Below are 142660 nucleotides of genomic sequence, written 5' to 3'. Positions count from 1 at the left end.
GGAACATGACTTTGTACTGAACACCCTGCATAAGAATCCAAGATCTGTGCCTCTGACTACACACTTACTGGGCAAACCCCCTGCATTTTTCTTTCTCATCTCTAAAAGGAAGATGTACCAAACTCTTTTTCAACTTGTCTTACCCGTCTTTACCCTTTAGATTTCTCTGTGGCCCAGCAAGCTTGTCTCCTGCTGCGCTCTCTGTGATAGTAGTGCCTGGTTATCACCAAACGCTGCCCTGCTAAGGCCTAAATACACCCCGTTTGACTTCAGAGACTCTCGGTGAAATGCCAAACTTTGTAGTCTGGTAGCTACAAACACTTTATACAATTCATGGAAGGAAAAGAGAGATTCGAGGCAGAGAGAGAAGCACTTCAGTAAAAAAATACAACCCTCTCTGAAATAGCTAGCTACGTAGGAACAGCTTATCTTTCTCTGTTGACTACAGAAGGGGCTGAGAGCAACTAGACGTCCACTATAATGACAATCAACTTAGGTGGGACAAATCTGGGTTTTAAGGGTAGATCCACAAATGGTCTACATCCACGAATAAAACAGCTCCCGAGAGATACCACGTGACTCTGGCTAACAGCCAGCTTAAGCCTAAATTCAAGATTAGATCCTCAAAACCCCTGCCTAACTGTGCTTTACCCATAAAGTACCCAGAAGACCACATATTAAGAAAACTAAATTTAGGTGTCTATGTGTTGGCATATATGTGTATTAAGAGTTAAAGTCCTACTCCAGTCAATGAAGATCAAATCAATGCAATCCATGGAGTCCAGACAGCAATTCAGCTGGCCAAATGTGGGGGTCAATTTTAGGGTGTGCTGAATCGCTGTCTAGACCCCATGGACAATATTGACTAGAACTACGCTGATCCTAACAAAAGCCTGGATGACTACTCATGCACATACACCAACAAGCAGGTTTATCATCTTGGGAGATGACCCCACTCACATGCACAGGTCCTTGCTCTTGGCCATGTCCAGAACCATCTGCATCCTAGGCCACTCATGCCTGGCCATTAACCCTCTTGAATGAAGTGCTCCTTCCACTTAACTTGCCTGAAGAACCTAATCCAGCAGGAAGCATGAGCATCTCAAAGCATGTTCACAGACCCACATACACAAAAGGAGGAAGAAGTGGTGTTCCTTTCTCTGTCCTGAACTGGTATCTGTATTCAGCACCAGACCACATAGATATATACTGCCCTTATCTACCTTGCTATATGCTCTAACTATCTCACGTTACGCATTCACTTGAACAGAGACTGAAGTCTCTACCCTGCTGTGTCATGAGTACTGGAAGTCTACTGAGAAAACACGAAACAGCTTAGTGGCCTAATTCTAGATGGTAGATCAAGCAATGGGCAAAGGCTCTGAGGGGCTTGTGCCACATCTTCCCCAAAGCCTTCCTACAAGGTAGTCCAGGAAGCTCCCTGCCCACCATGATGCTCTCTTGGTTCCCCGGTCATGCCAGTGAATCATGAGCAAAGCACTTGGAGGCTAAGAGGTGGACCAGTGAGGATCTCAGCATTTTTGCCCTTCTGAGAACTGAGCTTTCATATGATAAATAGCACCACAATCTAGGGAGCAAGATCCTATGGAGGAGAGCAGAATCCATCTAGTTTTGTTTCAGGCTGTGATTCTGAACCCTGGTTTCTCACACAAGGAAAGAGAGAGGGAGGTGGAAAGTCATGTCACTTTGGAGAAAGCAAGAACATAATTTGTAAATGGAAAATGCTTATTCTCTAAATAAAACTGGGAGTGGGTCTTTATTAGTCTTCAAAAAAACAGAATGGAATTACACACTCAAAATATGACATTTTCTGAGGTTTAACTTTTCATGGGAAAAACAAATACAATATTGATTTGTTTGTGTTGAGATGCTAAAACACGAATAGGACTCTCAGCAAGCAGTCAAGGGGCATCTGTCTAAGGCCTCTTCACTGCTAGTCTGTAGAAATGCTGTCACCTCATCCGCCAGCCCTAGCGAACCGGTCATTCATCTCATCAGCCATACTGATGCTGAACACCTTTTGTGTGGGTAAAAAAGGTAGATGAGGTTTTGTTAGTGATGACAAACAGGCCACATAAGTAGCAGCTTGTGTTACATCTGTCTCCCCTGACCTGAACCTTCTCTCATCTGCAGGACAAGAAAAATAAGAAAACTTCCTGTATCTGGAATTGCTATTCATTTTTCATTACACATCCCAGCTCATCCTCATCTTCCCTTTGCTCTCTGTTGTTTTCCTCCGCTCACATGACAGAGAACACCTACAGCGAGTGGCAGCATCTGACAGCAAATGCAGGATCCTCAGTCACCTCCTGCTGCCTGAAATGTCCTGCCTTTACTCTCAGCCGGAGGAAGATACAAGTCTTCCCTACATTCATGCACTCCCTGCATACAAAGCAGCAGTTTCTACCTGAATAGGAAGATCCGGAATGATAACCCCCTTGCTCATCACTTCAGCTTAACCCAACAGATCACTTATCTTCAACTTACCTGCGAAGTTTAGATAAGGGTGACTTAACACTACCTACACAGAGAATATCTTTAAAATAAAAACTCTCCCTCCCTGGAGAAAGAAATCCCACTTAACAGCAAGTGTTGTGCGGTGGTGGCTTAGCAACATGATGCACCTCTGTGTGCAACTTCTGCTCGCAGTGCCTGGCAGAGCTAGCAAGCTTGCTACATGTAATGAAAGCAAGTTCTATCCAAGAGACAAGGAACACAGCAACAATTTGGAAGAACTGCAAGTTCAAAATAAATCCCCTAAGGGGAAACTGAACTTCTGCCTTTTGCCCCAAGAAACTCCGTCCCATTTTTGCCATCCCACCATGAATGGCTCCTTGAGCCCTTGCTCCCTTTTCCATTTCCCCATTCCTGGTTTGCTCCCAGTGTGTTGTTGGTGATGGACATTGTCACCAACCCCTCTGGGGAAGCGTTCTAGCTTGTCCAGCACTGTCAACCACTTCAACTTCACTAACCTTTGAATATCCTTAGCCAGAAGCTCCTCCAGTTGCTACCAGAGCTTGCTCTGGGGCTCTCCCCACACGCACGTTCCTGCCACAGCAGTGTCCATCCGTAGGTGGCCAGAAGCAGGACCCTCGCTGGAGTTCACTCAACCCTTGCTGCCCTCCGCAACTCGGTGGAAAGTACATACCATTCATTTCTCTCCTGAAACACCTAAAGGCACAGGATTTCATCTCCGTGGGGTGGAGAATGATGAAAGATGTGTGACCTGGCAAGAGAGTCCACAGCACCAGAGACTTGCTCCACCCGGGTACAACAGCAGTGCTCCCAGAGGGCTAGGACAGCAACAAAACTATTACAGAGGCATTCAGTTAAGACTTCATGCAGGCAGATTACATACCATTTGATCACCCTTTATCCACATGATACAGAAGACACTGTTTGATTACACTAATTTAACTGGAAAAGACAAAAAAATGGATTCAGGAAAGAGAGGATCCACGCAGCAGTGCGGCAGACAGACCAGCCCACCCAAAACATAGCGGGGATTTTATATAAGGGAGCTTGAGATTACATTTAGCCAAAATATGAGTGTTACAGCTTTGGGATGAATTTGCCACATAATAATTTTTCATTTTACTAAGCCAAAGCTGAAAGCTGATACAAAGCAAAGAGAGAACTAGATGAGTTTCGAAAGGGCAAATGCCCACTGACATACCAAATGATGGATGTTGTGAACTGAAAGTTGTGCTGGGGATTAAGAGCAGAATAGCAGGAACAGAGCAGAAAAGGAGATCTAGCCTTATCCCTGAGATGTTTGCAGGTGTGCTGAAAAGAAGCAGAGGGGTGTCACAGAAATAGGTTACAGCAAATGTGCTTCAGAAACAGACTCAGTTGGATTGAGACGTCCAGATTTTCTCCACTGAATACCGAAAGCTTTTTTTTTTTCCTTTAGTACAGAAATGTTTTATATTTTGCCTGCAATGAAAATTCCAGAAGAAGAACATTCCCCTGACTGGTACCTCCTGGAAGCTGAAGTTGTCTCTCATCTTCAGCACAAACAAGCAGCAGGTGCCAAAGAAGGAATTACACAAGAGGGATGCAGTATTCATAGCTTCAGCCTAAACTCTGCTGGGACCTTGTGGGATGGTCCTTCACAGCAAGTCAAACCACCCATGAGTTCCTTTCCAGTATAGCTGAAAACCACAGCTGTAAGCATTTCACCGCCTGCCAGGGTGGCGATTCTGCAAACAAGGAATCCACAAGACTCGCATAGACCAGCCAGGCAAAACCAGTGCCACCCTTCAAGCTAGAGCACACGGCAGGCCAAGGGCTTTTGAAGCCTACGCTAGCAGAGGAGAAATGTCAGCAAGAATGCCGTGCAGGAAAGGTACATTGTCCTTACAACAATCCTTCTCCCAGAGGAGGCCGCTAACCCGTATGTTGCAGATTTGCGTAATAAAGCTAAGGAGGTAAGAGAGGCCCCATTTGCGATGTGACCGATAATCACGCCGGCGAGTTTTGCGCGTTCATTTTTTCCATTGTCCTTCCAAAGAATGATGGCTATTTGTGAGACTTGCAGCACCCTGTGCTTTTAGGTGAAGCTATGAGCAAGCAACGAAAGAAATGCACCCAAACAGCTCTGACTTCAGACGTGTGGGGTTGTTCATGTGCTCCTCAAATACACATAGCCAGATTCCTCCCAGTCATGGGAGATGTAACCACATACCGGTGCTGGAGAAGACAGCTGCTTTCAGACATGTCACGAAGCCATCCAGGATTTAAGTTCTTCCGGGAACCCATCCAAAAGCATTCAAAGGATAACTGAGAATCATTTATACGCTCAGAGAAAAAGGGCCAAAGGCCTAATTATTCAAAATAATCAAGCCTGACAGGCAAATGAGTGATTGTACCTCAGAGGACGCACATGTCTGTTCTTCCTTCCCTTGTTAAGTCATGGATTAATCTTTCTACAGTATGATTATCTGTAACAAAGTAATGCCTTTTGCCCACAAGGACTTGGCTCTGTTTCACCGACGTTAGCTAGATCAAAACCCCTCCGTATGACACAGTCACCTGCAGTCTACTTGAAATCCTACCTGTGGATGGCCTTAGTCACCCAGCTCCCCAACAGAAAGAGAAACCTCCTTTCCCCTCCTACTGCTGGAAACTACAACATAGGCAATCTAGGCAATATTTTTAACTCTTTAGGTACTTAAGGACATGCTGCAACAAGGCACAGGGATTTTCAGACACACCAAGATAAGCTCACACCCAACCCAACAGATTGTGGAAACCCCAGGAAGAGTTTGCCTTCAGGGACTGCAGAGTCTCTCTAGTTAACTTCGCTAAGGTCTCTGAAGAGGTCATATGAGAAGCAGGGATTTGTGAGAAACCCGCCTGCCTAGAAGTGCCGTAACTGCTCGTTCCATTCATCACGTCCGCTCCTAACCAGCATGTTCCCCTCCCCACCTGCTTTACCTGTTTCCCAGCTTTAGACTACCAGTATTTTATTTACCCTGCAGCATGACCAAACTTCATCTCGCTTGGTGCCCTGGCTTCATCCTACTGTGCTTTAAGGCAATCTCTTTGCAAAAGGGACCATGACCAAAGGTCACAATACATAACGGGAGTTCAAGATTGGAGAGGAGAGAAATGCCTGTATGGAAATGTCCACCTCATGGAAGGGCCATCCTCGCCTCATCCCCCATCCTCTGCTGTTCTCCAAGACTGCAGCATTGTCTTTGCCCAACCCCAAGGTGCATCTCTTCTTCACCCCATTTTCCCACTATGCTTCCTCAGCTTCCCTCACTTTGCCACCTCTGTGTCAAGCAGCTTCCCTCCTCTGGTGCAACTCCGTTTTCTAATCTTGCCTGCACATGCACACTGAGCTTTCAACAAGGTCCTGCCGGTGAGTCAACAGCCACTTGCACACATGGTTGTGAGCAGGGTGCATTAAGTGATGTAAATTGATCTATTGTTTGCTTCAACCTTGTGTGTGGTGAGAAATAATAGGAACAATGCACTCCCCATAACACTTCTCCTCCACGTTATCAGCCTCTGATCTTAATCCCAGGAGTCAATGTCATAATCCATCACTGTTAATGAGTGTGAGCTCCCCTAGGCAGGGGCCTTATCTCACTTGGTATCTAAAGGGCCATACGAGGTTATGGCAACAGTGCAATTAAGTAAAGGTTACATTGGCCTGAAAGTGTTAGCATTGGTTCTTTGGGAACACTTCTATGTTATCAGAGACCAGAGGAAGTAACTGCCTTTATATGCTACAACTCACATGTCTTTTCCTGGCACTTCCATCACTGGGACCTTCTGACCCAGCAGATCCCAGTAGAGAAACTGCCAGCTTTGGGCACCTACCAACAGAGACACGTGCAAGTGTTGTGGCTTGAAGGCAGGACTGAGCATGCTGGACACATGCTCAAAACAGTTTGCCATTTATTGCCATTTATTGCCACTTAATGTTCCATTTACTACCAGAAACATTTCCTGAGGTGAAGGTAAAGAGTAAACACGCAGGCAGTAATACTTTATCAGTATGTCCTATTTAGCTCTGTTGCCTGCATCAATCAAAAGATCGCACCCATTGAGCAAAATGAACTCTAGAAGAACAACCCCAAATAAGATAAAACAGCAACACAATCCCATCTTCAATCTGTCTTCTGGGGAACTCCTGCCATAAAGAGCAAAAATGATTCCTTCTCCTGGCTCTTCCAGGGGCAAGTCACTCCATCAGGGCAAGGAAAGTTGCTGCATTCATCTCACCTAATTCCTGTGCCAGCTAGAAAGGAGCTGATCTTGCACTGACAGCCTCTGCCAAGAATTCAAGTAGAAGTCTCCTCTTTCAATAGTACCTACACTACTTGCCCGTCATACAGGTCACGACCTACCTACGAAAATTATTTGCAGTGGTCCGCTTAAAGGCAAAAGGGTCTACAATGCCCTTAAAACACACTGGCCTCTGCCTAAGACTCAGCTGCAGCCTTAACTGCAATGTAGACAATCCTGGGACAGTCAGGTCAGGGCCATCAGAGTATTGCCTCCGGGCACAGTTCATTGGAAAGAGTGATCACTCAGCCTTGCCTCATTTATTACCTCAACAGCTTGGCTTCACGGCTTCAACTCACCTTTCCTCCCACGCTCGCCCAGCGTGGCTGAGCAGGGGCTGCGGGCGCTGTGCCTTCCCTCACGCCTTCCTACCACATACGGTATTTTAGTACCTAAGTCAAATCCAAGTTTTGGAATTCATTTCAGAAACAAATGGATGAAAACAATCTATGTTATACTAGAAGTTATATACCAGGTCAAATTAGAAGGTGCAGTGGTCTCCTCTGGCCATCCAACCCACCCTTGAAAGCCATCACTTTCAAACACATGTTGGGCTGTACTTAAGAGCAAGCATGATGGCGAGATACCCGTGCAGGATGGAAAACCTGTGGTTGACACTTACAGGTGTGAGGTGAGGAGCAGTCAAAGCACCTCTGGAGCTGTACAGTGGAAGATAATGCCAAGAGGAGAAATTCAGCTGAAGTTTAACAGTGAGCAAGGGGAAATGGTTGAACAGTCCAGGCCTTAATCACATTTCAGACACATGACAGCTTGGGGCACTAAAGTTAAAAAAAAACAAACAAAAAAAACCGAAACGAAGAAAAAACCACCAATGATGTCATCACAGCTATATTTTGTATTTGGATCAATGAAATAATATAAACTATCAGACATTAGGAAGGACAAAGGACAACAGAACGGTGTGTTTCTCAGAGAAGATGCCACACTGAGCTTCAGTCTAGAGAGGCTGGGTACAGGATTTCAGGCAAGGCAGAGCATGCGTAAAAACAAGAGGTAGCAAGGTATTCTCTAGAGGCACATCCTATAGAGGTGCGTTTCTATTCATTGCCACAGTCTAAGTGTTTTTGAATCTGCTTCGAGTCTGCGAAGTGAGACAGCACAGAGGTGGTGGTGGCCAGAGCTCAGACCATGCATCAGCCCCATTGCTTCACTGGCCAAGAGTGTTGTGTCAAGGAAAGTTCAAGTCCTGCTTCAGATACCATGTAGACTGAGGGATATAACCAGCCCACACTCCTTCCCAAGCTGCAGCATAAGGGAGCGCATCCCTCATCCCAGAGAAGGGCTATGAAATCCATAGCTGAAGGAGCATAAATCTCTTAAATCACCAGCTGTGCACGTTCAGCAGGGAAAGACAGAGCACATAAATCTTCACAGGCTCACTCTCAGTAGGAAGGGTGGGCAGGGACTTCTCTTCTGGTGGCATTTCAAGCACCTTTAATCAGACACATCATTCGGATTAGACTAAAGGACAGGTTTAGTGCCTCTGTCTTGCCAGCTGGCTCACCCCCTTGCTCAGGCTAATCCCAGCGTCACACAGAGACCAGACCATCGGTGCTTATTTGGATAACAGCATGACCAGGGTAGGGGAGGACAGTCCATGGTTGCTAAGCTCACTTGGGTCCGAGGAGCGTTGGGTTCAGTCCTAAAACTTTCTATTGCTATCATTAAACAAGTACACATATATCCCTTGCGAGTCAAAGGACTCTTAGGGTTGTCATTCTGAATGGCCACATCAAGTGTTTCAGGGCAAAGCAGTGATGAAATCAGGTGTATCTACACTGTTGGTTAAGCTTGGGACCAAACCCAGTGCTGAGATGAGACAACCCTACCGTGAACTCTGCAAGCCTGTAATAAAAGGTTGCCTTATCCTGAGCTCGAGTGCTGCCTGGAGAAGGCAGACACTAGTGTTATCATGGCCCCAGGCTCATTCTCTCAGTGGTTTTGACTTACCTTGGTACCAGCAAAGTTGAGCATACCACGTCCCTGCCAAACCCAGTTCTTCCTGGTCATAGCAGAGGCTTTGTACAGGCAGCAATGGGGGCAGAAACACACAGGTCAGGGAGATCAGACCTCTTCTTCATCTCAACACATGGATGTGACTGCAGAAGTCAACAGACAACAAGTTACTAGAGAGACGCTTACTATTTCTTCTTCCATCCATGATGCTCTGCTCATAATAAGATGCAAGCTATGTTTTTCATACAGTAATTGCCCACTGGGTGAAATGTACTCAAATATGCATCTAACTTTCTTTAGCTGACATTCACTAGAGGCAACGAGGGCTCACCAGCACTCCTGTCGCTGCTCCATCAATTCACCGCTGCAGCTTTGGTGATGGAACAGCCCAAGACCTTGCAGCGACGATACAGCAGGCAGGAGAGTTTCCCAGGTCAGGAGCATTTGTAAGGAGCTAAGCAAACACCACAGGCAAGCAACCCAACCTGTAGACATTCAAATTGGATCAGCAGGAGCTTGACGCAGTTGTGACCGTGCTCTGCAGCAGCTCTCGGCGCCAGGAATCAGGATCAGTGTCACCTACAGGAATGGTGTCTGGCTTTGACACCCTCCATCCTTCCCACCCCTTCTACGCTCCTTGCACTGTAGGTATACCTGTTGATTATTATTTTTTCCCTCCAGCTCGGTGAGGATGAAGTGGTAGCACAGGGGAGATCGGCAGCCCACAGCAGCTCCCTGAGAAGCTCAGCACAGCTCAGCTTTCTCCTGCTCAGCTGGCAGAGACCAGGCAGAGGAAAAATTCCTCTGGCCTCCTGGCTTCACCTCCCAGCTACTTCACAGACCCAATCTCTTCAGGGAAGAGTGCCAGATTTGACAAAGCATAAGGCTTTTGCATCGAACATGTGCAGACTGGCACACTCAAAGGACGACGGGCAGGACTTACACATGCTGCTGAAGCAATTGAAGTAGAAAACCTTGGAGCTGGAATTAAGACCCAAAGGGCGGGAGGGGGAACAAATGGCTCCACTCTGGTCCTTGAATAAGCAGGTGCATTATTAGCACAGGTACTGTCATACAGAAAAGCTCATCGTGGAGGTCCTCAGCAATATATGTGGGACCAGGAGGCACGAGCTCTGCTGTGCCCATCTCCAGCTACCTCTTGCAACCTGGGTGCACATCACCACCCCCAGGACCAGACAGATGCTCAGATTGAAGCAGTTTTAACACTGCGGTCAGTGGAGAAGTGTGCAAGGCGTCAGAAGCTGCTCCACGCCAAGTCCAAAGGGCTCAGCTAAGAAGCTGCTCTCTGCCAACGCATGTGATGCAAAGGGTATCGCTGAACAGAGGGCACATCTGCTAAGGAACCATCCTGGCATGCTTCTGGGTCACCCGGCAAGTTTTGTCAACCACCCATAACAAAACGCTGTAGGAATTTCTCAGAGAGTTAGGAGAGGTGAACACTCTACAAGAGGCCAGTCTCTGCAAGAAGTCAGCCATCTAGGAAAGGTTGAAAGGAGCTGGGAAGTGCTGTTGGTCCGGTAAAGCATTCATATTGGCAAGATACAGCCACTGACCACCTCAATCAGTTTAGTTCAACATCATTCTCCCCTCCTACCGTGCTTTCTCCGGCAGATCGCGCCTTTAATATGCAGCCTATATGGTATGGCGTGTAACTCCTTACAGTGCCACTAACATATAGTTACTGTAGTCAAAGCAACACCCAGACACCCTGCAACACCCTACATCTCTCACCTCTCTCAGTGCCTCAAGAGGCCATCACCTGGACTCAGGGCAGACAGAGGAGGCAAAGTCCAGGGAGCAAAGGCTGATGTTGGCACTTGCTGAAGGCAGTTTCATTTAGTCGGTACCATCTTCCAAAGGTAACCTTCAAAACGCAGGCCTGCTATTCACAGGACCAGATGCAGCCATAACGGTGACGGGGACATGAGATACTCCCCTTCAGCTGCTAAAAAGCACACCATGAATTGGCCATACCATTGGCAGGATGGGCAGATGTCTCCCTATCCTTGGCTGAAAACTTGCCACTGGCCTACGCTCGATTGCTACTTACTTGTATTGACAGGTTCCTCTAGTTTTTGTTTGGAGGTTCTTTTTATTTAAATGGGTTCATCCATTTTTGGAGTGGGAAAACCCACAAATTTCCATTCTCTTCTCTTTCTCCAAATTCCATGTATTTTCATGGCACAAGAAAGCATCGGTCTCTGGGACCAGATCTGTGATTGTTGCTTCTGAACAAGCACTGAGGGAAGATATTAGTAAAGTAGCATAACAATTGCTGTCATTACCTACAGCCCTTCAAAAAGATTTACCAGGAAGAAAAACAGAATTTGATGAATATGGAAGTCATCCTGGTTTTGACGTTGTACCAGAAGCAGCCCTCCTTACAGAAATCTTAGATGCTATTTCAGCACAAAACTGGAAAAAAAGGTCACGGATAACAGAATCCGTGGATCATATAGCCATGGATGGTTTTGTTTACAAAATTTTTTGGCTGATTCAAACAGTTTGCAAACATTTTCAGCTATACATTTTCAACTCTGCATTTTCAAACATTAAAATGCTCCTTTGCAAATAGCTGTCTCGTAGTCTGAAAACAAAATCAGTTTAGAGATAAAACCTGAAGGATTCATACTTCAGCATTGATTTACCAAATATTTGTCTAGGAGATGCTGGAGTAAAACATTAGAAAGGGAGAGGTTCACACCAACTGTTAACTGCGGCTATTCTTCGCCTTGATCATTTATGCTTCACTGTAACAACATGTTTTAAGCATAGATTTCACTTTAATCTTTTACTTCAATCTACTCAGACCCACTGGGCCAAGAAGGGTGAAATGCTTAGAGATAGTCACAACACTAAAAAGTCTACATCACAAATAGATAAAATCAAACCGTATATGGAGGAAAATGGGGAAGGTACACAGAAAAGACCCATAACAGATGGGATAGGGATACAGGCCCCTTATTTGCTGTTTCCACCACCTATACCCTCAGGTTTCTCTGCTGACAATGCCGTGTATTATTTTTTACAGCTATTAAGGACAGCTTGCAAAGTAGTTAGAGCACTGGGTCCTGATCCTCCTGCTCCGGGAGAACATGCATAGGGACAGAGCAGGGCTCTAAGTCATTAGTTGAAATAATACCACCCTCTGCTGAGTAGCGACAGGTCCAAGCCACCATAAATAATAGCTAGGTACTCTCAGAGTGTCCTTCAAAAAGCCTGGGAAAACACAAATCCCTCCCTTTACAGACACTCTAACTTTGGCCAGAAGAAAGAAAGTGTTCAGAAAGCAGCGAACACACTTAATACTACCAAATCTCCAAGTCCCTCTTCTAGGAGCTTTTGCACAGCAAGTTAAGAAGGGAATATAGGCGGAGAGTTTAAGAAGAGGTGAGGAGCAAAGGGGAGCCCTGGCATCTCTGCTGGGGGAAGGCGCTGGCTCTTGGCACCCCGAAAGCGGCAGCAGCGACTAAGCAGCAGCATCTTGCATCGGCTCTGGGAGCCCTCCAGTGGCTGCGCACCCACCGCTGCCTACAGCGGGAACCGTGTGGGTGCTGCTGTCCCCATCCCCAAACTGGAGAGAGGCAGCGGGACCCTCCAGCGGCATAGCTGCCGAGGTGAGAAGAGGGAGTCGGACATCAGGCCCCGCTCCGCTCTGAAGCAAAAAGCAGCAAACCTCAAGCTAAAGCCAGGGTGGGAATACACGCTCCAAGGTTAAACTTAACAACGTCGCAGGATCTCTGGACGGGAGACGGCGTGGAGCGGAGCATGGTCAGCTCTCCACAAGCCCAGAGCTCTGCAGATGAGCAAACTGCAGAGCAAGTTTGCTAAAGCTAAACGCAGAAGGGAAGAGCAAGCATTTGCACAAGGATTCTGGGCAAAAGCTGGAGCTCAGCTTATTTCAAACACAGGTTAACAACAAGGAGAATGATTTGCAACTCATCAGGCTCATGGGAGAGAGCAGGGTACCAGGGGACTCCAGAGCTCTCATCCGCCGCACAAATGCTCAGCTGGTTTTGAAAGAAGAGGGTTGGTTGGTTGGGTGTTTTGGTTTTTTTTACACCTCGGGATGACAACAACCAGTGAGCACAAGGGTTAAAACACGGTTGGCTTGCAGCCTCCAGGTTCAGGAGGATAAACTACCTCAAGCCCGGAGAGCAAGAGTCTCACTTGTCGCCTCCTTAGGCAGATTGCAAGGACTTTCTCCAGATCGGCGAGTTGGTAGCACTTGAAAGCCGTCCCCTCTTGCACCATCACACGCAGGGAGTGGGTGTTTGCAGCCCCAATCTGCAGTCCCCTTCCTTTAGATGGAAAATGGTAATACTCTGATTCCCTCTGTTGGATTTCTCACATGACTGACCACAAAACTATTAATATCTGAATCCAGAGCTGGTTCAGCTAGACGACTCATTCCCTCCAAGGAAAGGAAAACCACAACTTCTTCCATCCCTGGAAAAACATTTTGTGACTGCAAGACCAGCAGCTCAGATGTAGTAGAGACAGTTCTGGTTTGCCGATACACCTCGGTGGAGAACATCAACCAGCATGAGAGAGTTCAGTTTGTTTCTTCTGTGCCTCCTTCACATCTCCAGGAAGGGTGAGTTCTGAGCTTGCTACAAATCCCTGTCTGATCAGGGCTTTTCTTCTCGCTCTAGTCAAAGTGCCAGGGGTACAATAAACTCTCCAAGAATTGTACCATCCATCGTGTTGCTTAAAAGGATCCTGAAATTCCAGTTGCATGTGAGAATACTGGAAAATCTCAAAGGCTTGACCCTGCAATTGTCAGAGAGGTCTTTGGCTTGGGGTTTTTTGCAATTTTTGCTTTTTTAACTTGTGCAGGGAGTTCATCTTCATCTAACTCTTCCCCTGCAGTGTCAGTTGGATGCAGCATTTCCATCACCACCCAGAAGTGCTCTTTCGCATTCCTAGGAGTTTTTATGCAACAAATACAACTTCCTCCAGTTCCACTGAGAACTTAAGCTCAAGTTTAACTTCAAGTATGCACTTAAGTTCCATTAAACTCAATGGGATTTGTTTAAATATACTGTCAAGCAGTGTTTGCTAGAACAAGGCTAGTGGCTGTGGTGGTCTCCAGCTCTTGATCTTGTTATTGTCTTCACGACCTTTCCACTGACAGCTAGCAGATACACTGACCTGACAACGCCTTTCAGGAGTTCCCTCGTGCAAGGTGTGTAGGCTATTTGCCTATGATCTTCTCTGTTTCTTGTGAGATCTTCAATCCCAGGAAAAAAATGGAGGCTGAATATTAGCAAGAGGAGGACATGGAAGACATTTAAGGTCGAGGTTAAATTATACACAAGATGCTGACTCCCTCCACTGATAACCTAGGCAAACTCTGTTTCCATAGAAATGGGTGGAGCTGGTGACATTAGAAGCACTTATTTTTAAAATTATTTCTCAGGTGGAAGGCAAGGGGATGTTTAAGTGCTAAAAATAATGTTCTTTGCTGAAGATTTTAAAAACATGCAAACCAAAAAGGTGGCAAAGGAAAACAAATCATGTACTCAAAAAGCACATTATCTGCACTTCTCCAAAAGTAAGGGTTACAGTGACATGCTGTAAAATAAACAAAACAACATTAAATAAACTAGAAAGCAACAGCATTTTTTTTTTTGTTTTCGCTGCCAGGTCCTTGTGTTCAAAGTCCATGAGCTTCCTGGAGCTCCTGTGGCCATGTAGCCCTGTATATTAGATTACCTGGGCTGCAAAAGGTACTTATAGAGATACAAAGAAAGACAAGGCAGCCCTGACTCCAGACCTCAGTAATCAAAATACCAGCTTGGCGCTAATTCCAGATAAATAACTTAATGGCAGAGAAGCAATCCTACGTTGGCCTTTGTCCATTGTGCAGCGCACAATAGATTAAACATGAGCTGCACCGCCACCGAGGTATTTATCAAATAGCACGGAGAACAGATACATGAACAAGCAACAAATCTTATCTCAGTGTTTACATGATTAAGCCGACAGCTGAATGCCCACAGACCACAGTGCAGTCAGCTAGACCAGGGATGGGCGGCAATTATTTATGGGATGCCCTTAACATTTTTCGCAGTTATTCTCAGCTATTGAGGGGAAAGCTCCTGATTTAATGAAGCCATCAAGTGAGTTTTATAAGACAGGAATGTAGCCACAGACCTTCCTGAAGCCACAATCTGCTGCTACAGCTGTTGCAGTTAGCAACACAGTGGATAGATACGCGTATCTATATGGAAACTACTGCCTACAGGTGCTGTTTGTTGATGCTGTTGGTTCCTGGGGAAGGGAAAGGGATGAGACCTTGAGTTTTCCCTATATACTTCCAAGGTGGGGAGCGTCCATTCAGGTGAAGGATGTTTTCATCACTGGACAGAAATGTTCAGAATGGGTCTGGTGGCAGTGAGGTTCAGCCCCCCAGATTGTGCTAGGATTTACCGAGACCAAATCTGGCCAAGAGAGCAAAATCCCAACCGTTTGTGACACCTCAGCTGGAAACCTCAGGATTTCCCTCGCCGTGACAGCAGGACAAGGCCTGTCTGGGAAGAAGCTGGCAGTTAGAATCCAGGTAGTGACAACCCGCTCTGCTAACAGCAAGATGCTTTCTTTACTGTCAAGGGCATCCTCCTTCCTACGACAGGAGCTGATACAGGGAACTTGCTGGTCCTTGTATGATGAGTATCTCCAAGTCTTTATTCAGATCCTGTCATGACTTATGAATAAGATGCTGCTTTGCGATGATAGCAGCATTGATCGTTAGAAGCATCAGCTGTGAGTACCTTCTCCGGGGGTAACACAGCCACCACCTGATTAGCGTAACAAATACTACAACATACATAGGACTCTGTGTGTGCACGCACTCAGGTGCAGGGCTGCTACACTTACTGCATTTCAGTGCCTAAAGCCACCACATCTCTGAATAGACACAAAACTTGGATTTTTAGGTATTTTTCTTTTTTTTTTAATAAAAAAAGAAGTCAGACATTTATAACAGACATAAATGTCTGCTAACTGCAAAAGATTGTGTTAAACAACTTAAGATGCTATTGTTCATTTTACAAACAAAAGGCCTGCTTAGGAATTAAATCACTTTCAACATGAGATAGTCAGTCCCCTGAGCTCTGCTGCAGACTGGTACCGTATCTGGTACCATCTGGAGTACTGTGTCCAGTTCTGGGCTCCCCGGTTCAAGAAGGACAGGGAGCTGCCAGAGAGGGTACAGCAAAGGGCTACAAAGATGATTAGGGGACTGGAACATCTCTCTTATGAGGAAAGGCTGAGGGACTTGGGTCCTTTTAGTCTGGAAAAGAGAAGACTGAGGGGGGATCTTATCAATGCTTATCAATACTGCAGGGGTGGGTGCCAGGAGGATGGGGCCAGTCTTTTTTCAGTGGTGCCCAGTGACAGGACGAGAGGTAACGGGCACAAACTGGGTCATAGGAAGTTCCACCTAAACATGAGGAGGAACTTCTTTCCTTTGAGGGTGGCAGAGCACTGGAACAGGCTGCCCAGAGAGGCTGTGGAGTCTCCTTCTCTGGAGATACTCAAAACTGTCCTGGACACATTCCTGTGCAACCTGCTCCAGGTGAACCTGCTCTGGTGGGGGTTTGGACTAGATGATCTCCAGAGGTCTCTTCCAACCCCTGTCATTCCAAAAAAAAAAAAAATCTAGCCACCGTAACTGGGCTATGTAATCATCTGCAAATCCTCAGCAAGAAGGACAGCACAGAGCCCACCAAGGGAACAGAGCATCCATTTTCTGAGCAAGAACACAGCAGGTGCAGGAAGGACACTCAATTTCCCTCTTGACCACTCCAGATAAATCAGTCCTGATCATCTCTTTTTGCTTCTAGGTGTGCAGTCCAATGGCTGGTCCGTTCACGTCCCATCTGATGTCAATGGTGAACTTGGGAAGATGGTTATCCTGCCCTGTACTTTCACACACCCCTACAAAACATTCGACCGGACCCTCACCGCCATTTGGAGGATCAAGGAACCTTACAACGGCACGATAGTTTTCAAGTGCATTAGTCAGAGCGCCAGCGAGCTCTGCAAGACTGCCGTCAGCTACAAAAACAAGTACAAACTGCTTGGCAACCCTCGGCACAAGGACCTTTCCATCAGGATTGACAACCTGACCTGGAGCGACAGCGAGAGATACTTCTGCCGGGTGGAGTTGTCCGGAGATATCCACGACAAGTATGAAAGCAGGAATGGGATAAAGCTGCATTTGATTGGTAAGAGGGCACAAGAGCCAAAGGAGGCAAAGCCACCCCGCAGGGAAGGGAGAGCCACAAGATGAGGAAAGTGATGAGATGGTAACAGAAGTTGACCTGAGATGGTCTTCCAAGGGGTTGGCTTTTCCAGCTCTGGGGGTAATCTGTAACATATGGGCAGGGAACACTCATTGCCTTCTGCAGTCTTCCAGTATGAGGTGATGCGCGCAGCGCAAGGAAGGGAATAGGAACAAAACTGGTAAGGAAATAGCCAGGCTCTGGCTGCCGGGGTAAGAACCAGCCCCAAGTCCTGGACATCCATGCTCATTGCAGGGGGGTTGGACTAGATGACATTTAAAGGCCCCTTCCAACCCAAACCATTCTGTGATTCTATGATGCCACTTTGTCCCTGCGGCACAGGATCTGTGCAGGCAGCAGAGAGGCAAGCTGGGGCCAGCAGCCCGTGAGGTGGGGTAAAAGATGTCCTTGTTATCAGGATTTAAACTGGAGAGCCTTGGTGCTGAGTATGTGTTAGCGAATGTAAGCACAAGCAGGCCTGGATGGTTAACAGGAGTTTGGGAAGACAAGATAGCCAGCATTCATGTGCCATAGGTCCAAACTCCTCTGGAGCAGGAAAGGTTAAGTACAAACAGCCTGAAAACCAGCTCTCATCAACACATGTCAGACTCAAGGAGCTGGCAGTCTCTATTAACACCTAAAGCTCCTTGGGCTTACCTGACCATTGAGCTACAGCCAGATTAGAGGACACAGGGAGGAGCTTCACCTCCTCTTGAAGGTTCTTACTGTCTCCAGCTTGGGCTGAAACACTATTTTGAATCCTGAGGGGGAAAAAAAAAAAAAAAACCCCTGAGCTCTTACCCATATCTGGCTGAAAGCAGCATCTCCAGCTGCCATGGTCACACTTAGCTAAGCACACCCAATCCTGTCCCTCTGGAGAGCACACGGTCTGAGGCTCCTCCAGTCATTGCCACAGGGGCAACAGCCACAAGGCAAAGCATCGTTGAGGCAACACTAGACAACAGTCGCACAAGGTGCAAAGTCCATCCACAGGGTGGATGTCTGCATGGAAGTGACATTTGGATCCCCAAATAAGCTTGGGACCCATCGCGATAGCTGTCGGACAGACGTACACAGGGTGTTGCTCCTTCCTGCGGAGTCTGTAGTCTGGATAGACACAGGGAAGGAGAGAAATACAGAGGAGGTGAACCACACAGCAGCCAAAATCTGAATCTCAAAGTCACACACTGCCCGTCAGCTCCCACCGAAGCCCACGCGCTGCTCATAGTACAGAAACCCAACACAAGAGCCCACCGCTGCAGCAGGACTTGTTTTCTCTGTCAGCTGAATAATATGGCTGAAAAACCACCTTTTAGAGCGGCTCAGCACAGCAGAGACACAGTAGAACAAGCAGAGGTGAGTCTCCAGCACAGGCACACAGCCCCGGCTGTGTCCTTTCGTGCCCAGGGCTTCTACAGTGCCCGTGTCAAATGCACCCCCAGGCTGTGATGTGCTTTGTTCAGACCCAGAGTTCAGTTATAAGGAGACCCTGTTCAGGAAAGCGCTAACCCCATCTCCCCGGGTGTGCTTGCAGTTCGAGGAAGCACTAGGAGACCCAGGTGGCCTCGGGAACAGACTCAGACTTCACCCATGAGTGCAAAGGTGCCGTGTGTTGGGTCATTTTGCTCGTGAAGTGAAACTGCCTTATGCCTGCTGTGCACTGCGGGCATCCAGATGGGACCTGAAGACAAGCTCTGTTACTTCTTGGGAACTGCTGTGTAGTCGAGTCACGTGGAGCAGCTTCTAAGCACCTAGACACATAGCATGACCAAGGGTCTCCTTCACTTGGAGCAGCTCCTAAACACCCACACACGCAGCATGACCAGGGCAGGATGGCAGCAAAATCTGTGTCTCAGGGGCTGCCCAGATTTTAACATTAGAGGAATGATAACATAAGCAGATATGGTACCCAGGCTGCACCCCACTTTGGGAGTGGGCCCCGGCAGTATGAATGGGAGGGGTTAAACAATGCTTAAAAGGTTAATTTAAACACCAAAACACGCAGACACGTGACAACCGACACAAGCTTTCTTACAGATCCGTCCTCCAGCCTCAAACTCCTCCTGCATTACATAGACAAGAGGGAAGAGATGCTGTAGGTGGTTGCAAGCTATGCATTTGCTGTCCAGCCTGACAAAAAATAAGATAAATATTGAACTACTTTTCCTCCGTGAGGACACTCATTTAGTTCCCTTCAGTTTTCACAATGTCTTTAGGAACCAAATGCATTAAATGGGCCAACAGGTCCAAGAGGAGAGGACCAACGGGTGAGACAAGCTTGGTCATATCAACTACGCTTCCTTAGCAGACTAGACAAAAGATGACATGTTCAACAGTGCCTCTCAACATTTTGCATCCCCCAAATGGTCTTGTTCATTCAGTCACACAATCCCATACGCTACAAATACAGGGTACAAAATGAGTGGCCCTATCTTGGTACCCCAAAGCAACCAGGAAGCTACACCAGCTATTGGGTTGGAAGAAAACATCAAAAAGAGGTTGTAGCAAAGAGTGGAAATGTTCCCTATCAATAATTTGCCAAATCTGGCAAGTTTCAGGCACCGAGCAAAGGGCTGGCACAAACAGATCCCTCTGTGTGTGCTCTGGAGGCCAGAAACCAAGGGAACAGCCACGAGACACTTGCAGGAGAGCACCATGGTTGCCTTGTCCTGGACCACGTGCATATGCAACCGGTCCAAAAAAAGGTCACCAGCTGCACCTGTGCTTAACACAGCAGATGGCACCGGGCTGCGATTCACGGCGGAACTGCAAAAAGCAACCCATCTTCCCGGAGGATTGCCCTGCTACAGCACAGTGCCTCTGCCTTTGGCCACCATGGAAGGTCACAGCAGCTGAAGTTGACTGAAGCTCAGAAAACTGCGTAAGGCACTGCAAGGATAAAACACAAAGAGAGTACACATCCTGGCACCCAGGCTTTGCTGGGTGAATCCCTTTGCTCCTCTATCCAACATAGGCAGGGTGGGGAAATCTAGGGAAAGAAAGTGCCAAGAAAAACAAGGAAGGGGAGGTTTGATCCCAACATTACCCTGATATAACGCACTGAGGGTCCACCAAGACCAAGCGCTCATTCCAGGTGCATTGTGTTAGACCTGCCTTTGAAACCTGATGCACTTTCCCTCCCCTGTTGCGATTTCTGCAGCTGCCCCCAGGATCATTAACATCACCGTCAGCTCCAACGGGGATCGCACCTTCCAGGCACGCTGCACTGCCGAGGGGGAGCCAGCGCCCGCTCTGACCTGGACCGGACCGCCCTACAGCAACCTCACCTCCATCACCAGCATGAACCACCGTGTCACCAAGGAGCTCCGGTACTTGACCCATGATGGAAAATATACCTGCACTGCTGTCAACAGCCACGGGAGAGCAGAGGGGGCTGTGTACTTCTATAAATTCAAAGCATCCAACAGCTCCTTCTTCCTGATCCTGATCTTTGTGCCGCTGGGAATTAAAGTGCTCATTTTGCTGGTGATACTGGGCTTCACCGTTTTCTCGAGAGGAGGTACGTATCGCTATTTCCCTCGCTAGTCTTCCTCCATCAGGCTGGTAACCAGCGATGGGATGCAGCAGATAAAGTCAGGCAGGAGGGACTGTGTTTGTTTTGGGATTTTCCACCCTAGAAGAAGGACTTTTCTAATGGGAAATCTGAGAACAAGTAAGAGGGACCTCCTGGCTGGCTGGTCACAGCCTGTAGACAAGAGGTCTCCTTCAGGAAGGGATATTTGACAAGCCAGAGGGAGCAGGAGTTTGCCTGCACCCAAGGAGAAAGATTAATAAACTAACAGATGGGCAATTGGCAGAGAACCCATTGCCTACACAACCAAAATCTTAATTTTTTTTCTTGAAGCAGACTAATTACTACCTCTTCTCCTGTAGCCCATGGGCAAGATTTATCTTTGCTGCATCCCACACGATGGTTTAATCTCCTGGGGTAGGCATCCTTGTTTTACAGACCACTGCTCTCGGTCCCTCGGGCCTCGCTACTCGGGTGCTTCCTCGTCATTAGTGAAATCCCATCTCCCAGCCACACCAAGGCCATGAGAGCAGGGAAACCCCAGCTTGTAGAAGATGAGCATCAGCTCAGGGACTGAGGGATGAGACCTCCCAAGAAGCCCAGAGGCTGCAGGCCCCCAGCCCATCATCCCTGCTGTGCAATGGCACAAGGAGGAGGGGACCGGGAGGGACTCTGGGCTCCACCTTGCAGGCTGGCCACACCTCGAATTCTGTGTTCAGTTTTGGGCCCCTCACTCCAAGAAGGACATTGAGGTGCTGGAGTGTGTCCAGAGAAGGGCGACGGAGCTGGTGAGGGGTCTGGAGCACAAGTCTGATAAGGAGCGGCTGAGGGAGCTGGGGTTGTTCAGTCTGGAGAAGAGGAGGCTGAGGGGAGACCTCATTGCTCTCTACAATTACCTGAAAGGGGGTTGCAGAGAGGTGGGTGTTGGTCTCTTCTCCCAAGTGACTAGCAACAGGACAACAGGAAATGGCCACAAATTGCGTCAGGGGAGGTTCAGGCTGGATATTAGGAAAAATTTCTTCATTGAGAGAGTGGTGAAGCACTGGAAGAGGCTGCCCAGGGAGGTGGTGGAGTCACCATCCCTGGAGGTGTTGAAGGAACATGTGGACGTGGCACTGCAGGACATGGTTTAGTGGGCATGGTGGTGTTGGGTTGGTGGTTGGACTTGATGATCTTACAGGTCTTTTCCAACCTTAATGATTCTGCGATCTGTAGAGACACTCTGATGTCAACACCTTGCGAAAGCCACTGCTGGCCTCAAACTGTAGAAGCTATAAGACAAATCAGAAATGCTTTGCTCCTTATATTCTAGCGCCAAATTCCCACCCTCAGGAAGGAGAACATGTGCCTGACAAAAGGTCTTCTCCCCATTCACCAGGTTGACAACCGGCCTCCAGTGCAGCTTTCCAACAGCCCTAGGTCAGTCCTGGCTCCCCAGCTCACCCCAACCACATTGCTAACCCACATCTTCCTTCCCACTTCACAGGTCCCTCCTCTGCCTCATCCAGCCTGGCCCGGTAAGGACATACTGCCTTCTACTCATGTTATCCAGCCAGGAGGGTGGAGATGGCTAGGGAGAGAAATGCAACGTGTCCTTGGTCTCAGCAACAACCTTCCGGCCCAAAAGCAGGCTCCTGGGACAGGGACAGGGTTGGGCTGATGGCCAGGGGAGCCAGTGTGAGGGACCAAGGCTTGGGCACTGCTGGGAGGAGGCTCTGGCTTGGGTACAGCCGAGAAGAGACCCCGCTGATGTGAAGACAACTGACTGGGGCAGCAGATTGGAGAGACTGTGGCAGATGGATGCTGCAGCAGCAAGGGGCTAGCAGAAGTTTAGGTGGACCACAGGGCCAGACAGTGGTAGGAAGCCACATTATACTAGCAAAAGAACCAGCCCCCCCAAGGGACAGGTGAGGGGAACAGGCTGGGATGGCATCTGTGGCAGGCTGATGAATGATGAATGAGAGAGGGAAACTCTGTGCAACAGAAATCTTCCCCCCACACTGCACCCCAGTCTCTAATGGGGCAGAAAAAGGGCCCATATCAAAAAAAGGCCTGATGAGCTCTGTTAAGTATGGAAGAAGGTATGGAGATGCCGAACAGCCCACCTCAGAGCCAGCTCAGGTGTGGAAGGGCCCGATGCTTTGGCTGGTATCCATACGACGCTCCCACAGTACCTTTGGCATTTCCCATTACCCAGCACAATGCTGTTCTTGACCACCACAGCTGTCAGGAGTGTCCAAGCTAGAAAGGGACGGGGTGAGGGGCGGAAAACCTGACTAAAACCCAAAACCAACCCTTAGGCTAAACCTAAAGAAGCTGTATCTGAGGTCAGCATAATTACATCCGCCTGGGACTGCTCCCTTCCAACCTGAGTTATTCTTATGTGACACTTCCTTCCCCCACCTCAACCAAGAAAGATGGCCCTTTCAGCAGGACAGTCAAGTGTACGGCATCAGGACACAGCCAAAGAAGCAACGGGGAATTTAATCCTACAGTTAAATTCATAATAATTATTTGCAAAAGCATAGTTTTTGCTGATTTAACAGTGTCTAACACTGCACCCTTGATAATATTTGTATAGATACGTACATAGATGAAAGCTTAAAACTAAGATCCTCCATGCTCTACACGAGAAGATCCTTTTCGGGAGAGGTTTGCACACCCTCCTGAGGCTCTGAGCAGCAGGACAGTAGTAGGAGTTAATGCTAACGGTGTAGGAGAGCAGTCTGGATGCTTTAAGATGTAAAACATTAGATGCAACTCAGACACTTAAAAACTACCTGCTGCAGAGGGGAGGATCCGTTTCAGACAGCATTGCCAACACTTACTCTGACACTCCTTAACTACTAGTTGAAGCCACTTACAAAGTCTAGAGCAGCCAGAAATGTGTCTTCACCTTATTCACTTCTTCCACTGCCAGGCCACAGCTGCAAGACTCCACCTACGAGAACTTTGACCGCAGACACTGCGGCAGCCAGACTTTGCCGACAGAAGGAACAGCATCGAGATGCAGCTGAGGACCTGGGCGCTCCCATCTGCACCCGCTTGCACAGTTCGAATTCCTGTCTGCTCTGTACCAGGGTGCCTTTTCCCAGTGAACTAAGACTGATGCCGTTGACTGATGCCCAGGAGGTCAAACAGGCCTTGCAGGTGCATGTTTTCCATCCCTGCTGCTGCTTACAAGCAAGAGAAGCCTTTAAAAGGGAAGACAGATGAAAGAAAATTAAAAACAAAGAGGGACGGAGCTGGAAGAGCAGAAGAGGATCTACGCAAGACATCAGTTCTAACCAACCTGTGTGTTTTTAGCCCATATCAGATAGTGTTTAGTAAGCAGATAACAATTTACCATTTTTGCACATCTTTTTGCTTTGGCATTTTTCAAATGTTACTTCCAAAAGCAGTTTTCACCGCTCCACTTGTCAAACCACATGCAGCTTCCTAGAGCCAGCAAGTGAAGTATTTTCACGTTTCAAATACCAGCTGTGAAAAAATGCTTCTGGAATTTCTGCAGGGATTTATTATTATTATTATTATTCCTTAACTTCCAGAAGAGTTTATTTAAGAGTTTAAAGGAAATCTTAATTTTCAAGAGGAGTCCAAGCAAAAAGGAGAAGAGGTTTTCCAAAAGCTGGTAGAGCTGAAAGGAAGACGTGCAAAGGGTGGTCTGTATTGTAACTCTACTGCAGCTCCTAGTGCCCACAAGCACACACAAGCAGAATCTCAGAGCTTTGTGATAAATATGCTGTGAAAACGTTCCAATAAACCAAATTGGCTTTTTTTTTTTTTTTTAAAAAAAAAGCCAAAGAAAATTATTTCTAAACTGTTTCCATCTCTGTGTTACATGAAAAAGTTCCTTTAAGGCCTGACTACTCACCTCTTAAATTCTTCTGAGACAAAGTCACCACTACAAAGTCACCGGCCATCCACAGACAAGTCTCTAACCCAACTGTGAACATGCTCCAGGACCAGGCAAACAGACCCAGCTTACGGTACAGGCTGATGCAAGTCAATCTGAAGTCTTGATCAGGCAGACAAACGTCCAGGAGAAGGCTGTGAAGAGCAACAGGTTGGCATAGAGGAGGAGGAGAAAGTATGGAAAGAGAGAAGTAGTAGTGACAAGAACCTACTTTCAGGTTTATATCACTGGATTCAATGCTTTGTGCAACCATTCCAGCGCAGCAGCTCCAAAACTCTTCCCCTAACGATCTCGCTTCTGGTAACAACCACCGCTGGCCAGGAGCCCAAGCGGCTACTGAATTACCATCAAGCCTGTGGTCCGGCTTGCAAGTTCATCCCCAGCCTGGGAATTATTATTTTAAAGTTCACCTCTTCATAACACCCGCGCTGGAAAAGTAAAGCGCAACTTTAAATGACTTGGCCAGGATAACATGGAAAAAATAAAATAAATGCAAAAATACTTGAACCTGGTCTTTTAAATCCCAGTTTAAAAATCTCAGCAGCGGCAAAGCCAGGTTTAATAGAAATAGGAAGAGATGCAAAGACAAAAAGGAAGTCACAGCAGACAGCACAGTCGTGGACCAGTAAGCTCAGTTTCACAGGAAGAGAGACCTCTGAGATACCAACTGGACAAACTGAATTGAATTTCTGAGCCCTTATGATTTATAGACATACATTAGAGTAATGAGAAGCCATTTCTACCCGTGTATGGGATTGAGGCTTGGCTTACAGGATTTTTCTCTTGAAAACTACTTCTTTAACTCAAATAGTTTGGGTCCAAATAGAAGCATCAGACCTCCCGCCCCAAAACCACCTGGGATGCACTGAATGTGCCCTGGTGCGTGTTGTCAGCACCCTACACTCGGAGCACTGCCAGCAAACGGATCTCACAAAACAGCTGCAGTAACTTAGATGTGAGGAAACTCATGGATCAGCACTATCCGACTTTTACTTCGTTGGCTTCCAGAGCACAGCCCACGTTAGTGCAGCAAATGGGAGAACAAAGGCATCCGGGTACAGGAACCCACCGCAGCCCTGGACGCTAGGAAAGGCACAAAAATGAGTTTTGCCTGAATCCTGCCCCTCTCCCCAGTGAGGGACCTCTCGAACCCATCCCTGCAAGATTGCTCCTCAATGGGAAGAGTCTGCTCTCAACGTTTCTCTCTTGCTGTTTCATCCTTTGGAAAGCAGAACGTGTGGGGTGATGTGCAAAGGAGAGACCTCATAATCAACAAAATGAGGTGGAAGGAGCCCACTTCAGTGTACGCACAGAATAAAGAAGTGCCTACAGGACAGCGTTGTGGGGAAAGCTCTCATACCTTTTCTGAGGAATCAGCACAACCAGCTGCCTCTCAAGTTGGGGGAACAAGCAGGAGGAATTAAGAGGTCCGTGTGCAGTTGCAGGGCTACAATCCCACTGAGATCATGGAGATGCAGGATAGCTCACAAGCGCTGCCATGGATGGGTATTGCCTCTTCAGGAAGGACAAGGTGTGACAGCGAGGACGAGGAGTTGTCCTTTATGTGAGAGCGCAGCGGGAACGCACAGGGCACTGGCCAGGGGTGGATGATGAACCAGCTGAGAGCTTATGGCTCAGGATTACACACAGAGGTGACGGTGTGGTGGGTGTCCACCGCAGAGCACCTGCCCTGCAAGTACGGAAGGAAGAAGCCCCATGTCACCAGGCCCTGGTCCTCACGGGGGACTCAAACCAGTATATACTGGAGAGACAAAACACAGCAGGGCACATGCCAGGAGGTTTCTAGTACTGAACTCATTTGGCCTAACAAGTGTGTTCCAGTTCCTCCCCCTTTTTCCCCCCAGTTTATGCATAGTCAGGGTTTGGAGGGATTTGGCCATCACCGTCGAGCACTTTAGCTTCCAGAGCAAACACCACCAACTCCCATCACCACAACCCCCCGGCCCCTGTGGGATGCTGTAGTCAGCCTGCATAGAAAGCGCTGCCTGCACGTTTCATGACTTCTGGTTTTCCATTCCACTGACTTAAGTTAATGTCACATTCAGCTGTTATATCCATTTTCCTATTTGGCCTTATTTTCTTAACAAATATTTAAGCTGCGATCCACAGGCAACAATTCACCCCGATGCAACAATTGCTGCGCGATTCAAACATTCAAAAAGCCACAGACACTCATCCTCCGACTAGACTGCGCAAATTATCCAAAAGGCATGCTTGTTATTAAGCGGCTGACATTCCAATTTCATCTCTTCCCACCGCAATCTACAATGCTGAAAACAACACAAAACTCCATTTTCCTTCTGAGATTACCTGGTTACCTTTATGATGCGAACAAGAACACAAAGCAGTTTGGGTAGGAGGGAGGGTGGGAGATGCTGGGAACGTGAAAGTCCTTCCAGTAAAACCAGAAGAAACGAAAAGTCAATCTGTTGGGCACCATCTGGAGAATGAGACCCCAAGCCCTGGAGTGCACATTTGTGACAGAGAACTGCCAGGGGATCTGTCAGTTCATAAAACCGCTCCCCTGTATTTGAGGAAAGCACAGGTTCAGACTTCTACCACTCTCCGAGAAGCCAGCAGATTGGTTTGTGGGTAACACGTACATCAAAAATAGCAGCTCCCTGTGAATTCTCCCTTTTTCTTAGGGCCTACCTTAGTATTATTCAGTGAGTACTTTAACCGTAATAAAACAAGTCATTTACATCACAATTATTAGATCAAGAAATGGGAAAAAAAGCCAACAGCATCATTTCTGTTACATTTTAAGCAGCAAGTTATTAAAGAAGCTGTTTCAATGGTCATGACAGATGGAGATGACGTTGGTGTCAATGCTGTTCGCTGACAGCAGTGACCCCAGCCTGGTCCAGCCCTGTCCACCAAGAAAGTTGTCCCACCAGCACCAGAGGCCCAGTTTTCCCCTACTACCCCCCACACCACCAGCCTTCCCCTCATTTGGGATAAATACCAAATTCCACAGTCTGGGTCAGTTGTGAGTGCTGGAAGAACAGAACCAGTGCATCACCCTACGGTCACATTACCACAGAGGTTTGCGGGATTTTGCCAGGACAGAGCAGCATTATTTCTGCCATTACATAGCTGAGCTTTCTGGGCTCTGGGCACAAAAACCAGGTTGCTGTATCACATATATATTAAATCCAGGATGTCAAAGAGAAGAGTCTTCAGACCTCCATCAACTGAGCAATTGCATGGCATTCCCTCATCACACTTTCACCTCCAAAAACAATTACGTATTACCTGATATGGATTCTTCTAGCAAGTTCAAAATATCATGGCGTTTGTCACAAATTACTTGATTTTTCATTTTTATTTTGCATGGTCTTTGCAGACATAGCATGTTATAAATACAACATTTGTAAAAACTTAACAGCTGAAACAATATCTCATTTTAAAAGTGCATGTCAACCACATATATTTCTGACTTTTTCACATTTTTATGCAACTGATCAATAACATTAAATCTAATAAAATCAGTGCTTTTAAGTCTTTGGGGGAAAAGAACCAGCAGAATGTATTCTTCCAGATATGAACTTTACAAAAAAGTCTGTTAAAAAACATGCTGCATCGATATCTGGTTAATATACAGAGGGATGTACATATGTATATATATATATTTATAGGCTCGCAGATAGAGCAAAGAACTCTAAGACCACATTAAGATGAAGGTGATCTAATGACCCAGCTGGCATAGTTAGCAGAATCTGTCACGAAGAAAAAGGTGATTTGTTCTCCAGCACCAGAACCACAGTTAAGAGCAACACTTCAAAGCATTATTGACCAGACAGTAGGTAGCACATTTCCCTCACGTAGTGACCAGAACTAACATTTTAACATGTAACCATGTTCTAAACATAAAGGCATAATTAATGGAGGAAGAGAAGAAGCAATCATTGTTCCTTCATAGAGGTGTACAGATTGGGACTGCAGGACCTTGGGCCACCTTGAATAGGTCAGTGATAAAAAGGACAATGTTAGACAAGCAACTGGGGAAGCTCACCTTCTGCTTTCCCTGAACAAAGGTGCATCTTACGATACGACAAGGCAACAAAACCAGTGACCATTCAGCTTAAACAATAGATTTAGAGGCTCATGGTTCATGCTTTGGCAATAGAATTTTAACAAGTGATCACCAAATTTAATACAAGTTAAATACCTTTTCACAGTGTCATCTAAAATCCCGTCGTGTCATGCCCAGCTAGGAGGAAAAGAATAAACTTAAGTGGTGGGTGTCCAATTGTTAAGCCACTATTTCCTAAACAACCAGATTTTCAGAACTAAGGAATCCTACCTAACATGAACATAACTGTCCGTTTTCCCCCCAGACACCGGTGATCCAGAAAATCCGTCTCTGGATTTAAATCACCTGACTTAAAGAGAACTTGGCTAGAAATTACCTGCATTTAGTCAAGAAATATGGATGCAAACTCACTAATACTTAGAAAATAGAAAAAAAAAAAAAACCAAAGTTCTTAAGTTCAAGTTTTAGTTTGTATTTACAGAAGTGGGAGAAGATTGTAGGCATGCCTTTCAACCACACCTTTCTGGGGGAGATCAAAAAAAGGTCAAGATTTAAAACACTATCTTTCCAAATACAGGGACTTCACCAGTCTCCAAAAACACACTCACATAAGATTTAGAGGTATCCTGGTTAAGACAGTGAAAACCTCTTTTATACGCAATCCTCTACACACTTGGAACTGCCTGAGCAATGACACGTTGGAAAATAAAAAAAGGCACAAAGCAAAAACTTAAGATGCTACAGGATGAGCTCTGCTGTCTAATGATTTGTACATCTACTCTCAGGTACCCTCCTCTCAGACACGCACCATACACAGGAAGATATTCAAGTGTTTTCAGTCAACAAAAACTAAGCAATTCCACCAGCCTACAAATCAAAAGAAAAGAAAGAAAACCTTCAAGAGGGGAACTGCACACTGGCAAGTTTTCTCATTCACATTTCTGACTTAAAAGTGGAACTCTGAAACGTAAAAACTACTTGTGCAATAACAACATTAAATGTAAACCAGAGTAATCAACATTGCATGATTCTGCGAGCTCAGTGCTGCTATCGTATGCTGTCCAAATAATGCACTTCGGGGTACAGAGTGTTAATGAGGAGAGCCAAGAGATTATTGCCATCTCGAAGACAATGTTCTGGATGCTTGATGAACTGAGAAGCCTGGGAGAGCTGCTCTTGATAATCCATATATTGTTTGTTTGATGCCATAGATTCAAGAGCATTCAGTGCCTATAGATACAAAGGAAAATTCTGTTAGCTGTTTGTACTTCAGTCCATAACAAACCAGTTCATGAGCCACCGTATGCACAACTCCTCTAGAAGATCTACTAGAGAACCTGGAGTATTCGGAACAAAACATTTGTAAAATACAATCACATAACAGTGTTTCAAGTCAACTCATATTTTTCAAGCTGTTCTCTCCCCAAGATCAACCACAACAACTGTTCTATCAAGGCTTGCTAGGATTCTGTAACCCAAATATCGTCAAATATTTCCTTCACAAACTGAAGACATGGTTTCAAGGAAATTACATGGAACTACAAACTGCAGCACACTTAACTACTCATTTCAGGTTGTTCTTATGAACGTCCTAACTTTCATAAAAGTATTATTTTGCTCCTATTAATAATATTACAGAGACAATGTCAAGTCAGAAATTATATGTAAAAGAGCCTCTGCTGGCAGTACCAGCCAGGGCAAATGCTGGAAGTATGGCTGAACAAGTTTCATCCCCTTCTTAGAGAAGAGAAACAAGTTGTACCAAGTAAGTTACTTTGCTTTGGTTTCTAATCAACTGCTCCTTCCTCTTCTCATGCACTTACTGAAACAATAATATGGTCAGCACACATGCTAAAGAAGGAATGTTTATTTGTCATAGGGCTTTTAAGCCCTGATCTCACATAAACAAAGTCAGCATGAATGTAGTCCTGCTTTATCACTGAAAAGCAGGGCAATCACTGCAGCATTGTTTTTTCCTGTTTGTTTTAAATTCCTTCTACCTGTTGTGTTCCAAAGTTTCTGAACTCAGGGTTTACAGACGTAAGTTCATCCGCACCTTTTCAGTGTGTAAGATTAGAAACTGATGCCATCATTATGAATACAGAAGTCCGTATAAGCAGCTTTACTTTCATTCAAGGATCACTTTAGATCAGGGCTCAGACACACAGTCCTGCTACCAGAGTTCAGGAAACTCGCATCATCACCTGACCTACGCTGCACCTGGCCTTGTCTCTGGCAAGTTCCAAGATGATGTTTTGATGTATATCAAAATAATACACGAGTTTGTGATATACCCCCTTCCCTGAGAAGACAAATGAGAGCAACAAGCTATTTTTTGATCTAAATTCGGAATTTCAGATGTAAAGCAGTAGCAAAAAAAGATGGAGGGCATTCAGTGCCGAATAAAATCAGCAAGTTGAGAGCAGGATTTAGCTTGAAGCAATGCTTGCAGTGACTTTTATAAGCCTCAGCCCACAAACTGAGCAAGCACACAAAGAGGGCATGTCAAGAAGCCAGCAATTGGCACACGCTACCTGCTGGGCCTTCTGCGACAGCTTTGGCTCTGATCCCGCTTTCAGGCGGACTTGAGTCTCTGCAGGAATCTGCACCAAGAGGAAGGCAGACAAACTGCGGGCAACCACCCGAAACCTTGCATAGGGAAAAGGACAGAGAGAGAAGGTGATAGCAAATTTGTAAGTTCTCAACAGCAGATAAACTGGAAGTTCTATCTCATGAGATCTCTCTTGCTTGAGGAACAGAGCAAAAGACTTTAGAGGACCTTTTTCAATGCATTAAAAAAAAAATATCACTTTAATATATACCTTATAGTATATCATACATACTAGAGGATAATACAATACCATACATATGAAATCTTACATCTGTTTCAAGCTTAGCTGAAGCCTTGAGGTCACATCTGAAACACTCCCTCATTTCAGCCTTTGAAAGGCCCTTATCACCCAAATCAAAGGATGAGCTGAACAAGACTAAGATTTCAGAGCAATTTCAACAGGATTGCATCCCAGAAGGTCTTTATAAACACAAAGTTGAGTTTAGGTACTGTGTTGAATTGGTGTTCCACAAACACTTACATATTTTTTCTTGGCATTCTTTCTACCATGAACTTTACTTAATACTTAACAACCATACTTGGTGTCTGTCTTTAGAAGGTAAAGTGAATAACAAGCAAGCACATACTTCTTTGAGCTTCTCTTAACATTTCCAGCACCTCAAGGTGAAGATGGAAAATGCAATGCGCATGTGATCATACAAAATTATTGTGAGGTCAGCTGGAACAGTCTTCTACAGACTAGGTGAAAGTATTTTCCTCTAACAATCCCCCTACAAACTTCACTGGAGATGGACGTTAAGCTGGAATCAAAACTGCATTTTCTTTCCTTTTCCACCATGAACTTTGCAGAAGTTCATATTCACTTCTTAACCAGATTAAAACACTCACTACATTTTTTCTGTGATGGGCCCAAACAACTTTATAGATTTGGGGACAGCCTAGATTCAGAACATCTTTTGACATTGCACTGTGCAGTCTGGATCCAGGCTGCAGCTTTTTTGACATGATGACTCAAATCAATTAATTCACCTTCAAACCTTACCTGGGTGACAAAGGAGACCTCCTGCCTAGCCCAATAGCACCAAGTATTCCAGAAGTCAGTCTCTCTTCAGCCAGCTGACTCTGCCTGCCCTGGATTGACAGCAGCGTCCGAATGACAGATTCGATCAGAATGGTGTCATCTTGTTCCATCTGAATCAAGGATAACTGCATGGCTTTATGCCACCAAAGAAACAGCTTTGCCTCTTCCTTTGCTGAGCTTTAGGTAAGATTTAAAGAATAAAATAAAACTCAACAAATTAAAAAAAAGTCAAATGCATAGGTTAAGAAGTTTGTATCTCTCCCCATTAGGCCCATGAAGAATTCAGATGGTTAATTAACGACAGCTAATCTTACTATATGAGGATAGCATAACTATACTACCCCACCAGTTATTACACTGCTGTAACTGCTCGTTAGGGGTTTGACGCAGGCAGCAGCTAGCCAGTTTTAAGGGCCTGTAAGAGAACTAAGAACAATACTTCCTTTTAAGCTTTACAGCTGAGAAGTGATATTGCAGCCATAAGTGGATTTAAACGTGTCTAAGACTTGATATAAAAGAAATGAAGCTGTATCTCTACTTTTTTTTTTTCTTTACTTACAAATAAAACACTTTAGGAAGCACTAGCTGTTGTTTCCACAACAATTTAGACTTTTAATGTGATCTCCTAGAAAAGGAAACACTGAAGTTTTTTGTTGAGCAAAGCACAAACTGAAGTTCCCCCTGTGATATTTTTAATCTTTCCCCAAACAGTTTGCAGTTTAAGTTGACAAGCTCAGATTTTCCACATAAAGCATCAGCACGAGTTTCCTGCATCAGAGTATCCTCACATCACTCCGCCCAGTCATTTCCCATCCCAGGCACCCTCAGCTTTGACATTTAGAGCAAGGTTTCATTTGCTGTGTATGGTGGCTTTGCCGTCTCCTTCACACTTTGGCAATCAAATTACTATGGCACCTACAACAGTGGAAGTATTCTTTGAATTTCGAGAAACAGTGGGAATGTGTATTTTCCCAAAACGTTCTTTCACAGAAAATATGATCATCATCAACATTGATATGGAAAAACATTCACTGTGTTTGCTAAATTCTGGCAATTTCTGCAGCAACTTAAAATACAGTTGTTACATACTTTAAGTACAAAGTTATTATCATTTTAATCCCAAAGCTAACCATCCTTTCCCCCCCAGAACCCTGTTATCTAATAAGCTGGTTTACAGCGATACAGACCCCTAACTCTGGGCACCCCACCAGATTCACTGAGTTCAGATTTGGTTCAGAGCTGCTGAACAGTCCCCACTGAGCAGCTTTGAACACCAGGTCTCTCAGTGTCAAACTGAGTATTTAGCACATAACTCATCCCACCTAGTGGACATTCTGGAAAGTGGAACCCACAGTAGTTTAGGGTTTGCTTAAAGTAATTTTAACTGAGCACAAATACAGGCTGCCACTGAAATCAAGCTTCTCTGACTGAAAACTGACCAAAACTGCACCAGAAGCATTCAAGTAAGTAAAATTCCCCTCTTCTGTTTAACCACAACAGCTATTAGTGTTGGCATTGGGCAAACTCCATAACAAACAGTGGATATAGAAGGATTGGCCATTTCACCCATCATTTCATCCAGCAGCCTGGTGACCTAATTAGCGTGGCCACCTAATTATACCAGCTACACAACTATGGCCTTATTTAAAAGTCAAGGCAGATTCAGAAGCCTTGAGTTTCGTACCTTGGGTACACTTGCTCCAGCCACTTGTTGATGGTGAGCAGGATTTTCATTTCATTGGTAAGAGTTTGGTCAGTGTTTAGGCATTGCAGCAGGTAGACATACAGGGTCAAGTAGCTTCCTAAAGACAGACACTCCTGCAGGAATTCTTCCATGGTTAGCTCAGGAACTTGGAGGGAGGCGAGTATAGGGCCCCAGCCTAAATCCTGGTGGTGAGGACAATCTATAAAGAAAACAAAAGGACAGAACAAAGAGCATGTGAGTAAGCAGCACTTGGGAAAACCTAGGAAGTGGTACTACTTCACTGTGTTCCTTTAAATTACAGAATTCAGGCCATTTTAGCTGTTTTCCAGGTGATCAATTTGCCATGCAACTCTGATGGAGAGAAGAGAAAAATCTCCACTATCATAGGGCATCTCCTTGAGGTTAAAGTGAGATATTTTTCCAGCATTCAGTCAGAATTAAATTTGAAAGTTTTAGCAACGGAATTTTAAATATTTCCTTCAGGTGTACTGAAATCTGATCACACAGAATGTGGAAGAAATCAATATGTAGTTCCACAAGGATTATGTGAAAAGAAACCCCCACCCACCAAAAGAAACCCCACACTGCAGAATTTCAGAGTTTTACCAATTAAGAGCATTTTTTTTCTTAAATTAGCCTAGAGAACACTACAGGGAGGGACATAAATATCTGCTGTGTTCTCCTGGGATGATTCTTTTTTAAAGAAGTCCTCCCCTTTAGCTGGAAAAATGGCAACCATTACACAGAGCAAACCAGTCTTCACAGAAACAGATATAGTTCTTAAGAAAATACAGAAATTAGAGCAGCTGAAAAAGCCAAATCACCACAGCCAAACTTTTCTACATGTCGTTACTACAGCACATATATGTGTGACAGTTGGGAGCCATCAGATACAAACAAAGGAGCTCTGATTACGGAAACCAGATTAAAATCCAGTTCCAGTACTGGGCAGCATGAACCTGTAAGGATTCCAAACTATTTGTATGTAATAGGCATCCAAGACTGATCGAAGTTTTTAAGACGAGCAACAGAAGAAGACAGGCTCCTACCTTCATTGAAGTAAGCAGTGATACAGGCTTCTGTCGTCTCTGCCATGTGCCGCACAGAGGCCAGGCTCTGACACGCTGCTGTGAGAAGGGGCATCGCTAGCAACCCGTGCACTTTGCCGTCGATCCACTTTCGTAAGCTCCCCCGTAGCGACTCGGCTGTTGTAATGCTAGAATTGTTCATCATCATCAGCGTTTCCGTAAAGAGACTGCTGAGGGCCATATGACGTGTTTGCAGATCCATCTCTGAATTTCAGAAATAAGAGAACCATTTCAGTAAATAGACGCTAGAACCCAAGTTCAACTTCACCACTGAACCCTTCCTGCAGATACTGGGAAAAACCTCTTCCTCATTACACACCTCAATTGTCTGTACTTACGAAACCGCAATAAGACACCCATTCCTCGCAGTCTCTTCCCTTGATGAGATAGTTCATCATTCATTAAACAGAGAGACAGCTGGTAAGACTGTACGGCAGAGTACATTGGAGCCCATCTTTCACACCTAGGGTCTTTTACCATGACTACAGTGTAAATAATTGAATGATAAAGCACATTTACAGTCTCCAAGAAAACTTGGGTATTAAAACACAGTTTAAAGCACAGCTTAAAGTGAAACAACCAAGATTTTAGATGATTCAATTTGAAATATGACGGGAGATGAGCCCTGAAATGTTGCAATCCCCTCATGCATTTCCAGGATTCTGGATTTCCCGCTAAACCCAGTGTTCAGCCCCAGAATATTGTTTTGAAACCATCTCCTGGCATTGCCTGAACGTGTTATAATGGGCCACCTGGAATAGTACACAAATGTTTCCTGCGCTTGACTCTTAGAAGTCTAACCACAGAGTAGACCTTTGCAGATGCTGATGAAAAAAAGCCACCATTGTTATAAAAGAAAATTTTCAAGCAACATCAGGCATTGTAGAAGGAAAAATTTCAACTGGTCGTGAAGGAAAGTTGTGCACAAAGAGGGATTAATCACTGGAAAAACATCGCCCAAAGAGTTGGAGACCTCCGTACTTGCAGATATTTAGAAGCTCACCGAACAAGGCCCTGAACAACCTTATTTGACTTTGAAGCTAGCCCTGGTTTGAGGAGGAGGTTGGACTGGAAGGGACCTCTGGAGGCCTGTGAACTAAGCTATTCTGTTCGTATCATCTACCTACTAAGAAAATAAAAAAAAAGGGAAAAAAAGCCCCAAAAGTCATCTTTCATGGCACAGCTCTCCAGTAAGGTAAACATCTTATCACAGACCAAACGAGAAAGACTATGCCAGGAGGTCAACTGACTTAGCTAAGGTCACAACTAGTTTTACACCCAAGTCCCACTCCACAGGTTGCAGACCACCGGGCAGGACCACCACCAGATACCAGATCCCCTGGGACAAGTCCTGCTGCAGTGCCCATGTGAGAAGTCCAGCTTTCTCCTCTCTAGCTGTTGTCAACAGAAGGTGCATCCCCAGAGGCTCTTCCAAAAACCTCCACCAGCCCCCTCCAAACCTCACAGAGAAGCTAAATCCAATACACACCACCCCTTTCCTGCCACTCTGCATCAGTGATCCTCCTGCACTCCACAGCCTGGTTGAGCAACACAGAGCATTCTCTCTCTCAGCCCTCGAACACATAAAAGCGTGCACAGGGGTTCATGAAACAGAGCTGCTCCTCTTATACTGGAGCTCGTCTCCTCCAAAATTTCTCAGCTATGAGGAGTGTCAGCAGCAACAGGCAAGCCTCCACGTCAACCCCCCAACAAAGGGTTTTACTGACTATTGGGCTGTCCTGCAGAGCTTCCCCAAGTAGCAGTACAAGTACTGAGAGACAGTTATCATTCTGTGCTGGTTTTGGCTGGGATAGAGTTAATTTTCTTCACAGTAGCTAGTATGGGGCCATGTTTTGGATTTGTGCTGAAAACAGTGTTGATGCACAGGGATGTTTTAGTTATTGCTGAGCAGTGCTCACACAGGGTCAAAGCCTTTTCTGCTTCTCACCTCACCCCACCAGCGAGGAGGCTGGGGGTGCACAAGAAGTTGGGAGGGGACACAGCCGGGACAGCTGACCCCAACTGACCAAAGGGATATTCCATACCATACGATGTCATACTCAACTCAGTATATAAACTAGGGGGAAAGCTGGCCGGGGGACCGCTGCTTGGGCTGGGCATTGGTTGGAGGGTGGTGAGCAATTGTTTTCATTTGCATCATTTGCCTTTCTTGTTTGGTGGTGGTGTCGTTATTTTCCTTTTCATCACAATTTTTAATAATAATAATAATGATAATAAACTGTTCTTATCTCAACCCACAAGCTTTCTCACTTTTACTTTTCCTATTCTCTCCCCCATCCCACTGGGGCAGGGGGGGAGTGAGCGAGCGGTTGTGTGGTGCTTAGTGGCCGGCTGGGCTTAAACCATGACACATTCAATACTACATATAAGGCTACAGCTGGATATATCCTCACTAGATACAGAGGAGCGGGGGTCATGGACAGGAGGAGACACGACTCCTGACAAGTATTTCTGTGTAGTATAGTGAGACAACTTATTCCGCCTGAAGTTTTAGCTTGATAGAGGAAGCTCAGGATGGTACTAATACTAAAATTGAGATCAATATAAATGCTGTGGGTGTGGACACACCATACTACTTGTGTACATCAACACAATTCCCCTACTTCAATATAGTCAGTTTTCCCAATTGCATGACAGTTTAGAACCCTTTCTTAGAACCCAATCCTTCAGGTCCAAGAGAGTGTATTTGTGCCACCCTTCCTTTTAAAAAAGATACAAATGCCAAATAAAATAAAAAAAGATTAAAAACTAGACAAAGAAAAGAATCCCTCAAGCTCCTGTATACCAGTCAGTTTTACTCACAACATAACCCCTCTTTTTTTCTGTTGGTTCTGTCACTCTTGACAGCTCTACGGGGTAACGTTCATATTTGTTTTGTGCTAATATACCACCTACATATATACACACCAAAGCAATATGCCCTGCTGCCCATAAGGGAGACATTATAATATTGCAAGTAATTAGATAGTCACAGACATACAAAAATCCATGCAGTACAATAAAGGATCTTGACAGTTTTAAAGTTATTTGCCACTTCTTTAACACAAACCTGGAGGATTAAAGATGACTACATCATCTAGCAACTTGGACATTTCTTGTTCCAAAATTGCAAGAGTAATCTTTCCGCTTTGTTCTAAAGTGCTGAGAAACTGAACCACCTGGCGAATGTATGCTCGGCACTTCAGTGTTGCATCCTATCAATCGAAATTAAAATCAATTAGAAAAAAAATCATGCCTAGAACTCTTTCCACACTCCATAATATACAGAAGCAGAACATTGCTAACAACAAGAACAGCTCAGAGACACCGCAAAAACCAGTTCAACTTACAAGGTGGATGTGACTATCCGAAGACGCACCAAAGCCTGCTGAGATTTTCAGGAGCTTCACTATCAGTTCAGCTGCAGCATCCTTAGCAAGGATAACAGAGGGAGGGTAGTGACTGTTGCAATAGCTGATGACGCTTTGATAAGAAGAAATGCCCACAAGCTGCCAAGGAAGGGAGCTGGTCTGTCCAAGAAGATTTATGAGTGGTGACTCCTGAAGATTTAAAGACATCAGTCTAAGCTCCACCTTCTTCGCTGTTTTAAATTAATATTCACAGTACTCAATATTGGAAGGAAGCCAGACTCCAAAATTTGAATGGGACGGAGCACAAACCCCAGAGAAATAGATGACCACTGGCTGAAAAGCAACTCCTCATTCAAGCAGCAAGCCAACACATGTATGTCATTTCTAGCATTCACATAACAGTACTCGGACTGCTGCAGCAGCTCTAACCAAGCACAGAAGTCAGTGAGAGACATTAAAATTTGACATATAAACATGTAAAGACAGCTAGAAAGAAATGAAGACCCTACGAGGTAAAGTCACTTCAGTAGAGGTTTAAAATAAAGCATTAAATATTATTTTAAAAAAACTTAATCTAAGTTCACAGTAGGATTGGGGACAGAAGCCAGGTCCCTCAATTCTCCATTCAGTGAATTATCTACTACCTGGGAGACTCCGCAATTGCTTATTCCTATAAATACTATCCTGAACAGTTCAGCAGCCTACAGTGTCCACAACTCACACAGGCAGTGCAAGTATGCAGATGGAAAAGTCTCTCTGCCTACAAGCAGCAAAGAGTCTAGCCTCAGCTACCACCATCCTCCTCTCACGCGTTCGTATACATCTGTGAATCAAAAGGGTCCCCCCAGACACCGAGAAGCACCAAGTTTCTACATGTTATAGAATGAACAAATACTGGAATTGTGTTGACAGCCGACACAACCTAAAGACTTTAATTTGGGTTAGTTCTGGATCCTTCATCTACATCAAGAAGAATGTGACACTGATTACATCAAGTACGTCTCAAGTTGCGCATACACCGGAACACAGGGCTGAGAAAGTTTGAGATTTAGATGAAGGTGTCACAGGAGCCTTGTGGGAGGTAAAAAACGAGTGACAGTGTGTCAGTTTAACACACTGCTGATGGCTAGGAAGGAATTCCTGTGGCTCACTCATATAATGTACCAACAGGTATCTTTTGAAGCTTGAGAAGCTTCTGATAAGCAAATACATTCAGGTCAAAGCATGTAAACTGTGAAGTCCGGTAGTTTTCCTAAACTGGAATACAGTGTGGATCAAAGGCTGCTGGTGACATCTTAACACAGTATTTGTAATGCCTCAGAGGAAGCGGAGAAGAGAAGACACTGCAAGTGGGAGAAAGCTGGCAGATGTGAAATGGGACTTCTTGAAGATTACCCAGCCCCTCGGGAAGAGTCCTCCAGAAGCAATGGACTAATCAGACTGTGCTAGATTTACCCACACAGAGCTCTTAGCAAAAGTAGGGTTTAGAAAGTTCACAAAATCACAGAATCACTAAGGTTGGAAAAGACCTGTAAGATCATCAAGTCCAACCATCAACTAACACCACCGTGCCCATTAAACCACGTCCCACAATGCCTCGTCCACACGTTCCTTGAACACCTCCAGTGATGGTGATTCCACCACCTCCCGGGGCAGCTTATTCCAGTGCTTGACCACTCTCTCCGTAAAGAAATTTTTCCTAATATCCAGCTTGATATCCAGTTCATCCTAACACCCAGTGTTTCTCTTTTCTATTCCAACAAGTCAGAAATACTGGAATGCAACCATAAATGGGAAAAGTGCTGAGAAATCAGAGATGATGAAATCCCCCTTCAGAGCAAGGGAACAAGAAAACTCAACCTAAGATTCAACAGATGACGTAATCTCTCCCCAGTAACTCATCAGAAGCAGACAATGCCAAGCTTCTTGAAGATATATCTGGTCTTCAAGATGTTGTTACATCACTGTGACTTGTCATGACATCATACAGATTTAGGAGGAGAGCATTTTATGGTAAGAAATAAATGTTTGCAAAAGCAGTTCTCAGATTTATAACTCCTGAGAGAATATGTTCAAGCAGACAAATATTTTCCTTTTAGACAGCTATGAAAAAACTACACTCAGATCAAGTGCTGCTCCCAACCTCACAGGGACTACTCCCATTGCTGAGTTGTGCTTAACACAACCAACTTGATGCGTGACCAGTTCTGAAGATCAGGTTGGAAAACATCACGAACATGCACAGTAAAGAGACAGAGCCAGGCATAAGCTTTTCATAAATTAATGATTCCTTACCATCCCTCCGCACTTTCATGTTTGACATTCAGAAAAAGCAGCAAGGCACAGCGGAGATTTACATGACTGGCCGTAACAGAATAAACATGACTCAGTGAGCCTCCCAATTCTTCTCACAGCATCACAGGTGCTCCAGGCAGGAAGGCCACAATCAAAGCTGCTCCTGCACTCGTGTCAGCAGACTGCCTGAATCAAACCGGGCAGATGCTAGACACGCTTTTCACTCAGGCTGTCAGAAAAAGCTTCACCTTAAGGTATATGTAATATTGTGCGTGCATATATATACATATATATACACACATGCATGCACAATACATATGCACCTATACATAGGTGCATATAACATGTACATATATATACATGCACATGTATTATAGGTGCGTAAATTCTTGCTAATACTACCTCTACTTTGCATGTGCTTATAACTAAGGCTCTTCTCCAAAACCAGGAAAGAGAAAAGGAAACCGACAATTTAATTAAGACCTGGCCTAAGAGACAAGCAAGCTATACTATGCAGCATACCATACTTAACAATGAAAGGAAAAACAACCGCACAGTAGCTTTATATAACAACAATAATTTTTTAAACACTAATGAAACTAACATACATATTTGTTCTTTCCAAAACCCAGAGTGTCATTTTGTAACTCCAGGAAACTCTCTGTATTTATTTGCTTACTCTTCACAACACTATTGGATCACAGCACCTACAGAAGCTTCTTAAAATGAACAGCTGCTCCTCTTTTTTCACGCAAGTCATACAAAATGCCTCACATAGGAATTAGTATTCCAGAAACAACCAAGACTATTTGGGATATTTTACCTATGCAAAAACACTTCTGAGTTAATAATTCTGCAATAGAGAAAAGAAGTCACATCCTGCGCCCTTGCTAGCAAAGGATTATTCTTCTTCTAAGACAGACAGGTATGAACCTTTCCAAAAATTACCTCTTTGCCTATAAGTTGTTCCTCCTTTGCCAACAGGACCATCATATACAGCAAACAGACAATCATGTTGTGAGTCTCAGGCTGAGGGTTGGGATTCCAGGCATCAGAGAGGACACTGACCCAGTTTATTTCACATAAAACATAACCCAAGAATAAGAAACAGCTCTTGGGACTGCCTCTTTCAATCTAGGAAGGGGAAAGGAAAAAAGACAAGCACATAAAACAATGTGACACATAAATACTTTCATACTTTTTAGTTCCTTAGCCAACTATAAATCTACAGCAGCATTTTAGGTCAGCAAAGGAGCAGACAGATGCCACTTCTCCATCATTTTGCCCCCCACCAGAAGAGTTGCACATATAACTTTCTAAGCCTCTCAAATAACCAGTACAGAATACCAAGTTACTGCAAACCAGAAAGAAATAATCTATTACAAACTCTTAGCTGCATGACTGCATCCATCTCTCTTCACTCTAAGAGAAACTAGGAAACTCCGAGCCTGTTTAGAGCTGCATGAAGAACTCTTCCCAAACAGGTAAGCAGTAAATCCTGGAGCATTTCCACACCTATCTGCAGGTTTGCGTTGTCTCAGACAACTTGGAAGTGAGAACAACGTGGCAATAGTAAAATATATTAACTCAAGCTAAATACATATTAAATATATATGTAATAAATGAAACATTCAGATAGAGCAATGACTGATTACAGAAGACTGCCAGCTTTACAGCTCCCCACAACTTTGTCTAAGACTCAACAGCACTCCTTCACAAAAATCAATCACAAAACAGGCAGCTGTGAATGCTACAACAAACTTTAAAAGCTTACTTTCTAAAAGAACTGTCTCCACCTCCCCAGTAATTTTCAAGGGCAACACTAATTATGAACATAATTCAACAGATGCCATGTACTCACTTTAAAGAACTCTTCCATAAGCATCTGGTCTGGATGCATTTCCTTCCATGGAAGCCTTCTGAACTCAGTATGGAAAGTATAGAGAATGAACTCTGGCATTTTGGGGGCTGTACAACATTCACAGTAATGCATCAGATGTAACCAGAGAGCTCCATGGTGGCTTGGCAACAGCTTATCTAGATTCAAAGAAAATAGCTGAATTAACAATAGAAAAAATTCAGGGAAAGCTTGATTACACAAGGAAGTCCTATTTTAAAGATGAAAAAACGTAAGTGCAAGTTACACTAAAATACATTTGTCAAAGAAAAAAAAAGCACATTAAGCTTTCAGATTTTTTTTCTCCAAATCAACAAGTGGGGAAGCTTATGAATTCATGCCCTTCCTCGATCTTCTGAGGAGTTGCTGGAGAATAATCTGAAGTTATAAAATACTCCTTCCACATAGAACTTCATTGCTTTTGTGTTGGGTTGTTTTGGGTTTTTTAAAAAGATCTTACGTATATCAAATTTTATAAAACACACAATAATATGTTATTATTAATTACTTATTTTTACACGATAAGTTTGAATCTAGTTCACTCCTAAAATTTGTTAAGAGGTATTGTGTAACTAATTTTTTCTATTCCTATATTTAACTACACATTAGGCACAATAAGCAATGCTAAATAGGAGCTCAAACTGATCAGTCCTGGAGATTAAATTACCCCCAAGACTAGCTGTTGAGACACATGGACTGGTCATTGTGACATGCTACTGCATATGTTGTATGGGAACAACACACAGACCTGGAATGAAGTCATGCACTTCTCCTGACGGCTCATTTTGTTTTGCTTTCCTTCACATTAACTTTGTTATCTGACAGATATGCATTTATCAATCACGTTATCTACCCTTGCCAAGGAAAAAAGCTGCCTTTTAAGGATGAAATAAAGAAATGCTCCCGGTACCACTGCAGTGGTCATCTTCGCTAAAAGTCCATAACAAACAAAATCCCCTCACGTCCCATATCTCAATCAAAAATCTTTTTTGGTCTGAAAGCGCCACTACATTAAAACAGCGTGGACTTCACCCACCTTTAAAGCTCTCGTGCAAAAGCTGGATGCAATCTGTAAACAAACAGACCACGGTGGATGCCACAGGAGTGTCACTCTCTAACCAAGGGTAGCAGGGCTGGTTACTTAAGTGAAGCAACACAAATGTCAGTGCTGAGTTACCAGACCATAAACAAATCATAAACACTTAAACAATTTAAATATTCTAAAGCATAGTAAATCAATATAGTAGGTATCACCAGTCCTTTCATTCAAACTCAACACTTCAGGACTGCCTGTTTCTTCCTTAGAAGAGGTACATATTTTAACGTCACACTGAAGATCCACGATACCGTTAAGTAAGCAGAGATTCCTTGTTTGATATTTCACAACTGAATTAAATACCAAAACACAGGAATTTCTGAATGACAGCACATACCACCTGCAGTCAACCTTCTATTTAATGTTGGAAATGTGCTCACAGCTCAAAAAGCTTTTGGCTTTGGAAGAAAGTCAAATTTAAGTGTATAACTTTACAAATAACTCCCCATGTGACGACAGAGGTACACAAGACATTAGATCATCACAGGACTGATTTGGTCCAAAGTTTCTTTATGTACCGCTGGCATTTGGGGTTGTATTTGTTTGGGGTTTTTTTGTTGTGTTTTGGTTTTGGTGTTTGTTTGTTGTTAGTTTGGGTTTTTTTTAAACTAAGGAGTTACCAGTATTATGGAAGCTAAAAAAAAAAGAATCTAAAATTTAAATTTGAGTGTTTCCAGAACTAAGTGCAATCCATATTTTTCTCATCTCTGCTTCCTGACCAGAGCTTGTTTATATTTCTTGCATCTAAAAAAATTACTCAATTCAAGTCTTGGAAAATTTGACTTAAGGAACTCATGAATTAGTTCCGTAATTATTAAGGATATGACACAGGTCACAGCTATTTAAAGGAAGGTCACAATACAGTCATGAATTAGAAAAAAAAACAGATAACAATGAAAGCCATTCTTTTAGGGTTAAAGTCCTTACTTTAGCAAAAATTCATTTAATTTTGAAATGCAATACATACCTTGCATCTTCCTTATCCAAGACCAGTATCCACGGTTTAAAGAGCCCAGCAATGACTGAATACAAGGACTGCAACGCTAGAAGAAAAACAAAACACAGAAGTTGCTTTTTTTCTCCTCAAATTAGCAACAGTGAACACGTTACAGCTTTCCAAACTTGAATAAAATGTCCTTTCCTTATTCCAACATAAAATCAGTTCTTCCTGGTCAAATAAAAATTAAAATACAATATGCTTATTAGTAACTCTGGTTAACAATATGATTGTTTTAACAACAATCATAAGCATTTTGCATTGCTTAGATGTTTTATTACTATCACTTTAACACATCTGAGATTGCGGGGGTAATGATGATTCACACTTTAATGCTGCATATACTAAAAGGTGTTTTGGCAATTTTCTCCAAATCAGTCACACACATCATGATGAAATTCAGTAGTCCCTCGTTCCCAAACCTCTGCTCAGCGCAAAAGATCATATTTTTCTTTGAAAAAAGTATGATCTCTTCATAAAATAGTTTTAAAGCAAGCTCAAACATAAACAAGCTTCCTCCAACAAGCACAAAGATAAAGCATAAAGTTCCACATGGCCGCTAAGTAGCATCAACATATCCCGTCTGTATTTTAACGTTCTCATCACTGTACAAATGCAGAGAAAGAAGATTTTACTGTATATTTAAACGGTCTTTAACAGAGGAAATTAGAGAAACTGAGTGCCTATTCTTAACTAATTTGCTTTTAAGACACATTACCTGCTAGAATTCTGTTACTGCCAACAGGCTCTTGGGCTAAATTGGCAACTTCGGTGTCAATAAGTCGTTTAGTAAGATACTCTAGAAATTTATTCACTTCAGCCACATAAGGACTCCATTTTGAAAATAGGCCAAAAGTCCTGAAGTCCACTGAAGCCAGTCGGAGTTTGCAGAAAGATGTGGAAAGCCATTCTATTGTCTCTCTAACCTATAAAAAGAAGGAAACTATTAATCAGCTACAGAAAGACTGCACAGCAGTGTTATTTATCACTGGTGGGCATCTGTTTCAGCTGAAAAACATAATAAATCAACCAAAGAGGCACCCACCTGTTCTACAGAGAGGAGAATTTTTGCAGCATCCCGCAATACAGGACTTTCAGTAGAATCACTTTTCTTGAAGCTTCCCTGCTCACTCACTGGTGAGCCACATCCCAAAGCTTTAAGTGATGCCTTCCAACAGTCAGGGCTTAGAAGCTGCTCTGAAGAGCCTTAAGAGAAAGAGAAGGGAACGCATTTGTGAAAATCTGGAGAAGGATATTAGTCCCTTTCTCAATATGAGTCAGAAAAGGTTGAAATTAGAGCTTCCTACTACATAAAAAAAATTAGGTAAGGCATGAGTTTAAAAGCCCCAAGTTTAAGGGTGAGAGATATCTCTAATTCCCAAACATAAGTAATTTCACATTCCCTTTTGGCATCTACACGCTCTCTTCTTAAGAGAGTTTCCCAGTCCCTTGACACATCCCTGGCTACAAACACATACCAAGAGACAGTTGCTGCCTCAGCATATACGGTTTGACAGAAAGGAAGTACTTTTGTTCTCATTTTAGAGACACAGCAGATTACAGGTAGCATCTAATGTCAACCAGGACATTTTCAGCAGATTTCAGCATCAGTCCCAGGTCTCCATAATTCCAGTTCTCAGTTTGACATTGAAAGGTGCTCAAGAACAAGGACACTGCATTACAGACTGTGGCATAATTATAATAAGTGCCTCCATTAATAGAAACCTCTCCTCCATCCTTCTCCTGTAATATGGGCTGAAAATCTGCTGTCACTGATGAGTGTACTTTGATCTACAGAAGAGTGTTTCTTTCTAGTAGAGCTAAAATATGTCTAATAAAAATATATCACATAGCATGCACATAAAAGTGGATATAGAAACTTAAGAAAGTTTGAACCATTCCATATTTGTTGCTATTTAACTCTATTGCATGCAGTTCATATTTTTAAGCCAGAAGAGTTGTATATGAAAGGCTTAGTATGCATCAATTCAGATACTCACTTTGCACGAACAATCTTAGGAAATCACTATAGTGATCAGGGAACTGATACTGGAGAAGGTTAGTCCAATGCTTGCAGAAGATACTAAATGGCATTAAAATATCTTCTTCAGGTTCAAGGCCACATGCATTAACAGCCAAGTGAATAGACTCCAGAAGCTTGGTACGTTCAGATAGAGGTGGCTTAGCAACGCTTAACCATTGCATAAGGTCAAACTAGAACAGAGGACAGGAAGCATTTGTAATTAGAAGCTTTAACAGCTGCAACACCTTTAGGAGAAGGGAGAAATTGTCAGGGGGGAAAAAAAAAATCCTCAAGTTTTTTTATATAGCTATAGGTAACTAATGAAGAGAATCAGAGCATTATCAAAGTCTAAGTATAATACTAATTTCTTCACTGACCATACAGGTAGGCAGTATCACGCAAGCCCTAAAACAACAGATGTGTAAACTACTTGTTCTTACCTAACTCTGTATGTTTTAAAGATAGGCAGGAAGGACATGGGTGCCAAACAGAGATGCAAGATTCAGGCACTGTTCGAAATTTTTTGTTTGTTTTTAAGATACGTGGGATTCACTGGCTATTCTGATGAATGTCTCTGCAGAGATACCAAGCAGAAGAAGCCACCGAGAGCCTGCTTTAATTTCAAGAGTAAGAGTGCACTGAAGAATAAGCCCTAGGAAGCACATACTGATACTATCTGGGCTAGGAAAGGGTAGTTTAAGCTTCCTATTTGCTTTTGCCTCCAGCCCCTCTTCAGACTAAATATAACAAACACCATTCAGGATGAGCAACATAGATTTACAGAACCTATCAATGCTATTTTAAAGTACTAGATTTGCACCTCTTTCTTCCTTAGCCTAAAGTCGCAGTCTTTAGTGAAAGAACATTCATATAAGCAACCCACAAACCAGACGCAGTATTCACAAGTACTTTACCTTTGTCAGCAACATGAAGACAACATCACTGTTATCCTCACTCAGAAAGGCCACAACTTTTTCATATAAAGTCACAAACTCATTGGGAGAGGCAACAGGAGTGAAGTAGGGCGAAAGGAGAGTACAGAGCCTTCGATTCTGCAGGATTGTCTGGAGGAGACGTTTGCACTCTGACTTAGTCCCACTGATGAACACCTGAGGGAAATTGGGAATGGGGAGAAAAAAGGAGTAGTATGAATCTATTAGGAAAAAAAAACCTCTTAGAGCTTTTTGTTGAGACAAGCACAATTTTTGGTCCTTTTAAAAAAGTTTTCTCAAAAATGACAGACCATATGAGATCAACTTCAACTAAATACTGCTGTTCCACAAAATCTGGTGTAAAATAAACGTGTTTCCCTAGCACACTTAAGAACAGCACTTGTGATCTCACACACACTGCATAAAAATATGTAGAAATCCAATTTTTCTGATGGGTTAATGGAAGAAAACGCATTCAGACTTCAGCAGCCCTGCCTGACATTAGGAAAAGTTTAAACAGAACTATGCCCATGGAGCATATGCCCACTATGCCCACCTCAGCTGTTAGAGGCGCTGAGGACTGCTGCCCATGGAAAAAAACTGCATTTATGAGACAAAAATAAATGCCTGGACCCAAAGCAGAGGCTGTAGAAGAGCAGTGTCTAAACACAGAGGTTGACAAGATATATGTCAGCTAGAAAACGATCGATAACAGTGAAATATATGTCAGAACACTCTTTTACACACTGGAAGTACCCAAACTTTAGCTACCTCCCCAAAAATCCAGCCTACCTTAGCATTTAACTAACACAGTGAGCATTTATGAGCACTAAGCAGGCATCTCGGAGCAACAGTTTTTATTTTGCTTATATGCAACCTTAAACTCTCCTAAAGACTGTGTATATTATACAATTAGTTGAAAGGAAAATGGAATAGAAGCTTAGAAGTTAGTTTTCAGGCTTCTAAATGTTTTAGACCCCCGATATCAGCAGGCCATTGGGGTAAGCATTAGGCATCCAAATATCAGAGAACAAACTCACTTGGCCTAGAATCTCGATGCAGGATGTGAAGAACTGCCTTGTGGGAGGATTACGTTGAGTTTCATCACACACATATTCCACTAACGTAAAAAACAAACTAATTCCGACTTTCTTAATCGCAGGCATAGGCTGCACCTTGTAGATATTTATTAAGGCCCTGGGGAAAAAAAAGGGCAGATTATGTATGGGAAATCATCTGTGACAATGAAGAAAGGTTTCTTGCCAATATATAGCCTTGAGATGGATATTTCTGGCTTACATGATAATCAAGGATGGTATCATGGAGTCACAGCATGGCTGAGGTTGGGAGGGACCTCTGGAAGACATCTGGACCAACCCCCTGCTCAGGCAGGGCCACCTACAGCTACTTTCCCAGGACTGTGTCCAGGCAGCTTTTGAGTATGTCCAAGGATGGAGACTCCAAAACCTCTCTGGACAGCCTGTGTCACCCTCACAGTAAAAAAAGTGTTTCCTGATATTCAGAGGGAACCTCCTGTGTCTCAGTTTATGTCCACTGCCTCTTGTCCTGTCACTGGGCATCCCTGAAAAGAGCCTGCCTGCATGTTCTTTGCACCCTCCCTTCGAGGTATTTCTATACATCAATGAGAACCTCCTGAGCCTTCTCATATCCAGGCTGAACAGTCCCTGGTTTAGCTCACATAATTTTGCTGCCTGAAATGGGTACCTCCAAACATTAGAAAGTCTCCACAATCAGAGTCAGAAAGTGATTGTTAAAAAGATTTTTCACAGCATAGTTCGAATAGATAACTTCTCCCTCAAACCATGTGTTCATCACGTTCTTAGGCCATCTCAACTACATTTGTACTGCAAGAAAATTTACCTCATTTTACTTAACAGGCTCAGCAATAGAAGAATTAAAACAGAATCAATCTTTTCTTGCGTATTGCCAAGTAAATGTTTTACTGAGCTCAAACCCCCACCTTCACTGAGTCTCAATTAAAAAAAAGAAAATGCAATTCCACAGATGTAAATCCCAAGAACTAGCTCATCCACAGAATTTTTCAGATTAATGATCAAGAATGAACATTTAGAAATCATCACCAAATATTTTCACTTGGACAGCGAGTACACTCTGTAGGAAACCAACTACACTAAAAGAATCCCAGCAGAAATCTAGCAGATTGAGAAGAGTGGTGTTGCAAAACTGGACCTCTGGGATGAACTCTACAAGGCCTTCAAGGGGAAGAGGGCCTTGCACTAACCCATTTATTCACACCCCCCCAAAAAAAGTAATATTATTCAGTCCTCTTCCACTACACGATTTTATTTCACGTATTGAAGAGCTACTTCAAGTCATAACTCTGTAGTAAAAAACTATGTCCTGCACTATTAAAGGGAAAAACCTACAGAGAGAGATATTAAAAAACCATATAGCTCAGCCTATGGCTGAAACAGCTGTGGTACAAGTTTGCCATTTCCTGAAGTTTAACATAGCACCCCTGTCATCACTCAGCATGCTTTTGCAGGGTTAGAAGGGCTATTCTAATACACAGTACAATAAATTGAAGCAGAAAACAATACTGTGTGCCCCGTGGAGGCTGAATGACCAGCAGTTAGCTCTTCTGATAATACACAGAGTTATTCCTTTAGAGGTCTGTGTCACAAACATACAGGTCTCAGGATTCCAGTACTGTTGTTAACCCAAGCTGATAAGCATTATGAAAAACACACAAACAGGTTCCACGTTTTAACTCTAATATACAGAAAAAGAAATATAAAACATCACTACCTAAAACAGTGTCTGAACAACCTACGTTATAAAATTTTCCACATGTACTGCTGCTTCCACAACACCCAGAGAAGGTGGCTTCGTAGCTTCTGCCTGCAGTTGTCTCACTTCTTTACGCAAAGCATGAAGCTGCTGGCTCACTGCTTCATTTTTATGTTTCCCTTCAAACTAAATGACAAAGAGACACATATTCATTTCAGAATAATACCTTTTGCTAAAATTATTCGAGGTCGCACCTATTTGTAAAAATGAAGCAGAGCCCAGTAAGAGAACTCTGAATATAGATGCTTTTCCCCTGAGAGTTTTGATCAGATTTAGTACATCGTGCCCAAGCACACATCCTTGGTCATGTTCCTATTTAATTATCACACACTACTATAATTCATATCTTTTATGTAAGACTTATAATCCACAGGGACTGAAACTTAGAGGGGATCAACAAATTCATATACCAAGCAACATGGGAATACTACTACAAATATTTTCATGCTTCTATTCCTATCAGCATATTCCCACATTGGGAAGCAGTTTAGAATGGACGCTATGAACAAACAAATTTTATGCATCAACTTATTCTTCAGCTGTTGATCTGCATCTCCTTTTGAGCATTACTTATTAGGTATTTCAGGTAACTATTCTGTGCGTATGGATTTGTTTGGTCAGCTGCTACCATTCTTGTAACCATTCAGTCATTTCACTTTCATTATCTATGTCCAACAGCCCCAAAACAGAAGTGATGCCATGCCTCTAACCTGGATTGTTAGAAGAGCTGCTCCCTGGCAGCCTTTATTTGAAGTTCCCCGGCACTCCAAATGGAGGGTGATCTGCTCTTCCCGATTGACATAGAGCTTAGGTAGCGTGTCCAGTATTTCACTATTGAGAGCAACATGCTGAGATTCCCAGAGAGCTGCAGTTCTGAAAAGCATTTATTAATAAAGTTACAAAATCTTTACTGAAAACAGTAATGCTAAGAATTTAAATTGAAGTCTCATCTCTTGCTTATAATGTGCTGTACAAAGACTCGTGACACTTTCCTAGAAAACATAAAAGGTTATTAAATGAAATTGAGTTAAAACTTCAAAGTAATAGCACTTCAAAGTAATAAAGAAATAGGTTCATAAGAACAAAACTACTCAATTCTGCATGATTTCTTTTTAATTATTCCATACGACAACCTGGAAGGAAATTAAATAAATCACCCTCTGTAGGAAATGCAATTTTCCACCAGACAAAAAAAAAAAAAAAGACTGACTGTGGGATGATTCAGTCAAAAAAAAAGCCCACCTAAAATTGCTGCTGGAATTGTTTAGACATATCCTCTCTTGGGGATATGTGAGTTTTGGGAAGGTTTTTTGTTTGGGTTTGGTGTTTTGGTTTTTTTTTAAAGAATAATATTGATATTAAATGACTACATTGGGCAAGAACAGCTGTAGATTCATCAGCTGTGTTTGAAAATACTTCAGCTGGATTCTCTTAGTAGGAATATTAAAACCAGAAAATCTCTTCTCTTTCACACACAAAGCTAATAGTCCCAGAAATCAGATTTCTCTCTTGTAGCTGCAGTGTGAAGCACTGGAACCCCCTACATTAGTGCAAAAGGGTTGACTAACTAATTGTCAACAAATCTTGGCTAAAGGGAAGCTTTATTTTAAGAAGTATGCCAAATGAGAAAAGAAACTGGATGTCAGCTGATGTAATCTCAGTAGTTAGATAAGATTTGTGTAGCCTTATCTTAAAGGAGTGGAATAATACCATGATAGCCAAGAAAAAAAAAAAGAGAAAAAAACCTGGGACAAGAAGCAGAAGTCAAGTACTGACAGTCTTCTGACAACATCACAAACGAGGCTGCTGTAAAGGGCACCTGACAACACTGCTAGACATGCTAGTGAGGCAGAAGGAAAACAGCTATGTCTTACTTGGCATGTCGCTGCAAGACGTTAAGGTTCATGCGCATGAGCTGAATTGCTTCTTTCTGACTTACTAGACTAGCAGAGGAAATAACTGGCACAGGAGCTTTCATCGTCTGGAGTGGAAGAAGGGGCTTGGGAGTATCAAACTTCTTCAAATTATTCATTATCCTCTCCTTGGCTAGAAAAGAAAGCAGAAAGAAGTTTTATCAATAAGAAAAGTTTACAGAAACAGAACAAAAACATTTTTTTTGCTTGAAATATTTTTAGCAGCAGACAAGTATTTCTCAGGATTCCTCCCTTTAAAAAAAAAAAAAAATCACTTAACTAGTCCTCCTATTTTTGTTGACAAAGTTTATTTCACACAGCTAATTTTCATGACCAGCTCCACCACACAACATTAAGATCCAAGGCCCCACTGCTTTCCTTGTTTCCTCCCTCCCACTCCTACCTTCCACCCTTCCAATTTTCCTCTTATCACCCCATTTATTCTGCTCATCTGACAAAGGCTCCCAGACCCAGCCTACTAAGCCAAATTAATCTTCTTTTCCCTACAATTCACCCTCATCTCTAGTCTTGTCAGCTCCAATTCCTCCCCAAAGCACCGCCTCTCTCCAGGTCAGCTCTCTTCTCCTGCTGATTCCCATTCAGTTCCTTTGCCCAAACAGTGCCAATTCACCAATGAAACTATTCCAGTTTCCTTCTATTCCCTCGCTCTGCTTTTTTTAATCAGACCCCAAAAAATCCAATCTCACCATAACCTTAGTATACCTACCATGACTACTGTCCCCTTTTGTGCTATAACAACCCTTTCACCATGCCAAAATTCCAGGGAAACAGCAAGGAAAGGCATTGGGAACAACAACAAAAAAAACCCAGAGACAATCTTTCTGTTTTCAGTTACAGTGGGTTTTGCCTTTGCTTGCAGCTCTCTCTGTCTAAACTTCGGGAAAATTCAGCCTGTCTGGAGTATGCTCTGTGCAGAGGACTCTTTGGGAAGCTCACCCATGAAGCCCTAGGCACAATATGACCTGCTGTTCTGCGATGCAGCAAACTTTAAACCAAAAACACCGATATTAGCCTCTCATGTGGGCATCTTAGTGAGAACACCATGAAAACTTCATGCAAAATACTGTACCCATAGAAAACAAACTGTATTAATACCTTTATTCACAGACTTCATTATGTTCCTAAAGCAACCAGGGCTTCAACACACTAGTAATTCTTTCTGGCTCAGTTTCATTAACAATATTATTATCTCTTACCTGATAAAGGGTTGGTGAAATCTGTTTGCCCTGCAGAAACACAGGTGGAATTTGATTCAAGCTGAACTGGCAGCCAAAGGTTTAGAGCTTCCTGAAACTCATGGTGTATGAGTTCAACATTGACATACTCCATCCACAAATCCTGAAGTGCAAAAGAATTAAATTACCACTCCCATTTTGGTCAGTACCATATACTGTGCATCCATCCCAGTAGCTGAGGAACTAAAATAAGTACATAAAACTAGACCCTGCAGTTTTAAATCATAGGAAAATTATTACTAGGGGGGAAAAAAAAAAAAAATCTATACTGAAGAAAAAAGCTGCAGAATTTTTATCACATATACAGATAAGCCACCGAAAAGCATTTGTGACACTTAGAGAAGAAATCTGACAAGCACACACAGCATAATTCCTAACAAATAAGAGAGAAAGGGTACAGATTAGCAAAACTCTGTTCCTGGAAAAGGAGCAGAGAGGGAACCAAGATAGTCTAAAACATCATGGCATGATTAACTGTAATCAGGCTAAAGCAGGCTGCATTTCCAGTAGCCACATACACTGGAGAAATAACAACAAAGCTGGCATAAGGAAATGCCCTTCCAAAAATCTTCCCTCTCACAGGTTTTTTAATTATACTAACTCTTTAGGCTTACTGGACAGAATAATATACACTTCCCAGTCACTAACTTATATTTGAACCTGACACCAGACTACCAACATGAACAGATTTCAGATTCCAGTCTTTTGTCATTTAAAGCTCCAACTTCAATAATTCTCTCAAATTATCTTAGAACACAAAAAGAATTACAGAACAGTACAGAATAAGGACTGTGTTCTCATAAAGATATGCAAAAAATCTACTCATGAGTCCTCGCTCAAATATAAAGGAAGACAGTTGGGGATAGCACAGAATTTTTAGGAAAAGTTAGAGCTGTAAAGCTACCATACACGCTGTACGCGTATTAAAGACCAGTGACACCAAGTCTCTCACTACTTTAGAGGATCCACTTTAACAAGTGAAGTGAATTTTGGATCCCAGATCACCGATGTCACTGGCACTTCACCTGTTGATTCTGCATGACTTTAGCAAGTCTATGTGCATCATATTGCTTCGGTAAAGAAGGAATATAGGTATCTCCTTTCTGGAAACTCTCTTCTTCCAACCACAAAACAAAAACATTACAAAGCCTGAGAAGAAAAACAAAAAAAAAGGAAAAAATAAATCAACGTGAACTTTAATTGTCTGCATAGCATGTATTACACAGCAGTCTCATTCTGGGGTTTAGAGTTAAGGCAACAAACCATGCTACAAGGTGACACGGCTTAAAACATAGATGTTTCTGACGCTTTGTGACTAGTGTACTAAGTGTCAGTTCAAAGACCAGCAATGGAAAGAAGCTATTTGGAAAAATATGAAGGGCAATAACCAAAAGTAACAGGACAAATTTTGAAAAGGAAAACATTTATGCAAATTAGCAAACATGACCCAGGACTGGAAGTGTCTCTTACACCAGAGAATCATATGGACAACCCCATGCAAAAGACCAATGAAGAAAAAAAACAGTATGCCTGAGCAAATTTGGATTCTCCCCCCATGACTTCTCTAGAGTGTCTGTTCTAAAAGCTCACACCTGCGTTACATCTTTTAATTTCTTGTCAGGCTCAAATTCATGGCTAGTTTATTCCCATTTCCTCCTCTGCTAACACTGTACTTCAACATAAATATACTTCTTTCTTCAACTGACATCACCGTACTGAGGGGTACCCTTTTTATAATCATATCATCCAAGCTTTCCCAATAAAATACAAGGGAGAACTAGAATACCATCCAATCTTTGCACTGTGGTATTAAGTACCACTAACAAACTCCTGTTTCCTGTATCAGTGTCATTGGTGAAAAAAAATGGAAGCAGTCTAGTTCTACGAGTCAGCCCTTACGAACTCTACGAACAGTTCCCTTCCTGTCTAGGTGGTCATTAAACTTCCTGAGCATAAGATTTACTTGGCTGTAGAGCAGACTGGTTATATGTTGGAATGGGGAACTCCTTTGAAATCAAAGACTGACAAAATGATTAATCAAGTTCCACCCAGTAAGCATCTCTGGATTATTTTTTCACATATGACCGAGAAGGATTTATGATCTCCCTTGTTTGTTTGTACAGTACCTGTTGATTGCTGGGGGGAAGCACTTAAAAGAAGCTCAGATCTTGTATGCCCCAACCCCCTGAACAAGGGACTCTCCTCAAATAATCCTTTCAATTATAGTTTTTGGGAAAATCCAGATACTGTGAGTCCGCAAATATTCCCTAAGGTAGGACTTTTAAAACCAAAAGTCTCTGTGCAACGGAACCATGGACTTCTGAAGAGCATAGATACAGTTTCATTGTGAATGAGATACGTGGCTCTTAGAAGTTACCATTCCTTCCAAAACATGAGTGTTCATCAGCTGAGTTGCAGTGAGTGACCATGCACATCTCCTTAGCCTATTCCAACACAAGGAGACAGTCTTGTGCTAACATTTTGGTGAAGGAGACATACCACTTTCCAGCTGGCACAGAACACACTTGTCGCGGCTCAATTTTAGCATGATAACTGGGTAAACTGTACTAATTAAATCATGTGTTGAAATATCCAGTAAATTCCCTGAAGAAATAATCTTATTCAGACTTAAGTTTGGGCCCTAGGCTGTGACAAACAGAGGTATACACACAGAGTAGCACTTTACATTTATAGCTAGTGATACACATGCCAGTAGCAGATATGTCTAAACAACAAATATTTTACCAGTATGGGGATGCCATTAATTAAAAAGCAAAGCTCTCCCCTAAGGACAACTCTATCAGCAATGGTTTATTTTTAGTAGTAAAATCAGCTGCCTCTCAAACAAAACAAGTTGTACCAACAGAGGAGCAGATTTCACCACCACCTATAACAAGTGCCTGCAGTACATCTAGGTCAGCCAAGGGTCACATACATCCCTTCATGTCTCCCACAGCTAAGACTGTGCTCTAGTAGTTGCTCAGGTGGTTGCATTGACTAAGATTGAACTGGGCAGGCTTTTTTTTACCTGACAAGTTCCTTATGCAGTTCTGGTGAAGTCAGGTAATTTGATGAGCAGCTCGCCTTCTCTGGTGATCCGTCACTGCCCTCTGAGGGACTCTTCACTCTCAGTGCTTTACTGGCAGCATGGTGGAAGTCTGCTACCTCTATTAAGCGCTGCTTCATTTCATTCAGTAAGTTAATATGAGCTGCACTCTGGAAAAAACGTCTTCCAATACAGCCATCTACAGGTAATCTAAAAACAAACAAAAAAGCACAACAAAGTCTTGTTGCAAGTGTCTAATCAGCATCTCTGCAAATAAATTGACTCCTTAAAGAAGTTGCTGGTACCCACCGCTTTCAGCTACAGCCTTAGCATGAGGCACTTATTGATCTCCCTTGCAGTGCAGACTTATTAGTGCTTGCTATTCTGCTACAGCTCTTAGGATCAGACTCACCCATATTGCGGTCCTGGTCGGTGAAGGTAAAGGAGGAAGAATTTCTGCCAGATTAGCGGCATGAGAGGGTGATCAGCAGGGGTAGCAAGGGCCTGGTGAGCCCAGCGGTAAATCATGAGCCTCTGAAGGGAAGGTACAATGGGCAGCTTCAGCTGGGTCTGCGCTTTCTGCAAGAAGAACATTTTCAGACAAGGGGTCTGCTGCGGTTCCCGGTAACAGGCTGTCACAACTTAACCCAACAGATTAACACAGCACGAAAACTCAGCAATTTATGAAGGAGAAAACTTTGGAAACATTCACACATCTGCTACAGGTCTTAGAGGAAGAGCTGCCCAGCTCACAGTTGTGTTGGACAGCTGTTAAAGAGCAGTGCTACACCTCTGATGCTTACAAAAAAAAAAAATAGCATGAATGGAAAGGCTACTGTGATGCAAGGCCAACATATGGGCCATTGATGTTAATTACATTCAACTACTGTTCTTCCTCACAGAGGTAGATGTTCCTGTTTTAGGCTTCCATAAGACCAGTGTTGATACAGAACAGAGCAGCAGCAGCGAAGCACACAGCACGTTCCAACCAGTAAAAATAAGAGTCTTAAGCCACGTGAGAACACAGAATCCTACAGCCTACTACCACTTTTCACTTTTTCCAGACGACATTCCATACAGCCCTATTGAAAATCTAAAAGGTAAAACTAATGTAAAGAAAGAATACAGAAGGAAAAAGTTATTTTTGTTCTGCTTTTGCAAAAAGAAAGGCAATGCAACATATGAGTAGAAGCACTCCATATTAGCAACATAGAACACTACTCCATGGACCCACTAAATCATTAAAAAGTCATACATCAAGCTCACATGGACTGTGCCTGAAGCAGGGGAACGGGAAGCTTTTCTGAGTTCTCAGGTCTCAGCACAGACACTGGCACTACCTCATCCCCCACACTGGACCTCAAGAACCCTCAGCAACCTTTTCCACACACTCCCCACATAGCATCTCACTGTTTTCCAGTTAAATTAAGACATGCAAGCCAAGGGACATATGTCCTCCAGACTAGTCTCCAAGGATGCAAGACATGTACTAGTCTGGACATAGCCCAGGCAAACCTATTTACATAGAGCTTCTAGACTACCTTCTCCATTAAAACACACTGAAACAGCTGAGATGAAGGATGGGCCAAAAGCTACGCTTCAAGACTGGACAGCTTTGGTTTCCATTTGCTTCATTCCAGAATTTCTAACTGAATTTGGGCAAAGAACCTGGAAAATGCTGCAACATGGCTTAAAGCACACCTGACAAAGTGCCTTGTTAAGGGAGAGGCCTAAACAGTTCTGAAAGTCTTGGAAAATAATTCAGCAAATACAGAGAAAAGTAAAGCCCAAAGTCCTGCAAAATGCAGATCATCTGAGAAATGCTCTTTGAAATACAGACATGTCTTCCCACCTGTAAAATAAGAGTACCTGCACTCCCCATCTCAGTGGTATAGAATAAATCCACTAAAGGTCATGAGGCATTGAGATGACCCAGAAAATCATGAAAGAGCACTAATTAGTGACTGAAGTTTTCTGTAAATAATGGTATATTAAATATACCAGACATTTCTATGGTAGTTTTTAAATATTCAACTCAAAATGTAAAAGAAAAGTTCCCCAAGGTATATTTTCTCCTGGAAAGCCAGATAAAGCATTAGTTATGCTTTTACACTGGTAAGAAAAAGCACGTAAGATTAAAACTAAACAATACAAGAGAACACTTTTCTCCAGTAGCTCTGTCTAATAAAAGCAGATGAACAGTTCTCTCACCTTCAAAGCTTGATCAGGAGTTAAAGCATTAATAACCAACTCCCCCTCCACAACTCTGCGGAGCTGTGAATCTTCTTCAAATATTGATTCCATATTTAACACCATCCATGAAAACCAGACCTGCACAACACAGTAATAACAGAAACATTGATAACAAAATGGCAGGGGCAGGATGGGGAAACTTACTGTTTTTCTTAAGAGGAATATGTCTTTGCCAGATCCTCATTACAAAGTTGCTGAGATACGATACTGCTTTCGCAAGAAAACTGAAAACCAGTTTCCTCGTTATCTACATTCAAATATCCCCTTTGTATTCTGTACAATCTTGGGAAAGAAGGGTGAAACCAGAGACAACTGACAGAATTATCCAGAGAGTTCTGGAGGAAGCAACCTGCTCAAACAAGATCTCCTCTCTCCCGCTTGCACTACACATCTCCAGTTGGGGTACTGCAGGTTTTTTTTCTTTTTGCTCAAATGAGGAACTTGCTTAAGCAGACAGAAAGCAACTGGTATTCAAAATACTTATCAGAAAAAGACTGATCTAATAGAAGAGTCAGGCTTTACGTATTTTCTCTCATTAAATATATCAAGAGCAATTGAAGATTAAAAGAAATCTTAACTAATAAATCCTATTACATGAATTCTTGGACACAGATCAGACGAACTTTCTCTGTGCAAAACATCTATGTTCTCTTTAGTGTAACAAACCCAAAGCATTCTCTTAGGCTGAATTAGGATTTTATCACAAAAAAATTCACAAACACAGGGATAGGAAGAAAGAGGGAACAAGAGAAAAATCTGCAAAAATATGCAAAAGCAGAAAAAACCCTAAACACCTGTATGTTGCTTATCCCAGGGTTGTTCATACAACACCATCATACCACTTACCTGAGAGGAACTGGCATTGCCCTCAACAAAGGAAGGTGTCACGTTGCCTGCCACGATCCAGCTAACAAGCGAAGACAGCAGACCTTTGTCACAATGATAGCCCAAAGCATTCTGCACAGAAACAGGAAAACATTTGGGGATTTTTTTTTTGTAAGCAGCCTAACAGATTATTTACAAGCTACAGGTATGTAACTGCCTTCAGCCAGGTTCCCTTCTGCCTCATGTTGCTACTTTCCAACCTTAGCTCAACCAGCTGCCACTGAAATGCCTACTCATAATTTATTTCTTTTTCGCTGAAAAGATTCTGTTACAGTGACAGTGTCTGTTTTTCAGGAGAGGATGCTCCATTTTTGTTCTGAATACACTATCAAACATTTGAAATGCAAAGACACATAGTAAAATACTCTGACAGAACTCATGAAAGCGACCTGCATTCCAAATAGGTTTTAATTCTTCTTACTATTCCAATATCAGATATTTCACTAATCTTGACCTACTCAGAAACAAATCAGATAACATAACCCCATTATCACTCATCATCATGACTGTTCTTGTTACATTTTGGGAAAATACATTCACATCAAAATTAGAACGAGTGACACATGAACTGACTATTTATTCAACAGACACACCATTATACCTCACCCATTTACCTTGTGTTGTTGGTAAAGCAGCTTTTGTACACAGTCTTCTTGACTGTACTGAAAAGCAGCTTTACATAAGTCATCCAGCAAGAAGAGTGTCGCTCGGTCCCTGTGCCACAGTTGCTGGCTGGTGAGGACCTGAACCCAGAACTCCAGCACTGCAGCCGGCCCCACTCCATTTGGCTGGTCACTTAGAAAAATGTGCGTCTGCCAAATTGAAGGGTAGAATTATTCAAGAGATTGCAGCTTCAGTTAAAGGGTAAGAATTTATTGAAGAACTGTTTAAATTGCAGCAGGCTGTGGGCCTATCCTTAAAATAAAAAAAATTTACGATGATGCTCTCTATGCCTATGTAAAGATAGCTTTGTCATCTCCAACCTCCAGAAGAGATTCTGCAGCCTGGAGAACTGAGCACCTTGTGCAGTCAGCAAAAACAGATGCAAAGGCCACCAGCAGAACCCCTGCAACCCGCAGGCTTAAGTGGCACCTATTTCTCAAGTGCAGCCTGCTGTTCCTGCAGAGTAGGTGTGTTTCCATCTAGCCCTTACCCCTCTCTAATGTTAGAGGGCCTTGGGTCTTGACCTCTCTGCACTTAGAAAAAACACTACTGTTCCCTAACACAGGAACATTTTTTTCATACCACAGCCATAAATTAATGGTCAAAAGTAAAGCTTTCAAACATCAATATATCTGCTGCATTCCTCAACTAACACAAGCGAGAAAGTAGTGCTGCGTATTACATTCCCTTTTTAGGCAGTTTTGACCTGGTGCTAGAAAACGCATTTTCCAACAAGTTTGGAAGGCACATATCATTGTTATGTTCAGTGTCACATGCGCTGCCAGATTTAGGCAAGTTTAAGCAAAAGTATTTCAGGAAACCAAACCCAGCTATTTGTGCTTGATGCAGGATACTCCACGGCTGCAGAACTGCCAGATTCAGTATCCTTTCTAACCTTAAGCACTAACTCAGTCAAAAAAGCCTACAAAAATACAAAAGGGCAGAGGGCATTTTTAAATAATCCTCTTACCTGTATCATACTACTGAGCAGCTTAACATTTTCTCCATAGTTCACTCCTGTCAAGTGCTGTGTTACTTTATGGGTAACCTGCTGGGTCACCCCTTGAGGGACTCCACTATCCAGATGAAGGAACAGCTGGATGTAAGATAAAAACCTAAGGATAACAACAAATTAAATTAATTCTAAAATTTCTCCTACTGCATAATATACAGAAAACCAGCTTCTAGAGCATTTAAAACCAGCTCAACAGAACTGTTGACACCCATATACAAGGACTTTGATTCGCAACCATGCTGCAGATTTAATTGCTCCATTTTAATCATATCATAGGCACAATATGAGCAGTTCATGACAGACTGTAATTCCAGGCAGCTCATCAGGACTGAATACAGTTCTTGAACCCCATCAGCACCCAAATCTAGAATTGTCTGAGAGAATGCCAGGTGGTCCAAGCCAAAAGCACCCCAGGGACCACTTTACTAACTTACCAGGAGAGACACTGAGGTCCAGCACTTGAGAACGCTCCCAGCTGCTCAACTTACCAGTAAGAACACAGTTAAATAGTATTGCCTGCTTGTCTTTCTCACTCATCTAAACACAATGGCTACTTGTTGATACAGCTGTTTGAAGACCACTTCTGTGGCACAGCAGCAGCATCAGTGACGACTGTACATGTGATGTCAGCAGGAGACACTTCTACAACTACTTCCTCAACCACAGTCAATGTCAAAAAGTAACTCTGCAAACGAGACCTACTTCCCCCTCATCTGCATCACATTCTCACTGGATGCAAAACCCAGAATGAAGCTTGATAAATTTAACAGTTAATCTTAACTTTCATTGTTCTTTATCAATAAATGTATTAGGAACATATAATGCTTACTGTTCATTCTTCAGGAGATAATACTGGCAAGAGTAAAATAGAGGTAAAATTTTATCCAGCACATGGACTACTGTTCTCAGATATCTAGACTGGATGAGTACACCCAGAAGAGGGATCCCTTCAGCACAGAACTTCTCAATGCTGTCAAAACAAAAAAATAAGGAAAAAACACATTGACTATCGGTAGAAAGGGAGACAGGGTGTTGATTTTTTGTTGTTGTTGTTGTTGTTAACTGAGATGTAAAGATATTCATATCTTTACACTTCATCTTTGAAATCCTAAACAGCTAAATCCACAGAGTTTTTCCTTTAGCTGCAGGAGTCATTCGATTGCTGACAGATTTGATAAGTTCTTCCTGCCTTTCTGAGAGTTTGTGTCCTGTTTTCCAAAAATCGGTGGAGAAGTGGGTCTTCAACCATAAAGTTTCAATCAGTTTAAAGCTCAAGGCTCCTGCCTAACCTAGCCAACCAGCCTCCCTCTCCAGGCAAAGGAAGAACCTAGAGGGAGTTTCATATTACCTACCTTTGACATCTCCTCAGGATGGATGAAGCTCTGGACATCTTTCTTCACTACCTACAGATGGAGCTCACAGGGTTTCCTTACAGTGGGTACTTAGATGGCTGCAGTCAGCTGAGATGAATCCTACTCTTACTGTCCAGAAAACTCACCACTGGCAATTTATTTGGTACACTGCTCTGCATCAAGTTTTGCTAACTGAGAAGGGTTGCACCTTCTTAGGAAAACATGTAAAACATTAATCCTATGTCTACTCTGAGGTCATGAAAATGAAATACTGTATTAAGTCACTAGCATACAGCACAGCACTCTGTTTCTTATGCTCATTAACATAACTGGCCTTGAACTTTCGCATGTGATAAATATCAGTGTTACTGTTTAGATAGGAGAAGGATGTTTGGGGAAAAAAAACACACACAAAAAACCCAATAAAACCACAGAAGTAAAGAGGTTCCTTGTTTTTCATTCCATGCTTAAAGTCACACAAAAATTTCCACTCTCAAACCAGAATACCTTCATATCAGTCTCAAATTACTCTGTGGCATATGTATATATGGCGTAACCTTAGCATCAAGCAATGGCTTGGGGAAGGAGAAGAAAGCCGAGACAATTTCTCTTTAAAGAGTAAAGCAAAATTGTATGCAGAAAACAAGTTAGTGAAAATTTTGAATAGAGTAAGAGATAATTAAAGAGATGACAGATTCAAGGAAACTAAACCTGGGAGAGACTGATTAACCTATCCGTGGCTCTGTACCTTAATCAACTAGTGCATTTGATTATGTCCAAAAACCTTATCTACAAGCCAGCTGAAAGCACTGGAAAAGACTGTTTTGGAACACAGTCAGGGCTAGGAGGTTCAGTATCAAGGTTATAAAGCTCTCTATTTATCATTACCAGCATGAGTGGTTTTTTTCTCCTCACTATTTTCTGAATGCTCTACTGCAGCCCTGCTAAAAAAAAAATCACCTGCAGAACAACCCTTTCAGTAAGTGTGGTTAAAAGTTATTCCTGTCCATAGCAATCATGCTAACGCCTCAGTTTCAATACTATTTCTAATTACTATTTTACCCTAACGTGCAGCAGGCAAAAAATAGTATTAGCAAAATATAGGAAATGGCACGTTGTTTGAAACTACAGTGCCTGAAAGACCGCTCAATCGCTTGTGCCAGAAGTCCTTTATTCTTTAAACACGCATAAAGATGTTCATAGCCCTCTGTTCATCGTTAGGTAGGTTGCTCAGTCACTGGGGCCATCTATTCAAGGCAAACATGAGAAAGCAGACCTACCTGTGACCTAGCGTGGTCATTGCCAGAGCCAGATAACAGCCGATAGGGATGCTTGCTTTAACAGCCTTCAGGAGGGGGTGAAGCGTGACCGACTCCGTCATGTCGGGCACACTGCCAGACACAGGGACTGCAGGCCAGCCATGCTGCATGCCACGGTCATTTCTGTGAAGCTTTAACCTCAAAATCAAACCCCATGCCCACTGATTGAAGGAAGTCTCTGGTGTTTCTCCGTAACGAACAATGCTGGCTAAATAGGAGACCTGGAACAGAGCAGCAGGAGGAGGAATGAGAGGAAGCACAGCCATACTACAGCATGTACGGCACTAGTCTAGGACTTGGGTCAGCTTGGATGAGTTTCCTCTTCTATGACAACATCATGACACGAGATCAGAGCAACAGTAGTTATTTTTCAAACACATCATGTAGCACTACCAATTACGTTTATCTGAAATCTCTGTTTCTATGGCCTTGATTTCCACCTGCCCTCTTCCTCCACCCATCCCTTTTGGTAAAGGCTATCAACCTATACTGTTTGGCTGAAGTTTTCCAAATTAGATATTGGTCTTCGATTAAATTTTGTTTTTACTATTAAAAAACCAAACAACCACACACCACCTTCAATAATGTTTAAGACTGCTAGTGGAAGGAAAACTAAAAATACGTATACGAAAAATAACATCTGCCAACAAAAAGCCTGGCAGCCTCTCCTTGGAAAGAAGTCTGTAATGTAGACAGGCAGAGTCTCTGTGCCATGTAAATGTGTCCATTATCATGAAGACCCTGTCTAGATCAGAGGGAATTATAAATCTTTGGCGAAAATATTGCACATGCTCTGATAGACCAGTCTAAATTGCAGAGCTGGGAGTCAATGCAGATATTTCGTCCTTTCTGAGTGGGGGTACAAGAACCTGAACATTATTTTCTCTTAAGTTCTAGTTACAAGCTCATGCAAGTCAGGGCAGATTCACCAATGCAAGTGGCAATCAAGGCAGAAATAGGCTTAAAAAGAGAACTCATCTAGCTGGCACAAGACAACAAACCGTAATTAAGCAGCGCAGAGATGCAAGTCAGAAAAGAGCAGAGACAAAAAGGAACATTCAAAGTGTGAGAAGAAAAGACTGGAGAAAAAAGCACACGGGAGGAGAAAGCACAGTACAAGAAATACTGAGAAGACAAAGCACAACACAATGCTAAAAGCTCTGAATAAATAAATAGAAGCATCTTGGATTAAATATCCAAAAAAGGGATTTTTAACCTTGATCTTTCTATCCTTCCATTCCCCTTCTGTAACTTGGAGCCATACCTTCCTCAGTCACCAGTGTGCTGTAAAAATCAATGTAATAAACGTTCGTAGGGTGTTCAGGTAACACAGCACTGATCACTACTGAAAAGTTCCTAAAACCTTGAGTTTTTAAATAAGGTAAGATTAAGAGCTGGAGACGCAGGAAGGATGTCTCTTATTTTCACCAGGAATAGTAAGTAGCCTTTCATTAAGTGAGTACTGGCCAACTCCGCAATGAGTAAAGGATGCTTTGCAAGAACAGTTTGCAACTATCCAACTACAGGCTGGATAATAATGCAAACCTAAAAGGGGGAAAAATTTAAAATTTCTATTTCTCATATAGACGTTCAACGTAAGTCTAACAGTATCTTCAAATAGGTCTGTGGTTGCAAAAACACCGAGAGTTGGTATATTATGATTTTCTAGTGGTATCAAGATATCATAGCTTTTAAAAAGAAAAGATGAAAACAAGGTCTTGGCCTGCAGTTTTTCCTACCTATCATTATCAATAAGCTATCCCCTGTAATTCTGAAGAAGGAATACCTGTTTTATGCTTTCAGAAAGCAGCCCAGCATATGGTTTCTGGGAGAGATATTTCTGATATGCTTCTAGGACCATCAATGCAACTTCAGAATGCACAGCTGGATCCAGATGAAGAGCATCCTGCTAAAAACAGAATCACATCACAAAATCTTGCCTCATTAAAAGGTCTCTACAACTGTATAATCTTAATTTGAACAGCCAGGAAGAGATTAAGGATAGTAATACTTAGGCAAAATCTTGGGCTGTAAGAAAAATTTTGGCCTAACGTTGAAAATAATGGGCTCATGCTGGGCAACACAAAGCTCAACAGCTAGATTATTTCCAGAAAAAAAAGTGACCATAATCACTTCTCATGTGCATTTTGTGGATTTATAGCCATTAATCCAAAGATCCATAGATGGAATCTTAAATTACATAGTACAGACACTGGAAACCTTGCCTTTAAAAACAAAACCAAAAAACATACCATGTTTTTTGTATCAAAACATAGTAAATCCTCTTATCAATTGTCACATTAAAGAACCATTTTTCCCTATCAAAGGGCACAGACATGACACTGTTATTGCACAGCAAAGACCTTGCTGTTAATTTTCCCTACCGTTCCTTTGTTTTCACGTGTCATCAAGAAACCGGGAGAAAAAGTAAGGTAATCTTCATATACAAGTATCAGCAAGCAAAGAGGAGAGTTCAGTATAATCAAATGCAGATTACAATACTAAAATGGATCACCGAACACAGGCAACAGGATTTTTTCCCCCAATTTGTTTCTCTCTGGAAAAAACATTCACCTTCGATCGGATCCTGAACTGATGGAGCTCCTGGAGTAAGTTATCCTAAGGAATATTTTCCAATCATTTAAATAATGCTCAGGGCTTTGAAATCTCTAATTTCAATCTTTAGTTTTCCTGCATTTTGAAAAACATACCTGAATACCAGCCTGCAAACTACAGTCACACCAGTCTCATACACTCTTCTTGGAGGATTCCTCTATTCCTGCAGCCACAGTTATCTTAATCAAGTGACTCACAAAAATTGTCCTGTCAGCTGTTTCCTCTTGTTTAGAGAGAGGAAACTCCTGCTTAAATATATCTCTTAATCACAGCTGCAGCACTACAAGAAAGCAACACAAGCAAATCCTCAAGCAGAATGCTGCAAAATTATTGTGAAGTTCCCATTCTATGCCATCATATGTACAGCCATCACAGAAAAAGTATGTAATTAACTGTTTTCAAATTCAGTTATAGTCCCAGGTTGTGTAATACTTTTGCTCTGAAAAACCAACCAGGTTCAGGCCTTCTGTATTTCATACATACATGTTCACCGAATCCCCAGTTTAGCCCTTCCAAGATAATGCAGGCTAGTTTATTCTCCACTGTCGTTAGACTGTAATTTAATAACCAGTCACGAATCAGTGCTATCTCAGACGAAGAAGGCTTCCACAGGTACAACGGCAGTTCTTTAAACAGGTATAAAGAAACCTTTGAGGGCAGAAAAGAAAAAGGCTCATCAGTACTCAGTACGGAACAATAATCAGCATTATATCCTTCTATCTTAAAAAGCAATATAATAAAAAGAAAAAACCACGGACAGGTCTTCTAACACAGTCCATTCATTCCAAGCCGTACCTTACAAAAGGGTCTGGTGCGGCCTCTAGCGTTACCTGGGTGTTTGCTTTAAATGATGGACAGTAACACTTACCATCCCAACTTTCTCGATGGTGTCTCTAACTCGATCCAGCAGTACAGAAATAATCTGTGTATGGATGCTGGCAATTGCTCCCAGCAGTTCTCTACCAACTTTTGAAAATGTCTCTCTTGTGGAAAGACTAACATAAGACACCTGAGAAGATGAGCACAGAGAAGTTACTGGTTATGGCTGACCTTCACTGGCACTGCAATAAAATATCTTTTGGAAAATGCAGAACCAAATTGCTCTTGGTGATTCTGGACAAAGTTGATAAATGCCAATATTAAAACTGAAACTGACTGCCCTAGAAGATAAGGAAATTATTATGTCACAGTGCCAAAAACAAAGGCCAAAACTAATCACAGGAACAACAATGCCACACACATGAAAAATCCAAACCTACACACCATAACAAAAAAACAAAAACCCAAACCACCACACCACACAAGGAATTTCAGAGCTACAAGTTAGACCTGTGCAAGAAAAATAAAGCAAAACAAATATATTTTTGTTCATTTGTTTCATTCTGGCTTGGTCCACAGAAAAGCTGTTCTTTCCCCCAGAAAACCATGTACTTCAAGAAATTTCAACTCAGTACTAGATCATAAACCTCAGAAGTAGCGCTTTCATCGTTCCATGGTAGAATAAACTACAAAAGCCATAAATGTTTCACACCTTCCACTGTTAGAAAGAAAAAGAGCACATTCATCCTTTTCCATTGTATTACTTGCCTCATATATCTCCAGAACAATGATTTTGATAAAATCCTCATCAACATCAGCCCGTTTGGTTTGTGCCATCTGAGCAAATGTGGTGAGCAGACAAATTTCTTCCGAGCAGTTCATTGACTTGAGATACTTTTCAAAATTTTCAAGGTGCTCTGGGTCTAGAAAAAAGTCACATGAAAGAAACATGATAAAAGTAGTGTTATAGGACATACATCATAATATTTATATATTTATTGACAGTCCAATCCCAGAGAAGGAATCAGTGACAAAGGAATTATCATCACTGGGTTAGTATCCTCTCTTCAGAAGTGGCCGGTATCAGCTGCTTTAAAATAAGGTGCAAGAAACACCATAATATGCAGTGAGTCCATACGATTCAGTAAATACGCTAGTAATTGATAATGAAAGCTAAAACTGCTTCAAGAACAGCTGGAATTCAATACTTCATATTATTTTAACTATGCAATGTTGATCATCCACAGGAAGAACTGCCCAAATCTTTCTGCTTTTTAAAAATGTTATCACAGTTTTGGCTTCCATTACATATTGGAGCAATTAATTCCACAGATTAAGTCTAAGTTATATGAAAGTACTCTAGTTTTAATCAGCACACAGTCAAGAAAAGATTAAAACTAAGCCCATCCAAGCACAGCAGAGAGGTTTTGATCAAGTTGAGAGACTCTGCCCATTCCACAAACCACAGTCTCAAGCAGCAATTAAACTGGGGAGATCATTCTATGCTGATTACAAATAAAAATACTTCAAGCATCTAGCCCTGGGCCTAGATTACATGCAAGAGTTACAAGGAAAGGTCAGTTTCAGTTTCTCAAACTCAATACAAGAAAACTACTGAATGCACTTGTTTGGAAAGTATCTCTGAAAACAGGACAGGAAGGCTGTGAGATGCCGTCACTTGAATTCAAGGCAGGCTTCCTCTTTAAAGCCAAGAGTGACACTTTGCCAAATGCAAATAAACTTTTCAATCCTCAGGGTGAGGGACAACAGGAAGGGAAGGGTACAAAGAAACCCAAACAGGACTTGAAAATAATTTTTATTTCTTCCAAATAACTTTTAAATAGAGTCTGTGCGGCAAAGCAAGCATTGAAAGCTGCATTTGAGCTGTAAAATGGTTGGGAGAGTGGTCTGCTTCCTCTGAAGCATAACATATCAGTAAACACTGTTTACAGTGATCTTATCATAGCAGTTGAATATACTGAAAAAGCACTCGTTGTGGTACTCAACCACTTAATCTGCACAGGCATGCGCTCAGCACATTTGTGATTAAACGTTTCCACTTAGGTGAAATTCTATTTTAAGGGCTTTCAAGAGCTTTGCAACTGTACTTCAACCTGAGATCAGACTCGTACAGCCAAAACATCTCATGAACAGTGTGCTAGAGGATTGTGCAATTTAAGTAAAGAGTTTTTCCATATAGTAAGATAAACTACACTCCTGATAGATACAATAGACATACAGGGGGTGTCCCATCCATTCATCTCCCTTTTCTAATGCTACCTTTTATCCTTATATCAGAAGTTACAGCGCACTGTGGGTTTTTTTGTTGTTGTTTGGGGGTTTTAACGTATTGCAGAAGGACAAAAAAAAAAAAAGACTATGCCATTACTATATATAAAGGCACAGCAGAATGTCCCACAGCGTGGGGAAGGGGTAGGACACGCAAGTAACAGATGACTATGACAGCAATTGTCGTATTAGCATGGTGATGTGTGCATCTGTGTTTCATTAGGCGTAGACCAGCTAAGCAACAGAGAAGGGACAGAAGAGAGGGAGAGGGACAGAAGAGCAAAAAAGGGATCTGGCAAAGTTGAGGACAAAGACTGTAGATGGAAGGAAGAGGGCTGGAGCCAGCTGCTGAGCACATGTGCACTAGACCTCCTCTGCAGCAAGTCACAGCTCTGCAACCTCCCAGCTTCCTCTTCACTGTACCTGGGGTTGCCTGTGGGCTCCACATGCTGCAGACCCCACACCAACCTCAAACCAAGCCATAGCTTGGGACTGAAGGATGGGGACAAGGAAAAAGGGAAGAAGAGAGACTCCACCTAAATCCTCTCTTCTCACAGGGGAGCAATGACATCTTCACCACACAGTTGCTACTTGAGCCAATTTCCTTCCTCCCTTCCACATTTGATCACACTACAATGCAAGTTCAGAAAGACCCTAAAAATCAATGGCTCCTCAAATCTTGGTAATGGCAGTACAGAAACTGTAACCTGAAGTGTTGTTCAGCAGGTTCTCATTGCCAACTGCAATGCAAGCGAAGACAAAACTCTTAATCCTACATTTATAAAACTTAGGGTAAACACATGCTTGTACTCACACATGTATCAAATATCAAGAAGAAATTACTAGGTCATTACTTGTCAGTGAGCATGTGTGTTCCACAGTAAATTTATTAACATTTGATCCATTCAAGAATACCTGAAGTAACCAGAGTTCCCGTATTTCCCTAGGGGGTCATTTTATATCTGGTAGCTCTCATAGTCCAGAGGTCATCCTAGAAGTGCAGCTCCATCACTGTACTCTGTTTTATCATGCTATTTCTAGCTATCCCTTAAAAGCAACTATGCTCCCACCTCTGTATGTGCAAGCCTAAACCTTCCATCAATTACCAAGGCTTCCTACCACGTGTAGGTTTACCACTCTTAACATTTCTCAAACTTAATTTGGCAAGGGAAATCAATAAAAAAGGTTCTCTCCCAAGAGAATGTTAATGCCATGGTCTTCTAGGGTATGAATTACAGGAAATTAAGTCAGCATTATACTGTTAAGTGTCAGTCAAAAGAAACTATTTCAGAAGATTAGATGGATTTCAGTGAAAGAACTGTTGATATTCCCTGTCTAGACATTTGTGAAAAATTGTATTGCGCTGACATAACCCACTGAGAAGAATGAAGAGGATAAAAATATCCTGCATCAGCATACCAGGGGCTTTAAAACATTAAAGTTAGCTAGAAGCCAAACAAAGCCTGAACAAAACAAAAAACCAAAAAAAAAAAATCAGAATTTGCTACTGTCAGAGCTGCAACCCACCACATCATATTACATTCTCTTTGTTTAAGATGCAGTAAAAATTTCTTGCAAAAACAAAAATTAAAAAGTCCTACTGAAAAAGTATAACTGTTACTGTTTTGGCTGGCAAGTGCTGATCAGATCAGCACTTCATAAAGCATACACGGTGACAGTCTTGATATCCCTCTCCCACTTTGTGTAAAATTGCCTCAGATGTTAGCTGAGCTTGCACAGAGTCAAGACACTCAAGTAACCTCTCAAGGTCGCAGTTTTCTTCTGCTTCTTCATCAAAAGACTTGGTTGATGTAGTAACAGCTATCTGAGCTACCAGCTAGCTGAAAAGTAAAACTGACAGAGTGAGATTTGCTCTGCCTGAAGACAGCAAAGAGGCTGCGAAGTAGGGAGTTACTGCTTTGTTTACCTGTCTCCCTGTCAATCAAGTCCTGAAATATTTTCCATTAAGAAGGCAGCAAAGGGAAAACAGCATTCCAGCTGGCTTCTAAATAACTCTGCTATAGCTGAAGCCACCACTATCACTGTGGAGATCAACACAGGACAGAAGTCAAGGGGGAAGAGAAAGAAAAAGGTAGCATATAGGACAAGAAAAGCATCCAAAGAAGGCTTGAGATAAGGGAAACATTTGTCATTGTGGAAGATTTGCTCATCTTCCACACTGTAAGTTACTGAAGCCAAAACTAGCAAGTTTAGGGGGGGAAAGACTGGGGTATTTATAAAACTATCAGCAGCTCAACAGTCAACAGCCCACACACAAAAAAACCCCAAAAACACCAAACACAACCCTAAACCAACCCTAAGTGATACAAAATTCTGTATTTTAGAATTTAAATCTCACTCTCCAAATACTATCAAAGGTCAAAATGGGACCTGATATGAGAATACACAAGATGTACCTACTGCATGGCACTTTTGCAGCTCTTTGAAGCAACCAGTAGCAGTCACTGTCAGAGAGAAAACTAAAACTACAGTAACATATGACAATTCCTGTTAAAATTAGAGTTCGGGCAAACAAGTGCTGGAAGCCCGTGAACTGCCCAAGACATTTCTGAGGCATCTGGACCAGTCATGCTGCTGCGGGTGCATTTAACAATGAAACCTGCAAAGAATTAAACCCATAGCTGATGAAGCAGTAGCTGAATCTATGAGAATTGGTTCCAAGTGAAAGAATTCTACCTTTGAGTCTTTGTTTGCAGTCAGCAGGTTGCAGAGCAGAGCAGAGCTTTTCTAGGTGCTCACTCTCCGCACAGTGCATGACAAAGAAGAGCCTCCAAAGCATGTTACTGGATAACGTTCCATAAGGCATCTCGGACATGAACAACCAGACTCCCAACCTGTTGGATTTGAAGAGGCAGATAGAAACAGTTTCACCCTGATAAATCCCAACATCTGAAAAGGAGACATATGCCCATACTTCTGCCATAAAACAGAATTAGGCACGTGAAGATGTGTCTTAGCATCCTAAATTCTGAGTTAACCTCATTCTGAACTGAACAAGTTCCCAGAGCTTCTGCCAGATGCTAGAAATCAAGGCATAATTCCTCCCCATCTTCATACTACCAATATGCTGAAAAATCCTGCATATTGCAGTCTTTTTTTAAACCATTAAGTATTTTAAGCTACCACAATTCCCAGTTTCAAATACTTAACTCCTCCAAGATGATGCCAGTATCAATCACATTGGACAGCCTACCTTTTTGCCTTCAAAACATGAAGAACAGCTCTAAAAAACAGCTCATCAAACTCCAGTTGCAATTTTTCCACAGAGTAGGGATGCGCTACTGATCCATATTGTTTATTGCCGCTAACGTATTGGGCCCAGTGGTCACTCACATGACAAAGTGTCATCCTACACAGCAGAACAAACAAGTCGAAGAAGGATCATTAAGTACATCATCACCATATAAAAACACAGACAAGTGCAACTGGATCAGAGTCTAGTCACAAGAGACATGTTCAACCCTTTGTCCTCTGGTTTCCAGAGATTTCCATATAAATAGCATTTCCCTCCCCTCTTCAGACAGAGTTAGTCTAAAATTCCTGTGCCATCCTTCCTTGGTTTTGAAACCAAACAATGCATAATATTCTGTTATGCCTAATTAGTTTGTGTATGACCTTCAGAGCCTTAAGGTAGTCCTACATGATGAAGTGGCAGTACATGCAAAGAGCTTGTACAGGAATAATTATACTGAGAAAATTACTGCTCCAGTAACACAAAGAAAAACATGAATTTTATTTCCAATTTAACTGTATCCCCCTTAAAAACACACTCACAGAAGCCATATAAAGCGACTGCTAGAGGTTTCAAAATAAAAAGCAACTTTTAGGTTTCAATTACATTTGCTTACTGCAACAACATGGCAATTTTCAAGGAGCAAATTAAAAACCCTAAAACAATTCTGGGTAACAATGGAAAGAAAGCAGTAACACTGGTTATAAATAGGGGTGATTCCAGAAACTGTTTGTTGGGTATCAGTGACCTTCCAAGACAAGCCTAAGCACACCCCTAATGGAAGTCAGCCTGGTGATCCACAGCTCTACCGGCTCCTTTGTACCCACAGCATTTAGACTCTGGAATTCCACACTTCACAGGCAGCTTTAGAGTCAAGGACCCTGGGATTTCAGATTCAGATCGGCTAACCCCAAACTGATCAACTCTCAAAGCAAAATCTTGTTTGTTTGGTGGTGGGTTTTGGTGGTGGGTTTTGGTGGTTTTTTTTTTTTTTAGCAGCTCTGAACTTTAAACCAGACCATACGAAAAAGATTTAGTCACATGACAAAGATACTCTCTTACTTGATCAGCTGACCAATTCGCTTCACAAACTGTCGGTACCGTGCTCTGTTAAATGTTTCTAAGCCCGCAGACAGAAGTTCTACTAAGGAGTTTGCAAAAGCAAAAATCTTCATCATCTCCTGGGGAGTTGTTTTTTCAGGAAAATAAACACCTAAGACAGAGACAGCAAAGTAAGTCTCAAAAAAAATGTGTGAATTCTGGATTTTTTTTAAGTACTTGATATGCACTCAAAGCAACAATTCACCATATAGCTGGCATTCATTCATTGTTTGTCAGCTATACAGTGAACTGAAATTTATGTCTTGTTTATGAAATGAACAGTAAATACCTGTTAAGTATGAAAGTACAAATAAACTATGCAGGTAATAAGACCCCTAGCAAGTAATTATCTTCATGTACTTGTCCAGAGATTTAGCAAAATAAAGAATGAATAAATAATTGGAGAAAAATCACAGTAACATAACAGCTAAGAGGAAAAGGGGAAAAATTAGTTCTGAAAGCACATCTGTGAGGGTAACAACCGAGCAGATCAAAACTAAGGAAAGGACTCTAATGTTTTTCATGCCAGTATTGCTATAGGTCATCCCATACACACAGCATACACTTCCATCTCATAGTCTCATAGTCTGTGAGCTGTTGCACAGGTTCATTATTACTTCACTCAGACTCTCATAATGCAGCAGCGTTCTTGGCAGTTTTAGTCATTAATACAATTAGCATAAGCAAAATGAAGAATAACTTTAGCAACTGATTTACCTCCAGGCTTAAATCCAAGGAACTGCTGAAAGAGTTCATGAAATGGAAACTGTGACAACAGGGAAATCAAGTCATCTTCCAAAAGCAGAATCCAGCTTGTTTCAGGATCCTCATCCTATGGACACATACAGTCACTTTTAGTAGCTTTACAATAAAACTCATGGTAGAAGGGCTTCACTGTTGTACTAATCACAGTTTGCTTGTAAGAGGAAAACAAAGAAAGTACAAATGAAGTCTCCTTCATGCACACAACCTCCTAAATTCCTCTTCTGTCTGTTTTTCTACATAAAAGCCCTCATCAGCTAGGAAACAGAACTAGAGGCAACGCTATGTTAGTCCAACCAGCTTCTGAAGGGAAGCACCTATTCAAACATATGTCTACTTCCATGCTCCTTTTGCATGCAGCAGCTCAAATGTTTAAATTCTATCTGTTAATACTCATTCCTGGAAGCTCCACTATCTACAGTTATATCACAGAGATAGAAGGTGAATAAAACAGATCCACATTTCGAACGATAATTTTTAACTGAACATCAGTTCTTCTTTCTCCATTTCACAAAACCAATACAACTATCTTGAGCAAAAGCACAAAGGGAGAAAAAAAGAAATCATTTGCTGTACCTCTTCTCCTCCTTCATCTACCAGGGTCCAGTTTCCAGATTCTTTCCCAGATGAAGAGGAACTTTTCCTTTCACTTGGTTTCATATGGCACATGAAGTCCACCCGATTTCTGATTTCAAGTGAAAAATCAAGTTCACAAACAATTAGAAAATTAAAAATTCTTAATTAACTCATCTTTTAGTTAAAAGTAGATAATTAAAAACAGATACAAGAACAAGAAATTAACAAGTATGTCACAAAGCTGTCTGGTGGAAAAGGACCTGGGGGTGTTGGTCAACAGCCGGCTGAAGATGAGCCAGCAGTGTGCCCAGGTGGCCAAGAAGGCCAACGCCATCCTGGCCTGTATCAGAAACAGTGTGGCCAGCAGGAGTAGGGGAGTCATTGTCCCTTTGCACTGGTGAGGCCGCACCTTGAATTCCGTGTTCAGTTTTGGGCCCCTCCCTACAAGAAGGACATTGAGGTGCTGGAGCGTGTCCAGAGAAGGGCGACAAAGCTGGTGAGGGGTCTGGAGCACAAGTCTTATGAGGAGTGGCTGAGGGAACTGGGGTTGTTCAGCCTGGAGAAGAGGAGGCTGAGGGGAGACCTTATCGCTCTCTGCAGTTACCTGAAAGGAGGTTGCAGAGAGGTGGGTGTTGGTCTCTTCTCCCAAGTGACTAGCAACAGGACTAGAGGAAATGGACGCAAGTTGCGCCAGAGGAGGTTTAGATTGGATATTAGGAAAAATTTCTTCACCGAAAGGGTTATCAAGCACTGGAACAGGCTGCCTAGGGAAGCGGTTGAGTCACCATCCCTGGAGGTATTTAAAAGGCATGTAGACGTGGCACTTAGGGGCATGGTTTAGTGGTGGACTTCGCAGCGCTAGGTTAACGGTTGGACTCGATCTTACAGGTCTTTTGCAACCTAAATGATTCTATGACTCTAAGTTAAAATTACAACATCCAACTTCCCTGTAACTTGAAATGTACCGGCAGAACTCTGCACACAGTGCTGCAAAACTCCGGCATAGCATCACCCTCCTGATCTCCTTGAGCCTATACTCTGAGAATATGAACGTATTACAAATGAAATACAAGTTTTAAGATACTGATTTCACAAACCAAACTCAGAATTCGAACTTGTTCCTGACACGCAGCAGTCGTAACAGACAAGTGTCAGCTCTTTTACCAGTAAGTACAGCCACTGCGGAGGCTCTACGTTCTTGTATCAACAGCTGAAAGCATCACTCCAGACACCTTAAGTTAGCCCTTGTTCAAAACACAAACATCAAAATGCACTGGCAATAGGCATGCCCTCAGGATACACTTGTTTCCCCAAGCAGCTCTAGACAGGAAACGTAAAACCAAAATCCTTTAAAATAATAGCCTCCAATAAATAGGACTCCCACTTAACTCCGAGTTGGACTACCAAGATCACAATGACAACCCTAAATACCAGCAGTTTGATTCCTTCACTTGAAAATTTGGGCGGGGGGAGGCAAGTTACATATTTTATCTGAAGCACATAAGTTTTCACTAATGACTGATTTCATTAACTAGCTTCTCCAAGCACCATGTATTCCTTCTAGATAAAAAAGGATGAAAAATAATTTAAGAAGCCCAACCAGCATATACACTAACTTAACAAACCCTTTACTCAAGGGCTTCTGTTGCAGAGACGGTATAAACAAGCAGGCCATCGTGCAAGGCAAGAACTCCATTGTGCCAGGCAAGAACTTTATTTCAGAAGTCACAGTAACAAAACACGGAGGTACGTCAGTCTTCACAAGCTATTTGACAGCTGAAAGCACGCTGCATCATACTGTGCACAGTAGGAGAATGTACTCCCAAGGCTGTATTTGAAGATGAATGAGTAAAAAGAGTTTGAAATAAACTGTGAATGTGCCTGCTTTTATAACTTTGCCTGCAATGAACTTTCAGGATTTTACAAGCAGACCTTGTGTCATGTTTTCTACTCTTAAATAATCAGAACAGATTTATAAAATCATATTCATACTTACTTGACAGGAGACATAAGCAAGGCAAGAGATTGCATGAAATGAAAGACGCCTGATGGGTTATCCAAGACTTTGATCTGAAATTAAATGCAAAAATCTAAGTAAATCTAAGTAAAAAAAAAGGCAAATTAGTTTTATCAGAGAAATTAAAATCTTAAGTTCCACATTTCTTCACTAGCTTTTCATTCAGACCAAAAAGTATCCATAAAACACAGTACCCACACCCTGGAGAAACTATTGCTATGGCAAAATATTGGGAGTTGTCCAAAATAAGTAGTTACAGAAATTAAAGGATGAAAAAACCCATCAAAAGCTCCACAAAAAGATAACTTCTCTCTTTGTTTCATGTGTACTTTTGGGCACCAGGGGGAACTGGAATGTTGAGCACAGGGGAAGTTAGGATGCTACCATCTTAGGTTAATGGTTGGACTCTGATCTTAAGGGTCTTTTCCAACCTAAATTATTCTGTTCTATCCTTTTATTTCATTGCTTGTCTTTCCCCTGACGGTGGGATGTCAACTGCAATCCTTTTCCTATGGCTAGATTTCAAACACCTTCCCCTCTTAAGGAGCAATAACGTTCTTTGCAAGAATGCCCTGGTGCCTCTGGATATCTGCACTCCCTCTGATTTATACAAAGTGAACCCTTTCCCTTGCCCTTGAAATTACCTAACCAATAAACTTCCCAGGAAAACCAGTCCAATTTAAACATGGAGGATACAAAAATCTGTGATGTATAAGGGATGAGGAAGAACAGAGCTGCCTCTAATCTCACTTGTCTCATATACAGTTTCTGCTTCAAGTCTAAATATTCTTTCCTTTTCTTGGAGAGCACTCTCAAAACCTGCTGCTACATGAGGCCTTCTCAGGCACACCACAAGTCCTCGACTCCCTTTCATGGAGTCTCTCTAGCCAAGAATGAGAAGCATGTTTCCCTGTTAACCGGCTCATAGTTGGACTAACATGGGTGAATACATCCCTTGACAAACCCCTCAATGTTACCATGATTCCACACATCTGGAAACACACAGCAGTCATGAGGGATTGACTAGGCACAAGACACCCTCCTCTCCTACCCACTCCACTCCCACTCCAACCTTCTGACAATAAAGAATTAAACATTCACACCTGAATGAATGGAACAGCCCATTCGCTGATCCCAGCTGGACACCGAAGGATGTGGTTGAGAAGGAAGAGATGGTCACCTGGACAGCCAATTCTTTGCAACACGGACACCTACAGAGAAGTATATTGTAATCTTGTAAAGAATTTCAAGGTTCATTCCTTTATAGTCTTGCTAACTAGAGTAATACTTTTTTTTCCATTTCTCTTCCCATGCTTTCTAACAAGCCTCAGTTTTCAGAGCAAGTTCCAGGAGAACAATATTTAAAAGTCTGCTTGCTTGGCTAATAAGCCACAAACCATTTTCTTTGGTGTAGAAAAATTAATTACTTCACAATTGCATTAAAAACAAATTTATCTAGAAATCAGCAAGAATAGAAGTTTCTCAAAAATGAGAAATCAGAGTAGTTTTACTTTCAAAATAAGTAAAAGCATAATGAATATTAAGTCCACTTTGAGCAGTGTTGCCTGCTCAGGTGCTGACCTCTACTGACTTCATCAGACAAGGGAATTCATTCTCAAGATTCACTAACAGATTCTATTCCTCAAGTAGAACAATGCCCCGCACCCCCACAAAAAAAATAATCATTGCACATGGGACAGCAAGAGAAACAGTAACACTTTCAGAAATTATTCCCGAATTCATCCCATGTGTTGGATCAAACTGATATATCCATGCTTACTCCCTCACCAGTCTCTGCAGCCACATGAGAAGGTCACTCTGAAACTGAGGATCTTCGATAACTCTGCGAGTGAAACTGAAAAGGACGCTGATACATTCCTTCAAGTGGCTCAAGTCTGAAGAAAGATTTTCTGACTGCTTTGAAACTGTAAATTAAAAACAGAATTAAGAAGCTTTGATGAGCAGCTCTCAGAATAGCAGCATAAGTAATGGTTTTGGGGATATATAGAAAACTTGCTCTCTGTATCTATAGATATGAAGATATTTCAACACAGCTGCTGTGTAAATCTGACAGTGAAGAACACTTATTTAGAGTACTTTATTTAATTTTATCATTAAGTGCTGGACACTAATTACAAGAAGAATATACTATGGTTACTCTCAAAAAAAAGTTTTATGTTGAGGGAAGGCCTTTTAAGAACCACCATTTACTATGCATATAAATTATCTGGGGTTTGGGGGACAAAGGGAGGAAGACTAGGAAGGATAAATAGGGGTGGGAGGGGAAGGAATACTTTAAGCTAAAAGATTACATTGGCACAAACTGAAATAAGTAGAATCATAGAATCATTTAGGCTGGAAAAGACCCTTAAGATCATTGAGTCCAACCGTAAACCTAACACTGGCAAGTCCACCACTAAACCATGTCCCTAAGTGCCTCACCCACAAGTTTTTTAAACACCTCCAGGGATGGTGACTCAACCACCTCCCCGGGCAGCCTCTTCCAGTGTCTGACAGGCCTTTTGGTGAAGAAATTTTTCCTAATATCCAATCTAAACCTCCCCTGACACAACTTGCGGCTATTTCCTCTTGTCCTATCACTTGTCACTTGGGAGAAGAGACCAGCACCCGCCTCTCTACAACGTCCTTTCAAGTAGTTGTAGAGAGCAATAACTTCTCCCCTGAGCCTCCTCTTCTCCAGGCTAAGTAATACATTTAGGATGAAAACCAAAAAGATCATTAAGTATTAGACCTGTGAGATTTCAAATGACCTTCTAAGAGGAAGTAAAGCAGGAAAAATATCCAACTGGTTTTAGAATTGTGCATAATCAATTCGGAAAAGGGACTGTATTATACGTTGCTTTTGAGAACAAAAGATTGGAGTCCAGGTGTCCCATCCCACCCGGTGTTCCTCTACAGTAATCAGTGGCAGTATGCAGCTTAGAAGAAAGTACTCCTGCATTCAGCCTCCACTCTCCAGGTGAGTAAGGTAAGAGAACTGGGAGTTTCTCCTGTGAGAAAAAAGTTTCACTGATCCCTACAGAAGATCAGCAGGTTTTAATATCAGAGGAGAAACACTCCAGTATAGAAATTCTACCACAAGACTCCAAAACTGCAGGTGAACAATGTGCTGCGCACCCTAAACAGCATGGGGAGCGGTCTAGACCAGAAACACACCTTGTTCTTGCTGCTGAAGAGCTACTGATCTCAGCAGGGATGAGCTGCTGAGCAATCTGTAGACATACGACTCCACTTGCAACCGGGACAACACCGAAGTGTACGAGTGCAGCGCCAGTGTCTGATGCACGTGCTCTGCTTTGGCTTCAAATAGCTTTTTCAGTTCCCCCAGCACACTTTCATTCAGCTCCACTGTCTGGTAGCGATGGTGACCTGTCACTTTGCACTGATCTGCACAGAGACCCTGAAAAGAAAGCAATTATTTTATTTAAGTGGCTTTGTCACTTTGTTGGGTCAAGTGTGCTTACAGAAATCAAACTTGACATAACCCTCCCCTCAATAGATTTCAAAGTTTTCATAAAAGAGGCCACTTCACAGTGGAAAAGACAAACATGTTGGAACATCCTACATACTTTTTAGAGCTGCTGATTACTGAAGATCCACATCCCTGACTTCTGAAAAAATTACTCTATAAACCCTCTATAACTCAGATTTAGAAATAGACATGAAGTGACTTGTCTGGATCACTGACAGATGTGAACAAAATCAGGTCTCTCTACCCCCAGTGAGTACCACTGCTTCTCAGTTTATAGATTTCCATAAATATTTGGATCAGCTATTTTAAAGCTAAAATATGTACTGAATAAAGATAAATATTTTCCCAAGCTCCCAGAACTGAATATTTATAGCAATTCCCAATTGTACATTTAAAATTTGCGGAAATTAACTGTACTCTAACTTTTTCCCAAACTGGAATTAAAAGCTGAGGCCAGTTGTCTTATATCCTATCTCTAATTCTTCAGCACAAGAAAACCACAATATATAACACTCCTGTTATTCTTTTATGCAACCAGGGAACATGCTTCAGAGCCAGCATTTTGGAAGCTTAGCTTGAAAGTATCCCTGTATTTCCTAAGTTAGTAGAATAAGAATTTTAAATTGGTATAAAGATAATTATTCTGGACATACAGTAACTACATAGTGAAGCAGGATGGAATAAAGCAAGCAGCAAGCTTAGCCAACTGTATGATGACCAGTGGGGATGTCAGAGTGAAGCCAAAATTGCTTTCAGTGTAGAAAGCGATCAATGCAAAACAGAGTGCAGTGAGGTTCAGTGTTATTCCCTAATAAAAAGGAGAAGATTGAAATCTGTTAAGTGGATGTTTCTCAATATCTCAACTCTGCGTGTGGATGTGGCATTGTGGCATGTAGCTTGATGGACATGGTGCTGTGTGGTGTTGGGTGGGTTGTGGCTTGTTGTTGTTGTGTGGTGGGTTTTGGTTTTTTGTGGTGTGGTTGGTTTTTTTTTTTTTTTTTCCAGGTTGGACTTGATGATCTTACAGGTCTTTTCCAACCGTAGTGATTCTGTGATTCTGTGAAGAACTGCACAGGAGAGGCACTGCACTTACAGAAACAACAGTAAAAGCCACCACATACATAGGTACTTAGCACCCTTGGACAATTTTGATGACGTGTTGGCTATAAACAGCATCAGAGTGCCAGAACAATTTCATTCACTCCTACTGTAACGTCCAGCTCCAAAGACAGTGACACAGAATGAGTTTGGGGGAAAACTTTTCTGATGGGTGCCCCAAAGAGCTCCCCAGACCCCTCTGCTTTGCAGACAGAAATGATGCAGAGTACCATGATCACCCTGGAAGTAGCTAAAACCACAGCTACACTTACGGAGCAACAGTTACTGAAAGTGGATGGACCTCACATTCCGTCTGCTTTGAGCAACAGGGTCGCCCACAAGCATGACTTGAGCTCCTCTGCAGCTGCCACCTCTGACAGCAGGACAGTCAGGAATGACGTCAATGAAAACTGTCACTACAGGCAGCAGGTCAGATGAGACATCACCGCTACAGTCATTCTGAAGTCCTCCTTCACCACATATCCCCTGCATCTACCTGAAGTACTGCAGCACAAACTTCACCCAACATGACAGGCAGAACTGGCTGTACACAGCTCATTCCGACTGACTACAGACATGAGTCTGACTCCAAAAGAGATCTCTAACAGAGATCCCACTACCCTACACTCATCCGAGTTTAAAAAAAAAAAAAAAATCAAACAAAACGCTGTCTTAAATCTCAACAAGATGATACTCTGAAGTACTGGGGGTCAGTGGAGAGACAGAAAGCAAAGGCAATCATCTTTTTTAAAACAAAACAGCTTAAATACAATAAACTTGACAGCAAGCAAAATTAATGTCTGGAATCACATCCAAATAGTTTGGGTTCAAAAGTAGCTTCAGCAACAGCACCTGCACAGTTTTCTGTTCTTCTTTAAAAGTCCATAATCTCCCCTTAACATTTTGGCAATCTGCCGTCATAGCCTGCAGCTCTGCCTCAGCCAGCAACAGCTGCTTCCTGCAGCGCATGTAGTTCAGGAGCAGTTCATAAAATTCGTGCCTCTCCTGATGAGCAACACTTTCGAATTCCTCCACATAGGAGTCAACATTCTCCAACCATGAACACGGCTCAAAAATTTTCAGCTGTTCTCTGGTAAACGGCACCAATTCTGGTTCGGTTGGGAGCTCTGGATACAGCCTTTCATTGTGCAACAGCGGTTTAACTGCTATTACAGTCGGTCTCTCATAGGACAATTCAGTCGACAAGTCTGGATAAACTGGTTTCAACCCCAAACGCTGAATACGTGTTTTGGATTTCTCAGAGAGCTGCGAAATACTAAGAGGAAGCTTCTCTGAAGAACGGACAAGAGGATTTTTAACATCTTGTACATTTTCAGCTTCTTTGTCCTGTACAAAGCCCACTGCTGTCTGAGAGCCAGCAGCACTGGAATGAAAGGTACTACTCAATAAATCAGAGTTTCCCAATTCACTAGCAGCCGCCTCCACAGGGCTCTGAGGTTTGTCCAACTTGCTTTTTCCCCTCTTCTCAACATCCCCCCCACATTCCTCATGGGAAAGATCAGCTTTGAACTCTTCTGCATCTGTGGGAGGCTCCAGAGTCACCGCTGAAGGCCCTTCATTTGCTGAAGTTAAATTACTCTGGGGGATGTCGCACACATCATTTATAGTTTTTCCATCCTCTACTTCATCACTGAGCTGAATTTCTGTAAATTCTCCAGGATGTTCCACTTGCACTTTACTGGCTTGAGAAGACACTTCTGCCACAGGAAGGAGGAAGACATCATCAGACTCTTGTATCTGGGACTCCTCACTACTTTTTTTCTTTTTTTCCTAGAAAAAAAAATTAAGAGTGTCACTACCAAGTGAATCTCTCCCCCCTGCATCCCAGATCCCACCACCACCAAACCCAGTATTTGTCAACATCACAACTCCGAAAGCCCCTCTTAACATGTTAATTTTCATATTAAAGGTGAAAAAAAAAATGCACCAAACAGATCCTTGTTCTTTAGTTGCCCTTTGAAGACTGTCTATCAGCACCTATTTTCTTGGTCACTTCTTGAACAATGCTTCAACATTTCTAGGTAAAAAGCTAGAAACGTCCCAGGACAGAGTGTTTCATTACCATATAAAATAATCAAAATAACAAGACCCTGAACTCTAAAAAGAGTCACTAGATTTTATCAAATTACGAAGAGTTATGCTGAGATTTGCCATAACTTTTACAGAAATATTTTAATGAACAGAAAATTATTTTCAAAAAAGTACTTTCAGAACAAAGAAAGTCTGGAATGCATCCCCTAATTACGTTCTAAAACAATCACAAAATCCGTACAAATACTGAAATACCTATTTTCAATAGGTCTTACACACTAGAGATGTAGAAAAACTTAGTAGTGACCTTAAGATTATCCATGTTTTAAACTAATATCAGTCTGGAGGTATACAATTCCCATAGACCTAGTCTAAGGCGTAGATTAGCCTCCTTTCCAAAGCACAGCATGGGAAATAACGTTGCACAGGAAATCAGCAAAGATTTTGCCAATTTGTAAATCATATGACAAGTTGTAAAACAAAAAATTGGCAAAGTGTTTTACCAATTTGTAAAGTGTTCGCATACACCTACCCGTTTATTAGAAGCAAAACTAAGAAGAGTTAGGTTATAGCGCTCCAGTTTTGGATGACCCAGATAATATAACAAAGAACACTGCTGAAATTAGGAAAAGCTCTCAATGCTCCTCCACGATTGGGGAAAAGACGATAGTTTTAGAAACCTGCTGACAGTTTCACATACTTCCACTAAACATCTAACATGACTTTGCCTGATGAGAGGGCATACATGAAAACAGCTCAAATCAAGGCCCTAGCTAACCTCAATCTCAAGCCAAATTTTACTTCAAACATATGCTCACAGCTTCTTTATAAAATGGCAATACACTGGCTTTGCTTTCAGAGTGTGTTTCCACAGAATCACAGAAAGATAGGGGTTGGAAGGGACCTCTGGAGATCATCTAGTCCAACCCCCCCGCCAGAGCAAGGTCACCTAGAGCAGGTTGCACAGGAACAGTTTTGAATATCTCCAGAGAAGGAAACTCCACAACCTCTCTGGGCAGCCTGTTCCAGTGCTCCGCCACCCTCCAAGGAAAGAAGTTCCTCCTCATGTTTAGATGGAACTCCCTGTGACCAAGTTTGTGCCCGTTACCTCTCGTCCTGTCACTGGGCACCACTGAAAAAAGACTGGCCCCATCCTCCTGCACCCACCCCTGCAGTATTGATAAGCATTGATAAGATCCCCCCTCAGTCTTCTCTTCTCCAGACTAACAAGACCCAAGTCCCTCAGCCTTTCCTCTTAAGAGAGATGTTCCAATCCCCTAATCATCTTCGTAGCCCTTTGCTGTACCCTCTCCAGCAGCTCCCTGTCCTTCTTGAACCAGGGAGCCCAGAACTGGACACAGCACTCCAGACACAGCCTCGCCAGGGCAGAGTGTATTAAAAGCTGTAAACACTTCTGATTACAAAACACTTCTGACACACTCCAAGGCTAAAGCTACAGGTGAGAGGTTAAAAATAGAGCAACACAATTCTTTAAACCAGGATTTGTTGTTATAATAAACATCTCATGACAACTAACTCAAAGTCCGTAATTCCCATAGGATACTGTATCACTAGATCATATTTTTGACAGTGTACCGATCCGCGTACGTAACAAACACACGCTGGTCCTTTCCCCTCTACTATCTCAAAGTCCCCTCTTGCAGTCCTCATACAGAAGAAACTACCTTTATCTTTCAGCAGCATCCTGTATTCCTCCCAAACACTACTGTTAGATAAAATAGTTGGTTTTAAAATTTATGAAGTGCCTTTCAGTTCTCTCTTTCCAAGGCAAAAAATGCCATAATCCTTAACAGTGATTTCACCTGAGAAAGGATGAGAGAAATCAGGTTCTGAATTAACTTTCACCTGTGAAAGGATGAGAGAAATCAGGTTCTGAATTAACATGAAAGCAAAACCTGCTGTTCTCTCTTCTGAGGTTTAGCCTTTAAGTCAAAGACAACGCCTGCTCATTAGTCTTGTCCCCTGTCTAACCATTCTCCTCTCCCAGCATGTCAGCGAACACTTCAAGCTCTAAGGACACTTACTATTTTTCAGGAAACATCTCTGGAATAACTGAGTGCTACCCAGCGAGATGCACAGACACACAGGCTCATCTTCACCAGTTCCAGGTTCACTGGTTTTGCCACCTCACTGTGTTTCAATCAGTCTGGTGTTACTGGTGGTGGCCAAGCTTAACTTTGGGGCTACTATTTTCAGAAAGCCCTGGGCTCTGTTCCACTACTTGGCAGCTCTGCAGCTGAGCCAGCCTTTCTCCCAGCTCATGAGAATTTCAGCTTTTCAAAGGATTACGGCTCTTTCTGAGGCATGGGAATGGCAATATCCTTAATGTGACTGGGCCCCAAACTGCATCCTCAAACACCCCTGGGTATTAACAGAGCTGAGGATAATAATAGCAACAAAAATATCAGGAATGGGTCATGTGTAACACTGAAGGATGCTGGATTCTCACACGTGACATCGCCAGTGAATTGTTTCACAGTGAATTACACCTGGAAGGGATGGCCAAAGACAGCAGCCACTGAAGTCACTGTACACATGTTGTTAATGAACTACCAGCGTCATCTGTGACTCACTGCCTTCCTGCAGGGAACCGATTCTCTTAAGCCGCAGTCTTTAGCATTAACTGCCTTGCTTATGCTATGGAGCTGAATCAAAACAGAAACAATGACACACTTACTCTTCTGGGATTGCTCTTCCCTCCAATCTTTACCTGCCTTGAGTTCAGGAATCACGGCCGCAGTCGATACGTGGATCTAACCCTTGTTTTACGAAACAGCAGTCAATTAAGCCATTAATTTATTTTCAGAGGGCTTCAACAGCCATGGCTTCAATGTCTTTGCTCTGTGCAGTGCAGTTTACAACATGTAGAGGTTAAGCAATTAAGGGAAACATTTCCATTTTGACTCAACTCTAAGGTGAGGTATTTCAGTTCAGATCATTTCCATAAACTACTGAAATTCTGCATAGCACAGCTGCAAGGAAAGCAAAGCCTTCAGAAAGCTGTCGGTACTAACAAGGAACACACAACAGGATTAAAACCTAGGAAGAGCGATACGTAACAACTGTAGCACCAACTAATGAAGAACAAACACTGTCGTCTGCTATACGTGGCCTATATATTCTCAGCATTTCAAAGCCAGACTTATACATATGAGATGTAGTAGGACTATCATCCCACACTGTACTAAACCGCTGCCAAATGCTGATAAGCTCTACAGCTTCACCGCAGAGGCAACTTGAGCTGCCTCGCTGTGCAGAGCTATTTGAAAAGGCCCTACACCATAAGAATAAAAGGCTTGTTTACACCCTTTTACAGCACAAGGCCCATCACACCCTTCACCTGGCTGCCAATTACCCTAAGTCTCCTCACATGGCTTCAGAAAAGCACAGATATTCAGAAATCCTTTTAGAAAAACACCCCCCCACCCCGACCTAACCGCTTTCAGCAGAAGAGGAGGAACAGACACGGACACACACACCGCCCAGCGCAGACAGCCCTTCTGCCGCTTTGAAAAACAAACACGAAAAGGAGTAACCCCAGATACGAGTCAAAGCCCTTGATCAAAGTCCCACGGCGTGTAATAACACCACACGCACACGCACCCACACCCCCACCCCCACCATGGCACCCACCTCACTGCCGCAACCGCCGCCCGGAGCCGCCACAAACGAAAGGCGGCGGTGACGGACCCGCCGCTGGGCCGAGGCCCCCCCACCCCGGGACGGCGGTGCGATACCGTGAGGCACTCCCCGCCACCCCCCGGTCGCGGCCCCGGTCCCGGCCCCCCCTACCTTAGGTCTGCTCTTGGCGCGGGCCTTGCGGGGGGCCCTCACGGCCTCGGCCATCGCCCGCCCGCTGCGGCGCTGCCCCGGCGGTTCGGGGCGGTGGCGGAAGGGGCGGGCCCGCCCCCCCGGGCGCTCTCGGCCAATCAGCAGCGCGGCAGGTACGGGAGGGACGGAGGGACATACCGAGTCGCGGTGCGTCGCCTCCGTAGTGGCTTGGGGGGAGGCCAGGCTCCCCTATAAGGATCTATGGGGAGGCCAGGCTCCTCCGTAGGGGTCTGGGAGGAGGCCAGGCTCCCCTGTAAGAATCTATGGGGAGGCCAGGCTCCCCTATAAGAATCTGTGGGGAGGCCAGGCTTCTTCCTAGGGGTCTGGGAGGAGGCCAGGCTCCCCTATAAGAACCTGTGGGGAGGCCAGGCTCCTCTGTAGGGGTCTAGGAGGAGGCCAGGCTCCCCTATAAGAATCTATGGGGAGGCCAGGCTCCTCTGTAGTGGCCTGGGGGGAGGCCAGGCTCTTCTGTAAGAATTTAAGGGGAGGCCAGGCTCCTCCATAGGGGTCTGGGGGAAGGCCGGGCTCCCCTATAAGAATCTGTGGGGGGGCCAGGCTTCTCCGTAGGGGTCTGTGGGAAGGCCGGGCTCCCCTGTAAGGATCTGCGGGGAGGCCAGGCTCCTCTGTAGGGGTCTGGGAGGACACCAGGCTCCCCTAGAAGAATCTATGGGGAGGCCAGGCTCCTCTGTAGTGGCCTGGGGGGAGGCCAGGCTCTTCTGTAAGAATTTAAGGGGAGGCCAGGCTCCTCCATAGGGGTCTGGGGGAAGGCCGGGCTCCCCTATAAGAATCTATGGGGAGGCCAGGCTCCTCCATAGGGGTCTAGGAGGAGGCCAGGCTCCCCTGTAAGAATCTATAGAGAGGTCAGGCTTCTCTGTAGGGGTCTGGGAGGAGGCCAGGCTCCCCTATAAGGACCTGTGGGGAGGCCAGGCTGCTGCTAGAGGGCATGTGGGGTGGGAAGTGAAGCCCCTACTATTGAGGATAGGGATTATGAGGTCTCTTCTGCCTGCACTGTAGCAGCACCTGGAAGCACCACTGGAGCAGGGCAGCCTGTCCTGCAGCACCTGTGGCTCCTCCAGACATGGCGGGGCTGCTGGCTCAGTCCGGGGGGCCAGGCACCACTGTCCCTTCTGATCCCCACCCTGGCACCCAGCCATCTCCAGGGAGCAGCGGCTGGAACTGAGTCCAAGCCCCACTGGGAGCAGAAATGACTCCTCTCTGTCCCCAGACAGACAAGCCCCCACAGAGCTCAGGCCCACCTTGCAGAAGACATCGTAGGTGAGCAGTTAATGATCTTGAACAGGCCATGTCTGCTCCTTTGGACCTTGTACTTAGGCCTTGAGAAGCATGGTACCCCACGATACCAGCCCTTACGGCACCTGCCTGACCTTGCCTATATCTGGAAATGCAGCAAGAAGTTCTAGTGTGAACATCCTTCAGGAATAGAGCTGTTTTGCTCTAAGTAATTTATATATTAGCTCAAAGGACGAAAAAAGGGAGAGCTCCATCCGACTGTGCCCAAAGGTGGGGTGGCCAGCATCTGAAGGGACATAAGATTTACTCGCTATCTGTATTCCTCTTCTTATTCTGTCTTATTAAAGCAGTTATCTTATTAAGGCATTTGTTGTCTCTCTCTCTCCCTGTGGGGCACCCTGGGGAGGGACGGCAGGAGCTGCACAGACAACACTGCTCCGAGAAGCTGGCACAGCAGGTTAGCAGGGTCTGTAGCGAGGCCAGGCTTCTCCATAGGGGCCCAGGAGGACACCAGGCTCCTCCATAGGTGCCTGAGAGGAGGCCAAAGTCTTCTGCACCACTTGGAAGACAACCAGGCAAGGGAAGTTACTGAAGATAAAAAGCCAATTCAGCACTCATGGGCACACAGACTTCCTTCCCAGTAGCTCCATGTCTGGACACTCCTCTTCCAAGCCAGGGTTTGCTTGGCTTTAGGTCTATTCAAAGAGTTGGTGTATTCAGAGTTAGAACCAGCACGCCTGTTTTGGGATTACTTCTGTGCATTTAGTGAATGCACAAGCCAAGTTTCAGCCTCAGTGGGGACCTCCACATCCAGAAAAGCCTAAGAGCATCTATTGTGCTCAGTCAGCTGAAAAATCCCAATAAAGAAACCATGCAATGTATTATAGAGTAGATACTCTTCCAGGGGAAACAGCCCTACACGGTATGCAGTTCATGGCTAATCACACGTACTTGTTCTCATGCCAACCTTCCTTGGGGTGTTCTTTCCCACAACTGTCTTGGTACTGAGCAAGTACTGAAATAAACGCTGAGGAAGGATATGCTTTTGTGGGCTTCCTTCCAGGAGAGGCAACTTACCTGACCCGAACATCCTAGGGTGAGGTACAGTACTTTGTACAGTTCATTATAATGCAGCAGGACAGACGTTAAAGCTCACGGTGATCTTCTCCGCACAAGGAAATACAGTAAAAGCCCCGGGGACTGGTGGGCTTAGGCACACACTGAAGTCATGCAGATTCAACTTGAAGAACATCATACAACTAGCAACTCCTGTTGCTCCAAAGTTAGTCACCTGGCACCAGGTTTAGACAGGTAAATTGTGTGCTGGTCCCCATGTCCTATGTCCTTGTGTCCAGTGTCATAGGGCACTGAGGAGCTGTTAAGCAACGCTGCACACAGGGACTTCAGAGAGGCCAGCAGCCCTGAGGCATGTGAGCTTCTGAATCAAATCCATAATCACATATACAGTAACAAAAGGCCAAGTGCCAGATCCTGCACATGGGTCAGGGCAATCCCAAGCACAAATACAGGCTGGGCGGAGAATGGATTGAGAGCAGCCCTGAGGAGAAGGACTTGGGGGTCTTGGTTGATGAGAAGCTCAACATGACCTGGCAATGTGCACTTGCAGCCCAGAAAGCCAACCATATCCTGGGCTGCATCAAAAGAATTGTGACCAGCCGGTCGAGGGAGGTGATTCTCCCCCTCAACTCCACTCTTGTGAGCCCCACCTGGAGTACTGCATCCAGCTCTGGGGCCCCCAACATAAGGACATGGACCTGTTGGAATGAGTCCAGAGGAGGCCACAGAAATGATCCGAGGGCTGGAACACCTCTCCTATGAGGACAGGCTGAGAGAGTTGGGGTTGTTCAGCCTGGAGAAGAGAAGGCTCCAAGGAGACCTTCTTGTGGCCTTTCAATATTTAAAGGGGGCCTACAAGAAACCTGGAGAGGGACTTTTTACAAGGGCATGTAGTGATAGGACAAGGGGTAATGGCTTTAAACTGAAAGAGGGTAGATTTAGATTAGATACAAGGAAGAAATTCTTCACTATGAGGGTGGTGAGGGACTAGAACAGGTTGCCCAGAGAAGTTGTGGATGCCCCAACACTGGAAGTGTACAAGACCAGGTTCAATGGGGCTTTCAGCAACCTGGTCTAGTCGAAGGTGTCCCTGCCCATAGCAAGGGACTTGGAACTAGATGATCTTTAAGGTCCCTTCCAACCCAAACCATTCCGTTATTCTATGATTCTGTGAAAAAGGGCACAAACTTAGAGGACACCTGGTCAGAAAACAGGTTTCATGGTTCCAGCCCAACGTTAGTAGCTAAGTTTGTTTCCAGTGGTGCATAGTCAGAACAAATCCAAAGTTTAGGGATTCCCAGAAGTTAATGAAACGGGGGTCTCCAGAACCTACCAGGGACAAGCTATACCATGAACTTAAAAACCGCAAGCTCCTCATTGGCGAGGCAGTTGGAAGAGCTGACCAACTTCCTTCAGATCCTCAGCAATGCTGCATGTTTCGGGACTTCCCAGCATGTTTGTGGTGGCACAGCCTCTCACTAGGTAACTGCGCTGTGGGCTGCTGCACCAGGCAAGATACAAATCAGCTTCTAGTATCAGCGCTTAAGCCTGGAGCACATCTACGGCTAAGCCAGACACATGGTGTAACCGTTGGTGCTCCTCTAAGTAAGGTCCCTAAGAGACATGACCAAAATGAAATATAAATTACAAGTTTAATCACCATTAATGAAAGACTTCAGAAACAGGCAAAAGTGCAATCTGAGATTTGAGTGGGATACATATGCCCTGAACACAAGCCAGCGTGCCCAAAGCATCGCGCAGCACTCCCCTCGGCACATATGACTTCTTAGTTATCTGGAGTGTGGGAGGCTCCAGCCTCTCCCAGATGGCTGCACTTTAGAAGAACTTCAAATCAAAAACTTCTTCTGACACAGACTGCCCCTGTGTCTGAGTCCATTGCTGATATTCCTTTTCTTCCCCTGAGTATGAAGATGGGATATCCGTCCAAGGAGTTTGCTGATCAAAGGCACAGATTTTTAGCAGGCACTTTCTGAATGTACAAATAATTATCAGAGTCCTCAAATACTTTCTTAAAATGGAGAAGCACTTCAGCTCTGTGTGGCTGGGAATAACTGGAAACACCGCCTCTGCCATGCTGGCCAGACCAACAGTGTCTTCTGCCTGGAGAACCTACAGAACAGGATCAACAGCATCTAAACCACAGCTCCAGCTCAGACAAGCAATGGGAGGGCTGACATGATCATCACTCCCAGTCAGTCACCTCAAAATGTCATCCCTTAACCGGTGGCCTTTCTTTCTCCACTGTCCCTCCTCCACGTAGCTGCACTTCATATTAAATCTTCTTCATCAAATGTGAGTACTTACTGTGGCTATTAGTGATGTATCAAGCTGTAGCCATCAACTGTGGCGTAATCAGGCTCGCCTGAAACACAGAGCACAAAAAAATTAGAAGTGCTCATTACGAGACTTTACGCAGGACAGAAACACCATGCACTGGCCACCCGTGTTAAAGGGATGGGAGGCAAGGGTGAGTGAGGCTCAGAGAGATGACTTGATTTGCCCAAGAGCCAAAGCAGGACCTCATTTTACTGAGTCCCGCTGCAGTATCCCATCACTGAAGTGGCACTAGGAATGATACAGCTCGTGCTGCTGAAGCAGAGAAAGGCCCAAACTGCAGAGACTGGTGGGATCCCAAGCTTAGACACCCTTAAGCTTTAGAAATGCCTACACGCAGGGCTTTGATCAGAACTTCTCCTTGCCTCCAGAGTCAGCGCCCAACTTCCCAGCATCTTTCAGTGGGGACCGGACTTAGAGCAGGAGCTTCACCTAAAGCAATCCAGTTAGAGAGCTAACGCTCGTGATCTGACAGGGAAGAGTAAAAGCAGAGAGTTCCTCTGCGGGGCCAGAAACCCCATAAAGCAAATAACTCACCTGGAGCGCTGGTCGGGGTGGGTAGAGGTCCCCTCCTGCACAGAAGGAAACGCAGAGCTGAGGATGTGCATGGCTATGGGACTCCCCTTGCCCTGGCTCTGCGCTCCCCGACTGCCCTCCCAGAGCTGGTGGGAGGGCAAGAGGTTTGGCCAAGCCAGGCTTTAGGGAGACCTGGTACCAAGGCATGTCATGGTGGGCTCACCACCGACAGCCTGCTTGGCAAACACGGGAATTGAAGCTGATACAGTGGGAGAGAGGAAAAAGTAACCAAAAAGCACCAAGTTGGGGAAACATTCACGAGTGGGCCCCAGGGCATGCCTTTTTACATGCCTTTGCTCAGAGTGAGACATCAGGAAGCCATAATTGGCCATGACTCCTCTCCTGACGTGTCAGCCAAAGAGGCACACTCATATTTAGGAGCAGTCTTTAACCCTGAATCCTCATTTTCCCCCCCCGCCCCCGGCAGAAGCATCCTTCACCCTGTCCTCCCTGCCCAGCTTCTGTCCCGGGGGGGTGAATTCGGCTCTGCTGTTCCTCCCTCTATCCACACAAGCTTTTAACTGATCCATCTCTCCTCAGACAGACAGACCACATAAAGAACCATGCAGGAAAGCCCAGAAGGTTTCATTCTGGTATCAAAGGCTGCTCTAGAAAGGAGCTCACATATTTCCCAAAGAGAGCAAGGCATAAAATTCAGTATTCCCCAGGCTGCCTTGATTTCCCGCTGTCTGAGCACTGCAGCCCCTCACCTCCATGCAAAGGACTTCTGGAACAGGCTTGGTACAAGAAAAGATGAGCAGACCCTCACCACAAGCACTTTCAGAATAAGATTTCCAACCATGAGAAGGGAGAAATGACCCCAAAAGGGGGAGCAAAAACCTCTGACTGGGCTTTGGGGGGTCCTTGAAGAGCTTGTAATAGGCAGCAGATTGGCATAACTCCTGCTGTGGGGATTGACGGACTACATAGCATGGGAAATATTTTCCTCTAATACTCCCAAGTCAAGCTTCCAACAGACTGAAAGCAACAAAATACGCTTTTTTTGGGGGGGAGAGCATCATTTGCAATAGCAATTGCAATTGTACATGTTATGTCCCTTACCTTGATATAGGTACAGGAACTGGACTTCTCACAGGAGTTACATTTCTCTGTGTATTATAGTAGTTTTCATAAACAACAGGAGCTAGGAAAAGTTAACAATAGTAAAGTACAGACCTTTTATAAGCATAGACTACTTGTCAGCATCAACATTCAGCTGCTAAGTCTTTTGTCTCTCTGGGAGAATGCCTAATCAGGGAATTCAAAGTTACAGAAAGGGGATACTATCTTCAGGAGCTGGTGATAAGCAGCAGAGACTAGTAGCGCTGCATGCCAGTGAATGAAAGGAGGGATGTTGCAAAATCAATGTTTTTTGCATCCAAACTGATGGTGATCAGAGCAGCAGCTCCCTGAGGAGTACAAGGAAGTCAGCACTACTTTGTGGGATTGTACTGAGCTCTTACCTGGGGCCAAATTTCCAGTTTTGCGTAAATTTACGAAAAAATCAATATCCTTCTCAATGCTGCACATTTCTAAACTCTTGCGGATTTCTTCATATTTCTGCAAAAGGGAAATAAAAAGCATTTCTATACATCAGGTCAAAAAACAAGAGGGTTTTTTCCAATCATTTAGCACATATGGTGTGAAAGCCCAGTGCTCACCCAGGACACAAGCTTCAATGGTAGGGGAATCATAAAATCACAGAATCATAGAATCACAGGATGGTTTAGGTTGGAAGGGACCTTTAAAGGCCATCTAGTCCAACCCCCCTGCAATGAGCAGGGACATCTTCCACTAGATCAGGTTGCTCAGAGCCCCGTCCAACCTGACCTGGAATGTTTCCAGGGATGGGGAATCTACAGCCTCACTGGGTAATTTGTTCCAGTGTTTCACCACCCTCAGAAAACATGAGAATCCCAGAGGAAACCTCATTTGCAAGAGCTCTGGCCAAAACCTTCTGCCTCCACACTCATGCTGGTGTCTGGTGGCCGATCAAAGGCCACAGCCCAACTCGGACATAACACAGCTCAGTGTATAGCAAAAGCAAATCGGGCTTTGCTGTCCAAACACAAAAATGAAGGTTTTCACTTGATGTACCTCATCATTCTGGACACAGTTCTGGGAGAGCTGGTTGACATGAATCCAGAGAGCATTGCGAAAGTAGTTGATCCGCTCACACTCCTGAGTCTCAAAGAACTGTAACAACACAGACAAAACAGCCCTTACATCTTTAAAACGAGAGCAAATCTCTTTTATCCTGAATGTTTCTCATCCCCAAGTGCCACTAGAAAGATGACTGTCCTCAGCGAGGCGCAGGTGGTGGTGGTCCCCTGTAGGAAACATGGAAACCACGAGTCCTCCAGCTCATCCAGAGGAGAAATCATCCCTCTACACAACCAGGTATTTCGAAGACCAGCGTTAAGCTCGGGAAGGTCTGCAGGACCCATGTGGAAGGGGTCGCCCGGCATACCACTACCTCTGGGGAGACGAAGCCACCTTCCTATAGGGAGTACGTGTTCCCTAGGCAGCCCGTGGTCCTGCGGACCCAGCTCCCTTCCCTCCCACAGGTATGGAACAGTAAAAAAGCGCTGGGGATGTATGAAAACAGAGGTGCATTGACTGGTTGGTCTTCTCCCTCTTTCCTGCCCAGCCCTTTTCCAAGCAGGTTTAAACCAAAGTCTTTTGAAACCTATCTCAATTTCACATGCCTTTATGCATTTCCATGAAAGACAACTTTTAATCCCAAGTGTACACATGGACTTGTCATCACACCTTTGCAACACACAGAGAAGAAAACCTCCACATGATCCGCCTGTGGAACTGAGACGACTGCTTCCCTTGCCCCACCATCAGAGAGGCTTTTGGAGACCCCAGACACCAAAAGCACACGAGCACTGAGACACCAACCCACACCACACAAAACAGACAGCAAATTCCATTTGAAAAGGAAAAAGTAAAATAGAGGCCTGAGATTAAATAGCTTGGGAAGGGATTGATGTGGCTGGGGATGGGAAGACCTTTTCCAAGCTTGCAGCAGACCTGGGATAAAACCTGGATTTCTGCAGTCTCTGTCCATCCCTCGGTCACAGATCACAGGCAGCTGCAAGACACAGGTCAGCAGCAGAGCAGCTGCTCACCACCAGCTCTGGACTTCCCCAGCACATGCTAGAAATCCTTTCTAGACCACTTTGCTATGAGACAGTCTGCTTTCAGCTGATACAACCCATCGGAGGGGTTCCCACACTACCATGTGGTCCATGAGATACAAGGCGAAGGGCTCCTGGTGCATGGGTATGGCTTCACCCAGCCTGCATCCTCAGCCTGTCACCAGCCTCTGCTGCAAAGTCATTTAAAGTCTTTCAGAGTTTCAGAGTCTGCTGGGTGGTGTTGCAGTTACAGCACATATTGGCCTCGAGTCGCCAGGTGCGCAGAGGTGACGATGACCATGACTGTTCAAGACGATGGCCGCACCAAACATGCAGGCGGGTAATGGGCAAAAATGTCACTACTTAATGCATTGACTCTGTCAATTTTAAAAGGTGGTGAAAGAAAAAATTAAAAGAAAAAAATAGGGGAAACCTTGAAGTAGTGGGAACTTGAAACCAGAAGCCAAGCGTGAGACACACGCAGGGTTAGCTGCAGCACATCCTGCTGCTCCACTGCCAGGGGAATCCAGAGAAGGCAAATCTGCACCGTCCCTGACCCCTGCAGCGAGGGGTGGACATCCAGAGGACCACGTTGCCGCACGAAGGCATTTCGGGGCATTTACCTCGCAAGCTTTGATGTGCTCTTTCTGCCATTCTTCCCGGATCTTCTCCAGTGTGGTAACACTCTGCTGGTAACCTCTGTCTGCGAGAGAAATCACATTGTCATCTGATTAATGTTAATTAAAAATACCCCTTCACTAGAAGGTAATGCGTGAAGTCCGAAGTGGACGTCAGGGAGAAAGCAGCAGTAATGCATGAGCTTGGCTGTGGGTGGGCACTACAAAGGGACACAGAGCTGCACAGCAAAGCGGAGGGTCCTGCCGCGGGGAAATGGTGGGAGTAGCCTTGGTGGGGCCATGCAGGCTTCTCCAGGGCAGGTGCCCACGTCCGATATCTTGGGCATGTGTTTCTGAGGAGCCATGCCTGACCCAAGAGCTGAAGCTCGCCCAAGAGCCATGCCATGGCTTCACAACCCCCTGGCCTGGGAAACGCTCCCCTTACCCTCCAAATGCTGCATTTCCACACTCACCAGAGTCCTCCAGAGCCGATTTCGTCTGAGCCAGCTTCAGGAACAGCTGCCAAAAATGGGAGAGAGAAGAAAGGTAGAGGAGAGCCCTGGTGCATCACCAACATCACCAGCCCTCCTGTCTCACCCCGAAACCCAGAGCTGGGAGAAGAGCCATGGGGTAGGAGAGCTGCAAGAAGAGATACCCCTTTCTCCCTCTGCCCCACGGCCACCCGCCTCTCCATACCTTCTCCTGCTGCTTCTGCGTCACCAGGTTTGCGTTGCGATGCACAGCCTGTTCCGCCTCGTCCTTATCCCTGCAGCGCTGCTCGTAGAGCCGCTTGGCCTAGGAGAGCCATCAAACGGGGCAGGAGCGTGTCAGCAAGCAATGGGATGCAAATACAGCTCACACGGGAGGCTTTGGAGGAAAGCACAGCCTACGAGTGAAGAGGTGGGCACAGGCTGCCAGCGGAGCAGAGTACAGCATGCAAGGTCCCAGATGCCCTACTCCTTGGGCAAAACCAACCTCACAAGACAAGCTGCTCTTTGTTTGGAATGAAAAGCTCATGGCAATCGAGTCCATGACATCTAAATCACTCATATCCAACCCTGCAAGGCTACCACCAGCCATGTCCCTGCTGCACTTTTCAGTTTTTCTGAGCGCACCCTGCATACCATGCTCGTGCAGACACAACATAGAGAGTTGCAGCAGAGGAGGAAGACCTCTGCATTTAAGTCTGCCCCAGTGCCGTGCACGTGCGTGTTAGCAGCGTTAACCCACATGGCAAGAAACAGCAGCACGTTTGCTTTACCTCCGTGGTCTTCTTGTACTGCAAATTCCTGTTTTTGTGAATCGCCTCCATTATCAGCTCTATCTGTGAAGACAACAGACCCAGAGACAGCATGTCACTGACCATCAAACCTCCAGGACGGACTATGTGGCTTAGGAAAGGAAGAGGCACAGACCAGATTGAGATGGGTTTAAGGACCTTCATCCACCCACAGCATCTTCACAAAACCCGTATTTTATGCTCCTATCTAAGCCTCCACTTGTGTATGCAAAGGAGCTCTACAAATGAAATCCTAGCCATATATAGCACTGTATCACCTCCATAGGGTCTGGCAAAACTGGGAAGCTCACTCCCCTCTGCTAGGTCCCAACCAGCCCCTGGTTCTAGCAGTTTTCCCTCATTTTCCAGACAAAGGAATCTCAAGCCTGAAAAAATTAAAAGGCTTGCCAATTTTAGCAGACCCTAAGGAGATCATACGGCACTGTATATATGCTTTAAAAACATTCCTGTTGAGGCTGTCATCCCTGGAGCTGAGCCCCTGCCATAGTTGGCCCCAAGAGGCGCCCAAAGGAGAAGACGCAGCAGTGAGAAGAAGGAAGTCGGAGGTTGCCGCACAGTTCACCAGCACGGTTGCAACATGTAGGAAGGAGCTCAGGACTTCCCAGCAGCAGCAGGCACGGGGGGGCACGGAGGGGGCTGGGGCACGGCGGGAGCCGCCGGCCGGGGCAGGATCGACACCCCGCGGCGAAGGCGTGTGCTCCCGCGGCGCCTGACCTTTTTCCGATGCAGTTTTTGCTTTTCCCTGAAGTCCTCCATTTTCTTTGCTTCCTCCCGAAGGGTTTGTGCCAGCTGGATGTGACCTTGCCCCACATTGTCTATCTCTGCAAAGAAAAAAAATTAAAGATATATATGTATATTCCTAAAAAGACTCTGTTGCTCAAGTCAACTGTTGTAGCTGACATCAGACTGACCCCGAGACCCCACATCATACATCCCCTTGCAGAACTTTTGAAGCAGCCTCCAAGCAGCGCTTGCCTATGTGAGGAGCTATTCAGGATCAGTCCTGCTGGGGCCTGCCCTTCAGTTTAAGAAAACTCCTATGAAGAGAAGTTATTCAAATGAGCAGCCACATCTCCCCCTCATCCGGGTGAATTCGGGCATGTTTCCACACATCGCAGCCTGAAGGAGCTGTCTGAAGAAAGCGTTGCCCCAGGCCAGCGCACAACCACTGTGCTGGTTTGGGCTGGGGTAGAGTTAATTTTCTTCACAGTAGCTGGTATGGGGCTGAGTTTTGGATTTGTGCTGGAAACAGTGTTGATGCACAGGGGTGTTTTAGTTACTGCTGAGCAGTGCTTACACAGAGTCAAGGCCTTTTCTGCTTCTCACCACCAGCGAGTAGGCTGGGGGTGCACAAGAAGTTGGGAGGGGACACAGCCGGGACAGCTGACCCCAACTGACCAAAGGGATATTCCAGACCATTTGATGTCATGCTCAGCATATAAAGCTGGGGGAAGAAGGAAGGGGGGACATTCAGAGTGATGGCATTCGTCTTCCCAAGTAACCGTTACGCGTGACGGAGCCCTGCTTTCCTGGAGACGGCTGAACTCCTGCCTGCCCATGGGAAGCAGTGAACGAATTCCTTGTTTTGCTTTGTTGGCGTGCACGGCCTTTGCTTTACCTATTAAACTGCCTTTGTCTCAACCCATGAGTTCTCTCACTGTTACTCTTCCGATTCTCTCCCCCATCCCACCTGGGGGGAGTGAGCGAGCGGCTGTGTGGGGCTTAGTTGCCGGTTGGGGTTAAACCACAGCAGGCACAGAAAAACTAATCGAAAAAAATCTCGGGCTCATCGCACTGAAGGCGAGCAGCCATACCACAAAACACCGCACCAGCAAGCTCATCAAGGGAGCTAAGCCAAACTGTAGCTCACGATTCAAGCCCCAGAGCTGTTTCAAACCTGCAGCTATTAGTCAGCTGCTGGGAGGGCAGAGCCGTGCACAGCTTCTGATGTACAACGCAAGCATGACCTCTGAGCTGCAGCCAGCCCCTAAAGCCCAAGAGATCCCCAAAAGGATGCCCTGTGGGTCCCCTCTCCCACCCGTGCCCTGGAGCAGTTGGTCCCAAACCCTGCGGACTGGGATGAGCCGTGCCAGGAGGACAGCCTGTGCCTGACCCCAGCATCGCACAGGTTTAGTGGTCTCTCTGCTATTTTCTTCCCAAGCAGTTGCCTGCAGGCTTTGGCGCTGCCAAGTGTCCTGACAAACACGAAGAATTACTTACGTTGCTTGAAAACATCCAGGGATCTCTTCAGCGTGCTGAAAAACACAGGTACAACATTAAAAAGAGTGGGGAGGCACGGCCAAGTGCAGGCATCGGCAGAGCACCTCTCCCAAACTCACTCGACATCGGCCAAATCAGCTCGAAGAAGGTTTATTTACCCTCTTCACACCTTCAGCTTTTTCCCTCTCGGCGAGTAGAACACAGCTCACTTGGTTTGAGATCTACTTTACATCTTTCTGAACATTGGATGTTATTAAAAATCCTGACTTTTGTGATAAATGTTTCAGGCAACCTCCTAAAAGTATCTTTTGGGACATATGAACACCTTCTACATGGAGCATTGGCCAGTGGTTGGAAAAGTAGAGAACTTTTCTCCCTATTAATATTGTACAATAAAGATTTCAGAAACATTTTATGTGAGGCCTCAATATAAAACTGTAAATAAATGATCAGAGAATATCAGACCGGGCATGTATAAAGTACAGAAACAAAGCAGGAAGCAGAAGGTGCCAATGGTCACTGGGGAAATGGAGAACCACTCATGGAGCCAACCACAGCGGTCACAGCACCCCTGCAGGGTGGTAACATGCTGGGCTTTGAAGATTTGCATGGTTTGAGTCAAGGAAGTACCTGTACTTCCCTCTGGCCACAAAACCAGTCAGGAACGAACCCATGGTCTCATGGTCCTCAGCCCTCTGCTGAACCCACATCCCGCCTGAGCGTCTACGATGCTTTGGTTAGTCTACAGCTGGTGGTAACTTGGAGTCCAACTCATTTCTTGGCAAAGGCCAACCCAAATGAGCACCGTTCATTCACAAGACTGATTCCAGATCATCTTCTGGTAGCGTCCCAATCACATTTCGACACTGTTTTGTCTCTCACAACCTCCTTCCTTCTCCTTCTCCTTCTCCTTCTCCTTCTCCTTCTCCTTCTCCTTCTCCTTCTCCTTCATTGCTCCAAGTAAGGACACCCATAAAAGAAAAACACACAGAGGACTGTGAACTTACTTCAGCTCCGTCTGCCCACAGGGCTTCTTCTTCGACAAGTTAATGAGCTCTTTGCCATATTTTTCTTCTATAATTGCCCTGTTGAGGAAAGAGAGAAATGAGAGGAAGTTCTCATTTCAGAAACTGATACTTGTTTGCAGCAGAGGCCAAGACCCACTCTTAACACCCTGCCTATCTGCTGACCTGCTGCAAACCAACTGTGGATGGCCGGCTGAAGGAAGATTGTTCTTTGCAGTTACCCAACAGCCTTTCTAGTGAAAACACTTTGTTTTGCGGTGTCTGTGGTCCCGATGCGTTGCTCTCCCCATCTCCCCATGGCCGATGGGTGCAAGGATCACCTCCGCAGGAGACGGAGGACTAAGCAGCCAGTGCAGCTGGTGGCTAGATGCAGCCAGGTGAGTCACCTGAGCACTTCACGGCTCAGTTTCCTACGGGAATAAGGCTCGTGTGATTACACGTTTTCTGCATCTCGGCCATCAGTGTCCGTCGGTCCGTCCGCACAAAGTACTTTTGAATCTGATTTGGCTTATTTAAACCAAATGTGACAGAAGGGAGTAGGCACCTCAAAGACCGCTCAGCCACCATACACGCACCCCAAAGCTCAGTTGGGCCATTTCAGCTCTTCAGGACTTTTTAAAACGAGGCAATAGGTACTCTCTCCTGCCCACCTCTGGTCCTGAGAGAGAACACCTGAAGGAGAGGCTACATCTTGCGAGGTAACATAACACCTTTGAGAGACTGTATTGTCCTCCCCTCTTGGAAGAGGCGAGGGAAAAGAAAGCCTACGTGTTGCAGTCTAAGATCAACCAGCCTTCTGCAGTTGCTTTGAAATCTGTACAGACAACCAGGGCTGGACTTGGTTGGTCAAATGTAGATATCTCCATCTGGGCAAGCTGGATGAGCTGTCTGCAGTCGGTGGAGAAAAACAAGTACTGGTAGAGGCTTGCACTAGAAGGTCTACTGGATAAAATAAAGAGCTTCCTAAAATGCCTGTATCTCCAATGCAGATGCAGATGCCTATGTTGTTGATTTCTGGAGTTTGGCAGCAGGGTTCATCCAACTTAACTCTTTAAAACCTCCAAAAGCATGTAGGGAAATGGAAAAAAAAAAGATTATAAACTGATTTTTTTCCTCTATCTAACAATAGTCCCATGAACTTCCTTTTGAGACAAAGCATCAAATCCAACAGGCATGTTCTCCATGGCTGGGACCATGTAACAGCCATGCTGTACATGGAGAACTGGGCCATGTTTAGAGAGGGGTGCCAGTAGCAAGTTCAGGTCCAGCCTCTAATCTCCTCCTGGCTAGACGCGTCGGTGGGAACCTATACCTCCTTCAACAGCAAAGAGGAACAGGGCACAGGGTGTGGAGGAGGATTTTTGCACTCTTTCCATTGTCACGGATGAGTGGGACATGGTTCTCAGTGTTCAGCGGGTGGTTGCTCGGGCAGCTGGAAAGCCCAAATTTTCCTGGAACATGGGATTACAGCCTAGACAGATGCAGGTGCATTAGACACTTGTAACTGCAGGTTGTCCTCCTCTTCATCCCCATTACATTTGTTCCAGGCTGTTTTGTACAAAGTCTTGTATTCAGAGGTTTGTTCAGTTCTCAATACCAAAACTACATTAATTCAGGGTTGTTCTACAACACTCTTTGTATTTAGCCATTGCTAACCAGGTGAACCATAAAGTCAAAATACATGGCCAGGCCATCTCAGTTGTGCCTTTGTAGCCACAGAACTTCTACTTAGGTCGTATCCTCTGATTAATAAATGCAGTATCTAATGCTACTACTTCTTTTTAACATAAAATCTGTGGGCTGTCCATAATGTACAAAGAAAAATTCAGGACAAAGCCATGCCTCTCCTATGCCAAGGTCTTCACCTGATCTTCTGCAAGCTGAACTGCAAGGTGAACTTCATGGGAGAGCATGTGGCCTGGGCAGGCCACCAACAGCTGCAAACACATCAGTACAGATGTCTGGCAACATGTAAGACTGAATTATTAAACTGCTCCTGATTCCTCTTTCTTTTTAACAGACAGTTCAAAATGTGAGCATCAAGCCCTGGGCATCATTGCTGCCACGCAGCTGAGGATTCCTGGGCATGGACTTCATACCACAGCACCAGCTGTGCAAGGAAAGGACAGTGTAAGTAAACAAGTTCCTCATCAGTCAGAAATCAAAGGTGTTTTAACATAGTGGACAGTTAAATGCAACAGAAACCAAACTGGGAATACAAGGAGTAGAAGTGGTGCCACCACCTCACTTCCCAGGTTCAACCCAACCCATTTTCAGAGGCAGCTCCATACCTTTCCTTCAAAAAGTCTTCAAACTCTTTGCAGTTCTTCCTGCCATCATTCAGATGTTGAATGATGCTGTCGTAGCCAACTGTGCTCGTCAGATCCGTACTCTGAGAACACAAGAACAGGAGTCACATCCCCGTCAGTGCAGTCCATGGACACTGCCACCTCCAGCGGCATTTGCACAAGCGACAGCTCAGCTGGGAGCAAGTGTGCAAGTGCCTCTTTATGAAATAAGATCTTTTTCTTTTAGGTGTGGGAGAGGCTCCAGAATGAGAACAATGCTGGCAAGTTGGGACAAGGCACTTCCGTGACTTTCAGAAAACAGAAGAGCTCAGTCCTACCACATCCTATGGCTCCCCCCTGGCCTAAGCACAGCTGGCCCCATGGCATATGACATCTCCTCCTAGGAGCTTAGCTGTCAGCTCTAACTTAATGAAATCAAACACTAAAACCCCTCCAAGTCTCTAGATAGAGCCCATCTTACTACTGCTCCTGCTAGTTTCTGCAGATGTGGAGGTGGATCTTCATTGGCATTGACTTGCACTATTCTGGGCATCACCCTCACATCTGTAGGCTGTAGGAGCCTTCATCTGGGCTGGAGGTGAATCTATCAGACCTTTCTGCACAGGATTGCTGAGCTATGGGCTTCTCTTGCTGCCCTCACAATAATGTATTGATGCACCCAATGTCTGCTGCTGCAACAGCCTTCTCTTTGTCCTTGCAAAAAGCAACACCATCCCACACATCAATTCAAAACACCACTGCAAAGATCATTTCCCTAAGTACCACATCATCCCCCACCACTGCTGTATGCCCTCCAACACATCACACAGGGCTAGCTTCTTCACTTCCCCCAAAACATCACAGCCATGGACAGGTCCTGCCTCCACCACCCACAAGGCCAAGTCCCATCTTCCAACCCAAGGTTCTCAGCCCCGCAGTGCCACTCACACTTCCCATAGACTTCTGAAGGATCAGTGCTTTCCTTCAAATTACTTCTTAAAAACACGTATTGTAGTCATGCTTATTTAAAAAAAAAAAAGATAGATACATGCAGCAATGATGTAGGTGGGCTAGGACGAAGGTTGACTAACTCTACCCCATTCTTTCCTCATACCCATGCCTGGAAGCACCTTAGGACAAAAAATGGATTTTTGCCCTATGACTGTTGAGGATTTACCACCCTGGAGACCTGGGCCAAGAGCAGGGCTCCTAAGTGCTATGGTAATACAAAGAGGTGCTCTGACCATGAGCTCTCCTTCTCTGGAAGAAGCCTGAAGCAGATGCAGGAAGCTGAGCAGAAGGTGCTACCTGTCATCTTCTGCAAAGAGGACCAGTCGGTGTTGCATGGGACAGGACGTATGGGAGCAAAAAATATAGGGAAAGAGGCTGCAGAAAGGAAGCAATGGCTGGCGCCGATATGAAACTCAGGGAAAGGAAGCAGAAGCCGCAAAGAGTTATTAAGAAGCTTGAAGAGGAATAATGGCAGGATGGAGAGATTCAGGAAATGGTTTGAAGCCAGAGTGAGAGTACACAGAGAACTGGCGTGAAAGTGTGGGCGGCAGAGCGGGCGATTTCTCAGGACTTTGTACCCGGCGCAAGAAATAAGGAGGAACAGGGCTGGTATTTGTGATAAATGAAGGATTTAATCTGTGGACTTCCCTGAGGAGTCAAGGACTTCCACATCAGTGGCCAGAAAGCAAGAAGTGAAGCGGAGATCTAGGGGAGTGGGACCTGCAGGAAATCCCCGGGTATCCCAGATCAGCTTTGCTCCATCCGTGGCATGCACGGGAAGAGAGGACTGTGGAGCAGGACCTAAGCAGAAACCAAAACAGTTTCTGTTTCTTTACAAAGCACAAACATCCCTCCAAAATGAGCTTATTACTCATGTACCCACAACCAGTTCTAAGTTTATGTCGTGTCTTTGCTAATCGGGTCTGTGAAAAAAGGAAACACACTTGCCCTGAAGTCTGTCTTCACGACAGTTGCAAAACGCAGGAACGTTCTAACTTGACTTCCTATCCCCGGTTTCAAAGGAAATAAAATGGATGCGGAGAACAACTGTCGGTCGCTGCAAGCCCGGGCGGGACGGGGCGGTCAGACCCATATCGCTGTGTGTCAGGGGGCACCCGAAGGCTCCTGCATCCCGCTCTGCCGCCTGGGACACTTGGGCTCGCTGCGCCAGGCAGAAGCCCCAGGGGAAAAATTGGGAGCATCCATCAAAAATGTGCACTAAGCTCTTTATTTTATCATTCTTCCTCCTCCAGTAGAAGGATTTAATTCCAGCACGTATGCATTTCCTAAGCACCCAAGGCTGGACTAGACCTCACAATGCAAGGTGTTATACGGAACATGGGAGGTAACAGAGACGGTGCAGGTTTCCGAAAGAGCTGATTCCAGGCAGGAGGAGCTCCTGGCCCAGAAGGAGCTGGGCAGGGTTGTATGCTGTGGAACCAGCCTTTGCAGAACTCTTCCGGGCAGATGTTGGCATGGAAATAATAAAAAGGACCAGCGTGCCTGCCTGTGGGATGTCCCAAAGGCAGGGCTGGCAGGGAGCAATGAAAGAGGAAGGGCAACGCAGCGAGCACAGAGCCATGGGCGCAGAGGACAAGATTCAGAAACATAATAAACTAAGCCAAAGACAGCTATGGAGAATGGGGAGTTGCATGAAGCTCTCCCCAACCAGAGGGATGCGGGAGGACGAGCATCTCTCCTCCCACCCCGCAGCACGTGGCTGTCCTGGTCCTCCCCACTGGGCAGAGCTCTGAGCCCGTGTGCTATTTAGAGGACAGCCCATGGAAACTACAAACTGATGATTTCAAGGTGACAAAGCAGCAGCTGATGTTTCCCAAGCCCACGGGGCTCAGCAGGACGTGCCCCTCCCTTCCCAATCTACTACCCAGGTTTGTGCCATTCTCCTAATGGACTCGATGAGGAGAAGGACTTCGTGTACTTGTTGTGATGCTTTGGGTTTTGTTTGCACATCTAGCCAAAAGAAGGGTTAAAATGCTCCAGTGGGGATCTGAAGTCACGTTATGACCTTGCGTGAGTCACAGCTGAAATGAAAGCTGCTGAGCTTGACATTTCCATCTTCTGCCCCACTTTACATGGAAAACCCACTCCAGACACACACCCTATGAAGCCAATGGCATGGAAGAATCATAGACTCATAGAATCATTTAGGTTGGAAAAGACCTTTCAGATCATTGAGTCCAACCATTAATCTAACACTACCAAGTCCACCACTAAACCATGTCCCCAAGCGCCTCACCCACATGTCTTTTAAATACCTCCAGGGATGGTGACTCAACCGCTTCCCTGGGCAGCCTGTTCCAGTGCTTGATAACCATTTCAGTGAAGAAATTTTTCCTAATATCCAATCTAAACCTCCCCTGGCGCAACTTGAGGCCATTTTCTCTCGTCCTGTCACTTGTCACTTGGGAGAAGAGACCAACACCCACCTCACCACAACCCCCTTTCAGGTAGTTGTAGAGAGCGATGAGGTCTCCCCTCAGCCTCCTCTTCTCCAGACTGAACAACCCCAGTTCCCTCAGCCGCTCCTCATCAGACTTGTGCTCCAGACCCCTCACCAGCTTCGTCGCCCTTCTCTGGACACACTCCAGCACCTCAATGTCCTTCTTGTAGGGAGGGGCCCAAAACTGAACACAGCATTCGAGGTGCGGCCTCACCAGAGCTGAGTACAGGGGCACGATCACCTCCCTGCTCCTGCTGCCACACTGTTTCTGACACAGGCCAGGATGGCGTTGGCCTTCTTGGCCACCTGGGCACACTGCTGGCTCATCTTCAGCCGGCTGTCAATCAACACCCACAGGTCCTTTTCTGCGGGGCAGCTTTCCAGCCACTCGTCCCCAAGCCTGTAGCGTTGCATGGGGTTGTTGTGACCAAAGTGCAGGACCCGGCACTTGGCCTTGTTGAACCTCATACAATTGGCCTGGGCCCATCGATCCAGCCTGTCCAGATCCCTCTGCAGAGCCTTCCTGCCCTCCAGCAGTCTGTCCCAACCTTCCTGAAAATGAAAGGTTTGGGGCGCTGCACTGCTCACGGACCATCTCTTGAAAGATCTTTATTTATGCAGAGCTCTTAGTATCTCTCCTCAACCTTATCTGCTTAGAGAATCGCAGCAGAAGCTGGATGTTTATTTTAGCAGTCGGAAACACCATGCAACAATAAATGGCTTTGCTATTCTTGCTTACAGTCAATACAGTCCTGCGGAGGTTGCTGAGACCAAGAAAAATGCTTGCGCTGGTGCCTGCAGGGAGCAGGGTGAGGAGAGCAGGAGATGCTGCAAGAGGCTACAGTTCTCCCCATCCCATAACCAGGTGGGCCCATCAGGACAGACAAAACTCATCGCAGGGAGGAAAATGACTCGCCGCAAATTCCCCCACCTGAGAACAGCATCCTGCGAAAAGCAGGTTTCTGATTAATAGTTTTTCATTTGAAGTTTCCTCCTCCCTGTGCCAACACATCTCCCCCGCTCATCCCAGCGAGGCAGAAAGCAATGGACCATCCCGCCTCGATGCAATTACTTCTGCCCACAAACCCCACCTTGTTCCTTTCAAACGACAACCTGAGGATTTCATAACGCTGCTGATAAACTCTGCCAAGCCAGGCCCCGTTCAGAGAAAGACAAGCAGGGGTAAGGGGAAGTGAAACGCCCCAGCCAGCATCACGTCGCGAGTCAGCAGCCGGGGAATGAACCCAGGAGCCCGGAGCTGGCAGCCCCCCCCGTCCCCCGACAGCAGGGACGCAGAAAAAAAGGAGTTTATCCCCGACCAACCACACGAAGCTAAAAAAAACCCCATGGCAAAGAAGAAGAAATAAAGCCAGTCGCAGCATTGACAAAATACCGTCCATAACCCGTGGCAGCGGTTCCTTTGCAGACACCGGTGCTCCCCTGCTCTGTAGCGAGGGCCAAAGCATTTCTTTTCCCCCAAGCTTCGTTTCTGCCATTGCAAAGAGACGCAATAGCTCTTTCCTATGCGTTGCAGGGGGGGAATAAGCGTTTTCAGATGCTTTGCCGTATGCTTTGTTAGAAAATTAAATAATGTCAGTGCAGCTTTTACTGCAGATGACTTGCCTGAGCCATGGATCGTTTTAGCAGCATCACTTTTTCTTGGCGTGACAAATATTTGAGAGTGCCTAAAAGATTTAGGTACCTAAGTCTTATTTTAAAAAAATCTCTTGACCGGACCAACCTCGGTGCGAGTCAGCAGTTCGCAGGCTTTAGCATCATTTGCGCATTGTTTTAATGTTTTACCGAATGCTTCCTTTTAATGCCCTCTGGAACACATGGCAGAGAGCAGAGCATTGCTTTCGTCTCATTAAAAGCAAAATGAGCGAGAATCCACCCTCCAGGTTGCGAGCTGCCAGCCAATAGATCAGATTTAAAGTGTGTTTTAGCATTACCATCATTTCTATTTCTCCCCGTATAGTTTTACAGGTGCCTGTGAGGACCAAATGATGAGACCCAAAGCTTTGCTGTTGGGTTACCCGAAATACTCTGCAAGAACAGGCTTGGGGAGAACTAGGCACATACCAAGAAAATTATTAAAGTGAAAGAAGAGACCTCATAGAGTGAAAGAATAACAAGAGGTTGCAAAACCAAACGAAAAGAAAACCCCACGCTTGCTCAACTCACGGCAATCGCTACGGGCAGGGCAAGAGGAAACAACCATGATCTTTGGCGTATTTTTATTTTTGCACAGCTCTTTTGCAGGCGGCTGCGGGAGGGAGCGTCATGCAAGGGGGGCATTCGGGGCAACGCTGGTTTAAGGTCCTCCCTGCCCTCACGTGCAGCTTAGGGTATCTCCGGACTTCGGCCCCCGAGCGAGCCGGAGCTGCGGTAGGATGCAAAAGATCAAACTCCTTTATTTAAAGGAATTTATCATCTTGTGCCAAGTCCTAACAGGGTGCGCAAACTCAAATGCAGAGAGCAAAGTCGCACCGTGCTTTCCCAAGGCAGCGCTGCATGAGCGTCATGCCATGAACTTTGGCAGGGGCCAGGTTCCAGTGCACGAAAAGATAGACACGCATCCCACCAAAGAAACCAGAACTGGCGGGGTTTAAAGCTAAATCAGTCCCCGGATGAGGCTTGAGGCACAGCCCCGCCGCCCCAGCGGAGCAGAGCGGGCTGGAGCTTATCCCCACAAAGAAATTTGGCGGTCACCATTCACGACCAGCCGCGTTTCAAAGCTGAAAGATGCGATACCAAAAACGGCTTAGCTTTTTTTCGGGGCGGTGGGGTTGGTTATTTTTTAGACTTTGTCCCATCAATTGGAGCATCCCTCCCCTGGACCCCTCCCAAAATCTCCCCTTTCCCATCGGGCTGTCCTGTCCACTGCGAAATCACTTGCTTTGGCAAAGAAGAGTTCTCCTTCCCTTTTTGGCTTACGCGAAGTAATTTAAGAGAAAAAATTGTAGGAGGAAGTTTGTGCTCTCTCACAGCACTTAACAGCAAACTGAAGCAGACAAGCAGCCCTCTGCACCTCGTCTAAATTAGTTCTTTTCTGCCCGTCTCTTGATCCCCCCCCCCCTCCCCAGCTCTCGCAGCGGATGCACAGTCACCGGTACGTGGCGTGGAGGCTGCTTGGGGTGGTACCTGCCTTTTCCATGGGCCAAACGACCGCAGCAGGGCCTCGATCTCTCCACTGAGTCACATCCATCACGCTCCTGTCCAACCTCCGCCCCAGCTGCCTGCCCCAGGCACGTCGCTCAGGGGGGAGTTGAAGCACACAGGCTTCGTTCGGAAAGGAAAAAGCCAAGCAAAATCCCTGGCAACACCAATAGTTTTGGGCTCGGCAAGAACTGGTGGTGATTCAGTAGACGTGTTTGCAGTACAGGGGGTCAGGCAGGATTGAGCGCCCCATGCAATGTCCCGGCTCCTCCTCGGCTTGGGGCAGCTCCTGCCCCGGTATTTTCTCCCACCAAGCCCCCTCCTCCAGGATCCTCCTTCAAAAAGCACCACACCGCAGCAGGAGAGGAACAAACCGGGCAGCGAGGACCACTTCTTCAGTCCAACGTGCCACCGAAGCACGACAAACCATGTCTACTCAGGTCTCCTGGCATCGCGGTTATTCCCCCCCAGCCCGGGGGACGCTGCCACCACCCTCGCATCCCTCCCCTCCTGCACATTTACAAAGCAAAGGGAGCACCGTGGAAATTTCTTGGGCTGAGAATAGCTGAGAAATAGCTGCCAGATGCAAAGCTGGCTTTATTTTCCAAGCCGGGCTCGATACCTATATGGGATTTACACATTTGACGGCGCTATGGCAGGTAACAGGCTAATGAAGCTGGGTGAGCCCAGCGCCCTGCGTTTACCCCTCTTATTCCACAACACGCAGCAGCCCCAAACCTGCCGCCCGCTCCTCCCGGGGCCCACGCACCTTCGCCCCGTCCTGCAAGACTGGAGCTGCTTCCCAGGCATCGACTGGGAAACCCTGAGTGCTGTCACAGGGATTTTCAGCCCTGAAAGCCAAAATTTTGTTATTTATTTCCTGGTTGCCAGTACCTGGAGTGAAGACTCGCACATCAAGAGGAACCAAACAGCCACAGCGCCGATGCCCCTCAGCAGATAAGTGGCTATTCTGCACTTCTCCATTCCCAAAAGCACAGTTCAGACTTAAAAGAATAAATTGCGGCTTTCCCCGAACTGTGGCTTTTTCTCGGCAGCGGCACACCGAGGGACTCGCTCCTAGTCCGGGATAAGCTTGACATCAAAGGACCCTTTTTGGCCACGGTGCCTCCAAGGAGTTCACTGGTGACCGATTAATATTATCAAACCCTCCAGCACAGCAGCCGCAGCTCACTGCGGCGTATTTTGGCTGCGTAGGGCATGTTGCAAAGCCACGGCTCTTTGGACAGCCAGTGCCTGCCTCTGACCAGAGAAGGGTGACCCCCCCCGGGGTCCGGCTGGGTCCCACCCCGCTCCCCCCCCCCGGTCCACCGTACCCCCTCTCACCCAGAAGTGGTCCCTGAACCGTGCCTCCCGCATGCTGCCGCCGCCACCGCTGCCTCCGCGCTCCGCCGCAGCCGCCACCTCGCCAGTCCCACCCCGTGGCGCGGTGACCCCACCCAGTCCCACGCCCCCCGCCAGCAGCACGGTGACAGCCACCCCACTCGCTGCGTGGATCGTCGCTGCGCGCCCCCGAGTCTCCGCGGGTTGGGGGAGCGGGGCGCGCTGCTGCAGATGGGTGAGATGAGGGGGGACGCGAGGCACGCTTGTCGCTGCACCGTGGGGAGAAACCCACTAGTGATGGCCAAACCCGATTGACCCACAGGGTTTCACGAAGGAAATACGGAGCGGAGGGTGAGCATCACGACCGGCTGTGCCCCTGCAGCCCTGGCTTGGCCAGAGGTTGCCAGAGCATTTTGGGAAGGTTCCACAACACAGGTCCCGTTCTCCTCCTTAGCTGATGAGGGGCTGCTGCCCGAGACGCCAGGCTGGTGAGCGACCTCTGAGCGGTTCTTAAAAAGGATGAAAGCAGATGAGATAGGACACTGTGTGCCAAAAAACCTGAATCATAACCGCTGCCCTAACCTGCTGCCTCTCCCTTAACACGGGGACAGCTAAAACAGTCCAGTAACATGAAAAAAAAAAGGCATTTTCCACTTAATTAAGTGACCTGAGGCCACTTGGAAAACATTTCTGAGGTTTATAGTGAAGAAACCAGGTTTGTATGGATTTTTCTTTCAGTGTTCATGGGTGCCCCAAGAGCAGAGGTAGCTTCACATCTGTGCTTCAGAGCTGAAAGGTTTCAGTCACAGCTTTGAAGAGGTTTTAGCAACCTCATCTGAACATCTGTCAGCTGTGGTGCCATCTGCCCAGCAGCAAGCACACAAAAAACTCCGAAGTGGAAATCCTGGAATAAATTTCCAAGTTTTCTCCGTCTGATCTGACTGCTCTGGCAGAGCACTCTTCAGGACAGGCAGATAAGCCTGAGGGGGGTGAGACCGAAAGGGAGCAGGATGGAGCAGCGTGGATGAAGGCACAGCAGCTCAGGGCAGCGTATGCAACCGTCATCATCAGCCCCGCAGCAACAGCCACACGTCACAGCTTTGGCATCAGCTGCAGAGACAGCGGGTGTTACCGCAAGCAGGTGTCACAGGACACCATGCTGAAATAACATGTTTCTGGGATCTTTCTGTGATTTTTCTGAATCAGCTCTTCAGCTGATGTAGTGGGATGACCCTGTGCACACTCCCCCCAGGAGAGGGCACAAACCCTCACCATGAATCCACACCATCACCACTATTTCTCAGGTGTTTTAATGAGGAAATTACCACCTTCCTAAGTCACAGCAGCAACAGGGCAGAAATCAGAACTTTAGAGTATTTATCTGTTACCAGAAACAAATACATTTCTGTGCAATTTTGGACTAAGACAGCCCTAAGCTCTGTGCTTTCTAACTACAGCAGCATGTAAATAAAACATGGCACAGCAACACCAACAAACAACTCAGACTTAGTCACTGTGCAAGAAGAGAGTCACAAGCTGCAAAAGCTGTCCTGGAAGGGACAAGCGACATAGGGCAGCCAGAGCAAAAAGGCTCCACTGCAGTATTCCTTCACACCCAGGCACCGCTGCAGGAGAAACAAGATTCTGAAAGACAAAAGGAACGCCCCAGGAAGCCCTCCTCCAGGAACACAGCACTATTCTGACATCCCGGTTCTTCCCAGAGAAGTGTCTTGACACTTCTGGCCTAAAAATAAGTGCTTATTTTTTTTTCCTGTACTGCAGAAGCCAGAGCTCACACTCTCAAAGCACTCAAGCCATTAATTAATAGAGAAGCTTGTCAGCCTGGAACTGCATGAAAGGCTTGGATGAAGCGTTCCCAGCTGCTTGTAGCACAGGGGGTTTGAACTCAGAGGCAGGATGCTCCTGTGAAGGAAGTTAACCAGGGACAGAGCAAAGAGCCCCCATGGGAAGTCCTGATCACAGGTAACCGTGGAGCAGAGGCTCACAGAGGATTAAGGACCACGTTCCAGCATACCAGGTAAAGCTGAATACACCACACCAAGTGGAGCGACCTCAAACTGGGTTAGTGTGCAAGTACCCCCTTCAGCATCACAGCACAGGCAGAGCCAAGGATGGAACCGAACGCTCCCACAATCCCATACTCAAGTTTAACACTGGGGAGTCTTGTACCTCACACAGCATGCAGAAAAGTAAGGAAATGAAAGAGATGCTCTGGTATGTAACCTCCCCACAAACCACTAACGATTGCAGACCGTTTGTTGACAGAACTGGAGCCAGCTACAGAGGATGGTGGCATTTAAGTCTCTAGCAGTTACTACTGTAACAGCTAAACGTGCCCTTGCCTTGACACACAAGGACAGTCAGTTCTGAAAGAACTCGTCTTCTGAAAGCCAGGCACCAGGATGGGTCAAGGCAGCTATTCTAAGAAATCCTGTCACAGCATCAGACAGTTAGAGAATACTGTGAGGTCCAATTAGTTACTGCTCGTGAAGAGAGAGCTTAAACTGCTTCCCCAGTTGTATGCTCTTCTCCGAGATCAGCTGCCTAGCGACAAGAACAAAAACCGCAAGAGCGGCCCTCGGCACCGTCATGATGGGAACTGCAGTCTCAGCCACAGAACCCAACTGCTGCCCCTACTCGTTCTTGTACGGGGAGTTTGATCCACCCAACAGTTAAGATGTCCCTTGATTTTTCAGAGCTCCTTCAGCAAGCATGTGTCCAGGGGAGTTTAACTTTGTGTTTTTAAAGGCATGTGTTGCTCAGGTAGCAATAATTTATTACAGAATATACAAGCCTTTTTACACGGAAACTTTTATTCTCCTTGAGATCTGTACATTCAAGTCGCACATACTTTTAAGTCTTTGATGGAGCTGGAGCATGGTATCACCACAACAGCCTGGTCTGATTGAACAGTTTTAAGAGTTTATGCCTCGAAAGTAGCCAGGAAACTTGTGACTATTTCCTTCAACTTAGCTTCTGTCTGGTCAGAGATCTTCCCTTCGGTCCTGTTGAAAGAGTTTAGTTAAACTTCTGGCACATGAATAGACATATGGTCAATCCCTGACTAAGGCAAAGAAAAAACTTTACAATACACCTTCCAATTTCTATCAAAATTAGCAGATGAACTAACACATTTCTGTTTGATGCATGAAGCTATACCAATGAAACTAACGTAACATCAACTAACATAAGATCCCTCCTCCTCAAGAAGTTAGTCCTCTTTAAGAACTAAGGTTTGTCAACAAATACTTTCAAACTAGCTGTACATAGAGTTCAGCAAGACTCTGTGCCTCGGAGACAGAAGGCACGTGATCTGGCTCCTGACACAACAAGCTAGGACCAGTTTACAGGACAGGGCTACGGAAATACTCCATCCCCAACAGCCTGCTCAGCAGCAGAGAAGGGAGTGGGCAGCACTTAATTCACAGTACTGTAATAGCTTAAAGCTGTCAAAAATATGGGAACTGACTCAATTAAGTGATTTCAGTACCAGATTAGAGGAGAGGTATGCAAGTAGGTTCATTTTAAGCATCAGCTGGATTTCCTAAGTAAAAACTGGAGACATGAAGCTGAGCTCTGGACAGTGCAAGGACAGTAGGAAGGCTGGTTTAACCTCCAGTTCTGGTACAGGCAGCTTAAGGCCTGATGTTCTACAATATATTAAATTAACAGTTCAGTGACCATCATCTGCACTCCAGCCACCAAGTCAATACCCCTGGGATGAAGCAAGATAAATCATCATACCTGATCGTGGAGAGGAGGGCCTGGTGCTGGCTCAGTACATGAGCGAGGAAAGCACTCTCAAATTTAGTGATTTTGCTGGGCTCCAGCTTGTCCAAGTGACCTCTTACACCAGCATAGATGACTGCAACCTGTTCCTCGATAGCCATGGGAACTGCAGAAAAGAAAGCATTCATGCCACTGGTGACTCTTACAGCCAGACACATCAGTACTACAGAGTCCTTCTTTGAAGATCAACTGCACATATACAACATGGTTCAACTAAGTCTGCAATTACCACGTCCACAGAATGGACATGGTAAACGCTGCCACAAAGAACAACCTCGTTAGCACAAGAGACTAATGGGAAATGCGGACTTGTTACGTCCAAGACACTCACCATACTGTCCTTGTTTGAGAAGCTCTGTCAGACGTACACCACGGTTCAGCAGCTGTTGCGTGGCAGCATCCAGATCAGACCCAAACTGAGCAAAGGCAGCTACTTCACGATACTGAGCCAATTCCAGCTTCATGGTACCTGCCACCTACAACACGAGACACAGGTCAGACTGAGTTTGACCTTTTAAATGTGTCTAGTAGGTTGCAGGTTATCTTCAGCCGACAGTTGTCACAAGTCAGCTTTGCCTTGCATCACCAGTCAAGTGACTATCAAGATTCTGACACACTATACACATTTCTAAAAATCCCACCATCTGCCTGGCCTCTTAACATAAACGTGCTATTCCTCCCTAAAATGGTGACAGTTGATATTAAACTTCTCTAACTCCACATCTGGACTAAAAGCATGGGGTTAAGAGAGCATTCTCTATTTCTAGTTAGATCAGTACCCCAGTTCAGCATACTGAAACTTAACAGTCCTACATCCTTATGCAGATACTATGTTCCTTCCTCTACCCCCTCTCAGCAGGCAATGGAAATATCAAAAAGATCCCCAAAGTTTGTTTGTTTATAATTTCATAATGCTAAGGAATCTAAAGCTTTGTTCCCTCTTTATTCACAACTCTTTAGAGTGGAACGGGTTGGAAAGCCTACACACTACACATCTCTAGCAAGAGGAGGAGCAGCAGTTTCATACTTACCTGCTTCATAGCCCTGGTCTGAGCAGCAGAACCGACACGGGACACAGACAGACCAACATTGATGGCTGGACGGATACCTTTGTAGAACAACTCAGTTTCCAAGAAGATCTGTATGAGAAAATTGTTTTACTGTCTTGGTCAGACACCTGGAAGCCTCCCAGAGACCTGCCAGTAGGTTACACAGAAGTACAGGCATGTGAAGATGTCCTACCTGTCCATCAGTGATGGAGATGACATTGGTTGGAATGTAAGCAGACACATCACCAGCCTGAGTTTCAATGACAGGCAAAGCGGTCAGAGAGCCACCTCCAAAGGAATCGTTCATTTTGGCTGCTCTCTCCAGCAGGCGAGAGTGCAGGTAGAACACGTCACCTGGGTAGGCTTCACGACCGGGTGGACGACGCAGCAGCAGAGACATCTGACGATAGGCAACAGCCTGTGTGGTATGAAGGAAGCTCTCAGAATTCAGTAGCTCATTTAGAATTTTGAAGTTCTAAACCTGAGCTGATCTTACAGCTACAAACACCAATGTTACGACTATGAGGCCTATAAACTATGCTAGACTATGAGGCCTATGTTTCCTGACCTGTTTGGATAAGTCATCATAGATGATTAACGCGTGTTTTCCATTGTCTCTGAAGTATTCCCCCATGGAGCAGCCTGAATAGGGAGCCAGATACTGAAGGGGTGCTGCATCAGATGCTGTGGCAGACACCACAATAGTGTACTTCATGGCATCTGGAAAGAATTGGAGACACATTACTGAGTATATTACCTTATCATGCCCATCGTCAGCAAACACAATACACATGTGAAGTCCTAGTTGTTGAAGCAAGCCCAGGCAGCATCACTATATTGTTACAGGAAAGAACACCATACTGATGAACATGTCCATTTGCTCTTGAAACTTCTTGAGTTAGTCGAGCAAGTTCATGGCAGCTGATGTCTAACACTTGCAGACTTCTTTCCCATTTAAAATGAAGTTTAAACTTTCACTAAGACACACTTTGGTTCTAGAAGTAACTCAGCCTTAAAGTCTGTGACTTCCTGGTTTCTGCAAAAACATAGTACCCTTTGTTTCATAGTACCAAACAAATTACTGTCTTTAAAACAGATTTATGTTCCTGCTAGGTATGACTCCACTTGACCAGCAGGCAAGAAGGTGCCTCACCTCTTGCAAGCTCTGTTACATATGCAGCCTTGGTCAATAAGATCACTGTTTCTGAAAAGATGCTATCATTTAATCCCTTACATTTGGGCAGTAAAGTCTCTCTGCTAAACTTGCAACTGCCATTCACACTGACTTGCATACATATGAAATAAATGCCAAGTCCATAAATACTTGTAGGCCATAGCTTGTCATCAGGCCTGCCTGCCAAGAGGAAGCTCTCTGAACTCTGCTAAAAAAAACCCATGGAAGGTGACTTTTCCAGAAGTAATTCAGTAGTTTTGAGGCCTCATACTAGTCTTCCAATGTGATGTAGCAAAAAGGAGGTTTTTTCCCCCAGGTACCTAGAAAAATTTCTTGCCCACAAAAGTAGTTCACTCATTTAATAAGAATTCTGTCCATACTCGCAGCTAGCAGAGGTCATAGTAGTATTCAGCATTATAATGAGAACACAATGTCACTAGTCGCCAGGCTCAACCATCTTCAAAAATCCGTACCTGCATCAGTGAGTCTCTTCACCAGCTGAGCAACAGTAGATCTCTTCTGGCCAATTGCAACATAGATACAGTACAGCTTCTTTTTCTCATCCGTTCCATCATTAAATCGTTTCTGATTGATTATTGTGTCAATTGCAATTGAAGTTTTCCTGTGTAACACAGAGCTCAGTAAGTTAAGCTGCCTACGTTTCTCCCAACCTCTATGCAGTTCTGCATTCAGCTTTGTGCACTGGCGCATGCTGTACTCGCATCTCTGTTTAAGGAAGCATTTTTAGCTTGGGCATTTAACTTACCCGGTCTGCCTGTCACCAATGATCAGCTCACGCTGGCCACGACCAATTGGCACCAAGCTGTCCACAGCCTTAATACCAGTCTGCATAGGTTCACGCACAGAGATTCTGGGAATGATCCCAGGGGCCTTTAAGCCAACCCTTCTACGAGTCTTAGATGTAATAGGACCCTTAAAGGAGAGAAATAAAACCTGTTGCAGCCTGTTTCACATAAATACAAGCAGAGGTAGTAGACACCTAGTTACACTTACCTTCCCATCAATTGGGTTGCCCAGGGCATCTACAACGCGGCCCAGCAGCTCTTCCCCAACTGGAACATCCACAATGGCGCCAGTCCTCTTCACAACATCCCCCTCCTTGATCAGTCTGTCATTACCAAACACGACAACACCAACATTGTCGGGCTCCAAATTCAAGGACATACCCTAGGACAAAGATCACATTATTCTGTGAAAACCCATGCCAACATTTACAAATTTTTGACAGTTTAATACCAGTATGATTATTCTACAGTATAGAACATCGAACATCGTCCTGTCTCAATCTTATCCGTAACAATAGTCAATATTCTGCTGTTAAGTGCAACACATACATGTTCTTCCATACCGATTAGAGAACCTGCCTAAGCCTTCAGCTTACTATGTAACTAATAATGCTAGACTGCTACAAGTATAAAGTCATTTATCTCTCTAAGAAGAACAGAAAGGATAAACAGGTTTCAAATACAACATTCCTTTCCTGCCTAGGAAGTGGACAAGGGAAAAGCACTGGCTTCTTCTCTGCCTAAAACAAGTTAGGTCATTAAAAATACTGGAAGAGATGTTGCAGTACTCTCAGAACAGTCAGCTTTTTAACTCTAGTCTACTCTTAGGACTGTAAGAGGTCAGCAAACTGCACGCTGTATTGGAGCACAGAGACTATTATTCAACAGTAAAGTCAGCCTGAAACCAAAGAAAACAAAATCCAGTATCAGATTCATTCTTAACACTTCCTAGATGAAGACAGATAAAGCCCAAATGTTGGCCAAGAACCATATACTAAGACTGAAAGCAAAGTATTACAAATTCAAAGAATATTTGCTTTTTGTAGTATTATTTCAACTAGTTACTACGCATTAAAGTTGCAGTGAAGTCTGGAAAAGGTCCATATGGCTAAGTCCAAGCATAGTCTCAGATTCTCCTTAAAAAAGTCTTGATATATCTAGGCTAAACAAACTGCTTTAGTGAAAGCTTACCTTCAGTCCAGAAGAGAATTCAACCATTTCTTCTGCCTGGACATTTCTTAGGCCGTACACACGGGCAATACCATCACCAATTGAGAGCACACGGCCAGTCTCCTCAAGTTCAGCAGAGGTGTCAGCTCCCAAAATACGTTCCTCAAGAATAGAGGATACCTCAGCAGTGCCTGGAAAGAGAAGTTTCAAACCAGATTTAGCACATTAAGGCACAGTATGAATTCACTAAGCTTGTCTTGAATTCATAAGCCAAGGTACCCTTTCTCAGGTACACCACCAGGCCTAGCAAGCAACACTCTTCCTTGCATAAGATGCATAAGATAAACAACAGCTTCTGTATTTACAGCCAATAAAAGCAGCTTCAACTCATCACAAGCCAGCTTCAATCAAAACATTGACAGCTATTTAGTTATCAATTTCCTTCAGTATGTCCTACACTATTAGCAGTCTCTCCCCCTAGAAAGCAATTAAATTAAATAGATCAGACTTAGCTCAGAAAGAACAGACATGCTAGCTCCGCTTGCAGAGCACTTACTTAGACTGAAGGCATCGAAACACCCTGTCAGCTGATTTGTAATCCAAGATCCAAATATATTTAAAGGAACTTAATACATTTAAGGAGCAAGTTGTTTAATATAAGCTATAAAAATTTATTCTCCATCTTCCTCCAATCTGTTTGGCTGTGCGCCTCCAACAACTTTTTATTTCCTCAGCTAGGAAACAGTAAATAACACTGTGAAACTGTTATTTCCTAATACCTTTCATTACCCTAAACCACTTCAAAAACTGTACATGAACCACTACCAAAAATACAGCTATGCAGTGTCACTGACTTCTCTGAACACCAAGATGCTGGCAGCAAAAAAGTTATACTCAAGGACACAAGGTCAAACCCAGGCAGGCCTGAGAAAGTCATCTGTTCCTTCATACTGTTACAAACAAGACAGGAAACTGGAATTTGAGGCATTTTTTCAAATAATTCTGCAGGAGTTGAAGACCGAACCAAATCTTTATGAAGCAGATAAGCTGTGTAAGCCAAATGACATGTGACCACTCCTTTGGTTTGGGCATAATTTGAATATTTATTAAAGTGAAGTCTCCTGGATGTGACTGTGTAACAGTTCACTGTCAAACACTGTCAGTGCATAAGCCTCGTCGAGTGTTTTGTCAACTGACACACACATCCCCCCTCACACTCCAAATTCCTTTTTGTCTAATAGAGCAAGTTGTTAAACTGCACTCTTACATAAAAATCTTCCTCAGACTCACCGGTTTTCTGAAAACATGTTTTGGAGGCATGGATGTTTCTTGTAGCAACAAATGCTGCACCCAGGGTGTTTCTGGAAATCTAAAATAAGTAATTGTTTCAGTAACAGTGAGCTTTCCTTCATCATTCAAAAAAAACGTTAAGAGACAACACACTGAAAATTTTGATCATGAGCTTAGATATTGAATATGCCTCAGTTTTGAGCTGAGCTCCACAGCACTCCATTCACAAGTTGTAGTTATGGAACCAAGTCCAGCACTACTAAGCAAGGACAGATGGTGGTAAAGAAGATTGCTGTAAATTACTGGCTCCGTTTTTCTGCATTGCACCGATGTCACCATCACAGCACTGCAGCAGGTCCCAAAGCAACATCTCCTCTCGCTTGCCACCTTTGCTCTGAACATCAAAAGTGTAGGGCATGAAGAAATCAGTGCATCCCTTATGGTACTACACAGGGGAGAAAAAAGTTTGTGTATTCTAAGAGTTGGTTTTTCTATTTCTAAGAAATTCTGCAGAATTTCTCAAGCATGGCTAGAGCTTACGCGATAGCAGAAACGGGGAAAAAAAAAAAAACCTGTGACAACGAACGCATTAAAAGATTATAATCCTATATCCCAAGCAAAGCTCCCAGTGCAATCCCATGCAGCATTAATGCTGTTCCTCTGAAAGCCTGGGCAGGCCTCTCCTCCGTTCACCTTCACAAGGGACACCAGCCGGCAACAGATCCCGACAGACCTCTGCACCCTCGCTCTCCCCACAAACACGGGGAAAAAAGTGCCACCTGGCAAAGCCTCGCAGCTCAAATCCCTAACCCTGGCTGGGATCTAGCAGTTTTCAGGCATTAACTTGAACCCCAGCAGTGCCAACCCACATCCCCTGGGAAGGACACGCCGTCCCCTAGACCCCTCCACCTCCCAGGTGAAGGGAACCCCGCTCCTCAGCAGGGGATCGGGCCCCGCGGTCACCCAGCGCTGAGGTGACCCCCCACACACACCCCACCCCAGACTCCCGAGAGCGGAAGGCCGCAGCCCCTCAATGTCACCGCAGCCCCCAAGATGGCGGCAGCGCCCGTCCCCCCCCCTCCCCGCTCGCTCCAGGGAGGAGACAGCACGCTCACCAGGCCGGCCTGCCGCGGCAGGGAGCGGGCAAGGACGGCAGCCACGCGGGCGGAGAGCATGGCGGCGGCGGGCGGCGGCTCCTCCGGAGAAGACTGAAGCAAACGGGAGGCGGCTGCCGGCCCCGCGCTCTCTCCACAAAATGGCGGTCACGCGCACCGCCCCTTTTGGCGGCGAGGCCACGCCCACGGCGCGGGGCGGGGCGCGGCCCGGAAGTGCTTCCTCCGCCGCCACCGTCTTCCTCAGGCGTTGTGGTGCCTTCCCGCTTCCTGCGCCTCATAAGGGAATATACAGATATATAACAAATATATTAAAAAAAACCCGGAACGGGGCTTTTAGAAAAATACCCCGTTGCGGCAGGCGCCCTTGAAATGGCCCTCGGCGGGCGGAAGGGGCGGGGAGCGGCGGCGGGGCGGGGCTGGGGGCCTGAGGTGGGCAGGGGCCGGTGTTGAGGCGCGGGAGGCGGGAGTGTGAGGGCGGTGGGGCGGCCTGGGGCTGGGGACGTGGACCGGAGTGTGAGGGGCTGCGAGGCAGCGGGAGGTGGTGTGGGGCAGGAGGTGGTTGGGGGGTGCCCCCCCTTTTCTGGGAGCTGCGGGTGTTCCAGCTCCTGTCAAACCTGTCCCGTAGCAGGTGCTGGTGGCAGAAGAAAAGTGTGGCAGTGGAGGGCTGGCATCTCGCCTGCGCTCTGGAAACGGGGGTAAAAGGGACGCGATGTGCAGCGCTGTGTTGGCTTTCTTACCAATACTACAGAGCAGCTTAAATTTTTTATCCACTGTGCTGATAATACGTGAAACATAAAAGCTGACCCCACAGGTGCCATCAGAGGTGACAGTGACAGGATAGCAGCACTGCAAGCGGAGGAGAACCTCACTGCAAGAGGCAGTCATGCTTATGGCATGCAGGGGTCTCTCCCTTACCATGATCCATCTACCAAGGCCTAACCCTGCGGGGACAGCGCCCTTCACGGATCCTGTGTGTGAGACGTAGGATTTAGTCTGCCCGCGAGAAAGTGGCGAAACTCAGGCAGGCACAGTGTGATCGTGTCCCTGTTGGTAATCCAGGGAGGTTAGTAAAACACAGATCCCAGCAGACCTTTCTAGGAATTGAAAAGGTTAAGTGAAAAGTCCTCCACGGTTTTGGCATGCGTTGTATCAAATATGATGCCTCAGCAATTTGGGAATCGGTGTGTTTCTTGGGCTGTTTATTTCATTAATCACTTTAAATTCTTTAAAGCTGCCTGAAAAAAACCCACATTGATTTAAATAATTGATTTAAGCCATTTACATTTGCACTTTTTGCGTGTTGCTAAAGAAAGGTGGTTCATTGGTAATTGTTTGAAGAGTTTGACTCAGAAGATAGAGTTTTATGGTGTATTTTACAACAAGGAGTACATCTTTTATATGAATTTATGTAAGCAGCGTATGCAAACTATTCAGATTTCAAGTTTTACCATTGAACTTAAAATATGATTCATGCCTATTTGGTGAAGAGGTTTATATGCCTTTATTTGTAATTTGTCTTATGCAATACATGAAACACACAATTCCATCAAAAACTGAAATCCCCTCACATTATTTTACTGATTCAAGACTATTTTCTTAGAAGTATTGGGTATATGAGGGGAAAAGCAGCTTCTTTCAAAGCATTGAGAGCATTTAAATCGACTTTGGTAAAAGCGTTCGCTGCAGCTAGTGAATTGAACTGATTTTTTTATTATTTTCTCTTTGTTTTAAGAATTTAAAACGAGGAAAGTGGGTGCTGCTGGGCTGGGTGAGCTCTCCCAGTGCCACAAATACACACACCCCCCCCCGCCGAACTACAAGTCCCATCAGGCCCCGCGGGGCGGCGGCTGCGCGCGGGGGATGCCGGGACGGAGGCGGGAGGCTCAAGGCGGCGCAGGCCGCCATGGAGGAGAAGCTTCAGCGGGTAATGGTGGGGCTGGGATGCGGCTCGGCTCGGGTTGGCTTTCACGGTGCGGGGTTTGTGGAGGTGGCAGTAGCCCCTTCCTGGGGCTGCCTTAGCCCAGGCCCCGCTGCCCCTCACCCGCCCAGCAGCTCCTCCCCGCCGGCCCGGCACAGGGCCTGGTGGGGGGGCGCCGGGCGGGGCGGGTGCCGTGACCCCCGGGCTGGCCCCGGAGTGTTAGCAGAGCCTTCGTCCTGCTCTCCCGAGAGCGTCTCTTTCAGCCCTTACGGGCGAGGCACCCGAGGGGTTGCGCTGAAGGTTTTGCCGGGCCCTGGCAGTTATCGCTCTGCCTGGCTGGCGCTCGGGAGTGCGCGGTTTAAGAGTAGAAATGAGGCTGTGTCGTTTTCTTGCACCTTTAAGCGTTGGGGGACAGACAAGACGTGGTCGCTGGGTGGGTTTTGCAGCAGCGAAGCTTGTGTTCACCCGCTTGATCCTCTACTACCCGCTAGATAACAGCCCGAGCTCACTGACCTTGAAGTATAAGCTCACAGCTGGTTTAAGTTGCCAGCTTATGAAGGTCTTGAGTGCCTGAAGCTTTTGCATTTCAGATCTTTCTCACTGGAGAGAGTGGTGGAAAGATGTAATTCATCCTTTGTTTGCGAACTTGGCTCTCTTGAAGTATTAGAGTTTCATCTAAGCATAATCAGTGCTGTTTGCTTCTAAGGGCTTCATGGTTTTCTCCCCATAATAGTTCGGGGTGATGTTTGCTGTGTGCAGTGTATGTGGTTGAGATGCTGGTACGGTAGAAGCATAAAGAAGGACATGCTAGAAAGAAACATCTTTTAAAGTTATAAGGCTGGGTCCTTTTCCATCAGGTTGCTTAGGTAGCCTTAGACAAGAATTTGTTACCTCAGTGTTGAACTTCCATGTGTTCAGTTATCATCAGTCATAATCTAATCTTCCAGTGCCACGTGAGAATGCTGTATTAACCTCTCTCCTGTGTCTGACCTTCTTTTCACTGGTAAAAACTGCTCTGCAGGGCTCGTGCCTGCACGCTGTAGTAACCCTTTCTCCTCCGCTAGCCCATGGAGACTGTTCCCAGTGATCATGGTTTGGGCAGTTTTATCCCACGCTGCTTTAATGCAGTTTTTACCAGCTGCCCAAATACCCATTTAACATCTCTTGGATCATTAGCATGTCTGTAGCAAACAGGTCATGTGACTAAAAAGATAAAATTTTATCACCTGGAGATAAGCAGGTGTCCAGAGAAAGGAGGGAGATTGAAAGGGAAATGGTTTACTAAACTTCAGAGAGTGTTTGAAAAAAGTGATAAAAGAAGCTGTCCCCCTTTTCCACCCACACCTCGACTGATGTAGTAGGATTTGTTCTTCAGGAGTGTAGAGCTTGCAGCATTTTACGTTTCTCACATCTATCAGCTGTTTTCTGTCGTTTCACTTGACTGTTTATTCTTTTTTTCCCTTCTCTGGCAGGTTACTTTATGGCTGAAGAAAATATATGGGAATCAGCCTATTCCACAGTATGAAGTGAATGCAAGGACAGTTGATATCTTGTATGAGCTTGTAGAATGCAATGAAGCTAGGGACAGGGATGTTTCTTTGCTGATAGAGGACATGAAGCAGAAGGCAACAGAATATGAAGCAGAAGGTGAGTTTGAAGCTCCACGTCTCAGTTCCATCAAAGTTAGTTTTTCTTAGTGACCCTGAAGACTGTCTTTGTTAAAATCTTACAAACATATATGAAAAATATATATATAATTGGAATGAACTCAGCTTTTGTTCTGGTGCAGCTTTTACTACAATGCATCCCATGCCTTCCTTTTGGCAAAATTTACGGTGACATAAGGTTGGTCAAGAGCCATCTTTTTAAGCCGTCTTGAGCAGGCTGTAAATACGGACAAGCAGATTAATTGTTAAAACCTCCTAGCCTGCTGGGCTGAGTAGCACAGCATTAAAATATTGGCTGGATAGACAGGGAAGCAACCCTACAGCTGATTTAAGAGTCTGAGCTGGTGCTAATCCACTGTTAAGGAAAGTGCTTGAGGAATCTGAAACAACAGTGAGGTGATTAAGTTATGCTCGAGTTGTCTAGAGTGCGTGTTTGATAATGTGGTTTTTTGGAGCAAGTGAGTGGTTCAGGGGACCACAATACATTTTTAACACCTGTGTTAAAAGAGAGAGTCCTATCTAGGCCTTAAAAGAACAGTAATATAAAAAACTTACTACTTTGGGTTATATTTGTTTTCCAGCCAACTATCTACAGGGCCTTCTTGCAGAAAGCCTGGATCTTTCCCTATCCAGTCTGTCCAGTGAAGGCACCGGCTACCTCAATGTCCTGGTAAACAGTGCAATGACACTTGAAACAAAGGACACTTCTCTTGCCAGGTAATTATTCCCACTGTGCATCAGGGGTGATGGTCAGTGCTGTTTCCCTCTGGGTTTTCAATTCAACAGTTTCAAACCTGACCAGGCATCTCACTTTTCCAGCTTCTTTTGCACCTTTTGGGCAGCTTTGGAGAACGCAGGAACTGAGCACAAAGCTCTAGCTCTTGATTATCCCAGCAAAGGAAGTCTCTGAAGCCTGAGAAGTGCCTCAGCCAGAATTCAATATCTCTTTTGCTCGTGCTTTTGTGGTCAGTGGCTGCAGGATGCTGCCACTCAGACTTTTGTGCCAGGCAGCACAAGCTAAAGCAGGTTTCATACTGCTTAGGCAAGGACTGGGGAACTGTAACCGGTTTTTGTCTCAGCTCCTTGTTCTTCCCTTTCTTATATGGCGTCAGTTAATGTAAGGAGGTTTCCTTAGCCACAGAGAAATGGCAGCTGTTAGTCTGGTCTTCCTGGACCCTTCTCCCTAGCCTGGCCTTGACCCATAACACAGCAGGTTTGTGCTGAGCGCTGGCAGTAAGGAAGGGCCCAAATCTGCCTTGGAATCCAATTTTTGTATGATGTTCAGGACCTTGGCTCTTACAGCTCTTCTGAGCTGGAGGGACAAGCAGCTTTGAACCATTTGGGAAGAGGAACAAACTGAAATACTGCTGGGCATGCCTCAGGGACGTGCCTTTTCAGGGACTGAATACAGTTTCTCTCAAAAGCAATTTGGCAAGCCACGAGTGGAGCATCTGATCATGTCGAACCCAGTGGTTATATTCAGTAGAGTGCCAGGTCTTGTTCACTTCCTCCTACTGAGATTGCTGGGCTGTTTCCCCTTCCAGATGAAATCTTTCTTAGTTAAGGAAAGCAGATACCCTTAGTGACTTATTTTGCTTTCCTGCTCTCAAATAGCTGGCAGTTGTCTGATGTATCATAATATGAGAACAAAAACAAGTAATTTGTGGGAAGTGTGGATGAAGTAACAATAGTAATTCTGAGTTTCAGAAGAGCTGACTCCTGAGCATTCCCACTGAATCTTTCTTTTCACCAGCTTCTTCTGTGCCATCAATGATATGACTTCGGAGCTGTATGCAACAGAATCAAAAAACAGAGAAATGGAACTGGAATTGAGCAACATTAGGAAAAAACTAACTGCAGCGCTGATGCTGGAAAAGCGGTTAGAGGAGTGAGTAATGGATGAGAAAAGAGAATGATGTAAGCAGTACTGCTGATCTCTGCAATGTGGGACAATGGTTGTGATAACTAACATGGATAACTGAGTTGTCAGGTTTTGACACAGCTCTAATTCACAATATTTGAAGTATCTATTAAAAGCCATGTGCTGTGGGCACATTCAGTAATCAAAAGATATTTGGGGTACCATCAAACCCATTATTTTAAACCAAAAATGGTCTACAAGCAGTTTTTGGATATGGGCTGGCATCCTCCACCAGTTGTCTTCGTCTGAGGTTGAAGGCAAACCTGATTTTCTTATCACATTTAGCATGGGCTCTATAGTCAGAGTGAAGGAGCCAGGTAAGACAAAAACCATTCCCAGGTAAGAATTTCCTTTAACTAGTGTGTGGGAGACTTAAATAAAAATAAAAACTAATCGGTATCAAGTCCATTCCCTAGAGGATGTCATCTGAAGTGCTTTGCCAAGCGTAGCAGGATCCACCCTTACCTTGAGTGGGGATTGTCCCAGATGATCTCCACAGGCCCCTTCCAGTCTAATTATTTTCTGGTTTTTGTATTTTAAAGTAGTAATTGTGGTGCTGCTTGTAGCAAAGATACCAGACGTGTGTTCTTAGTGCAGGTTTGCCACGGCCCCTCTCTGTGATCTTAAGTTTAACTTGCATAACAGGTCTCTAACTGAATTAGGAAATTATGCAGAAGACTTTTACTCTTTGCTTTTATGCAGACTGCTTTCCCCTTGGCCTTTTTTTTTTTCCTGGCCTTTGGGACTCTGGATGTAACAGCTGTGGATCTTTCCACTGGGAGATCTCACAGGGAAATGCAAGTTTTTCTCCATTCTCTCCCTTCTCGTGTTGGTTGTATTACAGGGTTTAGCTTGAGCATAGATAATTAAGCAGTATTTGTATACTGGTATCTCTTTGAATGTAAAAGTTTGTTTCTTTTTGTATTTTTTTAAGGGATCTTAAAAAAACAGAGGAACTTCTGGAAGTAGAAAAGGCCAAAGCTGACAGCCGATCCCAGAACTTGAAGTTCCTGAAAGATAAATCTGAGGATTTAAAAATCAGGATCAAGGCTGCTGAGGTAGATGGAAGGAATGGTCTAACAAGACATTGTTGACAGGATGGCACAGTCGTGGCTGGCTGGGCCCAGAACTGTAGGTACAGAGACATCCCAGGAGCTTCCCAAACGCCAGAACTGAGGACTCTTGGGCTAACGGGACAACATGTTACTACACCTCAGTTGTTCCTTCTATATTCATGGTCTCTCCCCAGGACATCCTATGATACATGCAAGGACACTTTCTCTTCTTTCACTGATAACTGTATTAGCTTGGACTACCTTGTGCTTATTATGAGGTACTGTCATGTAAGAGTATATAGACAGCTACCAGTAAAGCAGTTGATTCACTGATGTAAACTGTGTGTCAAAATTCTGAATACAGCCATTTTTTGAAATTAATGAGTGATTAAACGCAGAAGGCAGAAGTTGTACTGTCTTCTCCTTCACCTTTCCTACATGATGAAGGACATGTGAATGCTTTATTGGACAGCATTCGAGTATTAAATACCTTGACAAATACGAGATGGAAAATGTGGTATTAGAGTTGATGACATTTTACTGAGAAGCCTCTTCCCAGCCTTGCCGTGTGCTCTTCTTGTACTAGTTTTCTGGAAAGGCTTGTTATTCTTGATACAAATTTTAGTAGCAACTGATTTCATATACCAGTTATAGCTGTGTTTCAAATAGCACACGTTTCTGTTGTTGACAAACTGCGTTCTTGTTGCCTGTTTAGATCAAAACCCAAGGAAAAGGTAAAATCTTTCTCCTCCCTGTTGTATTTTGTGGTCAGTTATGAACGAACTCTTTCCTGTTTGTAGGACCAGCTTGCTGCCACGGGGTTGGACCAGTCGCTGACACACGAGTCACTTGTGAGCCTCTCTGAGGTAGGTCTTTTGATACAAGATGGGTGTTTCTGCAGTGGTACGGACCAGGCTTGTGGGGTGGTTTCAGGAAATGTAGTTTGCCATTTGGTTACTTGGAGAAGTATTAATGGTAAAAAGAAGCACAAACAAAAATCCCGTAGGTGGATACCTCTGAGTCGGGGTGTGTTGGATGGGTTTGTCTCTCTTAGAACCTGAGAAGCATCTGCAAGTGCTGAAGTGGTACCTTTTCTTCAGGGTTAGATGTGGGCTTGTTTTGGACTTGGTAGGAAGCTTTCCTTCTGGACTGATTGAGGGGAACAGTTGGAATCTTTGTTTTTGTTGCCTTTTGTTTTTCCCTCTCTTCTCTTTCTGCCTCTCATCTGTAATTGGGAATATAGCCTCCTAGGGAATTTCCATGGAATAAATTCCCTGCCACTGAAAGAAAATTGACAGCCTGTGATCTGCCTTTTCTCTGTAATCCGTGTTTTACAGAGGGTGGATATTCTGTGGACTATATCCTGTTACATGGCTGCCTGTGTATTGCAATCGCTAGATGGCTGTATTGCAAGCCTAGAAGGATAACTTGTTAAAGCAAAAAACACTTTTCTTGAGTTACTAACTATAGATTCTCCAGCTTTGTGCTGAAGCATTTGTACAAATGTAATATATTTGTGTTGTTCTGTCTCAGACCATGTTTTAATATTATTGGCTATTACTGTAATGAGAACTTGGTCTTTCTCCCCATTTCTTTTGCTAGCTTTTCCTGCATGTTAGTAAGGTTGAACAATGAAAGTAAGTTTCCTGATTTCTATGTTGTCATTCTCGTGAACCAGCACTGGGTGGCAATGTTTACATTGCACAGTGGTTCAGAAGGGTACTAAACAGAAATAATTTCTGTTGGAATCTTGCATACGAAATGTCATAGGCAATTTTCTAGACTTGTCATCTTCTAGAACCCGAGCATAAGGGCAGATCTGACTCCCTGACATTTCTGTATCTGCTTTGCCAAGAGCTCAGTGAATTGGGCAGCGCAAGTGACTTTATCTTTGGAGTGCATGGGTTTTTACTTAAAGCTGATTATTTGAAAAGAGTTGAAGACTGTGGAAGGTGCTCAATTTTCAGCCCCAAAGAGAAATTATTTCCCGTTGTTAGCAGAATTGAGCAAAGCAGTGCAAGTGTAAGGGAAGTCTTTTTGCTGCTGCACATGCAAAACCGTTTTCACGCAGAAGGCATGAGAATGGATCCCCTTGGGGCTCGGTTCTCTCTCTGGCCTACAGTGAGGTTGACAGCGAAAGTCCTCTGTCTTGTGGATTCTCATTTGAAATCCTCTTTCCGGGAGGTGAGATCAGGTGGTTATACTGTAAGAAAAGACATCTGAAGATGTCTTCAGAACGAAGAAAAATTAATTGATACCGCTGTGTAAAATTTGAACTGTGTTTGACTGATTGATAACTGAATCTTACTTCATCTAAGATCTTACTTCATCTTAGATCTAAATCGGATCTTTAGTTTTCCATGGGTTTTAAGAAGGATCATGAAAGCTCTCACCAACGTCCCTGAAGTCTGAAATACTGTAGATAATTGTGGATCTGTCTCACTGATTTACATCACTTCTACAAGTAAGACTATAGAATATAATCTGTCTTGTTCTTTTCCCAGAAACTGTCTGGACTACAGGAAGAAATTGTGCCTTTAAAGAAGAAACTGGAGTCCTACCTAGATTTAACTCCTGTAATTATTTTTTTCTATTGTTCTATTGTATTTGCCATCAGATTAATTTTAATGGACTTCAGAATGTAAAGGATATTGTTGTGATGGTTTCAGTGGACAGGTAGATGTCCTACAGGTCTATTAATGGTGTAAACGAAAGACTTTACTTAAACAGAAGGCTATATATTAATCAAAGCCAAGAAATTAAGTATGTTTCCCAGGTAAACTTTGTTCTAACAAAATGCACAGATTTGCTGGGTGAGCTCAGTATCAGGGTGAATTAGCTAGAAATTAGACAAAGAAATGTTGAAGAAAATAGAATTCCTTAGTATAATAACTTTTTTGAGATTTACCAGTATATTAGCTATACGTGTCATCAGGCTGTGAATATGGTGGACAGAGCGTGTTGTGCAGAGGTTGGAGCTCTCAGCAAGATTTTAACGATTATGAAGAAATAGCCAAATATAGGTGTTGTCCCCTAAACAAGTGCTCTAGCTTGTATGAGTACTGGCTGCTCCATCATTTTGTTTGATTTCTTCTGAGTGTGCTGGGTACTCAGCTCTCTGAAATTGCAGGTTTCTCATTTAGGTGACTAAATTACAGTTTTGAAAGCCCCTGTCTGCATATCTCTTCATTTTATATTTTGGCTATTGTCACTATTGGTCACTGTGCTAGGAGTTACTATCAGACTGCTGTGTGAAGCATCTGTGTTAAAAAGGATTTTACTCTTTTCAAATTAGAATGCTTGTTGCAAAAGACTGTTTCAGTTAAGGGTAATTTTGTTAAGAACTTTAGAGTGGCTTAAAGAAATCATGGGTAAACAAGGCTTTAGTCCGTGAAACAGAAGGCCTTGGCTTTGTGTGACATCTGTACATCGCCACCTGTGATATTTGGCACTACTAAACCCAAGTATTTCCAATCTCCTTTGGAAGATTGCTATTGCTTTTACAGATAAGTATTAAGGACATTTTGCTGTGTCATTCAAGGGAGAAGTAGCAAAAACTGGATAGTTGAATGGGATTTGGTTTTATTAAATACAATTGTAACTGTCCCAGTTTACAGTTTTGTATTTGAGTTACCTGATAGGCCCCTGTTACCTCCTCATCTGAGTACCCTACAGCCTGTAACAGCGCTAACCTCACCTCTTTCTGTGTAAGAGGTGAAAAAGATTTATTCTAGTTCTTATAAATGGGGCATAGAGGTCCAGAGAAACAGAGGGACTTGTTCAAAATCACATAGAAGCTCTGCGATGAATCAGGTCTCTTGTATGATGAACTAGGGACCTGTCTGCTGGGCTGCACTTCTCTCTTAGCCCCTCCATCAAGTTCCTGCCTCTCAACGTATCTGCCTCATACAACTACTGCTGTCTCCCTCCTAGAAGAAAAGGATGAAGGGAGAGGGTGGGACTGCTTCTCTTTTAAATCCGTCTTATTCCAAGAGGCAGCTGCTGCCTTTCCTTAAGCAAAACCAGGACATTCAAATTCGATTAGGTTCTCCAGCTCCCCCCTCCCTCCCGTCTTGCTGTCAATGGAGAGAGGGAGAGCCCCGATGCCTCATTTCTGGTGCAGGCAGGAGGAGGGAGGAAGGTTTATCCTTGCAAGCTTATTGTGCTTTGGAAAATTCATGCACGGATATGTTTAAAATGCAATTCCTGGATTGGTAGGTTTGGAAAATTGCTAAAAACAAGGGTTGTTTGTTTGGTTTTTTTTTTTTTAAGCCTTTAGGCCATACCAGACTTTTGAAAAATATGTGACTGCCCAAACCAAACTGCTACTAGGCTTTTAATGTCAGTACACTTTGCATGTGAAGGGTGTACACAAAACTGATTTCATTATCCCTGAATTCCCCTGCGGCACATCATTAGACTCTTGCAATGATGCAGGGACTCTGTATTTCCATCTGAAATATTTATTTTTATGCCATTTTCTCTCATTAGAATCCTTCCCTTGCACGAGTGAAGATTGAAGAAGTAAAACGAGAACTGGTAAGAGTTTTGGTTTTTTTATCTTTCACAGAGATTTAAATGAGTGCTGTTGTTCCAAAACAAGCTATGTGTATTAATTGGTTGTGGATTTATCTACCTCAGATTGTAGTCTTAATGATCTCCAGAGGGAAAATTTGCTCTGGTAAGGCAGAAGCCGTGCATATCGGTAGGAGGAACTAGTGGAGAAATGATATCTAAGCTATAAAGGCAGTTGGGCATAATGGTATCAGTAGGGATTAGGTACCTATATCCCTCTGAATTTTGTCTGCTTCACCTGTCAGAATGTTTATTCACTCAGCTGTGTTGCAGCTTATTGGGCTCACAACCTTCCTTGCTGCTCCTGGACTCCCAGAGGGCTCCAGGGCCCCTGTTTTATTTAATAGCTGCCTTGTAGACTGCAGCGGGGGCCTTCCCCTATAAAACATAATGCCTATTTCATCCATGCGTGTGTAATCTGCAGGTATGGTTGTTGCGAAATGTTCATATAAAGCTGTTTGGGAAGTACATACGTAGGTTTCCTGAGTGAGCTGGGCCACATCTGAGCATGAAAACTGTCTTTATTACTTTGGCTACTGCCTGCTTGCTCATAGATGAAGCATAAAGTATTCAGTGATGAGCCTTAAAGCTGTGATCAAAAATCACAGCTATTTGAGAGTATTTTGTACACTTTCAGATGGGACCGCTCAGGTCGGTAAGCTGCTTGTTTTTGATTCAGAAGTACAAGCTCACCTTACCAGCCTGAGGCTTTTATCAGGTGAGAATACTCGCTTCTGGAGTGTACCTGTTCAGTTTGAAGGTGTCCAATATCACATCAGGGCACAGTATAAAGGCCAGCGAGCTTGTTCAGCCCTTCATTTGGAGATTTCTCTGTAGCTGTCTACAGAGACTACTGCCCTTTGCAGTAGTGAGACCTTCCAGTTCAATACTTGGGTTAATCAGTGCTAATAATATCCCAAGATTTGATCATCATAGATATGTTTGTCTAACAAGAATGTAAGAAAACTGTTTCACGGTCACCGAGTCCTTTTGGTTTTCTCTCCCACTAGAATGCGTTGGAGGCAGAGTTCTCAAAGCAGATTGACATGCTGACTCTTGAGATGCCAGAGCCCAGCAAACTCCAGTTCACCTGAAGCTGTCTGCGTGGAAGAAGATTTCCTTTCTGTTGTCTATTTATTTGCACTAGTAAAACATTTTGGAATTCTTACTGTACTTCTACAGCTTTCTGCCTTACTCTTCTTGCTGTTGGATGGCACACCTGTGACCTTCCAGCAAGCATGCTCATGTTTAGGGGTTCATGTAGCCTTGCATTTGTAAATATCACCTATTTTTCATAAAATAACCCCCAAACTTACTGTTTTCTTTATCAGTTCATTTTCCGTATGGGAGACACACCTGTAACTGGCCTCCAGATGGCACCTTCACCAGGAAATGTGTCTGTCAGGATTTGGTTGACCATTACCACTTAGACTTGAACTGATCAGGGGGTCTGGTTTTCTTCTTCCCTGTCCAGGCTCTGGATTGTGCTTTTTCCTGGAGTCCTCTCTTTGGTGGTGCAAGTATGATGATGACAGATTCTCTTTTCATCTACTAGATCATTGGCATTTGGTCCCTTGTCCTGGTTTCTTTTGTCATTTGAGGGTTGGGGACACAGAATTTTTTTTCCCACTTGTAGCATGTCTGATGTTTACTAAGTTTGTGAAGATGAGTTCTGGACTCGTGCCTGGAGCGCTGCTTAGTTTGAGCATTTTCTCTAAGCAGTTAAATTTCTCCTTAATGTCTTCAGCAGGGGTTTGATACGTTAATCAAAGTGAACAATATGGAAATTGTGATCTAGGGCTCAGAACAGTAGTTCCCATTGCCTTCTAAAGCCCTGCAGCATCTGAGACAGCCCACAAAGGGGATTTTCTTGCATGTGTGATGGCTGTCTACCTTCACGGAAACAGGTTGAGTTCTGACTTGTTTCGCATGGGGCATAGTATGGGCTTCACAGATCAATAAATGGTCCTTGCTCACGCATGTACAGATGCTGAGATGTAGCAGCACCAACCTCCTATGGTTCTGTTGTTTCATTGTCGTCTGAGAAGATGGAAGCCCGTGGCACTAACCTGTAAGGTTTGCCCATGTTCAAGGCTTTGAGAGATACCAGTCTAGTGTTGACTACTTGTTTCTCCTTATGTTATACATAGAGCTAAGCAAATTAAAGTAGATAAATAGCTTTGTGGATAGCAAAGTGATAGCTTTAAAAACAAAAAAGGGCTTTATAATAAGACCTTTCTAGGTCTGAAAATACATGAAAGTTTTTGTAGAACCACTGCGGGATGTGATCATTTTGAAGCTAGATTGTCCTTTCCAATTCTACCTCAAATGCTGTCTTCCAAAAGGGTCCCCAGAGCCCTCCTCTTACTTCTATGCTGCCACCACCACACCAGCCTCAAAGACCCCAGCTTTTAAAAGTTGTTTTGTACTAAAGCCAAAAATCTGAAAGTCTTCTGTTTATGAGGAAAAATAAAAATCTAGAAAATGGTGGCAGCACCTAAGGACATCAAGCATGGACTAGGGCCTGTTTGTACCGGGCAACGTCCAGACAAATAGCAGTGGTGCTCATGGTGACAGTTTGTAGCTGCATCTGTTTGCAATTAGAGTTGCAAAAGATTACAGTAATGATTTAAGATGGTGTGCCTGTCCCCAGGAGCTGTTCCTTCACCACGGAAATAGATTTCACTGATCTGCAGGAAGAGTGATTCTTTCTATTGCTTCATGTCTTCCCCTGAAGCAATAGCATCAAGAGATCTGTATCTGTTATGCTTAGGGCGTAGCTCTGATTTCTGAGAAGCTGCAAGCTCAGAGTGACATAGGTGTCAGTAAAGTGCCACAGCCTCCTCACCTTGTGACCTTCTTCACCTTGTTTCTGTCACCGTGACGGTGAAGAATTGAAGGGTGTTTGGAGATCCACGAGCAGTGGGAATCTTTTGGCCTCATCTTCCGTACACCGGAGAGGGTTGCTGCTTAGTTTCCGGTTTTTAAATCAAGATGTTAGGAAAGGGTTAGTTGCCTTTCATGGCTATTTATCTTCAGTTCCTTCTGGGCTAGAAATTAAGATAGCAAAAGCGAGTGGACAAGCCATCTTTTGTACACGTGGGCTAAACTGGCTGAAGGGAAATTACCTCGGAGGTTACGAATGTGAAATCTAGAGCAGGCATAGTAGTGCAGGGATGACTACAGGTTCATCTGCTGCTTACAAAAAAAAAAATGCCAGCGGAAGGCAAGGGAGTAGTCTTTTGAATCTGGCAAGAGCATAATCTGACCTTTCCTGTTGTGGAAGGGGAAAGAAGTCATAGTCTTGAAAGGCATTGGAACATGGCTGGGTAGACATCAGAGATGATTTAACAAGAAAGCCCTTGTAAGGCACTGGGGGTCATGGCCTGACAATTAAGGAACCTTAATCACTGGAGGCTTTTAAGAGGAGATCAGAAATGCTTTGCTTAAGTGTTTATAATGCAAGGGAGTTTTGATCATGCTTTGGGATAGACAGATGGGATTAGGTGAGGGCTTGAGAATGTTACCAGCCCTGCTTTTCAGTGAGAGCCTCAAGACTTAATCAGCTAATGTTAGATGAAGGTGTTTTATCGCATATGTGTAACCATGACTGAAGGCCTGGGAGGATTTCCCAGGATTGTGGTGATGCCTTAGCACCACTTCATCACATAACACTGCACCAGTTGTGAAACCTGGCAGGGGGGGAGTATTCTCCCCCTGTGCCCGCAGGGCAGCTGCACCGCTCCCCGGCTGCTGCTACTTCACAGCATGTGCTGTGTCCCATTCATTGGCAAAGAGCCCGAATATGGACAGCGGCAGGGCCAGACTCTGCCTCGAGAGCTGTCCAAAGATAGCCACGTGTTGCTTCCTAGCATTGGAAAAGCAAGAAGAAAAAAATACTCAGCAGCTGCCTTTGAGCTGTGTGCCACAGCTGAGCCATCTGTGGCACATGCAACATAAATCAGTGGCCAGTTGTCTGGTCTGACAGTTCAGCTTTTGATGGAAATGTGGAAAGTCAAATAAATGAGATTTATGCAGCCAGTGGACTGTCAGTAAGATTTCTCAGCTCTTCAGTTTCATGTTTGTGTGGGCAGAGTGCCTTGCAGGGCGAGCGGAGATGTCCTTCCTTCCTTGCGCTTGGTGTTTTGGGGTGATCAGCTTTCCCAGTGCAGGGATGGGATGCCGACGCAGGAACGCCTTGCAGAGGTCCTGCTGAGACAGGAGTGTGCTGGCCCGAGTGCTCGGCTGAGAAAATGTTTGATTTTGGGGCTTTGCTCTCTGCCCTGGCAGCTGTTGTCTTTCCATGGAGGTCACAGTGGGTGGCGAGGAGCCGTGTGGCAGCCTGGAGGGAGGCTGCCAGCTGGACTCCTCGGCTGTTGTATATTATGAAATAATCACCCAGCTGAGAATGACACGAATGCCTGGAGAGGCCTCCACTGCTTCAGCCTCACTTCAGATTACATCAGCTGCTCTGCTCTGAACTCCCAGCCTGATTTTTGGAGATGTCTGTCTATTAACACCTGCAAGCCAAAAGCAGTTGTGCTTGCTGGGAGCTTCGTGTGCGGCTCCCGCAGCTGCGGGGCAGCTGCCCATGGTCTAGGGCGCCACAGGGCTGGAGCCAGGGCCAGGCTGAGCTACAGATCCCTTGGTTTTACGAACAAAGCGCAAAAGATGTGCACGCTTTATCACTGCATGTGCAATTCCTCCTCCTGGAAAATGTGAGGCTCCAAAATCCACGTGGGAAAAAAAAAAAGGAACTAAAATTATGCACTAGATGTGAAAAACAGTGGTCAACCTCAAGTGTAAACTTGTATACGTTTCACCACAAAGTGACAAACTGTTATTATCAGGCCAATATGCAAAATAATGATTGCTTTAGGAAAAAAAATCAGAATTCATCCCCAAATTAGCTAGGGAATAGGGATTTATTTAAAAGAAAACATTTAGGTACTAGAACCAGAATAATAAAAATAAAATGCTGGAGAAGTGCAAAATACGTGAGGCAAAATTAAGGCTACTGAGCTGAAATATGCATCTATTTACTCAAAATGCATTGGGTCAAAAGATGTGGATGGAATCTCTTTTTGTTATCTATTTTGGTTAGTATTACATTGTTCAGTCTGGAGAAGAGGAGGCTGAGGGGAGACATCGCTCTTGACAACTACCTGAAAGGGGGTTGTGGTGAGGTGGGCGTTGGTCTCTTCTCCCAGCTGACAAGTGATAGGATGAGAGGAAACGGCCTCAAGTTGCACCAGGGGAGGTTTAGACTGGATATTAGAAAAAATTTCTTTACGGAGAGAGGGGTGAAGCATTGGAACAGGCTGCCCAGGGAGGTGGTGGAGTCGCCATCACTGGAGGTGTTCAAGGAACAGGTGGACGTGGCATTGCAGGACATGGTTTAGTGAGCATGGTGGTGTTGGGGTGATGGTTGGACTTGATGATCTTACAGGTCTTTTCCGACCTTAGTGATTCCGTGATTCTGTGATAGAAATACTCTACTGGTTGCAAACATTTCATTGTGGTTGCTTTTCAATCTTCCTTTGACTGAAAATATTCAAAATTGTTTTCATTCATATCAGTCCTTTAGTGGATACAGAATATTAATATGGGACTGTGTAATTAAATATAATTTAAAAAAATATTAAAACAGTTTCAAGATTTATTTTAAAAGTAAGTTGGTTGCATTTTGTACCGTCTCCAGTAAAACACTCCAAATATTCTTTTAATACTCAGTCCTGTTTTGGGTACTTATGAGCAAAAAATGTGATGTGTCAAATTGTAAGTGTACTTAAGATTTTTTTAATTACATCTAGTACTGAATAGGTCTTACCAGTCTGGGAAAGATTTTGTATTTCTGAGCTATTCTTTGAATTTTTAAATTACAGGGTCAGCAGTGGAACAATAATAATCCTGGTCCGCATGGCCTTGCATGCTACAGGAAATCCTTCGCTTTGTCTCTGAGTACGCAGTTGCTGTTAGTAAGTTCAAGCAGCTTTAGAAACATTTTTCATTTTCTTATATGCTCACTTCATTAAAAAAATTCATTACCAGGCTGGAAGGATTTCTGCTTCTCCAATTCAGAAATTCTTCTTCTGCAAAAACACCCTGACAAGTGAGTAAGCAGAGGCTTTACCAATAAGTGTGTGTTTAAAGTAAAACTTGCGGTTCCTTCTCTCTTTGCTGGGTACCACCTACATGGAGGATACAGCGCTGCCTCCATCTGCCTTGAAGTCATTCAGCTTTTCACCGTCCTTCCTGAACCATGTAATCTCTGGTAAAAAAAAAAAACAACCAACAACTCCAAAACGACAACCTAATCTAATAAATGCTTCCTCTAGCCCCTTGCTAAAGATGCCTTTAAAGCACAGCTGCTTAATTAGCCAATATTGGCTGGTAAAACCCAGCAGTGAGGAAAGGTTTTATCTCTTTTCCTTTCCCAGGACACGTGGGCTGTAGCTGAGGGCTGGATGAACCCCTCTGTGTCCGAAGCACCCTTCCCGTGGCCCCCCTCTGGTCGCTGCTGGTGGCTTCGGAGGAGCCTGGGTGACTTCGCGAAGGAGCGGGAGCGCAGCCAGGGGATGGCTTGGCCGGGTTTCAGCGGCGCATTTGTGATTTCAGATGCTTGGCAGCCCGCGGCCCAGCTTGGAAAACGGGTGTTGTTTAAATGTTACTGGGAAGGTGAAGTTTCTATAAATTCCTTCTGCAGAGGATGCTTAGTCACGTGCCTATGGATACCGCCATCGGATGCATGAGGATGAGCTCTTGAAAAGTCATTCTCCCAGTCTGGAGCTGGAGCGAAACTTTTGGCCTGGGGCTGGGGAAGAGATGGGAGCGGGGACAGAGGTGCTCCGCTCCCCCTGCCAAGAGCCGGCTGAGGGAAGCCAGCCTGGAAGCCCCTGGAAGCCAAAGTGCTCTCACAACCAGCTTTTACTTTGACAGGGGAGCGTTGCTTGGGGTCGCTCCCACCGTCTGCTCCAGCACTGAGCTAATTTCCTCCCATTGTCTTTGGGGAAGCGCAAGTGCCACAGAGGGGAGGTGGCAGTGGTGATGACTGTCCCCTGGAAGCTCAGGCGTGGGGCTGCACCGGCGGACCCCTCCGCAGCTGAAGGAGCCTCCGCCGCTCCCTTTCCTGGTGATCCTTTCTAGAGATGTCCCACCGAGACTCCCATTTCTCCACAGCGTTTCTTCGTGGCGGAGGAATTCTTATTGCTTCCTTGTGGAGGTAACTAGCGCTGAAATCATTTCACTCTTGGCAGAGGCGGTCGAAGAGTGATAAAACGGAGCCAAAGGAGCCTAGAAGAAGCGCTGAGCTGTACTCCCTAAATTCCTGGAGCCAGCACCGCCTCTTGCCTTTCCTCCTCCCTTCCTAATCTTTCAGCCCATCTCCCTGAAAATTCAGAATGAGTCCCCTGGTATTTCTCCTAATCTGGCATTTAAAATCTGAGGCAATAAAGCTTTCACCACTTCCCTTAGGGAGACAATTTTCCAGCCTACGGTTCTCCATTCAAAAGCTTTCCACCCTGATTCTCAGCTTAAACATGCCCTTCCTTCATTTCACCCCATTAAAATCATTAACGTATCACCAGTCTTCTCCCTTCATGCCACTATTTACAGATCACTAATATCTCCCTGCTTAGTTTACTAATTCTGTTGTACCTATGATAGTCAGAATTTCTTTTTTTCCTTCATAATGCCCCCAGGCTGCAGATTCCTTCAGTCGTGGCTCTTTGAGCTCCTTTCCATTTATCACTCTTCTTGCAAATGCGAGGCAGATGCTCACCGCCCTCGCCTGTGTCGTTATGCTTTTCCGCACGCCGTCCAAAACTGCATTGCTTGTTCCTCACTGCCGTGTCCTAACGCCTAACAACAGCGTTCTGTCCTCTGAGTGTCTTTCAGGAGTCGTGCCGCCAAAGCGCATCCTTCCCTGTAAATATAGATTCTGGATTATTTTCCCAAAAGTAGGCGGCCGGGTTGTGGAGGTTGATTTTAGTTGGTGGCAGGGCATGGCTCGAGCCACATAAAAAAATCAGTTCAGATTCTGGATTAGAGCCCCCAGGTTTTCTCTTCAGTACGGATTTCATTAGCACCCTGCTTGTGCCCTCTTCTGCTGACACTGCCGATACCGGATGCACCGGCGAGGCTGGTGCTCTTGCAAAGGAAGTTTTTTACATGTTTAGTGAGAAATATCTTGCAAAGTGCTGTTTTAAAAGAGAATCATGAATTCCTGAATATGTAGCTCTGCTTGTGCCTGAATGTCTCTCTTACTCTCGTTTCTCCTCAGTGTGATAAATTCTCCTGAGGTAGTACGTGATGTCTGGCTTTGTTTCCAAAGTCCATGTACGTGATTTGGGGGGGGGAGTAGATGCATACACACGTTTCTATACTATCAACCCTATAACTGATTCTGTGCCACAAGCAGTGGCTGTAGAGGAGCAGGATCCTCCAAGGGTGCCTCTGCTGTACGACGCATGTTTAACACTTGAATTTCCCAGGCGTTTGTAGGCCCTGATCAGGATTTAGGGACTATACTGAAATGATTGCTGCCACGTTTTCAAGTTGCAGAGCACCACCTACAATGTATTGTGCAGTTGTGCAGCATATATACCCCGGGGCTGAAAAGCTAAGTACTCTGATTAAGAAACATCAGAACCGTGTTTAATGTATGCATTATAATGTCACCCTAATTGCACACCGTGCTTCCCCCACCCAACCCCCAGGTCTCTGATCTCGGGGAGTGCAGAGGCAGGATCACCAGGATCAGTGTTGGAGGGGGAACGAGCGTTGGCCGAGGGACTGGCGAGAGGCGTTTGCGGTGCCAGGCTCCTGCCGCCTCCGCCTGCGTCTCTCCCGAGCTTGGCCCTCCTCCTCACCCGGCCCCTGCGCCGGGACAAGACGTTTCTTTCTTCTCGTTTCCTGCTTTCCTTCTGCTTCCTCCTCTGCCCTTTTCCTCCGGTGAGTGGGCTCCAACCGCCGTGGTTTGCACGCTTCTGCTTGGCCGCTGGGAAGCCAAATCAAGCGGCGTACCGTTAGTGCAGATGGGTCTCCCTCCTGGCTGATCTACCGGCCTTCGCTGCCTCAGCTCTCCCCTGTGGCGGGTGACCCAAGGTGCCCGCCGGCGTGAACCGGCTCTGGCGGTGGCCGCCTGCCG

General features: G+C 44.6%; 5 protein-coding genes across 7 annotated transcripts; 2 read left to right on the top strand and 3 right to left on the bottom strand.

Moving 5' to 3' along the window:
- The first annotated feature begins 13365 nt into the window (after positions 1-13365).
- On the top strand, positions 13366-23660 carry SIGLEC15 (sialic acid binding Ig like lectin 15). The gene is made up of 5 exons (XM_059834326.1): positions 13366-13417; positions 16671-17054; positions 20272-20631; positions 22130-22160; positions 23564-23660. Exons 1-5 carry the CDS (start codon positions 13366-13368, stop codon positions 23658-23660), a joined length of 924 nt encoding a protein of 307 aa, XP_059690309.1.
- A 4288-nt stretch (positions 23661-27948) lies between these two features.
- EPG5 (ectopic P-granules 5 autophagy tethering factor) lies at positions 27949-88150 on the bottom strand. The gene is made up of 44 exons (XM_059833396.1): positions 88097-88150; positions 83084-84022; positions 80818-81061; positions 79429-79565; positions 78744-78851; positions 77620-77693; positions 75624-75732; positions 75003-75117; positions 74247-74397; positions 73146-73301; positions 72629-72786; positions 68411-68565; positions 67692-67832; positions 67307-67471; positions 65994-66113; positions 64169-64428; positions 62366-62506; positions 61492-61636; positions 60473-60670; positions 59820-59930; positions 58932-59051; positions 57133-57299; positions 56703-56930; positions 54700-54823; positions 53636-53777; positions 52380-52551; positions 51216-51378; positions 50489-50631; positions 48714-48870; positions 47656-47850; positions 46719-46932; positions 45764-45924; positions 45437-45644; positions 44689-44764; positions 43662-43765; positions 42590-42765; positions 41677-41862; positions 38413-38622; positions 38133-38277; positions 35024-35266; positions 33954-34173; positions 32231-32446; positions 31151-31265; positions 27949-29846 (listed from the first exon to the last, which is right to left on the bottom strand). The coding sequence occupies exons 1-44, from the start codon at positions 88148-88150 to the stop codon at positions 29664-29666; spliced, it is 7749 nt and encodes a 2582-aa protein (XP_059689379.1). The 3' UTR covers positions 27949-29663.
- A 4646-nt stretch (positions 88151-92796) lies between these two features.
- On the bottom strand, positions 92797-111998 carry PSTPIP2 (proline-serine-threonine phosphatase interacting protein 2). 2 transcript variants are annotated; one of them, XM_059834152.1, is made up of 15 exons: positions 111966-111998; positions 105870-105924; positions 103994-104114; positions 101685-101762; positions 100678-100712; positions 99172-99278; positions 98419-98481; positions 97854-97952; positions 97631-97676; positions 97164-97243; positions 95492-95590; positions 94858-94954; positions 94457-94538; positions 93356-93390; positions 92797-92846 (listed from the first exon to the last, which is right to left on the bottom strand). In XM_059834152.1, the coding sequence occupies exons 1-15, from the start codon at positions 111996-111998 to the stop codon at positions 92797-92799; spliced, it is 1080 nt and encodes a 359-aa protein (XP_059690135.1). The 2 variants fall into 2 exon arrangements, with proteins under 2 accessions (XP_059690135.1, XP_059690137.1); XM_059834154.1 differs by lacking the exon at positions 105870-105924 and having other exon boundaries at positions 103994-104094.
- A 2772-nt stretch (positions 111999-114770) lies between these two features.
- Positions 114771-122466, bottom strand: ATP5F1A (ATP synthase F1 subunit alpha). Of its 2 annotated transcripts, none has more exons than XM_059833671.1 (12): positions 122377-122466; positions 121262-121340; positions 119993-120162; positions 119010-119183; positions 118762-118928; positions 118469-118617; positions 117390-117541; positions 117015-117239; positions 116804-116911; positions 116104-116248; positions 115728-115878; positions 114771-114988 (listed from the first exon to the last, which is right to left on the bottom strand). In XM_059833671.1, the coding sequence occupies exons 1-12, from the start codon at positions 122434-122436 to the stop codon at positions 114907-114909; spliced, it is 1662 nt and encodes a 553-aa protein (XP_059689654.1). In that variant the 5' UTR covers positions 122437-122466; the 3' UTR covers positions 114771-114906. The 2 variants fall into 2 exon arrangements, with proteins under 2 accessions (XP_059689654.1, XP_059689656.1); XM_059833673.1 differs by having other exon boundaries at positions 119076-119183.
- A 1793-nt stretch (positions 122467-124259) lies between these two features.
- HAUS1 (HAUS augmin like complex subunit 1) lies at positions 124260-134680 on the top strand. The gene is made up of 9 exons (XM_059834118.1): positions 124260-124300; positions 125767-125941; positions 126543-126678; positions 127715-127849; positions 128817-128940; positions 129738-129803; positions 131442-131513; positions 133429-133476; positions 134523-134680. Exons 1-9 carry the CDS (start codon positions 124280-124282, stop codon positions 134604-134606), a joined length of 861 nt encoding a protein of 286 aa, XP_059690101.1. The 5' UTR covers positions 124260-124279; the 3' UTR covers positions 134607-134680.
- Positions 134681-142660: the final 7980 nt, after the last annotated feature.

Source organism: Gavia stellata, chromosome Z (genome assembly GCF_030936135.1).
Source record: "Gavia stellata isolate bGavSte3 chromosome Z, bGavSte3.hap2, whole genome shotgun sequence".
NCBI lineage: Eukaryota > Metazoa > Chordata > Aves > Gaviiformes > Gaviidae > Gavia > Gavia stellata.
Note: the sequence above shows the minus strand (reverse complement) of the source record. Positions and strands in the feature narration are given on the sequence as shown.

Excerpts from the sequence above, each read along its gene's own strand:
- SIGLEC15 (XM_059834326.1), top strand. The coding sequence starts at position 13,366 with ATGAGAGAGTTCAGTTTGTTTCTTCTGTGCCTCCTTCACATCTCCAGG. Across the intron at positions 20,632-22,129 it reads CACCGTTTTCTCGAGAGGAG|GTCCCTCCTCTGCCTCATCC; the intron begins GTACGTATCGCT and ends CCCACTTCACAG. Across the intron at positions 22,161-23,563 it reads GCCTCATCCAGCCTGGCCCG|GCCACAGCTGCAAGACTCCA; the intron begins GTAAGGACATAC and ends TTCCACTGCCAG.
- EPG5 (XM_059833396.1), bottom strand. The coding sequence starts at position 88,150 with ATGGCCGAGGCCGTGAGGGCCCCCCGCAAGGCCCGCGCCAAGAGCAGA. Across the intron at positions 77,694-78,743 it reads GGGCTGTTCCATTCATTCAG|ATCAAAGTCTTGGATAACCC; the intron begins GTGTGAATGTTT and ends ATTTAATTTCAG. Across the intron at positions 64,429-65,993 it reads TTTCTGAAAGCATAAAACAG|GTCTCCTATTTAGCCAGCAT; the intron begins GTATTCCTTCTT and ends GCTCTGTTCCAG.
- PSTPIP2 (XM_059834152.1), bottom strand. The coding sequence starts at position 111,998 with ATGCGGGAGGCACGGTTCAGGGACCACTTCTGG. Across the intron at positions 104,115-105,869 it reads TGGTTGTGGGTACATGAGTA|TCCTGTTCTTGTGTTCTCAG; the intron begins ATAAGCTCATTT and ends CGGGGATGTGAC. Across the intron at positions 97,244-97,630 it reads ATCGGCTCTGGAGGACTCTG|ACAGAGGTTACCAGCAGAGT; the intron begins GTGAGTGTGGAA and ends TTTCTCTCGCAG.
- ATP5F1A (XM_059833671.1), bottom strand. The coding sequence starts at position 122,436 with ATGCTCTCCGCCCGCGTGGCTGCCGTCCTTGCCCGCTCCCTGCCGCGG. Across the intron at positions 118,929-119,009 it reads GCAACCCAATTGATGGGAAG|GGTCCTATTACATCTAAGAC; the intron begins GTAAGTGTAACT and ends CTCTCCTTTAAG. Across the intron at positions 114,989-115,727 it reads GCCCTCCTCTCCACGATCAG|GACCGAAGGGAAGATCTCTG; the intron begins GTATGATGATTT and ends CTCTTTCAACAG.
- HAUS1 (XM_059834118.1), top strand. The coding sequence starts at position 124,280 with ATGGAGGAGAAGCTTCAGCGG. Across the intron at positions 127,850-128,816 it reads CTGGAAAAGCGGTTAGAGGA|GGATCTTAAAAAAACAGAGG; the intron begins GTGAGTAATGGA and ends TATTTTTTTAAG. Across the intron at positions 129,804-131,441 it reads CACTTGTGAGCCTCTCTGAG|AAACTGTCTGGACTACAGGA; the intron begins GTAGGTCTTTTG and ends TTCTTTTCCCAG.